General features: G+C 46.4%; 6 protein-coding genes and 1 pseudogene across 15 annotated transcripts in view; 3 read left to right on the top strand and 4 right to left on the bottom strand.

Moving 5' to 3' along the window:
* Positions 1 to 2,808: 2,808 nt before the first annotated feature.
* Positions 2,809 to 6,077, bottom strand: LOC123632050 (annotated as a pseudogene). The gene is made up of 3 exons (XR_006733278.1): positions 5,818 to 6,077; positions 5,598 to 5,699; positions 2,809 to 3,002 (listed from the first exon to the last, which is right to left on the bottom strand). The product of XR_006733278.1 is annotated as a putative HLA class I histocompatibility antigen, alpha chain H (transcript).
* Positions 6,078 to 20,636: 14,559 nt separating this feature from the next.
* On the top strand, positions 20,637 to 25,427 carry ZFP57 (ZFP57 zinc finger protein). Its single transcript, XM_045542183.1, has 6 exons — positions 20,637 to 20,718; positions 21,572 to 21,777; positions 22,126 to 22,306; positions 22,682 to 22,786; positions 23,498 to 24,727; positions 25,252 to 25,427. The coding sequence occupies exons 1-6, from the start codon at positions 20,637 to 20,639 to the stop codon at positions 25,425 to 25,427; spliced, it is 1,980 nt and encodes a 659-aa protein (XP_045398139.1).
* MOG (myelin oligodendrocyte glycoprotein) lies at positions 24,899 to 54,492 on the bottom strand. 3 transcript variants are annotated; one of them, XM_045543486.1, is made up of 10 exons: positions 54,343 to 54,492; positions 42,422 to 44,217; positions 35,452 to 35,544; positions 33,921 to 34,268; positions 29,917 to 30,030; positions 28,635 to 28,655; positions 28,281 to 28,301; positions 26,408 to 26,524; positions 26,097 to 26,117; positions 24,899 to 25,712 (listed from the first exon to the last, which is right to left on the bottom strand). In XM_045543486.1, the coding sequence occupies exons 2-10, from the start codon at positions 42,951 to 42,953 to the stop codon at positions 25,699 to 25,701; spliced, it is 1,281 nt and encodes a 426-aa protein (XP_045399442.1). In that variant the 5' UTR covers positions 42,954 to 44,217; positions 54,343 to 54,492; the 3' UTR covers positions 24,899 to 25,698. The 3 variants fall into 3 exon arrangements, 2 of the variants coding, with proteins under 2 accessions (XP_045399442.1, XP_045399441.1); XR_006733471.1 differs by lacking the exons at positions 24,899 to 25,712; positions 26,097 to 26,117 and adding an exon at positions 27,619 to 27,773 and having other exon boundaries at positions 26,443 to 26,524; XM_045543485.1 differs by lacking the exon at positions 35,452 to 35,544 and having other exon boundaries at positions 24,899 to 26,117.
* Positions 54,493 to 54,539: 47 nt separating this feature from the next.
* On the top strand, positions 54,540 to 83,770 carry GABBR1 (gamma-aminobutyric acid type B receptor subunit 1). Of its 6 annotated transcripts, none has more exons than XM_045543481.1 (24): positions 54,540 to 54,861; positions 55,318 to 55,399; positions 56,069 to 56,272; positions 56,997 to 57,182; positions 58,513 to 58,533; positions 59,793 to 59,953; positions 63,297 to 63,431; positions 63,810 to 63,980; positions 65,114 to 65,215; positions 65,481 to 65,546; positions 66,259 to 66,450; positions 71,498 to 71,740; positions 72,356 to 72,419; positions 73,913 to 73,990; positions 75,324 to 75,474; positions 75,940 to 76,072; positions 77,303 to 77,419; positions 77,513 to 77,620; positions 78,023 to 78,116; positions 78,829 to 78,956; positions 79,500 to 79,628; positions 79,803 to 79,946; positions 80,555 to 80,724; positions 82,275 to 83,770. In XM_045543481.1, exons 2-24 carry the CDS (start codon positions 55,318 to 55,320, stop codon positions 82,345 to 82,347), a joined length of 2,952 nt encoding a protein of 983 aa, XP_045399437.1. In that variant the 5' UTR covers positions 54,540 to 54,861; the 3' UTR covers positions 82,348 to 83,770. The 6 variants fall into 6 exon arrangements, with proteins under 6 accessions (XP_045399437.1, XP_045399438.1, XP_045399436.1 ...); XM_045543480.1 differs by lacking the exon at positions 54,540 to 54,861 and adding an exon at positions 54,931 to 55,022; XM_045543482.1 differs by lacking the exon at positions 82,275 to 83,770 and having other exon boundaries at positions 54,631 to 54,861; positions 80,555 to 81,981.
* Positions 83,771 to 89,411: 5,641 nt separating this feature from the next.
* Positions 89,412 to 90,465, bottom strand: LOC123631961 (olfactory receptor 2H2). The gene has a single exon (XM_045542101.1). It carries the CDS (start codon positions 90,428 to 90,430, stop codon positions 89,492 to 89,494), a length of 939 nt encoding a protein of 312 aa, XP_045398057.1. The 5' UTR covers positions 90,431 to 90,465; the 3' UTR covers positions 89,412 to 89,491.
* A 44,260-nt stretch (positions 90,466 to 134,725) lies between these two features.
* On the top strand, positions 134,726 to 137,279 carry UBD (ubiquitin D). Of its 2 annotated transcripts, none has more exons than XM_045542099.1 (2): positions 134,726 to 134,945; positions 136,249 to 137,279. In XM_045542099.1, exons 1-2 carry the CDS (start codon positions 134,916 to 134,918, stop codon positions 136,717 to 136,719), a joined length of 501 nt encoding a protein of 166 aa, XP_045398055.1. In that variant the 5' UTR covers positions 134,726 to 134,915; the 3' UTR covers positions 136,720 to 137,279. The 2 variants fall into 2 exon arrangements, with proteins under 2 accessions (XP_045398055.1, XP_045398056.1); XM_045542100.1 differs by lacking the exon at positions 134,726 to 134,945 and adding an exon at positions 134,955 to 135,069.
* A 2,630-nt stretch (positions 137,280 to 139,909) lies between these two features.
* Positions 139,910 to 140,413, bottom strand: part of LOC123632048 (putative olfactory receptor 2I1) — a 2,748-nt gene continuing 2,244 nt past the window's right edge. The window contains 2 exon segments of the mRNA XM_045542182.1: positions 139,910 to 140,047; positions 140,049 to 140,413. The exon segment at positions 140,049 to 140,413 is cut by the window's right edge and continues 439 nt beyond it. Coding sequence (XP_045398138.1) covers positions 139,910 to 140,047; positions 140,049 to 140,413 — 503 coding nt within the window.

The following is a 140,413-nucleotide window of genomic DNA, read 5'->3' as shown; positions in this document are numbered from 1 at the left end:
TTATCTTCTTCACCTTCAGGGATGCCTATAACTCTCACATTAGGTTTCTTCACATAATCCCACATTTCTTGAAGACTCTGGTCTTTTTTCTTATTTCTTTGCTCTATCTCTGTGACTGTCTTATTTAATTGGAAAGAGTTATCTTCGATTTCTGAGATTCTGTCTTCTATTTGATCTACCCTGTTCTTGAGACTTTCCACTGTGTTTTGTAGCTCCCTGAATAAATCCCTCATTTCTAGGAGTTCAGTTTGGTTTTTTTTCAATACGTCTATTTCTTTAGTGAATTTTTCTTCCAAATCCTGGAATTTTTTTGCGGTTTCTTTGCGGTGGATATCAATTTTTTCTTGTATATCATTCAGCTTATTTATAACCCAAGACTGAAATTCTTCTGGTAACATATTGGTATTCTGAAACTGGCTTGTGCCAATTGGAGGAGAGTTGGTATTTCTCTTTGGGGGCGAGGTTTCCGTTTGGTTTTTTGTGCTCCCCATATTTTTCCGCTGAGCCCTTCCCATCTGGCTCTATCGTTAGATCTTTTCTCACAGCTTTAGTCTAGTTAACAGCACGTCTTGTACTCTGTTCTTAGGCTATGGAACAGTCTAGGAATGTTGCTTCCTTTATCTATAGGGGGAGACTGTTGTGTGCTGTTTAGAGTTTCTTTTTTCTATCTCAGTTGGGGGACTGCTTCTGATGGGTCCACCCCCAGAGGGTTGGCTTGACCTAAGACCAGTTTGGAAAGTTAAATCATTGTGTTGCGGACTTTCAGTTAGTAGGCAGGATTCACACGATTTGCAAGCAGAAAGCCTCTTCTCCCTCTCTTTTTTTTTTTTTTTTCCTCCCCCTGGCTTTTTGGTTCTTCCTCTGGATGTGTGGTTTCTGTCTCCTTCAGCAGGAGAGACACTGGCTAGGCCGAGGAGGCAGTGCCCTCACTCCCTCAGTGCCCCAGCTGCTGCAGCTCCCACGGGCAAAGGTCTACACTGTCCCAGTGTTCCCAAGGTCCGGGCTCCACACTCTTGCGTTTAGGGAAGCACTCAGTGTTCACACCTGGGAAGGGGACCTGGAGAGGGTCTATGGATCAGGGGATGGAGCCTCCTGGGAAGTCGCCTGGCACCCTATGGCTCTGCAGCAATTAGACCTTGGCCCGCACAATTGTTCCTGCCCACCCGCAGATCACTGGCACTGGGGGGTAATTTTCAGGGTCCGATAGGAATCACAGCTGGGGGTCTGGAGCACTCAGGAGTTTACAGTAGCTCCTGGGCTGGAGGGACACCGGAAAGGAGAAAAGAAAAAGAAAGGAAAAAAGAAAAGAAAAAAAAAAAAAAAAAGGAGAGAAACAATATGAATAACAAGAAGAAGAAAGAGAAAACAAGAAAGAAAAGAGAAAGAAAGAAAGAAAGAAAGAGAGAGATAAAAAGAAAAAAAAAAATCCCACTTTAATATTTCAGGCTCGGGGCCCCTCGCCTCGGTGCAGGTCCGCGTCTGTCCCTTTAAGAGATAGGGCTCCGGCACCGCAGAGGCCTGCCAGAGTTCAAGGTCCTTTCCGCTTAGCTGTGGGAACCGAGATGGCCACCGCGCGTCCGTCGGTCGCAGGCGCCAGGGGAAAGCGTTCAGAGCTGGGCAGGCGCCAGGGCCCACAGCGGCTCCCCAGCCAGAGAGCTGCCGTACGGTAAAAGAAAAGCAAAAAAGTCCCGCTTTAATATTTCACGCTCGCGGCCCCTCGCCTCGGTGCAGGTCCGCGTCTGTCCCTTTCAGAGATAGGGCACCACGGAGACCCGCCCGAGTCCAAGCTCTCTCCCGCCTATGTCACCTGTCCTCGGAGCTCCAGGTCTCCCGCGGTGATTCTGCACCAATTTCAGCCAGATCCCTGACCGAGTGGATGTGGGGGTCAGTGGGGAGATCAAGCCGCTCTGCTGTGGGGCTGCACCCGCCCCACTCGCCGGTGAGGCAGGCACGGCCGTCCCGCACTCCGCTGTCTGTTTTCCGTCCCGCACTCTCCAAATTATCTCGGTCTGATTTCTCACTCGCCTCTGTTTTTTCCTGTTCCCCGTGTCCCACGGTGATTCTCCGTGGGTTCACACCGCCGTTCCTGTGGAGAAGCAATCCTCTAGCATTGTGGCAGGTGGAGATCCACGCCTTCCTCTCTGGGAGCACAAATCCAGGAGGTCACCTCCACTCCGCCATCTTCCTCTTACCTCCATTTTGCCAATAATTTTAAAACTATCTTCATTTGTCAGATTTCTAAAGTCATGTGAACTTGGAAAGCATTTGGGCAAGTTCTTTAAATTTATGAGTACTCACTTATAAGCCTACTTGGTGCCATAGACAAAAGACAATGACATGTACATATGCATACATAAAGACGTACACACATATATACAGGACCTTATGCCCTTAATTGTAAAACTCTAGCCACGACACTAGCAAAACTGACTAGTCCAATATCTAGTATCCTATGATTTCTCTACACACCTCCCTCGCGCGCGCACACACACACACACACACACACCCCTCTCCCACACACACAACTCGCTCTCTCACACAGACCTCCCTCTCCAATACGTTCAAACCATATGTCCCCGCAAATGGAACAAGTCAAATCCCACTTGTTCCACACCGCGCAATCCCTCAGCGAGCCACAGTGAAAGCAAGGTATCAGTTGACATGTTAACACCGGGGTGCCCAACCTTTTTGCACCAGGGACTGGTTTCATGGAAGACCATTCCTCCACGGAGCAGGAAGGGGCAGATATGCCCTTGAGATGATTGATACGAGCTTGCAAGCAATTGTTTCATCTTGGTCTGTCTGCAGTCAGACCTCTCCGCCAACGGTGATCTGTTTCGCAGCCGCTGCCCAGCGCCGGTCCCGCGGCCTCCGCTGCACCCCAGGCCGGCGGGCTCCAGACTCGGCAGGGGCGCGCAGCCCAAGCCCCGCAGGCGGCGCTTTACAGAGGGTTCCCGCGCCTGCCGGAATCCAACGACCCGCGGCGACGCTGATTGGCTTCTCTAGAAACCCAACACCCAATGGGAGTGAGAACTGGGGTCCGTGTCATGAGTATCCAGGAGCAAAAACCCTACAAATTGTGAGAGGACAAAGGTGAAACTCCGGGGCAATGGGAAACCTTCCTTGGCTTCCCCACCTCAGACCACACGCTCAGGGCCTGAGACCCTGAGAGCCGCTCACGCCGGTGGATCTGGGACTTTGGCCAGACCCATCTCCTCCGACACCGAGCACCCTTTCTTACATCCTCCCGCGGTCCTCAACCTTTTTGGCACCGGGACGGGTTTCGTGGAAGACAATGTTTGCACCGGTAGGGGTGGGGAGATTAGATTCTCAAAAGGAGCCGGCAACCCAGATCCCTCCCACGTGCAGTTTGCAGTAGGGTTTTCACTCCTAGGAGAAGCTAATGCCCCCGCTGATGTGATGCCCACGATGCGGAGTGGCTGTAAACACAGATGAAGCTTGGCTGGCTCGCCCACCCTCTCCTGCTGCGCGGGGGCTCCTAACCCGCACTGGTCCCCAGGGTTGGGGACCGCAGACATAGTCTACCTGAATCCTGACCCAGGAGCTGTCTAAATCAGTGGTTCTCAAATGTTTTGGTTTCAGGATCTCTATATGCTGTTATGAATGAGTGAGGATCCCAAAAGTGATTTTGTTTATGCGGGTTATATTTATTAACATCTGCCATTTTGAAAATTAAAACTGTTTTTGAGAACATTTAATTCATTTAGAATATTAATAATCCATTGTGTGCTAGCAGAAATGATGTTTTTACGAGAATTAACTATTTTCCAAAATGAAACAGTATAATGAAAAGAGTAGATCTCTCTGTATTTATATTTTTATAAGTCCTTTTCTTGTCTGTCTCATTAGAAGGCCACTGGATTTTCATATTTGTTTCTGCATTTAGCATGTTATTTTGGCTGGAGTATACGAAAAAACAATCCACCCTCACACAAATATGTAGGTGGAATATTTTTTTGTTGAACCTAAGAATACTGAGTTATAGAAATGTCCGGTGTATTTTTGGAGACAAGATTTGATTTCAGAAGTCAAATAAGGCTTTGCCTTAAAGGAAAAATAAACGTGTTAGTTCAAAAGCTGCCTCGCCTCAGGAGGGCGTCTCATTGGTCAGTAACAGCTGCATTTCAAAGTGACAGTTGTAAGCTGGGCCTATGGTTCTCACCTGTTTTGAAAGACAAGGCAGGTCTCACCTAGAGCCATAGGTTGCCAGAGCTGATCAACAAAGACAGACCGCTGGAGATGAGAGCTGATCAAATAGATATGCTAATGCCCAAGCCCCGCCCAGACGGAACTATGCGGTTAAAGTAATTAGCACAAGGAACAGCTCATGTTGACTTCTGAGATCATCTCTGTCTCCAAAAACACAATTACTGGAGTCAAGATGTCTCTGTTTTTTGCTAAAGTAAGAGCCTTATCATAAAACTTAGAAGTTTGCCCTAAGAAGATTTTGTAACTCATTGTTCCCCTAGATAGAGTTAGTTAAAGGATCTGTGGTAGCCTTTTAGAAGACTTTGACCCTAAATCAAACTGCGAGTCTGTATCTGCCCTATAAAGTACCTGTGTAAAAATTCAGTCTTTGTTGTATCTCCGCGGGAAGGGATATACCTTCTGGATACCCTCTCTTTGTCTATTTTCATAAATCCTTACTTTATAAACTATATCTTTGGCTCTGCGCATTATTTTTTATTTCTGTTTCCTACTATTTTTTCACCCTTTGTGACGACCCCTGCCTGAGAGACCCGACCGGAAAAAAACCTCTTTGCAGGGAGTGTAGCTAACTCCCCGCATTTTTTATAACATTTTTCAGAGAATTGTGGATATTCATCTTCAGTATTACACTAAAAGGACACAGGCGTTAGCTTCTTAAAGGTTATTTGCAATGTGGAACCTGAAACTCTATCACTGAATATTTCATATTGTTTCATTAAAATCCATGGGTTTATTTTGCAAATTGAATGGATCTTGTACTAACACGTGTGTAGCAGCCAAAGGAAAACTTCCCCTTTGCCCTCTGAAGGTTTGCTGAAAAATCAGCTTACAAAAGGAAAATTATTAGGAGAAATAGCATACAAATTTATTAACGTGCACAGGGAGAAAATCACAGAGTGATTACCCCACTGTGCAGTGTGGTACAGATGGTTATATACCCCTCTTCTTAGGGGGAAGGGAGATGGGAAAGTGTGGCATGCTAAATGATTTTTAGGGTAATTTAAAGAGTTTGAAAAACATACAATGGCCTGGGACGAAGTCTGTTGGGCCCACAGAGCAAACAATGGCTTGTGACAAAAGTCTGTCCAGGTGTGTTGACAGACTTGAGTCTTTCTTCCTGAGATATGAGTTCAGTTAATAAAAACTCAGAAAAAGGACCAGAGGTAATTGTTTTCTTCTTTGGTTTGGTGGGTCTGGACTTTAGGCAGGTAGAGGAACTTCAGAGAATAACTTCATCCTGTGTGTTGGGAGAAGCAGAGGATTGTGAAAAGGGAGAAGGTCAGAAAGACCTTGAGGCTTCTTCTTCAATTCAGCATGTCAAAGTGCCATATTGGTTTGGGGGTACTGGTTTCTGAGCCCCACCCAACCTGAGCTCTTCTTCTTCCACATCACGGAGGCCACCACAGCTCCAAGGAGAACCAGGCCAGCAACGAGGCCCACCATGGGGACGCTGGGCTGGGAAGGTGGCTCTGGGAAAGGACGGGAAGGTGAGGGCCTGACCCCAGGCTCAGCCCTGACCCTGCTGAAGGGCTCCAGAAGGGCCCCTGCTGTCCCTGAGAAGGGACGTGACCCCCACCCCCTCCTTACCCTATCTCAGGGTGAGGGGCTCCGGCAGCCCCTCGTGCTGCACAAGGCACGTGTATCTCTGCTCCTCTCCAGGCGGCACCACCACAGCTGCCCACTTCTGGAAGGTTCCGTCCCCTGCAGGCCGGGTCTCCACGAGCTCCGTGTCCTGGGTCTGGTCCTCCCCGTCCCGCTGCCAGGTCAGTGTGATCTCCGCAGGGTAGAAGCCCAGGGCCCAGCACCTAAGTGACATCCCCATCAGGGCTGGGATGGTGCCGCACATATGTGGGTCACATATGTCTTGGGGGACAGGACACTTGGGGTCGGGGGAGGGGCTTTAAAACCCAGACACTAGCCTGGACTTTGGTATCAGGGATAATGTTCCTGATCCTTGGAAAGTTCTAGAATCAGGGTAAGACAGCCCAAGTTAAGAGGCTCTAGGTCTCTGAGAGGGACTTTGGGTTCTGACCTGGGTGGAGACCTGGGTGTCTCTGAGAGACACAGAAAAGCTGGAGTCAGACGTCCAGACACATTGGGTGTGGGGCAGAGAATAAAGTCCAGAGGAAAAGAGAGAAGAGCTTTTGGCCTGAGAGGAACCTGCCTGTGACCCTGTGACTCTTTAGACTCCACAAGGAAGACACAGGACTCCAAAGAGGGTGTGTGGTGCCTTCTTCGGTGTTCCTCAACGGGTCTCAGAGTCATTAGAAGTCCCCTCTTGATCTCCTCATGTGATACCAAAGATGGCAAAAGGAGAGAGGATGAGAAGTGGAAGGAAATGGACGAATAATTCTTAGAGGAGCCAACTGAGATAATTTTAAGCTTCCCCAAAAGTCCAATAACATTTTACATTTTTTTTTCTTCAGCAAAATTATACCAACAGGAAAGGAACAGAGGGACCAGTCACATAATTAAAAAGGGACTTCAGTCAACTGAAAAAAATTCCCAAAAACAAGATCCAAAAGAGAAAAAGCAGAAAGGCCTTATTTTTTTCAACAAAAAAATTATAGTCTGAGTGTCAGTTTTTAAGTTAGCTGACTTTTGACCACAGAGCTATTTGAAAAACCTTTTCAAATCTCCTATCAGATTCCAGCCAGGACAAACAGCCAATATTCCTGGCCTTTTAACTTTTTTCTTTCTTTCTTTTAAACCAGAGGTCCCATTCCAAATGAATCACAAAAACCAATAAGCTATAACCAAAGTTGTGAGTTAACCAAGGATGCACTAGGCATCTCCAAAGAGGTGCAACGCTGCCCTCAGGAGGGCCAGGACCCCCCACAGACACCTCAAAGAAAGGAAAGTTTCCTTAGCCGCGAATGGGGCCAACCCATTCTGTCTGGCTGTATTCTCTAGATCTCAGCTCCTCAGCGCACTGTCTACACACAAAGGCCCAAAACCCCATGTGCCCCACAGACAGAGAAGACAGGAAATCAAAAGCTGTCCACGGAAGGAAAAGGGAAATGGGTTCCTCAGAAAGTCAAGAGCACAGAAATAATTTCCATTTGGTATATTTATTCCTAGCAACCCAATCCAGTAAGTATCTTCATGAAAAGTAGGAAGTAATTTTCCAGGTTTAGAAATAAGAGGTGTTTGGGTGCGGTGGCTCATGCCTGTAATGCTAGCACTCTGGGAGGGAGGCCGAGGCAGGAGGATCACTTGAGGTGCTGAGTTCGAGACCAGCCTGAGCAAGAGTGAGACCCCGTCTCTACTAAAAATAGAAAGAATTAGCTGGTCATGATGGTTCATGCCTGTAGTCCTAGTTACTTGGGAGGCTGAGGCAGGAGGATTGCTTAAGCTCGGGAGTTTCAGGTTGTGGTGAGCTGTGATGGTGCCACTGCACTCTACCTGGGGCAACAGAGTGAGCCTCTGTCTCACAAAAAAAAAAAAAAAGAAAGAAAGAAAGAAAAAGGAAGGAAGGAAGGAGAAAAGTAAAAGAAAAGAAAAGATAAAGAGCTGTGCTCTGGAGAGGGCATAGACGAGCAGTCTCAATGAGCCCCCCACCCCCCCACAAAAACAAAAAATTCACTTCCAGCAATCAGCTAAGATAGCCAGAGACTCTTGTTGCCACAGACAGTTAAGGATGGTGTCTGTGTGTGGCAGCTGTGTTATCCCACAGATTTATGGGGGCCACCAGTCACAGACCTGTTAATCAGTGCCACTGGATAGGCTCTCCTGGGACTGGACTTTCCCAGGACTAACCAGGCAGCAAGTGCTGAGATGACAAAAGCTCCTTATGGATGGGACTTCTAAATGAGAAAAATTGCTCAGAGAGCTCAATGCATTCAGAACACAAAGTATGCTGCTAAAAATCTTACCTGCCTTGTGTTACCAGTCATTTTCAGACTGGCCACTTGATGTGACACAAAAATTACACCTCCTGGATAGCGGAGATCAAGACAGAGCTCATCCACTTGGTCACAAGTCAAGCTCTTAAGGACATGAAACAAGATGAGAGGAGACCCTCATCTGGTTTTTATCTTGGGGACCCACAGCAAAATGGAACATGAAACATTATCAATGACTGTTTCATATTCTGTTATATTAAAATCCATAGGTCTGTTTTGCACATTGAATGGATCTTGTACTAATGCATGATTTTTCTGAAAAAAACAAAAGCATTGTTTCAACAAGTGATCTCGATCTTTCAGTGTTGATACATTTAATTAAAAATTGTCACAAAATCACATTTGTTAATATTACCACAGATACCACCAGGAAGGGCTGGAAGGTTTGGGAAGCTGTCAAGCTTATATTGGTGAATACAAGCTCTACAAATTCTAATTTTCTCTTGAGAGCTTACATTTTATCATCAGCAATAATACTGTCAGTGGATTTTCTGGAAGGGACAGCCTCAAGCTCATTTTTGAGAAAATGCTAGCCAAATATCCAAGTCTACATAATCATAGTTTCTCTGTCATTCTTTCTTTCAAAGTAAAAATGGTATTTCGTTAAAAAAAAAAAGAGGCCAGCACAGCTCACAAAATGATTTTTGTTGACATACACATCCTACTTCGGAATGTTGTAAAAGTGCTTTAGGTATACTTCCTATTTAATCATATCAGATATTAAAAACATGGACTCTAGAATGGAGATTTAATAAAGTTAATAATTTTTAACTACTTCAACCAGAACATGATTAAGTGAAATTTCTTTTTCTTCTTCAATGAAGAAGTGGTGAAGAATATAATAACTCCTACTGCAGGTTGGTACTGTAGCCTCCATTCTTGCTAAGGTTTATTTTAGTGCGGATAATGTCTTAATGATGTTATAAAAATAGTTTTGACCTTGTAGATCCCAGGAAGGGGTCTCAGCAGCTCTGAGGGTTCCACAGACTACACTTTGAGAACGGCTATTCAGAGCAAGCTGTGGAGAGTTCCCAACTGGCCCCATCCTCTTTGCCCTTCTTCATTTCCCAGAATTCCTCTTCCTGAGCTAGATTCCCTGCACCCCAAAACTTAGCCAGCACTCCACCCCTGGGCTTTTCTTTCTAGAGGAACACCCACTCCCTGGAAATCTGATGCCAGACAGTGTCCTTAGTCTGGGAACAGAGGCGGAGGGACACGTGCTTCCCCTTTGGAGCTGGGAACAGTTTGTGCCTGAAGACACCCCGTGGAGATTCTCTCATGACCCATTTTGGTTTTATGTATCCGTATCCCAGAGAGAAATCTGATGCAATCTGCTAGAGAAATAGTATCAGCCCTTTGTTTTAAATGGGTCTAATGCACTTGACTTGAGGCACGTTTTAGTATCAAGAGCAATTATCTTAGTCCAACAGGCTGTTATAACACAAATGAGACAGACTGGGTGGCTTAAAAACAATAGAAATTTGTATTTTTTTCATTTGTTAACAAGTGAAGCTGAGGTTTATTCATTTTCTCTGCCACGGTTCATTGAATAATATACCACAATTTATCCATTTTATTTTGGAAACATATATGCCTTGCTTACAGTTTTTTTTGACAGTGCAATGGTGGTGCCCTGAAACTTCTGGCACAGTGCACCCACTCAGGGTAAGAGGGCAGGGGCAAGTCTTAACTGGGCAGCACCAACCACGGCAATAATACACTTGGTGAGATAACTCCGATTGGTATCAAGGAAGCAGAAATTACACTCTCGCCAGCAGGCAATGAGAAAGTTCCTTCCTAAACAACAGAAATTTATGTGTCACAGTTCTGGAGACCAGGAAGTCCGAGATCAAGGTGCCAGCCAACTCCTTTTCTGATGAGGGCCCACTTTCCCGTAGACAGCCATCTTCTCCCTAGGTCCTCACACGACGGAAGGGGCATGGCCGCTGTCCAGGGTCTCTTTTATAAGGGTCCTAATCCCATTTATGAGGGCTATATCTTCACGACATAATCACCTCCCAAAAGCCCCACTTCCAAATACCATCTCACTGGGGATTAGATTTTAACATGAGAATTTCAGGGGGGCATAAATATTCAGTTTATAGCAGCAATGCTGTTCAACAGAACATTCTGTAATGACAAAATTGTTCTATATCTGCACTGTCCAATATGGTAGCTACTAGTTACATGTGGCTAATGAGCACTTGGAATGTGGCTACTGTGCTAAACAGTTGCATTTTTTATTTTATTCAAATAATTTAACTATACATAGCCATGTGTAGCTAGTAGCTACTGTTTTTGATAGTGCATATCTAGGGTGTTCTTTCAATGTCACACCCAAAAAGGATACATTGTGACTATAGATTAAAGTATTAAATACATTAAAATTATTAATATCTTCATATGAAAGACATGGATTTGTCTATGTGGGTCTTAGATATGTCTTTAACATACACCATGGCCAAGAAAGTTGAATATGTATTTTAACAATTAGAGTGTACAGATCCATCAAAACATGATTTATTAGCTTGAGGTCATAAATTTTCAAAAATGCCCATCACCAGAGCTAATCTTTGTCTATATAGGTTGAAAATCCATTATCTGAAATACTTAAGTCCAGAATTGATTCAGATATCATATTTTTTGTTTTCTGTGGATTTTGAAACATTTGCATACACATAATGAGATAATTTGGAGATAAAACCCAAGTATAAACATGAGATGCTGTAGGGGTATCTCTACACCACAGAGCCTGTACACATGCCATTTTATTGCCCTTTGTGGGTGTGCTTGAGTGGGGGAATCTGGGCACACATGGAAAAGATACATCACAGCTGAAAGGGGTTGGGAAGGTCTCTTTTTTCCCCCTGGGAATGCTGAACAAACAGTGTATCACGTACCTGTGTTTTGACTGCGACCTGTCACATTAGATTAGGTGTGGAATTTTCCACTTGTGCCATCCTGATAGCACTCAGTTTCGAATTTTGTAGAATCTTGATTGTTGGATTTTTGGATTAGGGGTGTTTAACCTGTATTTCATTAAGACTCTTGGCATTATTGTTTCTTTAACCTGGTGAACAATTCACTTAACTCGAGAGAAAGTATTTATTGAAGAAATATCCTCTAAGCCCTGTAGACATATTTTCTGAATTATAAGCAAAAGATTTAAACCTTAGGACACCATAGCATTCTTGACCTCTTACTCACCCCTACTCCCCGCCCCCAACTTTCACCTAAATTCAAATGTAACTCAGTTCCTCTTCACCCTTGGACCCCTCTCTCCTCATTGTCTCTACCTAAATGAAAACGTATGTGAAGTTTTTACAATTGTGGAGTGAAGGATTCTCTAAGCATGACCAAAAGATGAAAAACTATAAACAAAAAATAAAGTGTCTCTATGTCAGACACAAACTCACAGATATACAAATGCATGCCTACGATCAAAATCAAAGACACATAAAAAATTGACAGACAAAAGAGTAACATGTATTAATGTCTTTCAGATGAAGACCACCAGGAACACACCTGTAGTTGAACAACTTGGGTTTGTTACTCACTGGAGCAAGAGAGAGAACTCACACCAAGGGGAGGCATGGGCCATCTTAGAAAATTAGGAAGAACATAATACAGAATTTGGGCCTTGATCGGATGATTTTGGGGAGAGCTAAGGAGGTAGGGGTTCACTCTAGATTGGGTGTTGTCCAGATGCGAAAGCAATTCCATGACTGAATGTCTCCATAAATCTTCCTTGTAATAAGGATAAAGCATAATTGGTACAGAAATAGCCATCACTTGTATTAGCCAGCATGAGAGATGCCTGGGATTTTGCAAGTTGCAGGGAGCCTTGATTTTGCATGTGCTTAATAAGATAAGGAGTGTCAGAAAAATGGGGCAAATGGAGGGAGAAATGGGATTAGGTTGTGGATATTTATGTTAGAATTCTTTTTATTTTATTTTATTTTTCTTATTTCAGCATATTGTGGGCGTACAAAAGTTTAGGTTACGTATATTGCCCTTGCCCCCGCCACCCTGAGTCAGAGCTTCAAATATGTCCATCCCCTAGACAGTTCGCATCCCACTCATTATGGATGTATACACCCATCCCCTCCCCCACCCACATCAGCCCAACACCCGATCAATGTTATTCCTAAATGTGCTCTTAGGTGATGATCAGGGAAACCAATTTGCTGGTGAGTACATGTGGTGCTTGTTTTTCCATTCTTGGGATACTGCACTTAGTAGAATGGATTCCAACTCTTTCCAGGAAAATACAAGTGGTGCTATATCACCACTGTTTCTTAAATCAAATGTGATATATGTATACCATGGAGTACTACTCAGCTATAAGAATTCTTTTCGATTTATTTTAATTGTGTTTGTTTTAATGGGTGGTATCACCATCTGCTTGAATGAGCCAGTAGAGATGAATTCATGATGCAGGAGAGGAAGGGTCCAATCCTGTGCCCCATGCAGGGCAGTTCTCGCCTGAGCCCTTCTTTTTCCTGAGTTAAAAAAGAAATAAGCTCATCTAAGAGTGAGGGGTGGGAAAGGACTGAGGAGGCGTGAGGAGGGAGGAGAAAGTGAGAAATAGCGCCCCCTCCAGGAGGTGAGAGACTGAACTGACCTGGGAAATGACCTCCAGGGAGTGCAGGACTGGGCCATGGGGGTCTGTGCTCAACTCAGAAACAGAGAGAGAGAGAGAGAGAGAGAGAGAGAGAGAGAGATCCAGCACTCGGGCAGCAGCAGGAAAATATATAACAGACTAAACCAAAATGCAACAAAACCTCTGGTGTGAAGATTAAGGGTTATTTTTAATTTTTCATTTATCCTTGTCAGCGTTTTATAATTTTCTACAGTGAATAGATATCATATCATATATATTATGCATTATACATACGTGTATGCATTATAATCAGAGAAAAAGCTTTGTTTAAAAATTTAGAAGGGAGGACAGATGAGTACAAAGTCAGGGGCTCAGAGCAAAGAGCTGGAAGTGCGGGCCCCATGTCTGGGCCCCAGGGCCGTGAACTTCAGCCTTTCCCCACTTCTCTGTGGAGGCCAAGTGGCATCTTTCCCTTCCTTGTGGTGTGTGGTCATTTATTATTATCTTGTCAGCAATGTGATGATTTTAAGAAGATATAGAATTTTTAGCTTTTTTCCAGTGGGAGGATGTGTCCATATAATCTAACCCACCTTTTCCAGAAATGGAAATTTTGAGACAAAATGGTTCAATGAGAAGTTCATCGGTCCTAGAGTAGAGGATCAGAATCTGAATCTTAACAGATGACCTGAACTCAATGTCAAAAATGTCACAAGTGGCTGGGCACGGTGGCCATGCCTGCACTCCCAACACTTTGGGAGGCTGAGGTGGGGGGACTGCTTGAGGCCAGGAGTTCGGGACCAACCTGGGCAACATAGTGAGACCCTGTCTCTAAAAATAATTTAAAAAGAATTTCACAAGTGTAAGGGTTTTTAATGTAATTTATTTTTGAAAATATTAATCATATACACACAAGAAAACTCAAAAGATACTCAAGAATATAGCCCAGATACCTGGGTCACATTGCTCCCCCACCCCCACCCCATCACTTTTCCCTTGGGTCCCCTACCCAGAAACTATGACAGTTACAATTTCTCATTTCTCTTCCCAAAAAAATATATCTATGTATTAATGTGTGCTGTTATGTCAGTAAAGGCTACAGACTGAGAGAAAATATTTGCAAATCATTTATCTGATAAAGGGCTTGTATCTAGAATAAACAAGAAGCCTTAAAGCTGAACAATAAGAAAACAATTAACCCAATTTAAAAATGGGCAAATGTCTGAATAGGCACTTTATGACAGAAGACATAGAGGTGGCAAGGAAGCACATGAGGAGATGCCCAACATCACTTACCATTAGGGAAACGCAAGTGAAAACAACGACATACCACTACACATCTATTAGAATGACTATAATGAAAAAGAAACCACTTATACCAAGCACCGCTGAGACTGTGGAGCAGCATCAACCCTCATTCATTGCTGGTACCTACGCATAACTGCACAGCCACCAAGGCAGATATTTGGCAGTTCCCTGTAAAGCTAAACCTAGGCTCACCACATAACCCAGTGATCACACTCGTTGGTACTTACCCAACTAACAGGAAAACTTGTGTTTGCACAGAAACCTGTACACAAATGTTGATGGGCTGTGCACGGTGACTTCCTTCCAAAGACCACAGTATGAGAAGGGACACAGACAAAAAGGAACTTCACGGACAGAACTCTGGGAAACTCTCCTTGGTCAGGTGGTGAAGGTTAACATCGTCAGTGATGAATCAAGGTGATATCACGCACCCTTGGTACGTTGTATTTAGAATGGCACTTCACCTCTTGGCCTTATCCCAACAACCCGTGGTCCTAGTCAATGAAACTAAAATTGAGGGGCATTCTATTACACAATATGGCTAAACAGAACTCCTCAAAATTATCAGGGTCATTTGCTATGGTTTGAATTTGTCTTCTCTAAAACTCACGTCGAAATTTGATCCCTGATGTAGGAGTGTTGTGAGGTGGGGCCTGCTGGGAGGTGTTGGGTTATAAGGGCAGATCCCTCATGAATAGATGAATGCCCTGCTAAGACAGGGAATGAGTTCTTGCTCTGCTGGGACTGGATTAGTTACCAGAGAGTAGGATGTTATAAAAGCAGTTTGGAGGCCGGGCGCGGTGGCTCACGCCTGTAATCCTAGCACTCTGGGAGGCCCAGGCGGGAGGATCACTCGAGGTCAGGAGTTGGAGACCAGCCTGTACAAGAGCGAGATCCCGTCTCTACTAAAAATAGAAAGAAATTATATGGACAACTAAAAATATATATAGAAAAAATTAGCCGGGCATGGTGGTGCATGCCTGTGGTCCCAGCTACTAGGGAGGCTGAGGCAGGAGGATCACTTGAGCCCAGGAGTTTGAGGTTGCTGTGAGCTAGGCTGACGCTATGGCACTCTAGCCTGGGCAACAGAGTGAGATTCTGTCTCAAAAAAAAGCAGTTTGGCATCCTGGACACTCTCTTGCCTCCTGCCTCACCGTGTGTCTCTCTCCCTCTTCTCTGCCATGTTTCCACCCTGCATTCAGCCCTCACCAGAAGCTGGCCAGATGAGCACTGTGCTCTTGAACTTCCCAGTCTGTGAAATCATGAACGAAACAAACTTTTTCTTTTTAATAAACCACCCAGTCTCAGCTATTCTGTTATAGCAACACTAAACAGACTATGACAGTCATCAAAAACAAGCAAAGTCGAGCCAGAGGAGCCTTAAGGAGAGACGATTGGAACTAAGTATAATGTGATATCCTGGATGAAATCCTGGGACAGAAAAAGGACATTAGCAGAAACTAATAAAATCCAAATAAAGCAAGGAGTTCGGTGATGATGTATCAATATTGGTTCATAGCTGTGACAAATGCATGATGGTAATGTAAGATGTCAGCAATAGAGGAACCGAGTGTGGGACATATGGGAGCTATATCCCACGTAAAAAAGTAAGCTTTGTAACTTTTATGTGCTCTTACAGTACTCTAAAATAAAAAATGTTCATTTTAAAAAAACAGCATGCAGGGCTGTGTGGTACAAAAAATAAAAAATAAAAAAATAATAAATAAATAAATAAACAGCCTGCAGAAAAGGAATAGAGAGTTGAAGAAAAAATTATCTACTTTTTAGCTTTCCCAGGTTTTGCCATCAAGGAGCTGAAAAGGGTTGTGGCGAAAAGAAACGGAAACCTCAGAGACAGAGCAGGGCTCCGGAGCTCTCGCCTCTCTGCCTGCTGTGGAAATAAGGGTCGCTTAGCAATGACCTTAACTCCCCCACTGACGCCGGCTCGCGGTCCCCACCTCCGCCAGCTCAGACCGGGACATCCCAACCCTCTGCAGGCTGCGCCATTTGCAGCCGAGAGAGCGGGGAGGTGGCGCCCCCGTGTGGCCACAGGGCTGAGGACGGGGGGCCTGAGCTCCCCCTTCCCCTCCTTACGGACCTCCCCAGGGTCTTCCTAGGCCCCCAGAAGTCAGACAGGGTTCTGCACACAAGGGAAGTGTCTTTGGGCTGCTATAACAAAAGTTATCACAGACTAGGAAACACCACCTTAGCCAGGCGAGGAAGGTTAACGGCATCATTTGGTAAATCAAGTAATAGACTCCTGGTATATTGTATTGAGAGTATTGCATTCCATCTCTGTGATATTATTCCCCCAAACCCACAGCCCCAGTCAACCAAACTAAAATCAAGGGACATGCTACAATATGCCTGGCCACCACTGCTCAAAAAATGTCAAGATCATTGAAAACGAGAAAAGTGTGAGAAACTGTTACAGACCAGAGCAGGACACACGACTGGGATTAAATGTCAAGTGGCATCCTGGAAGGGGTCCTGAAAGGAAAAAGGACGATAAGAAAAAGTAACAAAATCCAAAGTAGGAGTTGGTAACGTCTCAATATCGAGCTGTGATTAATGTATGGTAATAAATCAAGACGTTAACGGCAGAAGAAACTGTGCGATACACGAGAACTGCAACTGCCTATGCAACTTTTCTGTAAATCGAAAAGTATTCTGAAGCTCAAAAGGTTATTTTTAAAAATAGCCCTCAAAAGGATTAGGGAGTGGCAGTAAAAATGATCTACTTTTCATTTTTCCAGGGTGTTGTCGGCAAGGGGCTGTGGGGAGAAGAGACGGAAACCTCAGAGATAGGGCAGGATTCCTGCTTGGGGCTCTCTCCTCTGGCTCGGAAATCAGCCTCCGGGTCACTGACGCCCAGCCTGCACGCCGCCATCCGTCCACGGGGTGGACCCCGGCCCAGTCCTTTCCCGCTGCGCAGCCGGCGTCTCCGAGCGCAGGGCAGGGGCGTCCCCTGTGGCCACCGGGCTGAGAACACGAGAGCTGAGCTCCCCGTGTCCTCCTCACGTCGGGACCTCCCCAGGGTCGCCCTTGGCTCCCAGCAACGGGACAAGGCTATGTACACAAGGAACGCCTCCATCACGTGTCAGGTTCGGAAAGTGGTCCCCAAGTCCCTGCTGACATAGATGTGTCGTCTCCACTGAGTGACCTTGGACTCTGACCTCAGGGCAGGGAGAGGTCTCCAGGCAGCACAGCTCGTTCCCAGGTCGGGGGTGGGCCCCGCAAACATCCTGTCACTTGTGGTCTAATATTTCTTGAATGAATGAATGACCTATTCACCCAAATGCCCTGTTCATCCCATAATTCTTTGCTGATCCTCAAGATTTAAGGGTCAAATCAAATCTGCAAACCATGACCTGGGGGCTGGCTTTCCAATTTCGTAAATAAAGCGACTTGGCGCAGGGCTGGGATTAGGGTGGGCAAGTCAGGCAAGCACAATCGTTGGGGCAGATGGTGTCTTTGTTGCAAATCAGGTTTTGTTTGTTCGTGTGTCATGGAAAGCCTGTTTTCACATGGGTCTGAAGGTGGAGGCGATCTACACGACTGCTTCCCTCTCCTGCCTTGGGCGCTTCTCACCACCTTTTCTACCCACCCGCTGCCTTGCTCGACTCTGCCTCAGTGGCCCCCGCTCGCAGACATGGACTGTCTGCCTGCAAGGGGCAGAGCACTGTGCCAGGTGCCTTGGGACCGCTAAGACATTTAAAACCTGCGCCTGCCCGCCATCCAGTGCTTGTCTACGGAGCCAAGACACCACGTGGAGATGCAGAAGCAGAGGGTCTGGCTTCAAGCGCTGGGACAGCGGGCAAGGCTCAACATCTCTCGCCTGTTTCCTCGCCTGCAAAAAGACAGAATAGCCATTCCTGCTTTCCAGGGTGGTTGTGAGGGTTTGATGGAGGCTATGTTTATTTGCAAGACCATTTGTAAATTATAAAACCCCATGCTAATGTTTATATTTTACATAAAAAACGATCATAATACAAAATGGAATGTGGTAAGTGCTAATTAAGTGAAAAGAAAATAAGTGGTGTGGTTTCAGCCGAGCTGACCAAAAGGAGAAAAAAATCACTGAGAAAGGTTGAACTGGGTTTGGGCAAGTGGCCGGACTAACCAGTAGGGCTTTACCTGGACGTGGTCGTCTTGATGCCCGCACACCATTTGCGTCTCACCGTGTTCCGCATTCGCCTTTGCGGTTCCAAGGTGCCACGCGCCTCCACGGCTCATTTCGGGGGTCTCTGGAGGCCAGTTCTTTTCCTTTAACCTGTAGGTAACGGTTTTTGGTGTTTGTGTGTGTTTCAGTTGTAGGTAATTTCGTCCTCATTTTTCCAAGAGTAAATTAAGACTAGGGACAAGAGAAAATCCTAGCGCTGGGTGGGACTGGCGGTTACCAGTCGGGGGGAGGGGCGAGCCGGTGGGCGTGGCGGGGCTGTCCGGGATTACCCTGCTTAGGGTGGGCTCTCCTGACCTTGGCGAGCCCACCGCCTCGGCGGGGCAGGGTACGTGGCGGGAGGGAGAGGAAGGGCGGCAGGGCAGGGTCGCCTGCGCCCGGGGACGGGGTGCGCCCGGCAGGAGCGCCCAAGCTGCTGGTCCCCGAGGAGCTCGGCGCCCTCGGCTGCGTCTGGGTCCTTGGAAGGCGACAGGTGCGTACCGCTGCGGCGGAGGCCGGCGGAGGGTGTTTGTCCGAGCTCCGCCGCCCCTTCCGCAGGCGAGGCGAGCACCGCGCCCCTAACATTAAAGGCGCTTCCAACCTCCCCGGCGCCTCTGGGAAACCTGGGCTGGTCTGGGTTGTGGCTGGGTGTCCTGCCCGCTCCGGGCACGCTGGGGACTCGGCGCCGAGGAGGGGCTCCTGGCACACGTTGAGAGTCGGAATTCCAGAGAGGACGTTTCGGGACAGACGGGCGCCGGGCATGCCGTCCCGGCCAGCGGGACCGCTTCTGAGCACAGGGACCCACGCAGTGGGAGTGAGTAGGTGTCCGCCGTGCCGCGCAGCGGGAGCGGAACGGCCGCGGTTCCCGGCCCGCGGGAGGCGTCCAGGCAGGGGCGCGGGGGCGCGCGGGGGCCGAGCAATGGCTGCAAAGGGTTCCTGAAGGCCTGAGCAGAGACCCAAAGGTTGGGGGCGTCGAAGGAAGACCCCACAAGGCCTTGTGGGTGTGTTGGGGATCTCGGTCGTTCTCAGAATTGCTGTGGGAAACCATTGAAGGTTTTGTGGGTAGAGAGAGATTGGGGGCACTCAGAGGACTGGAAGATGGCGACACATCCCTGAGGGGATTTACGTTCTAGAAGGGCGGGACAGGCCCGGTCCGGATAACCCCGTAGGCGACCTCCAGCCCCTAACAGCCACAAGAGTCTGGTGACTTTTACCCAGCCTCCTCCCACCCTCCAGCCTGGTTGCGCTCTGGGACCTTGTGGGTGAGGAAAACGCTATGGGAGGTAAATGGGGGCAGGGGGGTGGCTGCAGGGGAGGGTTAGCTGCAGCCGCCCGAGGTTCAGTCCCCGCACGGGTTAGAATCTGCACCAGAGGCCTATTCCTACCACCCCCAGCAAATGCCATTAGGACTAGCGCCTGCAGTGGGTTTTCCCTGCCGCAAACCTGGAAGGCCAGGTCCTTGAGGGCACTGTTACTGAGGCTGTTTTGAGTGTGGCTGTCTGGAAAGCAGAGGAATTATGCCAGATGTGCATACCTTTCAAAATGAATGTGAATGATCTTGAAAGAAAGAAAGGAAAGGGCAGGAAGAAAGGAAAGGGCAGGAAGGAGACAGTAGAGAAAGAGAGAAAGGAAGGAAGGAAATCAAATTCCTACCCCAGGAATGCAGTTTTCATGACAACTTTTTGGGGATTCGATTAACTCTGTTCTTCAAATGCCTTCTTTACTAACTGGTATTTTCAATTCCATGACCGTTCCTGAAAAGTGAAAGAAAAAAGTTAACAAGGTTTTATGTCTTTCTTTCTATCTTGAGGGAGGAGACATGTGGGTGAGTGACCATCCCTCAGGAAAAGATGGGAGTCCAGCCACGTTTGCGTCAGAGCAGGAGATTTCCAAGGGTGAGCAGGGAACTCCAGCCCTGTGCTCATTCTGAGCCCTGAATAAGAGATAGCTGTTGGGTTGTTACCAGTGTTATTCTTTCCCAGGCTCCGTCTACATGGTACCCCCCCTTATCCATGGGGCATTTGTTCCAAGACACCCCAGTGGATGCCTGAAACCACAGCTAGTACTGAGCCCTGTATAAATTGTTTTTCTTATACACACCTATAAGAAAGTTTAACTTATAAATTAGTCACAGTAAGAGATTAACAACAGTAACTAATAAAATAGAACAATTACGGCAATATGCTGTAATAAAAGTTATGTGAATGTGGTATCTCAGAGTATCTTATTGTAGATCTCAGCAACCTCAGCATGTGATTTTTTTCCCCTTAAGTCAAGAACTTCTGCCTTTTCACTTAAAGGAGGTGCTGGGCTTCTCTTGACATCTCTGAATTGCCAGCATCACTACTCTTGCTCTTCGAGGCCATTATTAAGTAAACTAAGGGGTACTTGGATGCAAGCACTGTGATACAGGACAGTTGCCCTTTTAGCGGAGATGGCTGGAGACAGCTGTCTACAGCGAGGATGTGCTGGACAGGGGATGATGGGACAGTTCGTATCCGTGTGCGAGTGGGAAGGTGAGAGATCTCTTTACACTACTCAGAGCAGCACACAATTTAAAGCTTAGGGATTGTTTATTTCTGGAATTTTTTGTTTAATATTTTTGAAGCGTGGTTGACCATGGGTGACTGAAACCACAGAAAAGGAAACTACAGATAAGGGGTGACTACTGTATATATTAAAAATAGAGGTCACAGAATTTTTGGGGGGATTTTTGGTGCTGGAAGGGATCTTCAAGAGTGACTGCTTTATTCTCATGTGTCTGATGAAACCAGGTCAGAGATAATGAAGAGACTCACTCAAGGTGGTTTGTGACAGGTCCAGGGCTGGTCACACCAGCCACACGATTTTCAGTGGTACTGAGTCAAGGGTTTAAGCACGGACTCTCCTGTGGATCAAGAGTGTCCTTGGACAGGCTACTTGGCATCTCTGCACTTCGGGTCGTTAAGATGGGGCCAGTTAGTACTACTCCTGGGCAGTGCTGAGAGGATTTCATGGCACAAAGCAGGGGTTTACTAACTAATTCCTGGCATTCCCTGATCAAATTAGGAGGGTGTTTCATACTCTCCTTGCTGATATGTTTTGTTTCTCTCTGACCTCAGGTTTCTAGGAGCAGGGTGGAACGAGACACCCCTGCCCCCCAGCCTGGCATTGCTGGACAGTGGCAGCTGGGCCAAGGGTGAACAGGGCCCTCAACTCTGTGGCCCACACATTGAGGGAACTGAAGGTGTCCTTGATCTCGGAAGAGGGGAATCTTGACAGCACAACAAAAAAGGAAGACGGTCCCTTGGAGCAGATACATTTGCACAGGAAGCCACATCAAACCCTTGGGTCCGGGCGGGGGGCCCACCTCTGCTTGGTTCCTGGGAGGTGGACAGCCCCAGGAAGGAGACCAGCCAGCCCTGGGGGCCAGGCCAGGATGGGTAAAGGAAGAAGGAGGCACCAGGGAAGAGAAAGTGTTTGAGCAGCTGAAGCCGATGGAACCCATGTGCAAGACATTCCCGTTGGGGGGCGAGGTGGCAGCTGCCCTGCAGGATGCCATGAAGAGAGAGTGCTGGTGGGCAGCGTGGCTGCAGGTGAGGGACCAAGCTAGAGACTGGGGGGACCTGGACTCCAGGAGCGCTTTCATGCATGCCGCTGCCTGCAGGTCAGAGGAAATCTCAGGTTGTTCCAGGCTGAACAACACCCAGGAAAAGGAGCTGCAAGACCTTTTTCCATCTACTCCCCGCTGCCCCCGTCTTTCTACCTTTCTCTTCACCCTTTCCTTTCCATACTTCACAGTTGCTGGCTTTTTGTCTGTCTTTTCATATTTCTCTCTTGCTTCCATGGTTTTATCATTTTCTTAGGTTCAGTTCTCTGAACCTTGCGATAGATGTCGGTCTGTGCGTGTACATGGACTCCCTGAGTCTCTCCCGCTGTTTTAGAAGCCAGTCACCTTTGAGGATGTGGCAGTGCATTTCTCCCAGGAAGAGTGGGAATGTCTCGGTGCCAGTCAGAGGGTCCTTTACCAGGATGTCATGTCAGAAACCTTCAAGAACCTGGCGTCTGTGGGTAAGAGGCTGGGCTCCCTCCTGGACCCCTGGAACATCCGGCTTCCCTGGGCAGGTAGATCGGCTCACAGTGAGTTGCGCTGGCCCCTGGTTCTAATCTATACCTTCCAGGTGTGAAAGATCCGGAGCACTAAGCTCAGGGGTAAAAACAGAAGCAATGAAAGCCTATATGAAGGCAAAGATGGCACTTGTAAAACCATAACAGTGTTCTCAAAACATGCACATCTGCCTGTCACCCAGTCAGTATTTACCGAGGTCCTCCTGCACGCCAGACTCTGCTGGGAACTGGCCCTCCGAACGCCTCCTCCCTGCATCTAAGTGTCCCAGGCTATGTTCTGAAACAGAGGGTACAGGAGGTAGCCTGTGGTCCCCATCAGGTATGAAGGTGCAGCCTGGGACCCACTCAACTCTTTCTCATCCCACTCGCCAGCCAGAACCTTTCTGCATAAGCCAGATCTGATCAGCAAGCTTGAGCAAGAAGAGGAGCAGTGGGGAGCGAGTCTCCATCCCCCGGGCAGAGAAGGTCTCCTGTCAGGTAAGAACTGCAAGGGAGAGGGGAAGACACAAGGGGCCTGGGACGAGCCCAGGAGGGATGGAGAGCTGGCTGAGCGTCAGGGCTCCGTGTCCTCTCCCAGCCCGCGCCTTTCCAGCCCGGTCAGACGTGAGGTGGAAGAGACCTTGGCGATCACGGTCTCCAATCCCTTGGCTTCAAGACGGCTGTCACCCTTTCAGGCCATGGGAATGTTTAGGGATTGAGAGATTACATGTAGGTTGTTTGTGTCCATGATACTGCTCGGATTAAAAAGTTCTGTCCAAGAGAAAACAGAAGCGAGGGAGAGAGGCTCGATGCTGGGGTGGAGTAAGGGAGGCTTGTTCCTGGGAGCAGAGTGAGGATTAACAACACCTCTTCACTCTCGCGTGTCCCAGTGTGCATGAGGCATTATGTGGTCACCTGTGGGGTATCTGTGGGACCGTGAGCAGTACTGACAATGAGAGGAAATGGATTTCACGAAATCTGGTTGTAAGTTAAAATTCAGATCTCTGACGCTGGTTCCAATTAAATTTTTATTTGCTTTAAATTTGAAAAGCCAAACTATTTCCTTACTTCTAATCTTTGAGGCCCAAGGGTGAGGGTGACCATGTTGGGTGGGAAGGCAGGGACAGAGAGGGAGTGGCTCGGGCTGGACGGAGCTCGAGTTGGGGTTCTCATAGAGAACCTCATTGTGTTCTTCCTCATTCACCACAGGAGACGAGGAGGAGGAGCTTCACGAACAAGAGCAGAATCTGAGAGATGAGGGGACTGGTGACGACCAGAAGGTCACTCTTGCTTGTGGAGGGGCCTGCCGGTGCCCGTCCTCTGCTCCAGCCGGGTCTCTGGGCAGGACCCCCGTGTTCCAGGCATCCCAGGCTGGGCCACCCCTTTTTTGCCACACCCGTGGCAAGAGTTTCAGCAGGCGCTCCTCCCTCTATAGCCACCAGTTTGTGCACAGCCCCAAGCGGACTGACAGCTGCCGCAGGTGTGGGAGGCTGTTTCGGACCCCCAAGTCCCTCAGCTTCCACAGCCGCATGCTCCTTGGGGAGAGGCCCTTCTCTTGCTCACTGTGTGACAAGACCTACTGTGATGCTTCCGGGCTGAGTCGCCACCGCCGTGTGCATCTGGGTTACCGGCCCCACTCGTGCTCCGTGTGTGGGAAGGCCTTTCGGGACCAGTCTGAGCTCAAACGCCACCAGAAGATACACCAAAACCAAGAGCCGGTGTCTGGAACCCGGGACTGTACTGTGAGGATCCCAGGCGCCACCGCTGGATGCCAGATGCCCAGCACTGGAAGCCCAGGGGCCGTCCAGGAGCTTGTGGGTGTGGGCCACACACCAGTGGCCAGGACCCAGGAGCCCACATTTGGAACTGAGGGTCCTGTGGCCCAGCCCCAGCCCCCTGTGCTTGAGAACCAAGCCCTTGTGACCAGGACCCAGGCGCCTAACACTAAAGCCCGCTGCCTGGATGGCGGATCCAACTTTCATCCAGTGAAGCCCTCAAGACTCCAGGTCTTCTCTTGCCCCCATTGTCCCTTGACTTTTAGCAAGAAGGACGATCTTTCCAGCCACCAGAAGACCCATCCCACAGAGCAGCTGAACTGCTGCTTCCATTGTGCCAAGTCCTTCAGTTCCTTCTCCAGGCTGGTCAGGCACCAGCAGACCCACTGGGAGCCGAAGATCTACCGTTGCCCGATCTGCGACCTGTGCTTTGGAGGGAAGGAGGGCCTCGTGGGTCACTGGAAGGGCTATAAAGGCAAGGAACTGCGCCCGGGCAGGGCTCGTAAATGCTGGGTCACCCTGGGCCAGTGGCTTGGCTTCTTCCAAGATGCCTCCCTTGTGGCTGGGAAGGGTGGGAAGTGTGTGGGAAACGGGTCTCCCCCCAGAATCCACACGCCCTGGAGCCAGGGCAAGGGAGGCAAAGCAGAGGAGGCCACGAGCCAGGGTCTTGAAACATAAATAAGTGGCCTTCCCAACTGAGGTCTTTCCTCATGTTTGGTTTTCCTGAGGACTGACCTCCGGGGCTAGGAGGCTGGGTGAGAGGGAGAGAGGTGAGTGGATAATGAAGGAAATACAAAAATAAGAGGGAAAAGAAATGTGCACGTGGAAACTCATATTATTGTTGATCAGCACCTGGCTTGTTTCTTTGCATCTGACAGACCATCAAGTGGCAATTGTTGAATAAAACAGCGGACACTGGTAGGTGTGAGGATGAGAGGAGAGGAGTGTGAGGGACCCACGTAGAAGTGGAAGGGAACAGGTGAGAGGTGCCCAGCTGTCACCCCTTGCTCCCCTAAGTCCTTGTTAGGCTGCCGAGACAAGATGGAGCTCTGGCCGGTATTCTATGGGCTTCTCCTCATCCACGTTGTGATTAGGGCTCCCCATATCCTCACTCTGCAGTTCACTCAATCTCTCTTTGAAGTTTTGGACTCTTTCTGCTCCTTGCCTTCTACCCTCCACACCTTTCAGCTCTGCCCAGTCAGGGCGGGGTTCTCGGAGAAAACCACCCCCATCTGCAGAGTTGGCATGCTGCCGTCTTCAGCCAGCACGGAGGTTCCTGGTCTTCAGCTTCTGGCAGAGGCCCTCCTGTCTGCTACTCTCCAGCACAGGCGTCCTCAGACCAAGAGAGCACCTGCCTGTCCTGAGCCAGAGAGGGCTTCCAGGTAGGACAGGAGAGGAGTGGAAAGATGCAGCTAGAAAAAAAGGGGGAAAGAAAGGAAGGAGCTGGAGAAAGGAAAAGGTAGAAGAAGGTAAATCAAATCTATGTGGACTTCAGAGTGTTCCTGGAAGTGCAGATTGGGAAGTCCCCATAACAAAGATGCCAGTGAGTGTGCAACTTGATGGATGAGACGTCCCCAAGGACCAATCCTTGGACCAACCAGGCTCTCCTCCACCCCCGCCAAGACGTGACATCACTCAGAAGGGGTTTCCTAGAAGAAAGACAAAGTAACGTGAAAAGTCTATGTCAGTAGTTTCTATCATGGAACTGTGAACCAGGGTCACCTTGTCTCTGTGCCCGCTTCAGTGGCTGGTGTGGAGGTGAGGCACAGGACAGCTGCCACGGGATGGGAAGGGTGGCCCGCTGAGGTGGGGTCCCTGCTGAGGGGCACCTGCGGTGGAGCAGATTGAGCAGCGGGTGGGAGTGCCCGCAGCTTCCTTCCCTTCTACCGCTCAGGTGAGGTAGGCTCCTCCCCTGGACTCTCCAGCCCCTCCTTCCCTCTGGAATGGATCCCTCCATAGCCCCCTCTTCCTCTTGTTGCGACTGTCTCCCTTCCCTGGCCTTCTACTCTCCCCTTGTAGGAAAGAGAACTTACTTAGCTCTTCAAGGAATTGCCCTGCAAACAAAGAGAAACAATCAGGTGATCAGTGGAAGGTGACTAGCTCCTTCCCCCACATCCTCCCTGTGGAGATCTGGAGTCACCTGCTCCCTTTCTGCTGAGGGACGCCACAGATGCAGGCAGTGCTTCCCTTCAGTTTGAGCCTGGGGTTGGGCACGGGGCAGAGCAGGAAGGAAGCCACAGCTCCCCTATTCTTGCGCCCTGGTTCCATTCCCTTCCTGCTTCCCTTCCAGGGCTGACTCGGTCCCCCCTACTTGGTGGTCCCGCCTGCTGCCCAGCCACTGCACCTGCTAGTCTTCGATGCAGCCAGTTGTAGCAGATGATCAAGGCAACCAGGGGTCCAAGGACTGGCACGATTACAAACAGGGTTATCTTCCAGCAGGGCACCCTCAGAAAGTGCGGATCTGAATTGTTCACCAGAACAAGCAGGGTTAACACATATTTCTCCTCATGCCCCAGCCACCCTTCTCCTTTTTGGGTTTCTTAACCAGAGGTCCAAGAACACCAAAGGATTCTAGGGACAAAATCCAGGTAGGCCATGAACTTGGATGAGAAAAGCACTACCTCTTTATTTTCACCAACTGTATTTAGCATTTTTTTCCACTAAAAATATAAACAACTGGCTGGGCACGGTGGCTCACGCCTGTAATCCTAGCACTCTGGGAGGCCGAGGCGGGAGGATCACTCAAGGTCAGGAGTTCAAGACCAGCCTGAGCAAGAGCGAGACCCTGTCTCTACTAAAAATAGAAAGAATGATTTGGACAGCTAAAAATATATACAGAAAGAAATTAGCAGGGCATGGTGGCACATGCCTGTAGTCCTAGCTACTCAGGTGGCTGAGGCAGTAGGATTGCTTGAGCCCAGGAGTTTGAGGTTGCTGTGAGCTAGGCTGACCCCATGGCATTCTAGCCTGGGCAACAGAGTGAGACTCTGTCTCAAAAAAAAAAAAAAAAATATATATATATATATACATATATATATATATGCAACTAACCACAGTATCAGCAGTACCTGTGACCCGATCGGCAACGGGAACCACAGGTGCTTTTGTTCCCGTTAGAGTTGCAGAAATCTTGAAATACTGTTTATGTGTATCAATACTTTGAAATTACAAATTATTAGACTTGCTACTATATTACCACTTTTGCGTTACTTTTGGTAAAGAAACATTTGTCACTATATCACAAATTTGCTTATGTGTTGAAAACTGTATTTCAATACAATGATTTTTTCATAATCTTATTTGTTATATTTTATGTGTATATTTAAAAGCATTATTCTGGAAAGGGGCCCTTTAGGCTTTTTCAGACTGCCAAAGAGATTTATGGTGCAAAAAGAGTTAAAACCTTTGATATTCAAATTCTGCAAAACAAAGATCCTATTCCTCCTCTTTGGCTGTGCGAAGGCTGTGTGTGTGTGAGATCCGCATGCCGGTCTAATGTCATAAATCCTAGCATAGAACCGTGTGCCCGGCGCCAGGGGAGCAGAGTAGGGCCACCTGTGGCAGCAGGAGGAGAGGCTATTCAGGAAAGTTGCTCAGAGCAGGAACCATCTGTGCTCTGCCCAACGCCATCTTGTAATTTCTGCAACATTTTCTCTACAAATGTTTGGGTGCTCTTCTGTTTTAGGAATTGTCCGTATGCACGGGGCAATCTGTAGTGAATAAAAAGGGCAGAGACCATATTCTTGAAGGGTCAACTTCCTAGTGGGGCTTGGTGGCTCTTCACTCTTCCTCCAAGAAACCTTCCCTGATTAGTCATGTTCCGTACTCTTGAAAACTCATCCTGCCCCGTGCAGGTGCAGTATATGATGTATATGTCCTTTGTTTTCCTAATCAAGTCCGTATTTCACCTCCCCGCTAAACACCAAGTTTATGTGCAAAGGATCTGTTTACTTCCCCTTTGTAATTCCCGAAAAGAGGAATGATGTGCATAAGGAGTTAACAGAATGAGTTAAGGTTTTGGTAAAGCAGTTGGCATTATACCTGGCAAATAAAAGCAGTAGATGAGTATTTGTTTTTATCTCACCAATCCTAACTGCAAAGGATGACTTATTCAAAGAAAGAGAGAAGATGGGGGGCGGGGTCCCTGTTCCCTCCGGCGACTGGAATCCGAGTAAAACGCCAGGTTGACCCGGGAGGGCCCCGACACCAGCACTTACCAAAAGTGCGGTGGAGATTCTCTGGAAGGGAGACAAACAGAAATGGACTCAGTGGGGCTCAGAGGATCCTTTCTCCTCTGAGTCTTTGTTATTTAATTGCTTTAAGCTGATTCTAGTCAAGACACTATAGGGAAAGGAAAACTGGAGGATTCCACTTCTACCCTGGCTGAAGGCAGGGGAGGGCGCTGAGACTTTCCGCAGTTCGTGGCTGGTTAAGGACTTCTAAGCAGTGGATTTTGCAACCGAGGGAGCACAGGGAACGGGAGGGAGGCAGAGGTGGGCCGAGAACATCACATGTCAGTTAGGCCAAGAGACCAAAAGGGAAGGATTGGGAGGGAGGGGCCTGGAACTCACCTATCTCTGCTCGAAGTTTTCCTAAAATAGAAAAAGGCAACATTTTAGTTCCCGCTGTGGCACCAGGAGGGCCCCTACACGGCGCCGGCCCTCCCGCGGGCCATTCTCCGCGGCCCGGGGCGCTGGGGGGGCGGGAAGGGCACGGCGTCCGGACGCTCTGTCTCCGGCCCAAGTCTGGGTTAGGTAGAGGAATAAAGGATTCAAAGGACGGTGCCCCAAACCTAAGGGAGTTTCTAACAGCCTCCCCCCTGCTCTCCCTCCTCTTGGCGGTTCCTAGCTCCCTCCACCACTGCAGCCTGCCCGGTGGCCGCCTGCTGAGTCCAAAGCCACCTCCCATCTGAACAGGAAGGAAGAACTAGATACTGGGGAGCAGCCACGTTGTGACCAGATCAGTACCAGGCACTTGACATTGTCCCCTTTAATTCTCCCCAAAATTTAGAAAGGAGGATGTTTTCTCTACTTGACGGACAAGGCGACTGTGGCTCGGAGAACCTGAGAATTTTGCTCAGAGCTCAGTGCCTGAGGCGGGATCCAAACCCATGCGGGTTCTTTCTGCTCAGCCATGCGGGCGGGAGGCCTTCTCCCTGTGGAGGAAGCAGGTAACCAAGCATCCGGGAAGAATTCAGGGGCCAGAGAAGACCCACCGTTGATCCCACCAATTCCTGCCCCCCTCCCCATACCGGCCTTGCTGCTTCAACCTCTTAGCGACAAACGGGAGGTGGGGGAGGGGCAGCGGGGGACCTTCCTGCTTTGGCGTGGAGGAGACCCTGGTGCGGGAGAGGGTGCAGGAGGCAAGCTCTGGGCGCAAAACAGGAGCTTCGGGGACAGCTGACCCTGAGTCCTCAGCGTTGAACGGAAAAGAAGGAGGAAACACTTTTTGAACACCTACCATGTGCTTCATTTCAGTGTCTTTATTTAATACTCGTAATAGCCTTGGCGGGTCCCACTTTGAAACTCACACGCTCCCAGTTGCAAGGAGCTGCTAGGACCGGTACAGGGGCCTGAGCTCTGCCACTTACAAGCTGTGTCACTTTGAGTGAGTCACTGAGCCACTCCTGGCCTCAGTTGACTCCTCTCTAAAATGGGGTTATTACATGCCATACCTACCCCATAGGAAATGCGAGGTCCTACTATTCAGAGAAAGCATTCAGTAAGATATAAAACATGCTGTCGTTATGGAGCTGTAAGCCCAGAAGTCACTCAAAATAACTGTTAACTGATGTAGCTCGGAGACCAGCTCATTTCAGGGAAGGAGCTTGATCCTCCCACCCTCGCCCCGTACCTCTCAGTCTGCGCTGCAGGCAGAGGAAGAGGAGGCCCACAGCGGCCTGCAGGAGGAGCACGGGGAGCACGGCGATGAGAACCAGCACTCCAGGGCTGACCCAGTAGAAGGGATCTGAAAGGCAGAACCGACATTGCCCAGCGTTTCATCCTCAGCACCCAGCAGCGCCTGGGGCTCAAGGACCCAGGGAATGAAGGCGTGAACATTACTGCAGTGCAAACAAGGTGACACTGAATGGACACTGGAGCTTAGCCTTAAGGAACAGTGGGCTTGTTTCCAGGCCGGCTAGTGGTTTAGAACAGCGGTCCCCAACCTTTTTGGCACCAGGGACCGTTTTCACGGAAGATAATTTTTCCACAGACCAGGGAGGCGGGGATGGTTTTCTGATGACTCAAGCACATTGCATTTATTGTACACTTTATTTCTATTATTACTACATTGTAATAGAGAATGAAATAATTATGCAATAATATATAAAGAAATAATTATGTAATATATGATGAAATAATTATGCAACTCCAGGGTTGGGGACCCCTGGTTTCAAATGACAAGTGGTTTAAAGCCAAGAGTTTTAAGAACAGGCTGAGAGACTCAGATCTGATCTCAAGGCCTTGGGTGCCTTGAGGATTCCAAGCTGAGGAGCGACAAGGTCAGAAGGACCAGGTACAGACTGGAGCAGAGAGGGAGGGCAGTTAGCAGTCAAAGAAAAATCAGCGTGAGCCTGAGCTAGGACAGCGGTGGTGGTGTAGGAAGTCAAGGGACCCGTGAGCTTAAAGGGGGAAAAAAGCACATATTTATTTTCAGTAACCTTTAAACTGTTTCTTTTAATTATGTTTGTAGGCAATTCACCACAATAATATGAACAGAAACTTTGACTTTGTCATAAATAAAAGTCACAAATATTTTCCTATCATATTAGAGCTGTTGCAGAAATCTCAAAATATCACTTATGGGTCTTTTTTTTTTTTTTTCTGAGACAGAGTCTCACTCTGTTGCCCAGGCTAGAGTGCTGTGGCATCAGCCCAGCTCACAGAAACCTCAAACTCCTGGGCTTGAGCAATCCTCCTGCCTCAGCCTCCTGAGTAGCTGGGACTACAGGTGTGCACCACCATGCCCGGCTAATTTTTTCTACTTTTTAGTAGAGATGGGGTCTTGCTCTTGCTCAGGCTGGTTGCTAACTCCTGGCTTCAAGCAATCCTCCCACCTCAGCCTCCCAGAGTGCTAGGATTACGGGCGTGAGCCACCGCTTCCAACCAAAATATCACTTATGTTGATCAGTATTTTAAAATTACACTAATTTATTAGGGCTACCCTAACTCTTGTTATTTTAATATTTTGATAATTGTATTTCAATATAAATGTTTTATTTTGTGTATTTAAAACATTCTTCCGAAAAGGGGTCCATCAGCTTCACCAGTCTGCCAAAAGGGTGCATTGACACTCAAAAAAGATAAAGAATCCCTTCCTGGAGCTTTTAAGAAGGTGGGAAATGCAGGGTTTGGTGCTGCTCAGATATGGAATAGGATGACCAGTGAGGGAGGGGTGACCTTCACCTCTGTGGCTCCTGTCTATTTTCTCTTCTAAATCTTCTCAGCATCCCCAAATCTACCTGTCTAACCTCAATGTTCCATGCTGCAGTTGAAGCCCTTTTCATCTGTCCTTTGCTTTAGGGGGCTAGATAAGGAGACTGCCATGAAAGGGGGGGATTAAGTCACAGCCAGCAACATTAAATTGGCCCAGGAGGCTGGCTGAGGTATCACTACAATCCTTCAAGCTGCAGACTATGGCTCTTGTCTACTTTTGTGTTCCCCGGGAGAAAATGCAGCAAACTTCACCTACAAGTTCTTAGTGAAAGTTACCCATAGCAATGTGATTTAGCAGGTACATACTTAAGGGTTTTTTCCTTTTATTTGCACACATCTTATCCTTTCACAAAGGATTAGAACTATAAAAAGAAAGGCCAGGCACAGTGGCTCATGTTTGTAGTCCCAGCTACTGGGAGGCTGAGGCAGGAGGATCGCTTGAGCCCAGGAGTCTGCGGATACAGTGAGCTGTGATCACAATCTGATCCCAGCCTCAGAGCTATCAGTTTATGGGAAATCCAGGGCAAAGAGTTCTTACATTTGAGTGATCCATTCTGGGGGATTTAGCGATGAAATGATCCTGCTGCCTAGGATTTGCCTCTGCAGGTGAGCAGGGGAGGGGAGTAGTGCGAGGGGGGCCCTTGAACCAGGTGCTCCCGGGTTTGTAACTGTGGCAGCTAGGGGTGCCCACCGGGCATCTGACTGCGATGTGCTCTGTGCCTTTGTATGAATACATGTTTTTAAGTTGCGTAATGGAGAGTTTAAAGAAAGGATTAGTAATAAAATCACAACAATGACAAGAAAAATAATAATGTCAAAAAGAGAGATCAGAAATGCTTTCCAGAAAGAGGAGATGTAATTACACAGGGAACCTGCAATAACACAATTACTCCATTTCATTCCTAAATTTCTGGTTTCCTGGCTTCTCAGGCTAGGTGAGTGGTCCCTTGTTTACTTGTAAAACAGTCTTTTTTTTCAGATTCTTAGGCATGCAGACCAGAGTAGGGCTTGGAATGTGGAAACCAACTCAAAAGAAAACTTTCTCCCCTGAGGCAAAGTTTCTGGGTTTTTTTCTTTCTTTTTTGGCACTGGGGACTGAGGGGGGTGTGTTGGGAAGGCAGCTATTGAACTAGGAAGACGCTGAGCAGGAAGGAGGAAAATCTGCAAACTGGAGTGGTTTTCACTATCAAACTTCTTGGCAGGTAAGAATTCCCCAATAAAAATAGCTGTGTGAAGAACATTCTGTGACCTATGAGGCTATTTTCATATCCCTGCAATCTGCCTCTAGAAACAGTGCTTTGTTGTTCCGCATACAATGCCACCTTCTGGTCCCAGCATTGCAAGGGTCACCCCACCCCAGGCACAAAAGTGAAGGGTTGTGTGTGTTTGCACTGCAGGTGGGGCGGAGGGGAAGGGGGAGGGTCTGAGTCTCAGGTCCTTGGGACATTTCTGCTCTTCAATTAAGTAGCAGTTGACTTGCAAAGCTCCCCCTCCATCCACTTCACCTTGTCCACATCTTAATCATCCTGAGACAGCACAAGAAAATAAACTCCAAGATCATCCATCACACAAAACATACTGGAAATGAAATTCCAGAGAATGGAAGTGGGGAGCTAAAGCCCACAGGTGACATTTCTTTCATTTTATGATTACATGCAGACATTTCCTTTACTAGTTTATTAGCTATGACTCTGCGTGTGTGCGCGTGTGCACGCGTGTGTGTTGCGTATACGAGGGCTGTCCGGGAAGTATCCAGCCATGGAATAAGTTCTCATCGCATTAACAATGGCTGGGTACTTTCTGGACAGCCCTCGTATACGCACACTCACAAACACGGGGTTTTGTTTTTATCCCCTACATTCTGTAACTTGCTTTAATCACTCAAAAATACCTCATGGGATCTGGTATAGCTCTAAAACAGTCTTTCTACTGGCTGCATAATATTCATGGTTTGGATACCACCCATTCAGTCACTTCTCTACTCAGGGACATTGACTTTTTGGGGGGGGGCATGGACAGGGTCCCATTCTGTTGCCCAGGCTGGAGTGCAGAGGCCTGATCATAGCTCACTGTAGCCTCAAACTCCCGGGCTTAAGGGATCCTCCTGTCTCAGCCTCCTGAGTAGCTGGGACTACAGGCATGCGCCATCATGCCCAGCTAATTTTTCTTATTTTTTCTAGAGATGGGATCTCACTATATTGCCCAGGCTGAAAGACATTGACTTTGATTCCAATTTCCTTCCCACTCTGAATACTGATGCAATAGACAACCATGAGTGTACAGGTTCCTGTTTACTAATGTGTGTATTTCTATGGAATTGATTCTGAGAATCAATTCTGAATTCTGATTCTCAGAGGTGAGATGTTTGGGTTGAAAGATCTCAACTGGGAGAATGATCGAAGTCTCAATCTCACCGCTCACCTTCCACTTTCAATTCCATGGCTGCCTCCTCTTGGTAAGAATGGTCTCGGAAGAAGCAGGTGAACCCTCCTTCATCTGAGAACCTTACGTTCCGGATTTTGAGGGTCACCTTTCCCTCACCAATAGTGTCTTTCAGCAGTTCCGTCCGACCTCGATATTCAGGGGCCTGCTCTCCATCTTGGTCCTTGCCGTTCCGGTAGAGATGCACCACCCTAGAGAAGGGGGGCCGGTACCACCCCACCTCCATGCCTGTGGCGTTCTTCCCAGGAGACACGCGGCATGGCAGTTCCACTTCATCTCCCACCAGAGCCCGGATCGGGTGCCTTGGTCCTATCACTCTGAACTGTCCTGTCCAGGACACCAAAGAGAGGAGATGGAGCTTCAGAGGGGGCCTTGGCAAACAGGCATGTCATAGGCAGGGCTGCTTCAAAACAGGGAAGGAAGACAACATTTAATTTTTAGGTGGAATTCTAGAGCCAGGGAAGAGTACAATTTTTCCTCTTGAGAAAAAAAAAAAGCCTCTGTGAGTGTCTTGGACAGAACATTCTAGCAATCATCTCATCCCAACAGATACTGCCCACCTTTTTTGCCAACTGTATCCATCTCTGATCCTCTGCCCAACCCCCAGGTTCCACCTTGGAAGGTGATCCGGCACCTGCCCTGGGCCTCCCTGTTTGGACTTGGCCAAATTCACCCCTCTTCTCCCCTTAGAAAGTTTGCTGTTGTCAGTCCACCCACTTGAACCTCTCTCTACCACTTCTCCCTCTGTCCTTTGTTCCCCAAATTCTCCTCCGAGATCTTCCGCCCTGATGATTGCTCTGTCTCATTCTGCTTTTCCCTCTGTACCTGCGACCTCACTGCAGCTTCTGGACCCTGCTCTGAACATGTTCCCGGTCTTTTTCCTACGTGGACATGTTTTTCAAGCCAGACCCTGAGCTACTAGGAGATAAGGCTGGTTTCTCCCTTAGGCCTGGAAATAGCTCCCCAGGGAGTGGCCGGACCAGCCTCCTCTCCCAGGTGGCTCCCTGAGGTCAGGAGTCTGGTTCTGTCTCTTTTATTTCTCCTCTGTGGAAGAGACCAGGGCTCCTTTATAAAAAGTCATTGGTGCCTGATTATGCAGAGCAAACTCTCAAGCATGACACGATATTATCATTCCATAAACTATTTTCGAGATTTACTATGGACAGGCACTGCTAAGCATGTTATATGTCTCATCTCATTTTACCCTGACAACCACGTCAAGAGGCTATTACTTTATCCCCCTCTGAGAGATGAAAAGCCAAAGCTGGAAAGATGGGTAAGCACTAGTTCAAGGACGGCTCCACTTAGAGTCACGTTAAAGAGTGTGGATTCTAATGGGCAGGCTGTAAGAAGCCACCTGGAGGTTTCTGAGAGGAGAGCCACGCCCGCCCGCAGATCCCTGTTTAGAAAGGAAACTCACAGCAGCTCCAGGGTGGTCGAAGGGGTGGGCCTCAGGAAATTAGCCTTTCTGTTCTGGGCTCTCCCCAGGGCAGGAATAAATGCGTCTTACCTGCGTGGCTGGAAGGCAGCTGGAGCAGGAGGAGGAGAGAGAGGAGGCAGCTGGGCAGAAAGGGGCTGGCTAAGCTGGCCATCTCCACTGTTCCTAGGGACAGAGAGCCGCGCAGCAGGGTCAGGCCAAGCAGAGGCCCATGGGGGACATGTCCCCTTACCACTGAAAGCTGAGGGAGGATCTGGGATGGCAGTGCTGCCCAGGCCCTGCCTCCACCCCGGCCGCGGCCACAGCTGTGCTGGTAGGAACAGCCCCACGTCACCCCTGCCAGGCCTTATACAAAAGGGCTACAGACCGAGGGCATGACCCGGGTTTGCCTGCCCCACCCCCTCAGAGCCACGGAGCGGCGGCTGCCTGGTACTGGGCTTCCCCCCCACGTCCCCGGGGAGACATAGCCTTTGAGGGGGCTTCTGGGGGTTGATCAGTGGGGACCGATCACTCACTGGACCTCAGGAAGAGGCTTGTTCATGGAATCTGTAAGGTTCCACATCAGGGAACTAGCCAAGAGAAAGAGATTATTGTTGGCTTAAAAAAAAAAGAAAAAAAAATTTTAGACTTGGTTTCCTATTTTGGTTGTCTCACAACTGCCATTACCAAGCCATTCTTCCTAATGTCTAACCTCCCTCCTACTGCAAATCCAAACTCCCTTCTGTGTGTTTAGATATGTGATGGGTAGCTTGGGCTTTGTTAGATTCTTGCCCCCCAGAAATACATTTAGGGAAGTCAGGAGCTGAACGTCAGGAGTTGACTGCTGGTGCTCAGAGAGGCAGGGCCGGAGGGAGGAGGAGCTGCCAGGGCAGCAACTGTCAGTGGCACAGGCCGCAGGGACAGAGCCAATATGCGGGGCACCTCCCCCGACCTTGGCATTGCTCTCTGATTTCCTCAGTGTCAAAGGTGAAAGTGAGATCCGGAATGGAAATAGGACCTTATTTCTTTTTTTATTTCATTTATTTTTATTATTTTTTTAAAATCCAGATCATTTCTTTCTATTTTTAGTAGAGACGGGGTCTTGCTCTTGCTCAGGCTGGTCTGGAACTCCTGACCTCGAGCGATCCACCTGCCTTGGCCTCCCAGAGTGCTAGAATTACAGACATGAGCCACTGCGCCCAGCCAGGACCTTATTTCTTATGTCTGGACTCAACTGAGAACTGCAAGGGTGAAACCGGCATTGGGATTAAGTATCAAAAATATATTTTCCAATCTTAGAGCAAGGATGTCTCATCAAATAAGAAAAAAGGGTCAGAATGGACAATTTAGAGTCATACTGTCTAATGCAGTAGTCATTTGCCACAAGTGGACATTTAAATTAAAATGAAGTAAAATTAAACATTCGTTCCTTGGTTGCACTAGCCATGTTTCAAATGCTCAATAGCACTGTAGTTAGTGGTTACCGCATTGGACAGCACAAACATAGAGCATTCCTGCTTTTGTCCGAGGTGGGTGCGGGGGCTAGAAGGACAGACTCTGGTCAGCTGAGTCTGGGACTTGCTTATTCTTTCTCCCTGCAAGGCGGCTGGAGTTTGGGCACAAGCAGTTTAGCTACTCTGGAGCTGTGTGGTTGAGAGTCAAGGTCAGAGGGGTGAATCCCATGGAAAAAGGAGCCGCTGTGGATCCCTGCTTTTTTCTCAAACGGAGATTCTCTCCTTTTGTAACCTAAAATATCCTGGGATACTCTTCCTCCATGATGCACATCCAGGTAGGAGAGTTATGTACAAGCTGCTTTCTGGGCAGGGCTTAGGGGTGGCTGGGTGCTTGCAACATCCAGCACAGCCCAGCTGTCAAAGCTGGATGGGGGGTTAGGATGGAGGGATGGGCAGCAAGGAGGGTCAGGAACTAGCCAATCAAAGCCACTCGGGAGAAATCACAGCATCTCTGAAAAAAACTAAAACCAAACCAAAACCAAACCCAGCCACTTTACTGAGAGGTTCCATGTGTCACTGTTCTAAGTGGTTTACTTACATTAGCTCATTTAATCCTCACAATAGTAAAACTATTAGCTATTAACACTCTTATTTTGCAGATAAGGAAACAGAGGTACAAAAGAGGTGAGGTAACTTGTTCAAGGCCACACCACCAGGCAGCGGCACAGCTGGGCTTTCAAGCTGGGCTTTCTAGCCCGGGAACTGGTCCTGTGACCTCCACACCACACAGCCTCCGAGGAGCTCGCCCTGCTCACCTCCATGCCTCAAATCCCCTGCAAGGGTGGATTCCTGGAGCTGTGGTGAGCGGTCCCTGGGATGCCGTGGTCTTTGGGCAAAGGTGATGCGTACAGGGGAAGGCGGGAGGGGCCACCAGCGACACGAAGCCCGCAGTGTTTCCACGTACAGAAATCTGGGGTGCAGGAGCATCCGGTTTTGCTGGGCATGGATGTGGCTGTGTTCAGGAGCTGAAACCACCCCGTGTCGGTCAGAGCTGGTCACTTCTTTCAGCACTTAAATGTCATTTTCATTGATTTTGAGTAGCACATGTTATGTTATCTTGCCAGTATTCTCAAGTTGCTCCTTGTTTGTGTTTCTCTCCTCAATAACCTCAGTTTAATCTGCATCTCTTGTCATGTCTAATGACAGGCCATGTACGAAGTGACACACTCTAAATACAATGAATGTGTATGGTAATTAACACGCTGTCCATATGGAAATAGTAAACATCAGTAAATGGGAGCTCACCTACGTAGTTACCCAGTAACAGCACTGTGTAAGATTTTCCTGATAATGTGTAAAATACATATTTCACACTGTTTGTCTATTATTGCAAATGATAATAGACACACTGTTCTGCTTTTTGTGTTGTACAATAACGCATAATTCCACATTGATGCATAATATAGCTCTTTTGTACTTTTAAAAATTGATTTTATAAAATACCTTGAAAATCTCCTAGCCATCTAGAGCCAACCGGTATTTTCTCTCAATCCTTGCACACACGCGTACGTGCCAGCAGAGGGCGCTCCAGGGGAGAGTCGCTGCCCGTGAGGTCCGACCGCGCTCACACTTGGCTCCCGCGCGGGTTTTCACGTAAATAGTAACAATTAATCTTGGGCATCTTTTTTTATCAGTACCTAAAGAACATCCTTATTTTATAGCTCTACAATGTCTTATTGCATGAATGTATTATACGTACTTAACTAGTTTCTCAAGATATTCAGGCTGTTTCAATTTTTAAAATATCTATATTAGGTCGAAACAAAAATGTCTTCAATTAATTTAAATTAATAAATATTTAAGTGGGGGGCTGATGGGAGGTTGCTTGGTGGGTGCAATGTGCGTTGCTCTAGCGATGGACTCACTGAAGGCCCTGACTTTACCGCAATGCAACATATCAATGTAGAAAATTGCACCCCACGAATACATACAAGTCAAAAATAAATTAAAAAAAAGAAAGCATGCTTACATTTGCCTTTTATAGCTGCATATGTCATCCCATGTAATATATGAACCAAGGGAGAAAGAAACATATTCTTTTTTTTTTTTTTTTTTTGAGACAGAGTCTCCCTCTGTTGCCCGGGCTAGAGTGCCGTGGCATCAGCCTAGCTCACAGCAACCTCACACTCCTGGGCTTAAGCGATCCTACTGCCTCAGCCTCCCGGGTAGCTGGGACTACAGGCATGCGCCACCATGCCTGGCTAATTTTTTCTATATATATATTTTAGTTGGCCAGATAATTTCTTTCTATTTTTAGTAGAGACGGGGTCTCACTCTTGCTCAGGCTGGTCTCGAACTCCTGACCTCGAGCGATCCACCCGCCTCGGCCTCCCAGAGGGCTAGGATTACAGGCGTGAGCCACCACGCCCGGCCTAAAGAAACATATTCTAATAATATTCTCACAAAAAAAATTGTTTTAAAAATAAAAATTTCACATCGTCTATGAAAAAAATAAATATTTAACAGCAAGTGCTATGTGTCATACTTTATAGTAGATTCTGATTATAACGTTTTGGCAAGACAGATAAGGTTCTTACCCTCATGAAAGTTATATTTCGGTTATATTGCTGCTATATTCCAGTTATATGTTACCTAAGGACACAAATCACTGAATGTCAGGCCATCATGTTCGATCGACCTTTTTACCCTTATGTCTCCTAGGGCCAATTACATAATTTGAGGGGCACACTGCAAAATGAAACTGTGGGCCCGTTGTTAAAAAACAGGGGCTTTCTTCTGTGTTTTCACTCTCAATGGATCACGTGGCTTTTGTTTTTGTTTTTCTGCTTAGGCAGGGAATACTTACAGGGGAGTACAGATCTCCACAAGTGCCTGGGACCCTGCCTTCCACTTGGCAAGAGAGGTGAGAAAGCCTGACTCCTCCCTTCCCCTCCCCTGTGCCCAGGCCCCCGCTGGGAGGGAATCGGCACCCAGGGTGGAAGAGCAGGCAGCTGAGAACCAGTCCTGGGGAAGCTGGGCTATGTGGGGAGCAGGACCAAGCTCCAAGTCCCCAGCACATGTTCTGTTGGCCCATCAGACTTCACATACAAATTGAAAATTACTAAAAATTTCAAGATAGGGACCACAGAGCATTAAAACCTAAACATAGTATATCGCTCCAAGCATGGGCCCTGTGTGACTGCTCCGTCACAGGCCCTAGAAGTTTACTCTGCTTTCTATAACAGTGGATTTGTTGATTCAGAGAGCATGTGCTTCTGTAATTTTTATAAATATTGAGGCCAGGAGTGGTGGCTCACGTCTGTAATCCCAGAAATTTTGGAGGCTGAGGCAGGAGTTTGAGAACAGCCTGGGCAACAGAGCAAGACCCCATCTCTGCAAAAAAATTTTTTTTTTTAGATAGCCGGGTGTGGTGGTGTGCAACTGTAGTTCCAGCTACTCGAGAGGCTAAGGCAGGAGGATCACTTGAGCCCAGGAGTTTGAGGTTGTAGTGAGTTATGATGACACCACTGCACTCTAGCCTGGGCAACAGAGAGAGATTTTGTCTCTTTAAATAAATAAATAAATATTGATAAATTGCCCTGCACAGAGCTGTATATGTTGTATATGTGTATACACTATACCTCAGCTTTCTCCTCTGTAAGTGAGGGAATAATATCATCCACTTAATTGGAGTTTTCATGAGAATTCCATGAATGAATTCAGCTGAAATTCCTTAGTGCAGGCTGTGAATGGTGCTGTGAGTCATACACAGTACCTTCTCAGTGAGTGTAGTCACTAGCTCTTATACGCAGCGATTGTCTTCTGGAACTCCCACCAGTGTCATAATTATTTTTTCTTTCTTTCTTTCTTTTTTTTTTTTTTTGAGACAGGGTCTCTCTCTTTTGCCTGGGCTAGAGAACGGTGACATCATCATAGCTCACAGCAACCTCAAACTCTGGGTTCACGCGATCCTCCTGCCTCAGCCTCCTGAGTAGTTGGGGGTACAGGCACGCACCACCACACTCAGCTAATTTTTCTTATATTTTGTAGAGACAGGGTCTCGATATTGCCCGGGCTGGTCTCGAACTCCTGGCCTCAAGCGATCCTTCCACCTTGGCCCCCAAAGTGCTGGGATTACAGGTGTGAGCGACCGTGCTCAGCCAGTGACGTAAATGTCAAGAGGAATTTGACATTTTCTTTTCTACCTGTATGGTCCTATTTTCATAACATTTGTGTGTTTGAATTGGTCTGGATATTCCACGGAGACTCAATGAGTATCAGACTGTAAAATGTCTAACTTATATCCATTTAGCCAGATGCTTCATAGGTCTGCGGGAGAAATAAGAACACTCATCTGAATCAATCTGATGCAGCTACCCAGCAAGTGAGTACTTGTAGCTTGTGTGCATATGTGTGTTGCAGTGAAGGCAGGGGCTGCTCTTTTATTTTTTTATTTTTTTTATTTCAGCATATTACAGGGGTACACATGTTTAGGTTACATATATTGCCTTTGCCCCACCCAACTCCGAGCTTCCAGCGAGTCCATCCCCCAGACGGTGCGCACCGCACCCATTAGGTGTGAATATATCCATCCCTTCCTCCCCCCTCCCACGGGCTGCTCTTTCATACTGGTGTATTTATACAAGTAACACATACAGTGTGGAAAACTAGGAAAAAAATATAGAAAAATGTAGAGAACAAAAAACTAATGACAGTCTGTCAAAGCTTTAAATTTTATCTATCAACACTTTTTCCGAGTCCTCGCTATTATTATTTTGAAATTCACTAGTATTTTTATTTTTCAAAAAGACAAGCATTCAGCTTCCTATGAGTCAAGTGAGTCAGGCACTTGGGCTCCCCCACCCCACGCCCAGAAATGGGATGGATTTGTGTTGATTTTAACCACAGGGCTATCGTTTGCTGTGTGGAAGAGGCATTAGGCTTTTCTGTGGGTCCTCAATGTAAGGTTGGTGGGGGGGCCGTGTAGCCCCCTCCCCTGCTACAAACCCCTCTGCCCTAAGCAGTGAGTCAGCTCCACTTTTCCGCTTGAACAAGCACGTGGCCCCACCAAGCCCAGCCACATCCTGTGACTGGCAGCACACCCAGCCCCCACGCTGTCTGCCCGACCCTGGAGACATCCTGCTTACCGAGAACTTGATAATCTACTTAAACAAGCACCTAAAAATCAAGCCCCCTCCGCTTATGCCACTCATCGCATGTAAATACTCTTGCCTCAGTCCCAGACGACGTGACTTCTCGAGTCCCTGGTTTCTCCCGGGACCGGGACCCTCGCCCGGGCCCCTCCCTTGGGGCTCGTTACCCTCACCCGGGAGCTCCCCCAAATAAAGCCTCATTGCTTAACCATTTCAACTCTGCTCATCTTTCTTTCTCTGGCGCCGACCATCCAAAAACCTTACGCTCGTGGGGTGGCGTTTCTGGGTGCGACATCGGACGGCGGACGGCGGACCGCAGCCCGGCACGAACGCTCCCCTCCATCGGAGCTGGGCGACCGCGGCGCAACGCCCGCAGGAGGGAGCGCCCCATTTCTGGACGTCCAAGCCAGCACAGCACGGGAGGTTAGGCTGGATCACCCCAACGTTTGTTCCTACCTGTAGGACGGTACAACATAAATTTTCCTTCCCCGTCTTTTCCCGCTTCTCCTGGTCTCCTTCCCATCTCCCCGGCCCCTTCGCTTTCCGCCGCCTTCGCCGCCGGAGCTGGCCGGAGGACCAGGAGGCGCGCCCAGTCTGCCCCGCAACCGCTGACGTCTACGGCTTCGGCACCGAGAATTGGCTGCCAGGAGACTTTGGGGGCGGAGACTAAGGCGGTGATTACAAAAGGGTGACAGTGAGGCGCCTGCGCGCGGCGCAGCGCCGCCCCGTTTCTGCCCGCAAGGCCTCCGTTGCCCTTTGGCCCTTCGTTGCCCGGTTTTCCGCCGGTCGGCCTCGTTTCTCTGCGTTGGTCCAGCGAGGACTGAGATGTGGAGCCTGCAATGCTGCCTGGCCAGTAGCTCAGAAGAAGGAAGAGCCAGGGGGCAGTCGGGCACCTGGCCCGGGCACGGGCGCGGGCGCGCTCTCCTGGGGACGGCCCTTCCGGCAGTACGTAGTCCCCGCGCCACCTGGAGAACGCCGTGGTGGCCATTTTGGAACTGGGCAACTGTCGCTTCGCCGATCATCTTGGAGCCTGGCGAGGACCGTCTTCAGGGTCTTTTTTTGTCTTGTAGCAGAGAAAACTATATGGAGGGATAATTAAGTAGTCCGGAATTTCTAGAGCTCTTTCAGGACTCATAATATCCTCACTCCAAAATATGGATATATAGAAGCTTAGAATACTCGGATGCACATTCCAGCTTCCCCCCACGCCCCTTTCCTAGTTGAGGGATGAACGCATCACACTCCGGTGTTCTGTCCTGTAGGAAGACCCGTGACCCTGGGCGGACAGCTTAAAGAAACTTCAGTTTCTTTAACTGTAAACTGGGGATCATATGACCCGCCTCACAGTTTAGGCCCTTGTCTGTCTCCCCCTCAAGGTGCATAAAGTGCTCAGGCCCCTGTCTTGTGCAGGGCTTTGTCTTGTTTTCGTACCTCCTGGGCATAGAACGGTGAGGCACACATAAGATACGTTTGTCCAAAGTGGATGACAAACTGGAAGCCCCACCTTGAGATCTCCAGCCTTTGCACTCCACCACCTCTCAGGCTGGGGTTCGCCCTCAGACATCTTGTATTCAACCCCCCAGGTCGATGTTTACACTTTTACTTGATCAGGATCACACCAATCTGTTACCTAAGACATTGGTATTTTTTATTTTTGATCTTGAATTCTGGATTAAGGACTTTGTGTCCTGATGAGGAACTTTAGGCGATTTAATTTGAGAGGCAGGGCTCACACATGATAAAGCAGCTTTGGTTGCTTTTCAGGGGGAGGCAGCTGGAGGTAGCACCTTCTCTCCTCCTCCCCTGGCTTTCTCCTTCCCCTACTGTAGATCCTATATCCACTTCCACAGCTTCCAAGGCTTTCAAAGAGCAGAAACCAAGTCCTCCCTGTGTCATCTTCCCTCCTGCTCCAGGAAAGGGACTTGGTAGCTTTTCCCACCTGCGCAGTCCATCTCTGTCTCTGCCAGGAAGCCTGGCGCTTCTGGACCTGCAGCGCCCTGCCCTGGGGCTGCTCAAGGATTCTCCCAGTGTCAGTTGTGGAAATTGAGGTCCCATTTTTTTTTTAATTGAACATAATCAAGTTGAATCAAACTTACTCATAGTTTTCCTTGTTGAATAACTTCATGACAGCCTTTTTGACCAACTGGAACACTTTGGTTCCCCTTCGCCCTTGGTTCTCAGTGGCATTCTGAGTGGTTGGTGTTGCCAAGTCACCAGGTCAAGAAGGTATATGTAGTTATCCCAGAAAACGTCTTGTGGAAGGAAAAGAAAAACCCTATTATGTTAATATATTTGCATCTTATAATATATAATATATATAAGATTTTAAATATGCTTCTTGAAACTGTTGATTCAGTTACTGACTTACTAACACCGAAAGTTGAACCAGCCCAGTTAGTGTGTTAATGCTGTAAACTAAAATAAAATCTTAAGTGTAAGGTTTTTTGGATTGGCCAGTGCCAGAGAAAGAAAGACAAGCAGAGTTGAAAGGGATAAGTAAAAAGGCTTTATTGGGGTGATCCCGGGTGAGGGTAACGGGTCCCAAGCGAGGGGCCCGGGTGAGATTCTCGGCTCCCGGGAGAGAGAGAGAGAGAGAGAGAGACCCAGGAAGTTGCATCGCCTAGAAGTTTTGAGTGGGCTCATATATGTTCTTAGGGTTGAGGAATGGGGGTTTCTTCGGCAGGAAGATTTTGGCTTGAAGAGTGAGGAATTTCTTTGTTGCAGTTTTAGGGCGGGTATTGAGAAATAGGAGGGGCCAGTGGTATGTGTGACTCCAGGAACCGAGACTCTTATCAGGGTAACCATCCAGGTGTGGTCATCCTTTAACTTAGCTGGGCCTTACAGGCATTGTCCTTGGCAGGTCTCGTGGGCTTCTTTTTCCATTAGGGAGGGGAGGGGCGCCTGCCACCAGCCTTACATTAAGGCTCCCCCCACTGGCTGACTGAATGGACCCCCTCTTGGCCAAGGGGATATCCTAAAACTAAATTGCCTGCCACAAGGAGGGAGGTCAGACATGCCTCATCATGCTGCTACACTTCTTGGGGACATCCTTTGTAACGCATTAACAGGCCTAAGGGTATGCAAGACAAACCTGCAGATCTTCAATTTACACAACAAATATATGTCCAGTGGCTTGTCTCTGATTAACTGCTTCTTATCTTAAAACACTCCAAACCTTTAGACAAAGTTTCATGTCTTTAACCAATTACAAGTCAAAGCATCTTTAAACTCACCTATAACCTGTAGCCCCTGCCTCCCTCCCTCCCCCCGCCCGGCTTCAAGATGGCCCACCTTTTCAGGCCAAACCAATGTATGCCTCCCTCGTATTGATTTATGACTTTACCTGGAACCCCTGTCTCCCTGAAATGTATAAAACCAAACTGTAACCCAGCCACAGTGAGGCTCCTTGCTCAAGGCTTCTTGGGTGTGGCTCCGGATTATCGTCCTCAAATTTGGCTCAGAGTAAATCTCTTTAAAATTATTTTACAGAGTTTGGCTTCTTGTCCATTAACAATGCTGTTCGCTCAGAGAAGGAGGTCTTTGTAAGGAGCTAGTAAACTATAGATGGACTGGGGCCTCAGAGGTTGTGAGAATGGAGTTGAATGTGGAGATGTAGGTGTCTAGGGGTGTGTGGGGTGTGTGTGGGCACAGTGGTTTTCAGCTAGTCACGGTTATGCTTCTGAGTGGCCCTGAGACACTGCGGGGATTTCAACTAGCCCAGCACAGCTTTCTGCCTAAGGTGTTAACCAGGGGGATACACTATTGTATTCAAGTCTGGGCTAGGAAACTGCCTCAAGGTTTATGAAAAACAGGGAATCTACTTTTTATTTCATACAGGGCCTGATATATTTTCATACTGAGCATATGGCCTTTATAATAATGACTTAAGTCAAAAAATTTACAAAACAAAACCTGAGGAAGCCATTTGCTCCTTAGAAATGCTCAATTTCTGAAGGGACCTGAACTTGCCTTGTAACTAGTGCCATCTAGTGGTCAAACTAAATTATTGCTCTGAGTTTGGACAAGAGATACCAGAAGTTCAACAGGGATATGGCAAGGAATAGGGTGACAGTACTTTGTGGACGACACACCAGAATTACTTGCTAATGTTGTACAGTGTTTATCCTTACTGAGATAACCCATTGATTAACTCACATCTAATGGCTTGGTCGTATAACATAGAAACATTTGAATGCTAATCAATAAGGGAAATACTAATTTGTGCTCATATGGAATTTTACATCCTCAAAACATTTTTCAATGATTATATTTGTTTCTCGCAATAGTATGTGGGCTAAGCAGATCAAATAGTTTTATGCCCATTTTACAGATAATGGAAGTGAGGCCAGAGGGCTTATGATAGGCCCAATGCCAGGGCAAGGTTACCAGACTGGCATTCTTTTCCAGATGTTTCTGCTGCAGTTGGGGATGGCAATATGCTGGCTTGATTTTATAAATATAACATAATAGCTTTATTAGGAACTATGAATTAGTGGTTCTCTAAGTTTTATCTACCATTTCTGTAGCTTTTTTGGTTTCTATGCTTTTTAAATTTTCCCCAGCTTGAACTCTGTTTGGAGAAGTGATTTTTAGCAATAAAGCTAAATTTATGTATAATTAATTTATTTTTCTCTTATTAATCAAACATGTTTTTAATTTGTAACTTTTCTTCTAGTCAGCACCATGTGCATATGTATGTGAATAATTCCACCTCAAAGTAAGGAAACTTGGTAGCTTAATTAGTGCTCACAAGAAATACATGTATCTATTCTGATTTTAAATAATAAAGACAGGGCATGAACTTATTTCTGTCTTTCTGTGTTCCAGCTTTAATACCACCATACAGACTGTAGGGCTATGAAGGCTGCTGCCATGCCTAGCTCATGTGCATGTTTGCAGAGTGCCTTACTCCATAAATATTTATTGAATAAATGAGAAGAAAACCCACAGCCAACCAATTTCCTCTGCACACTTGTAATACTTTTAATGGTAGTTGTGGAAGAGGATATCAACACATAATAGTATTTTCTTATGAGCCCCTTAAAAATAATATCAGTACATACATAGGAAAAACATTCTGAGTCCTTGTTTTGTGCTTTCTGATTAGACCTCATATTTCTGTTTCTAGATCAACTACAAACGTTCGATGAGTGGCTCCTACACTTGGACCATCACACACAAACATTTATTTTTCTTGCTGTCCCTGCCTTTTTGAGGCCTGGATTATCTTCTCTCTTCCATTTCTCTCTCATAATGAAATTTTAAGTTCTAATATTTTGTCAGTGTTTCAAGCTTATAGCGTACCTTGTGTTGTTTGAAGCTTATAATAATTTAGGGAAACAAATGAGTAGATACTGGATTTTTCCCCCATTTTATTTAGCTAAGGAAACTAAGGATCAGAGAAGTTAAGTTGCTCACTCATGATGACTAATGCTTGCTAGGATATTGCAGCAGATTTGATTCTAGGGTTTTTCTTATGTTTTGTTTTTGTTTTTAATCTCATGTTCTGTCCTCTTCTACCTATGCTTTGCTGTCTTGCTTTATCTAAAAGAGTTTCCTTGACTGGGTGCAGTGGCTCACGCCTGTAATCCTAGCACTTTGGGAGGCTGAAGTGGGAAGATTGCTTGAGGCCAGGAGTTTGAGCCCAGCCTGGGCAGTATAGCAAGACTCTGTCTCTACAAAAAAATTAAAGGTGCTCAGGAGGTGGAGGTTGTGGTGACCTATGGTAGTGCCACTGCACTGTAACCCAGGCAACAGGAGTGAGATCCTGTCTGAAAAAAATATAAGTAAACAAAAACAAAACAATAAAAGAATTTCCTAAATTGCACTGGCTATGAGCTGCCTTATAACTGAGAAAAGAAGTCGTGGCAGCATCGTACTGTCATGTCTTCCTCTCTCTCTTTCCCTCTCTCTCGCCCCTCCAAGCAAGGGATCATAATCCTCAACTCTCTCTTTGCTCTTCTCCACCCAAAATACATGTGGAAAAGACTTTAAATAAACAAGCCCGATTATAGGTATGCCTCACAATATAGTGTAAAAAATGTTCTTGTAAACTATGTTTTTATAAACTGAATAGTCCATATTCCATTGGATAAATCTGAAGCCTAAATTGGTTCTATTATAAACCTTTTTGAAATAAAGCAATTCTACCTCTAATTTGTATTTATTAAATTCACCTGAAGAAAGGTATACCCACTCCCAGCCTCCATAAAACAAAGCAAACAAACCCCCTGAAAAAAATCCCAAACATCTTATTTTGGAATGCTGAAATAACTTCAAGATAGAATTTGGAGATACCGTGACACCTCAGTGCCCAGAGAGGGAAATCTCTCAGGTGTTAAAATCAAGAGGAATGGTTGTAGGAGGGAGCCCAGCCCATTCTAGTTGTGTTTCAGTTTTTTTTTTGTTGTTTGTTTGTTTTTGTTTTTGAGACAGAGTCTCACTCTGTTGCCCAGGCTGGAGTATAGTGTTGTCATCATAGGTCACAGCAACCTCAAACTCCTGGGCTGAAGCAATCTTCCTGCCTCAGCCTTCCTAGTAGCTGAGACTACAGGTGGGCACCACCACATCCAGCTAATTTAAAAAGATTTTCTTTTTGTAGACCAGGTCTTGCTATATTGTTCAGGCTGGTCTCAACCCCCTGGCCTTGGCTTCCCAACGTGCTGTAATTACAGGCATCAGCCACTGCACCTGGCTAAGTGTTTTGAATGAAGAATACAGTGTGCTATGAGAGTGGCTAGTGGGATAGGGGGAGGCGTCTATGTCTGGGAACTTAGGGAAGGCTTCACTGAGGAGGTGTCATTTAAGCTGTTAGTAAGGTGAGGAAGGCATGGATGGGGTGGGGAGCTTGAGGAGGGCACATCAGGCAGAGGGAGCTGGGTGTGCTTGGTCTCTGAATTCAAAGTATTTGAGGAAGTTTGAAAAAATGCAATCGGGACAGCAGGAGGGAGTATTGTAGATGAGAGGGATAAAGACCTGAGGCCTGGGTTTGAGACCCAGCTCTGGTTGCATTTATTGGCTATGCAACCTCAGGCAGGTCATTCAAACTTTCTGAGCTTCAGTTTTCTCACCTGACAAATGGAGATATTACCATACAGATATAATTGAAAGAATTAGGAGAGATAATGTGACAGTTTTTTGCAAATTGTGCACAAATAAGGTATTCTGTTTCTGTGCAGATCTAAATGTAACAAATACCAAAAGCATCTGAAGGTGTGTATGAGTCATGTTGGCTTTTTAGAACTTCAGAGTGATGACTTGGAAAGACAAAAAGGAAGAGTAAACTGCAGGTGTTTGTTTACTCTTGATTGTCAAAAGCAGAGCTACCTTCTCATCCTCCAGGCCTTCCGCTGCTGGGACTTGAATGGTTCATGCGGTTCATATGGGCAAGACCAGTCTGACCCACCGTAATAACGTCAGGGAAGTGGACGTGGTCAGGTTTTTAACAGGGCCTTTATGGGAAGACTTGATGGTGTTTTTATGGTATTTTCATGAATAAAATTTCTAATCTGTTGCCTCAGATTTGTTCATTTGACTCCTAATGCATCTATTCGTAAACATCTTCTTATGTTTATAAGCTTAGTTCCACCATCCTTTTCTGCAATCCAAAATCCACAACACTCTGTTTTGTTTTGTTTTTAACTCGTTTGGTGACAACATCTGGCCTGAATTGCATTCATCTTGTGGCAAAACCAGACCTGAAGCTATTTGAAATCTTTATTTACCCCACGTAATGTAAATAGTCACACTTGTAGTGCAGAAGTATAATTGTGCCTCTTATGGGCTTTAGATCTGCATACACATATTAAATGATAGGTATCTCAGCATACTGTGCCTTCTAATAGAAAAATCTGGATGATGTGTCTTTTTACTCTGACTGGTATTTGGTTAGTGTGTGTTGAACAAATCAACCATCATTATAGGTACTGGAACCGAACATGATAAGAGAGACAAATCTGTTGCAGCAAAATGAACAAAAACCTACCGACCAGTTGCAAACACACATCATGCATGTGCTTTTCAGACTGGTATGGATAAGTATGTATAGATATTCATACCAAAATATACATAATTATATATATTTAATTAAATATAATACTTGTTTATTTTGAAATCTTTAAAAATCCAAGCTTTCGTAGTTCTAGGGGTAGAAATGTTCACTAAATTTGTGTTTATGATAACTGAACCTTTTCTAAATCTGTTAGCCTGACTTCATATGCCCAGTAGAAGAATGGGCAAACAAGCTAATCTTTTCCTTTTGTTGCTCAGGTTAAATATTTAATTAAATTGTGTACATTCACTTACTATATAAGGACTTACTTATGAAGAAATTATTTCCAGAGGCGACTCACAGTGTCAATGTTGAATCTCGTTATTGGCTGTGAGCACCCCGAGACAGTGGTGGGCTCCCCATTGCCTCAGGGCATCTTGCGGGTAGGGATGGTCAGCACTAGAGCAGGTATTCACAATGTGGCTTTTCTTTTTTTCCCTATTTTTAGAGACAGAGTCTCACTTTGTGGCCCAGGCTGGAGTGCAGTGATGTAAACATAGCTCACTTGAACTCCTCGCTCAATCGATCCTCCCACCTCAGCCGCCTTAGTAGCTGGGACTACAAGGCATGCACCACCGTGCCTGGCTAATTCATTCATTTATTTATTTTTTGTTAGAGATGGGGTGTTGCTATGTTGCCCAGGCTGGTCTCAAACTCCTGGCCTTAAGTGATCCTTCTGCCTTGGCCTCCCAAAGTGTTGGGATTACAGGCATGAGCCACTGCTCCTGGCACAAAACGTGTCTTTTTTATTTCACTGAAGTTTTGCAAATTCCAGACTGGGCTCACCTGTATATACCTGTAAAGACACAATACAAATAGCTTTGTAAGTTTCCTATTTCTTTTATTGGCAAAAAGTACCAAGGCCAGAAGTGTCAACAACGTACAATTGCTGTGATCTGAATGTTTGTGTCCTCCCAAAATTCATATGTAGAAACCTAACCCTCAGTGTGATGGTATTAAGATGTGGGGCCTTTTGGGAATGGGATTAGTGCTCTTATAAAAGAGGCTTTCAGCTATGTGGGAGGCTGAGGCCAGAGGATCACTTGAGTCCAGGAGTTCAAGACCAGCCTGGGTAACATAGCAAGATGCCCCTCAAAAAAAAAAAAAAAAAAAGAAAAAAAGAGAGAGAGAAGAAGAAGAAGGTGCCCAGGGCTTTGTTTGCTCAGCCACCACGTGAGGAAGCAGAAGACGCCCTCTGTGAGGAAGTGGGCCCTCACGAGACACGGAATCTGCCAGTCCCTTAATCTTGGACTTCCAGCCTCTAGAACTGCCAGCAATAAATTTTCTGTTGTTTATATATTACCCAGTCAAGGTATTTTGTCATAGCAGCTCAAGAAAGATTAACACAATAATCAAACTAGAATTGTGTGCAGGGAGCAATTGAGGGGATTTGTTAGAGAGAGATTCCCTCTCCTCCTGCCGTCTCTGGCCCAGCGAGTCTGAGTGCCCACATCTCTCAGGAAGGGAAGGACGAGAACACACAAATGAAAAATAAGGACAGGGTCCAACAGGAAAGTTTTAGCGATATTAAAGTATGACAGAAAGGGTTCAAACCCTCATTCAAAAGCCAGAGTGAAACCCAGAGTGTAAATAACTTCACATTTGAATTTTAAGCTTTCGCCCCATACATTTTTCTAAACAGCAAGAGCCGTGCAGGACAGAAAACCCTCCCTGAAGACAGATCTTTCATCCTGACAGAAGAGGACACGGACCTCTTCTGTTCCCATGCCGGCCACTGCTACTTCAAGCGGGAAAACAGAACGGAGCTGCAGTCTGACCTTCGTAGAGAATGCCTTGGGTGGGAGTTGGGTGAACCCAGTGGAAAGAATTTGGGAACAGGCGAATAGACTTAAGTACACATATCGGCTCTGTCAATTTTATAGCTGTGAGACCTCTGATTTGCTTCTTCCTCTAAATCACAGTTCATTTGGCTCCAATGTGAGGACATGAATATCCACTTTGCATGGTTAAGTAAAAATTAAATAGGATACACCCTGAAGAGCACCTGGCTCCCAGCTGATCATTAACATTTGAGCTACTTTGGCTAATATGTTTTCAGGGCTCTCAGGGTGTTACATTCTGGGCTATATGGAAATCACTGAGATAACTTTCAAATTCGTAACCCTCTTTTCCAGGGGGATTCCTTCCTTCCATACCTCTCATTCTAAGCAGGATTATTGAGAAGTCAGAGACAAGTTGCTGGAATGAAAGACTACATAAGATTCATTTCCTATTTTTATTTTTTTAGAGACAGGGTCTCACTCTGTTGCCCAGGAGCGCAGTGGCACAATCATAGCTCACCGCAGCCTGGAACTCCTGGGCTCAAGCCATCCTCCTGCTTCAGCCTCCTGAGTAGCTGGGACTATAGGCACGTGCCACCATGACCGGCTAAATTCTTATTGTTATTTTTTGTAGAGACAAAATCTTGCTATGTTGCCCAGGCTAGTCTCAAACTCCACGCCTCAAGTGACCCTACCACCTAGGCCTCCCAAAGTGCTGGGGTTACAGGCGTGAGCCACCATGCCTGGCCTAGATAAGGCTCTTGAGAGCCGGTGAGCAGGTTCTTGAGAGTGCACCTGATCCCATGTTCCCCTGCAGAAGGGTCCTGCTGGGCCTGGGAACGGTCAGGGAAGCGTGTTCTGTGAGCACGCAGTCTTGCCAGGACTACACAGGAGCACAGAGAGAGGGTGTCCTGCTGGACAGCTGAACTGGCCATGGACCCGGCACAGAGTCAGGAAACTCTTCTTCCTCACGCATCTGGGAAAGTTCTCATCCTCATGACACTCTTCCTGGTGTTAATAACCTTAGTTAAGCTGATACCCACATTTTTGAGAGCACAGGCAGAGGGTGGCTGTCATTTTGAGTGGTTAGCAATCCTGTCCCATTCTCTTCTCTCTCTTCTGCTCACTTTCCAGCTCTGTGGTTCTCAGCCACTCCCTAGGGGACATTTCGAAAATCTGTGGGTTTTCTTTCTGTAATATAAAGATGGAAGGAGGCACTATAGGCATTTATGGGCAGGGCAGAGGTGTAAGCTACTCTTCAAAGAACAGCCTGACACAACGAAGAATTGTCCCTCATCCAGATTCTCAAAAGTCCCCTAGGACATTCATGTAGGTGAAACCTGTGTTTAATTATCTGAGCCTAGGACTTAATACAATTAAAAAAATGGTTTTAATATACAATGAACTTTCTAGGAATGCAATTACAGTTCTGTGTAAATTTAGAGAAGATTGACTTTACTACCAAAAGTTGTTTAACATTTGGTTAAATCACTTCATTGATGGCAACGTGCTGGAGGTAGTTGAGTCACCAACTCAGCACCTGGATCCCGCTGTTTTGGTAGCAGCTTGGTCCTCGTGAGGCTGTGGATGGGTGTAAGCATCTGCCTACCGCGTTACGACTTCTAGTGCCGTCGGGCCTCGGCACTCACATTAAAATACTGTTTATGTTATTCTATTACAACTCACTTTTCTTTCATTTTCCTTTTATATTACAGACAGGGAAGTATTTGATTTTTTTTTACAGTTATGTAGGTAGGTTATATCATTTATGGATTTTAATTCAGGATAGTATAAAGGGGTCATCACAAAACATTTATTATAAGAAAAGGTTGAAGGTTGACAGCCTCAGTTCCAGTCCATCTCACAGTGTTTGGCTTCTACCTACCTTTTACCCGGGATCAGCCAGAAAGCCCGGTCTCCTTCCCAGCCCAAACTCAGGCCCATGAACAACAACGACACACAACACACACCCCTCCAATGCCAGACAAGGCTGGAGCTTCGGGGGCTCTCAAAGGGCCTGCAATTCCTGTCTGTACAGCTTCCAGCTCACCCTTAGTCAAAAGACATTGTCGGCTAGGGCCTGTTGAAGGACTGAAGGTCATGCCGGCTCCCGCCCACCTGGAGGTTCTTTGTTTTTTCTTGTCTGTTTTCCCCTTCCTCAATTTCTCGCCTGGATGCCCCCCTCCCGGTCTTTTGCTTCCAGTCCGCTCTGCACGTCCCCAGCAGAGCCGGCGAGTGGCAGCCGCCTGCGGTCCGCGGAGCCGCCCTGGTCCCCCAGCTCCCTCTTCACCCTTCACCCGGCGCTCTCGGCACCGCCCCCACCGCCGCGACCTCCCGCTCTCCTTGTGCCCCCGGCTTCTCCTTTCTCTCCCACCGGTCTCAGTTCTCAGGGCCCTGGCCTCTGTCTCTCTCCTTTCACCGGAATCCAGGGCTGCCTCCTCTCTGTGCAACCGCCTTTCTGCACCGCCATCCCGGCTCCCTGTCTCAGCGCCAGCTCCTCTGCCTTTGGCTCGGGTCCCCTCACCGCCACCCCAGTGTCCAGTTACCTTGGCCGTAGGTCCCTGTGCCGCGATCGGTCCCCGCCCGCGTGCGTGAGCACCAGTGAGTCTCCGCGTGCGCCACCTCGGCCCCGCGCCGCTCCCCCGCCGGCTCCCCGGCGCTGGGGGCGGTCCAGGGCGGGGCCGGGATCCGGGGCGGTTCCCGGGGCTCGGGTTGTGGGAGGCGCCCTCTCCCCGGTCTCTCCCTCTTCCCCCCCGCCCTGTCTCCCCCTGCACCCGCCTTCTTCCCTCCACCCGGAGCTTTCCCGGGTCCCCGGCGCCGCCTCCTTCCCTCCCGGCTCCCCGCTCCCGTGGCCGCCGCCACCCCGGGGAAGGAGAGACAGGGGTGGGGTTTGGGGAAGCTAGAGAGGAGGGGAGAGACCCCGGCCGGGCTGGAGCCGGGATTCCAGGGGAGGAGGGACGGGCGGAGGGGAAAGGTGGAGGAGAAGGGAGGGGGAGCGGGGAGGAGCGGCCGGGCCTGGGGCCTTGAGGCCCGGGAGAGCCGGGGAGCTGGGCAGGCGCGCCGAGGTAAGAGCCAGGCCCCGGGGGAAGCGGGGCTTGGAGAGGGGCACGCGGGGGCCGGCCGGCCGGCGGGCGCTGGGCCGAGCCGGGGAAGCGGGGCTGGGGGAGGGCAGGAACGGCTGGCATGGAGTCGGGGAGCGTTGGGGCGGCCGATCCCCGGAGCGTGGGTAAGCCGGGCTCCGGCGAGCCGCGGGGGCCGCGGGAGAGGAGGCGGTGAGAGGTGGAGCCCCGGGAGGGTGGGGGGCCGAGGGAGGCAGGAGGAGGGTGGGGACAGGCTTTCTCTCCTCCTCTCCCCGCACCCCGCGCGGGGCTCCGCCCCCGCCTCCTCCGCGGGGCGCTCCCCGGTCCCCGAGCTGAGCCGGGTCCGAGCCTGCGAGGTGACCGGAGTGAGGCTGGGCCGCCTCCCGGTCCGGGCCGCGCCGGCGGAGCTCGGTCCGGTCCTCACCGCCGCCTCTCACTCAGATGCTGCTGCTGCTGCTGGCGCCACTCTTCCTCCGCCTCCCGGGCGCAGGCGGGGCGCAGGCCCCCAACGCCACTTCGGAAGGTGCACCCTTCTCCGGCGACCTCGGGCCCTCCTCCACCCTCTCCCTGCATCTCATTTCTGGTCCTCATCACTATCTCATCAGCCCTGCTTGGCATCCCGGCCTGGCAACCGCCTGTGCTCGGCACCACTTTACTACTCCTGACCTCCTTCTGTCACCCCACATTGCTACCCAGAGCCCCTTTTCTCTGCCCACGTTACGCTACACCGCCTTTCCGTGCGTTATTTTCTCGGCCCGACTCCCTTTCCTGGCCCTACATTACTACCTCAATTCCTCCCTTTCCTTGGTCCCGCTTTGTTGTCCAGATGGTCTTGTAAGCCACCCCCTTCTCCTCCTAATTGAACTCAAATATCTCATTTAGTCCCCTTTTTTTAACCAAGCTCCACCCACATATATACCCTTCACAATTTCTTACTTTTCTTCATTACCCCGACCAGCACGCCTCCCTCCGCACTTGTGGGTTCTGTCATCAGCTTTAGCCCTGGCCCTTTACTCTCTCTGGCCTTGAGCCCAAGGTTCTGTACCTGTCCCCACTCCCACCCGCTAGTACCCATCCCTTCTCTGTCCCCAGCCTGCCCACGGACCACGCCCTGCTCTCCCCTGCCTCCCGCTCCCGAGTCTTTTTCCTCTTTCCCACCATTCCTCTGAGTCTGCATCCCGCCCTCCCTCAGGTTGCCAGATCATACACCCGCCCTGGGAAGGGGGCATCAGGTACCGGGGCCTGACTCGGGACCAGGTGAAGGCTATCAACTTCCTGCCTGTGGACTATGAGATTGAGTATGTGTGCCGGGGGGAGCGCGAGGTGGTGGGGCCCAAGGTCCGAAAGTGCCTGGCCAACGGCTCCTGGACAGATATGGACACACCCAGCCGCTGTGGTGAGTAGCCTCGGGAAGCCCCTCCCTCCCTCCGCAAGGCCATTCCTTTTCCTGCCTCAAACTTGGCATCACTGCTTGCAAAGTCAGCGCTTTAAATCCACTGCAGCCAAATTCACAAATAAATTTGTTGAGTGACTACTATGTGAGAGCGATTTGGCTGTGTGCAGTGCAGGTGATAGAGCTAGCAGCCTGCACATTTCATTAGGCCACTGAGCATTGGATAAAGTAACTTTGATTATTCATCATGTGAGCTATTCTCTGAGGATCATTAGTGGTAGATTATGCCAAAAAATTTTAAAATGATTTCATCACATTTTTGAATACCTCTGTCTCCAACCCAGAGAGAGAAACAAAAGCCAGTTTAATATTAATATAAGCCAACTATAATAAGAAAAGCAAATCTGATTGTCTATCCAAAGTTATATACATCTACACATTTCAAAGCCAGAGAGCCGCCCCCTGTAGCTGAGTTTGAAGAGATCCCATTTTGTGTGCTTATAGCCCCATCTTGGGTTCCTACAATGGAAATGTTTTTTCTTTTGGGAATGTGTGGATGCTTTCAGAGTAAAGGGAGGAACGGAAAGTAGGGAGGCAAATCCTTTTTACACGTGATTTTCTGTAGAGCAGGATGCTTGTGGCTCCGAGCCCAAACTTGATCCCCTTGCTCCGTGAGGAGAAGGAGCCTTCTCCAACTCGCGTCTCTTCTTGTCCTGTCTTTCCACAGTCCGAATCTGCTCTAAGTCTTACTTGACCCTGGAAAGCGGAAAGGTTTTCCTGACGGGTGGGGACCTCCCAGCTCTGGACGGAGCCCGGGTGGATTTCCGGTGTGACCCTGACTTCCATCTGGTGGGCAGCGCCCGGAGCATCTGTAGTCAGGGCCAGTGGAGCACCCCCAAGCCCCACTGCCAGGGTGAGGGGAACAGCTGCCTGCACACAGCTGATGAGGACGCTTGTGCAAGGATGGGAGTTGGATGGGAATGGATGGTGGGAAAGGATTGGGTGCTATAAAAATGGGGGATGGCCTTGGAAAGGTGGGGGTGACAGCCCAATCCTTCCTTCCATCTACCTGCCTCACACTTCTTCCTGCAGTCCCCATATCCACTTTTCGAACGTTGGGGGTTTCCTTCCTTTACCTTTTTTCATACCTTCTCTCTGCCCCCAATTCTTAGCCTCACCTTTTCTCTTTTCCTTTATGGATTTTACCCTCCCTTACCGTCTTAAGGTTTAGATGCTCCAGTTTTCCCTAGACTCATTCCCTTTATCTACACTTAGAACTTTCAAGAATTGCTCCCTCACCATTCATTATATAATTGATTTATTATAAAGCCTCAGATATAAATCATACATTGTATTTAGAAAAACTGATAAGAGGAGATCTGGGACTGGAAACATACCAGGGTAAAAGAATTAAAATTGGGGGCAGAATTATCAGAACATTAAGGACAACCCGGGGGGGAGAACAGTTCTTTTCTGTACCTCCCCAGACTACTGCCATCATTCCCTAAGGGATTGGTGTTGTGTCTGTCTACCACTTTTTTGCTACCTAATTTTGCAAACTTCTCCTTCTGGGCACCCAAACTCTCCCTCTGCAGTCACCTCTCCTGGGATGCAGGCATCCCATTCCTGTGCCTCATACTTTCTCTACCCTTGTAGACTCTTTCAAGATCCTTTGGCCTGAATTTCCTCCTGTAACTTAGTTATTCTGCTTCCAGTTTACTATCCCACTCAGGAAACTGGGAGTCCCATCAGGGGTGCATTTACTATGAAGCTAATGAAACCAAAGCTTCAAGGTGCCTCACCTACTGGCCCTCTTCCTGTGCTCTAATAACGTAGAGGGCTCTGATAATTTGTTCATATGTTAATAGGTTTTGGTAATAATTGCAAAAATAAGACTTTTAATAGCAATTGCTTAAAGCCAATTGTATGTGTAATATTTTTTCTTAAAGGACCTTCCCCCAATTTTATAATATTCAGGCACCACAATACTAGATTTGCCCCTGCCTTTGCTGTTGGCACTCCTGTCTCAAAATCTGTTATCCTCTGAAAAATGAAAGAAGAAAATCAGGTCCTGACCCCCAGCCCCACCTTGCTCTCATCCTCAGGGACCCTCCCCTCAGAAACGCAGGCTCCTGCTCTCCCGGTCTTCGGCATGGACAGGTGTGGGAGGGGGCGGGGATCAGGCCAGGGAAGCTGGGCACCAGTGGTAACTCTTCTCTGATCCCCGTCTTTCCTGCTGCCAGTGAATCGAACGCCACACTCAGGTGAGATGAGACACCGTTATCGCGCGCACTGCATCTCCGCCCCTCACTCTGCACCCTCCACCCCCAGAAATTGTGCCCTTAGGCTATGGGGTGTCCACCTTTTCCCACGTCCCCCCACTCACCCAGGTTTGCGACCGTCCCCTTTTCTCCCTACCCGTTTCCTGCCTCCAGCCTCGGTTTTCCGCGGCCGCGGTCCCTCCCCTGTCCCTGCTTGGCTGCGCCGCCCTCCGTGCCACCCCCTGCCGGACTCCGCCCGCTGCCAAAAGGCAGAGCCCCAGCAGGGGGCGGCACCCGCCGGAGCCCCGAGCCGCGCGTCCTGCCGGGGCTTCCTTCCGGCCTCTCGGGCAGCTCTGCCAGCCCCTCCTGGGGTTTAACCCGGCGGACCCCGCACCTCAGCCCGGGCGGGCCTCTCCCGCCGCCCCTTCGCTCTTCTCCACATCCTCCGCTTCGATCGCAGTCCTCCTCCCGCCGCGTCCTCGGTCGTTCCCTACCCGGCCGCTGCCCCCCCACCCCGCCTTCACTGCCCGCCCGCCCGTCCCACCCGCCTGTACCCAGCTCGTCTCCAAATCCGTTCCCACCTCCGGCCGCCTCCTCCCGCCCCCTCCAGCCTCCGGCGCCAGCCCCTCGTCTCGCCCCACTCTCCTCCCTCCTCCGCCCTCGCTCTTCCGAGCTGCAGCCTCCCCCGCCGCCCGCCTCGGCTCGCCCCGCGCGGCCCTCTCCTCTCGGCCGCCGCGGCGGGACCCCGTCCGGTTCCCTCCGCTCGGCTAGGTGGCAGCCTCCCGCCCCGCCCCCTGCCTCCCCGCCCCCTGCGCTCGCCGCCCGTGACGTCAGAGCCCCCTCCCGGCCCCACGGCTCCCTCCTCCTCCTCCTCCTCCCCTCCGTCGGTCAGTCAGTCCGCGAGGAGAGTCCGCGGTGGCGGTGGCGGTGGCGGGAGCGAGAGCCGCGGGGGCCGGAGGAAGCCAACCTTCCCTGCTTCTCTGGGGCCCTAGCCCCCTCCTCCCCACAAAACCAGGGATGGAGGCGCCTCCGCGACACCCCCTCAGCAGCCCTCCGCAGGAAAAGTGTCCCCCTTGAGCGCCTCCGCCTCCCCAAGCAGCTACCCCTGCCCCCAGCCATGGGTCCGGGGGCCCCCTCTCCCCGGGTGGGGTGGCCGCTGCCGCTTCTGGTGGTGATGGCGGCAGGGGTGGCTCCGCTGTGGGCCTCCCACTCCCCCCATCTTCCGCGGCCTCACCCGCGGGTCCCCCCGCACCCCTCCTCAGAACGGCGCGCAGTGTACATCGGGGCGCTGTTTCCCATGAGCGGGGGCTGGCCAGGGGGCCAGGCCTGCCAGCCCGCGGTGGAGATGGCGCTGGAGGACGTGAATAGCCGCAGGGACATCCTGCCGGACTATGAGCTCAAGCTCATCCACCACGACAGCAAGGTAGCCCTGGACGTGGGAGTGGGGGGGAGGCGGGGGCTTGGGGGGCAGGGGGCCAGCCAGCTACGTGGGCCTCAGTCTGAGTCGCCTCTGGGATTGCGAGGCAGACCCCTCCCATGTGTGACTAGCAGGAGATGGGCTGCGGGTGCAGGAGCTTGGGGAGAGTCGCAGGGGCTGGAGGTTCAAGATGAGGGTCTAGAGGTTTAGGAAGGTTAATCACGCTGCTAGGCAGCCCCTTCTGCCCCGCTGCAGGAGACTCATGGAAGTGCCTGGGGGTTGGGGAAACCGGTGATGGATTTAGGTGATGGGTTTAGGGTAGTAGACGATCCTGATCCTGATCCTCTGGGGGAGTAAACTAACCCTGGGATGGGTTGGGGGGTGGAGGGATTGTCAGAAGTGGGAAGCTAGATCAGGGGTTTACATTTACCATGGCAACAAGGTAAGTCTTGGCGTAGGTTGGGGCTGGAAGGAATAGGGGCAGAATCAGGAAAACGTTGAGGGACTTGAGAGCTCTAGTTTATTTATCACAACAAACAGCAAGGTAGCTGTGAGCCCTTCCCGGCTCCTTCTCATCCCTCTATTCCCAGCCCCACTGAGGATTCCTGGGCTGTGGGAATATATGGCATGTGGTGTTTGATGGTCAAGAGGTTGGATTAGGGTCTACACTGGAGCCCCCACAACAGCATGGGGACCAGGAAGACTCAGGATACTGGGAGAAGAAGAACCGAAAAGAATGGCAGTTGTGGGGAGCGAGGAAGAGGGAAGAGTGGGGTTAGTGAGAGAAGCTGGGACATCCTGGGGAAGTTGGGTTCCGACTTTATCTTCCCTTTCCGAATTGTGGCCTTTAGGATGTGAGAAGGAGAATGGGATGTAGGGTTAGGGAGGGGAGCAGGGGGGAAGGGAGGAAAATTTAGGTCCAGGAGTTTTAGGGTGATGGTTTATATGAGATTCCTTTCCCACCCGTCTCCCCTACAGGAATAATTGGGGGCATGGGGAAGAATGTGACACAGGGGGAAAAGGAAATTTGGGACCTCCTCAGATTTATCTTCTCTGACATGTGGCCCCATGGGCTTAAGGGACTGGGCTAGGGTGACACAGAGTACAGAAGGTGAGGATCTGGTGATCCTATACCTGGGGTGGATTTAGAATTTAGATTGTTTAGAACATCAATACACACCTAGAGACAGGCATGTGAGTGGGGGCAGAAGTGGGGCTGAAGGCAGGTGCTTGGAGAGAAGAGAGCAGGGGAGTCAGGAGCTTGGAGAGAGCCTCACGTCCCTTCTGACTGCTGCCATCTCAGTGGTTCTCAAGCTTCAGTGTGCATAAGACACCAGAGGAGTTTGTTTAAAATGGATTCTAACTCCTTGGTCAGGGATGAATCCTGAGTATCTGCATGTTTACCAACAGGAATTCTGTCCTGGTGGATGCCTGAGCTGTAGCCAACCCCAGGGTGCCTATGGGAAGAGCAGCAGGGTACAGGAAAATAATTAGTGTTAGTGTAGGGGAGGCAGGAAGAGAAATAAAGGGTCAGGTCCCGTGGAGGGGTCAAGCTTGAGGCAAGACAGAGAATTGGCTATGTGGGGTGGGTGTGTGGGGCGAGGACAGGGAGGGATGGGTGCAGGCTTTAGGATGGGGAACACAGAGAGGGGAGCCCTGGCTGTGAACTGAGACTCATCCACCATGACAGGTGAGTCCCTGAGGTGCTGGGGAGCAGAAGGGGACCTGGGAGGAGGGAGCTGGAGATGGTAGCAGAGGCAGTAGGGGGTGGGGTGGGGTGGGAAGGCAGAGAACTGGAATGTGTCAACTGGAACTGTCCTTTCCTGCTTGCAAATCCAGATCCTTGTTAGAGCAAAGGAGAGGGAGGAGAGCAGGGGAAGTTCACTGGGGAGGGGTGAGAATCCGCAGTGGGGAATAGGGTGTGGAAGGGGTAGGGTTGTAGGAAAAGGTAGAGAAGAAACGAGGAAATGAGAATGGACATTGGGGGCATGCATTGCCCTGTTTATATGTGTCTTGTGTGTTCTGGCATGTCCTCATTGTTCCCATTAACCTTTTCTTTAGGTGAGCAGTGGAGGGGCATGGAGGGGCCTTGGGAGAAGCTGGGGCAGGATCTGGAGTTCTAGATGCCGGGAGAGCACGGGAAGGTGGGACCTGAGAAGGTAGAGAAATACAGAGAGGCACAAGTGGGAGAAAATGCTGTTGAGCACTGCCCTTGGCAGGGGGCAGGGGTGGGGTGGGCAGCGGAGGGTTGGGGGAGAGTGTTGGTTCCACCAGCTTCCCCTGGCTCCCCCTGGCTCCCCCTTCTCCAGATTCCCACGGTGTCCCAAATGTCAGGCCTCAGGGGGAGGTGAGCAGGCTCTGGGGGCTTTCTTTATTTCCTTTCTACCCGTCCCCTCCCTCACATCAGCCTCCCTAGACCCCCTGCCTCCTGGGTCCCCTGTGCCCTGGCTCCCCACTGGCTGCCATTTCTTCTTCACTTGCTTTGGGGCTCCAGCAGCTTCTGAAATGTCACATATCTGCAGGAGGGGAACTGGCAGTGGGAGACCCATGGCTGGCTCTTCCTCCCCCCTTCCCCTCCTCTCCTCCTTCTCTCTAGCTTTCTGCATTGTTTACTTTCCCCAGCTCCGAGGAGTCTCTTTTTCAGGCACCCCTAAAATCATCTGGTTTCTTGAGAGTTCCATTCTACTCACTCTCCCCCATTCTTTCCTCATCCTACATTCTTCCCCACTTCCACCTCTGAGTGTTTTTTCTAATGGACCTGTCAAATGTCAGCGCCCAGCGGGAGGGGATGGATCAGGAGCCGGACCCCCTGGTGGTCTTGTTCCTGTTCTCTCTTGTTTACTTGTCTCTAGCCCTGGAAAGAGAAGAGGGAGGAAACAAATGGAAGGTGGGGAGAGGGAGCTTTGCAGAGGTGAGGGAGGAATTTTCATAACAGGGCTTTGAGCATGCTGTCTGGGGACGGGGAGAGTTTACTCATATTCCTACAGACTCTTTTCCACCCACAAATGGATAGAAATATGGGGTAAGGAGTTGGGCGCCAGAGGTAAGGGGGGCTTGGGGGTGTTCAAGGGCGAGCTGAAAGGAGGGAAGGCAGTGTGTGCATTGGCGCCACGGAGGGTGTGCAGGAGAGGATGTGGGTAAGGCACCAGCTGGAAGGCAGAGAAGGGAGCTTAATGAAGAAGGAAGAAAAAGACACTTGGCGGGAAGCGATGTCAGGAAGGAGAGGAAAATAGTAATAATAATGCAAATGAGTAACTGAGAAAGGAACTAGTTTGAGAAGAGAAAAGAATGGGAAATACAGGCAGGGTGGGGGCCCTAGGAGAGCCTGCCCTCCCCCTCCCCCATTCAGTGTGACCCAGGCCAAGCCACCAAGTACCTGTATGAGCTGCTCTACAACGACCCGATCAAGATCATCCTTATGCCTGGCTGCAGCTCTGTGTCCACGCTGGTGGCCGAGGCTGCCAGGATGTGGAACCTCATTGTGGTAAGCAGGCTGTGGGGGTGAGAAGGCGGGTCGCTCCCGTTTGGGCTCTCCTGAAGGAAAGGGGGGGACTGGGATTAAGAGGACTGTGGCGGATCTGCTTCCAAGGTTCAGGTCCTCTGCAGGCCTGAGCTGTCAGCGTCCTAGCAACAGCGGCCTGGCAGTGCCGCAGCTGACCTCCTTCTTTGGAAGGAGTTGGAGTTAGATCAGTGGAAGAACATTCTGATTGTAAGGAGCGTGTGGGCCTTTGAGAATCACTTTTTCTGGAGCAGACCAAAGGTGGGGAGGTTTGGAGGCAGGGAGAGGGTTAAAGGAACTCTTAGCCACTCTCAGGGGAGTCCAGGATGCGCAGACCCCGCCACACTCTCCCTGCCCTCCTAGCTTTCCTACGGCTCGAGCTCACCAGCCCTGTCGAACCGGCAGCGTTTCCCCACATTCTTCCGAACGCATCCATCGGCCACACTGCACAACCCCACCCGTGTGAAGCTCTTTGAGAAGTGGGGCTGGAAGAAGATTGCCACCATCCAGCAGACCACGGAGGTCTTCACTTCGGTGAGGAGGGACTGGGCAAAGGGCAGCGGGCGCATCCGCTCGAACTCCTGCGGTGGTGGGGACGGGCACAGACTCATTCTGGGGGAAGATCTTGGTCCTTTATCAAAGGAGAACACACTCCAAGGGGGCTAAGTGTATGTTCTTTCTGCAGTCAGGGGGATGAACGAGGTGAGTTTTTGGGATCCTCTCCATCTTTTTGATTTTGTGATTTTTTTTCTCCTTAGATGTTCTGTTCCCCAGACAGATAGGCCCAAAATGACTCAGTTCTGTTAAAGCAGGTTCAAGCCAAGTTGAGGGAAGAGAGGGGAGGGATATGAGATAGGAATCCAGGAAGGCAGCAGATTCCAGAGGTGCTCAACAGGGTGGTGGGTGGGCGTGAATGGGAACAGAGGGGATGGAGCCAGTGGGTATGGGGCAGAAACGGAGAGGAGGGAGAGAGAGAGACAGAGAGAGAGAAGGGGGAAGGAGAAGAGAGAGGAGAGAGAGGAAGTGGAGTCAAGGGGAGAGAGGGACAGACGGACACCTGCATGGGTCTGGTAGCTGACACTGAGAGAGAGATGCCAGCAGGCCGGAGAGGCTGAAGGGGAGCGGAGATGCCTGGTGGTGGAGGACAGGCCCCGCCCTGCATCTGAAGAAGGCAGTCTGCTCCCTCCCTTGTATTCCATTCTGTGGGGCCTCAATCCACTCTGTGTTCAGTGGCTCCTTAATCCTCCCCCACTTTCTCCCAGTGATTCAGATCATTCTTCTCTGATGCTTTTGTCTGTCTGCCCACTTGCTTCTTGAGGTTGATATTATCGCGTCTGTACCAGTCCGTGCCTGGTCTTCTCCTGGTTCCTCTGTTTTCCTTTCCCCCATTCTGCTGTCAGTGATAGGAGTGGGCTGAATGGGGTGGCTCCCTGGGACACAGACCGACAGAGGGGCTCACCGTGCTCCTTCCCACTTGTAAGCCGCATCCTGAGGCTCCAGGCGTTTTCCTTTCAACTCTCCCCTCCTTGTGGGCAGCAGGTGTGGAGGGAAGGTTCAGGATGGCTGCTCCTTCGCTCTGGGTATTGCTCCGTAATCACCAGCTACCTCTGGTCTTTGCTCCATCCTGTACCCCACGTTTTCCTGCTTATTTCTCATTCCCACTCAAGACTCTGGACGACCTGGAGGAACGAGTGAAGGAGGCTGGGATCGAGATTACTTTCCGCCAGAGTTTCTTCTCAGATCCAGCTGTGCCCGTCAAAAACCTTAAGGTGGGACAGCTGGGCGTGGTGGGCGTCCTTTGCAGAGAGCGGGGCGGAGGGCGGTGGTTGGCTGGAGAGGAGAGCCAGGTGGGGGGGAGTTTTGATTCTGTGAGGCAGCAGCGACCCCGGGGAAGTTTGGCTCCATGGTCCGGTTGACATTTGTCTACTATCCTTTGAACGCTGTCGTTCAGCGAGCACTTTGGGTGGGAAACTGAAGCTGAGAAGGCGCTGGGCTCAGCCCCTCAGCAGCTCTGTTTCCCCCTCGCTTCTGTAGCGCCAGGATGCCCGAATCATCGTGGGACTTTTCTATGAGACTGAAGCCCGGAAAGTGTTTTGTGAGGTGGGGTTGGGATCTGAAGAGGGAGTTGGGGCCGGGCGGGTGCCCTTCCTCGGTTTTCTCCCGGGATCTCCTCTCTGCGTCTCTGCTCAAGTAGATAGCAAGTGATCTGGGGTGACGACGATACCGTGAACCTGTCTGTTGGCCCTGACTCCATCCCTTGTTTGCACGCGCACATACACGCACACACACACACACACATGCACACACACATAGACACTCACAAATGCACACTCACAGAGACACGCACACACACTCACACACGTGCACACACATGCACACACTCACAAATGCACACTCACATGCGTGCACACATACACTCACACAGGCGCACACACACATGCACACACACAAATGCACACGCACACTCACACATGCGCGCACACACACACGCGCACACACACACACACACACACACACGCACGTGCGCGATACTTTCTCGAATCTCATTTTCCTACCACTTTGTGTTTCACGAGGAGCCTGTGAATTCCGTCCTTCCTGACTGGCTGGAAAAGGCCACTCAGTGGGGTGAGGAGGAGCTGAGAGAGAGGAATTGTTGAGCGTTTCCTACCACTCCCAAGACTTGTAGATTCCACTTTTTAGTAATAGTTCTGCTGTTCTTCCCTGATTCCCAAGAGGCTGAATAGTGTCAAGTGAGATAAGACAAAAAAACAAAACAGAACAAAAACTCGGCCCTCCTCCTCCCTGTGTTTAGGTGTACAAGGAGCGTCTCTTCGGGAAGAAGTATGTCTGGTTCCTCATCGGGTGGTACGCTGACAACTGGTTCAAGACCTATGACCCGTCTATCAACTGCACAGTGGACGAGATGACCCAGGCGGTGGAGGGGCACATCACCACCGAGATTGTCATGCTGAACCCTGCCAATACCCGCAGCATCTCCAACATGGTGAGGGCGTGGGGGCTTGGAGGCTGGCACCCGGGAGAGTGGGGGCGACCTAAGGAACTTCTCAGGGGAGGGGAGGAGACAGGGTGTGGAGTTGGGACACAGAGGAGAGAAGGGGCTGTGCCCCACTCTGAGCTTACGTGCATCGTGTTTCCTGTGCTCTGCTGTGACTTCCTTGGGCAGCAGAGAGAGAAAGATGATGGAGTAGTATGTTCAGTGGGTTCCTGATGAGTGGCAGGGCTGTTACCATGGAGATGGGGAGCTGTTGGTGAGAAGTCACATGAGGAAGAGGCGTTAATAATAACACGGATGCTTGTATTTGCAAGCACACCTTTACAGGAGCCCTGTTCCTGGGCAGAAATGTGTTTTATTTTCTTGGTGACTTACATTATACTTCACAGTTGCTTAATATTCACTCGTGACTGATACACAATTAGTTTGGATCCTGATGCTTTCTTTTACTGATTCCTTTTTTAGAATTTTAGATGTAGCAGGGACTTTGAAATCGTTTAGCCCCAGACCACTGGTTCAGGACAGACTTGGAGCTGGAAGTCGCATCCTCTGGTTTGGGTGGGCCGGGGCAGCCCTGCAGATAAGGGTGGGCGTGGAGAAGGTGGTTCCTTCCTTGCCCAGCACTGCATCTTAAAGAGTCCAGGGGTCTTGGGTGAGCTTGAGAGGGGAAACTGTGTGTCTGCTTATGACCCCAAGTGCATACCTGCTTTGGAGAGTGTGCTGGGGTAAGTTAATGGTTGTAAAGCTCCCAAATAGCTTATTGAAAAATGTCTCAGATACGTGATTTCGGTGATCCTAACAGCAATACTGTGCTGTGGATTTATCATTTACATTTTATAGACTCAGAGAGGTTTAATGTCTCAGGTCATGCAGCTACTGAGTGGTCCAGCTGGAATGGAATCCTAGTTAAATCTAACTCCAAACTGCTCTACCTCATCACTGCTCATGGAAAAAACCATGAAGCCTGACTAAAAAGTTTGTACTTTCATCTGCTAACAATTTTTAGCCAGTGGCAGTTTTTGAGCAAGGGAGGAATAAGATTCGGGAAGTTGGTTCTGATGGCGGATTGTGATGAAGATCAGCAGCCATGTGGACTCTGATCACAGACGCTGTCCTGTCTGTGATTCTAAGGGGACTCTGTGCTTATGGTCTCTTAGCTGAAAAACACAATGAAAAGATTCTGGAAGGTCACTGCCCTGGAGTGTACCTGAGAGGTGAGTCATCCTCAAGAACCTGGGGAAGTAGTGGAGCTGGCTGCCAAAGCCAGGAAGGCTTGTTGGTGCCCTGAGCCCAGGACCTGCCAGTCGTGGCTCCTGTCCCATGGCAAGGGACTGGAGGAGCCCGACAGAAAGCGGAGCTGGTTAGGAATGTAGAAGAACACCTGAGCTTTGAAGCAGGATGACTTGGAGGGCCTCTGTCTGGCTTTTGGTCTCTAGAGAAAGGTAGTGTCTGCCTTAGAGATCATAGGGTTTCTAGTGACACCAGCCTAAAATGTCAGGCAGAGAAGCCAAGATTTTCCAATAGAGGATTGAAGCAGGCTTAGCAACTGTCTAGGGAAGAGATTATAAATGAATCAAGCAGCACCAAGACCTAGAGGGCCAGAGCCATGGAGACTTAGAAGAGAAGCAGAGTTGCCTTTGCTCTCTGACGATGGCCTTACGTTTAGACCAGTAGTTCTCAGACTTTAGCTGCCATCAGAACCACCTGGACAGGCAGTTAGTGCAAAGGTTACTGGGCCCTTCCCTTGGAAGTTCTGATTCAGTAGATGTGGGGTAGGGCCTGAGAGTTTACATTTCTAGCAAGTTTTGGGGATGCTGATACTACTGGTCTAAGTATCACACCTTGAGAACTATTAGTCAGGGCAGTGGTTTTCAACCAGAGGCTGCAAGGTCTGGAGACATTTCTGGTTGTCACCATTGGCAGTGGTAGTGTGGGGAGGGATAGATGCTCCTGATACCTAGTGGGTAGAGGCCAGTGACGCTTCTAGATATCCTACAATGCACAGGACAGCCCCTGCCAAGAAAGAGCTGTCCTGACCAAAATGCCAATAATGTGGAGACAGAGAAGCTAGTTTAGAGAAAAAATCTTTAGGGGCCGTATGTGGAAGTGGGGAGTGACAGTGGCTTAGGAGAACTATAGCAGTGGGCTGGAGGGGAGGGGAGAGGTGGCATATCTATCTGGTGAGACGGTTGTAACTCCTGATTGGGGTAGAGCTTCCATCAGACCTGGGTCAGATACAAACGACAAAGCTCAGGATGTACATTTTAGATGGCTGTTCAGCATCCATTCTCACATATAGCGACAGCTAGACAGGGCTGTTGAAAAAATTAGGATCATACATTTGCATTTGGTTAATTCATTAATTTCTGTGGGTTGTGGGATTTTTGTTGTTCAGTTTTCCTGCATAGTAAAATTTTTCTTTGAAAATTTATAACCATATCTCTGCTGTCTCAAGGGAGAAAGATTGTTTTTTCATGATTTTAGTCGTGGGCAGCAGCGGTGTCCCCAGTGGCCAGGTGTTTCAGTGGTAGTGACTGGCAGTGTGAGGGTCTGGGCAGCGGGTGGCAGCACGCTGAGCAGATTAATCCCTTCCCATCTGGGTGACTTTTCTGAGCAGTGTTTACTTTGAACTGAAGATTGGGTAGACCCAGAAGCCAAAGGACTGCTCAGACAGTCTCAGTCTGGCTGCCGTGTGTGCGGGTGCAGGTGCATGTCCACGTCAGAGGCAGTGCAGGGCAGCTGGTAAGAGTGTGGACTTCGGTGCCAGGCTGCCTGCGCTTGAATCCCACCTCTGCGACTCACCAGCAGTGTAACTTTATGCAAGTTATATGACTTTTCTGTGCTGTAGTTTTCTTATCTCTAAAATGGGGTTAATAATATGTAGTATATACATCATTGGATTGTCTGAGGATTAAATACGTCGATCTACATACCTTTAAAAAGTGTCTGACATATAGTAAAAACAATATAAATGTTAGCCATTATCATCATCGTCATTATTCTGTGCAGGGAGGGGTGATATTAATGAAACATTTCAATAAAAGAATTAAGAGGACTTGGTGAATTGAAAGATCTAATGTGATTCCAAGGTTTCAATCTCATGTACTGGGAAGTATTGAGAAATGAGGAAAAATTGAACTTTGTCTTGGATATTTTGAATTTGAAATTATTGATCATGCAGTTACAAATCCTTTAGAGTCAGTTGGAGATACAGATTTGGAATATTGAGAAATTATATGATAGATCTGAGTGTTAGTTACAAAGATGAGGTCGAGACAGGGAAATTTACAAAGAGAAAATGTAATTTACTTTATACCCAGCATTTTTTACATGTTCTTGTTTCATCCTTTATACTAACGCTTTAAGGTAGTAGTAGTCCTATTTTTGTCTGAGATTTCCTAGCAGGTAAGTGGATTAATTAAAATTGAAATTCATCCATCTATTTATCCATCCAATAGACTTTTTATAAGAAATACTTTATTTAAGAGCAGTTTCAGGTTCACAGCACAATTGAGAGGAAGGTACAGAGATTTCCGATATACCCCACGTACACATCCTTCCCCATCATCAGCACCCCCTCCAGAGGGCACCTTTGTTACAGTGATGAGCCTACGCTGGTACGTCATAGTCACCCAAGATCTGTAGTTGACATTAGAGTTCAGCCTCTGTGTTGTATATTCCATGGGTTTGGACAAACGCGTGCTGCCATGCATCTACCATCATAGTGGTATACAGAGTGTTTTCGTTGCTCTATCCGGTGGGCATTTACCGTGTGCACTGTGGGCTGGGCACAGTGCTAGATGCTACTGGCTAAAGGAAGAGTGGAACTCGGTCCTGCTTCGAGGGTGGTAGAGCCCAAGCCTGTGTGTCCGCACAACCCAGACTGTTTCCACCGCACCGCCTGCCCGTGTCCTTTGCGTATCCCACCCCCTATCTCTCCGAAAAGCTGAATAGAGAGAAAAGTGGACAGGGCATGGGAGACAAAGATATCTGTTTATTCTTCATTCATCCACTTCTTTCATGCGGGTGTGTGTGCTAGTACATTCCAAACCCAAACCACTGTCTGTGCAGAGCCCCTGTGTGTCACTGGTGCTTTGCCAAGAAGTAGTCGCCGAGTCTTTCCTTGTGTGGTTTCTGGGAGGTGAGGAAGGAAAAATGTGATTTTCTCCATTATGTCGGAGGACGTTCCAAGAGGTTAAGTGATTTGCCTACAGTGCTTTAGCCAAAGAAGTTTACTGCCAGGTACACAAAGTCAGGTCTTCTGACCCATTTCAAGGGAGAGTTAAAGGAACCATCATTCTTTTTCACTTTCTGGGAAAAAGAAGGTTGAGTGTTGGGAGGAGTGTGAGTAGGATTGAATAACGGACTTCAAAAATACGAAGAATATTTCTGTAGTTCTCAGTCTTATGAAAACCCTCCAAGAGGCAGCGACCTGAAATCACAGGATGACAGGAAGTTAGCACGCCTGAGGACAGTCTGTCTGGTTGATAAGCAGTGAGAAAGGCCATGGCGTCACCTTTCCTAGGACCTTTCAGAACTGCAGGAACGTCAGATCCGGGGCCAACTCTACTGAGAACGTCTGAAGGATGAGAGCATTGGCATCGGAACATCCGCGTCCCTTGCTTTGCTCTGCCTCTGCTTTCTGTCCTTTGCCATTCCGCGTCCCTTGCTTTGCTCTGCCTCTGCTTTCTGTCCTTTGCCATTCTGTGTCCCTTCCTTTGCTCTGCCTCTGCGTTCCGTCCTTTGCCATTCATCACCCAGAGTGTGTATGCGCCGAACCTCTCTGTTTGTGGTTCTGAGCTCGCAGCTGTGCACACTGAGGCCATTGGACCCAGCTAATCCCTGCTCTACTCTAGTGGCTTCCAGTCTAGGCAGACACACGGGGATAGTTAAAGATTTTGAACATACGTATGTTCAATCTGACAACATGAACACACACCATCCATTCAGTCGCAGTGTTTGAGCCAGAATTGGATTGCACCCCCCGCCCCGCCCCCACGCACATTCCAGTTCTCTCCTCCTGTTCTTCCCTTTCAAGACCTCCCAGGAATTTGTGGAGAAACTAACCAAGCGCCTGAAAAGACACCCTGAGGAGACAGGAGGCTTCCAGGAGGCACCGCTGGCCTACGATGCCATCTGGGCGTTGGCGCTGGCCCTGAACAAGACATCTGGAGCGGGTGGCCGGGCCGGAGTGCGCCTGGAGGACTTCAACTACAACAACCAGACCATCACTGACCAGATCTACCGGGCAATGAACTCCTCGTCCTTTGAGGGTGTCTCTGTGAGTCTTGGCAACTTCCTTCGCAGTCCCTCGTCTTGCCATGGAGAAAGGCCCCTTCAGAGAGGGCCCTCTCCTGCACGCACACATTGTCTTTCTTGTCACTTCTCTCAATAATCCCCTCAGACTAGGGAGTAGGGATCCCCAAACCAGAAAAGCACATTAAAGGCTAGAAGGGAAACAATGATGTATTCCATTCAGCCCTTCCCCTCATTGCTTGTCAAACCAGTTCAGGTATATATGAGTCAGACGGGAATCATAAGATTTTAAAAGATGAAACAGCCTGGAATATTATCTCCTTATTGCCTTTAAAGTGGGAGAATTAGTGCCCAGAGGGATTTGGTGACTTGCTCAGGCCACGCAGCCGGAAGCCAGGTCTGCTGGTGCTCTATGTGGGGCTTTTTCCCATTCAAATCTCATGGGGAAGCTTCTCCAAAGAATGTTGTTTCTAAAATCTAGGGTATGGGCATCTGGGGTGTGTCCTATATGCAGGCAGATGCCATAAATAGCATTCAGAGGCTCAGGTACATCAAACGCAGAGGGATTCAAAGAGTCCCTGATGTTCTCCTTCACTTCTGCTTCTGTCCCTCTGCCTTCCGCCACCCTCCCCTCCCTCAGGGCCACGTGGTGTTTGATGCCAGCGGCTCTCGGATGGCGTGGACGCTCATCGAGCAGCTGCAGGGTGAGTGCGGTGGCAGGAGGGGACAGGAGGTGCGGCCCAGGCTGGGGGTGGGCGAGACGGCGCCTGGGTGGCAGCCCCCCTCCTGCCCTTCTGTTTTAACTGTGTTCATTGTGCTTTTAAATAATAATAATAAAAAGCTTAGATTGGGTCCCACTGGCTATGTTCTAGAAACGGGGCGTGCAGATGAAAAACAGCCACTCTCTTTCCCAGTGACTTCTATTTCAATTTCAGAACTTTCCCTTTGGTGGCTTGGGTTGAGGGGTCGATGACCTGTCAGTTAGACTCATGGGAAGCTGTATCTAGGAAGCCTGCTATTTTTTAAGGGAATCCATTGAATTTCCTTGCCACGTAAACTATCGTTTCTGATTCATTTGTAGTAGGTAGAGTGTGGCTTTTCTAGATTGTATGTATATTCAAAAAAATTTTTTTTGGAGAGAGGGTCCTGCTCTTTTACCCACACTGGAGTGCAGTGGCACAATCCTAGCTCACTGCAGCCTCGAACTCCTGGGCTCAAGCGATCCTCCTGCCTCAGCCTCCTGAGTACCTGGGACTATAGGTGTGCACCAGCACACCTGTTTAATTTTTAAAATTTTTTGTTGAGATGGAGGTCTCGCTATGTTGCCCAGACTGGGCTCAAGCGATCCTCCTACCTTGGCCTCCCAAAGTGCTGGGATCATAGGCATGAGCCACAGCACCCTGCCTAGATTGTATTTTCTTATAATTTTGCACACTTATGTATTTGCAGAACGTCCATGAGTTAATTTTTCAATTCTACAACACTCTCAGCCTTTCACAGCGTGGCCAAAAAAGCCATTTCTTGGCCACCTGTGAAAAGTTTCTTTCTTCCCCTCTCCCCACTTCCCACATCTCTCAGCTCTTCTTTGTACCCAGCACAAGAGGAAATGGACTTCAGCCATGGTGAAAGGGTGTGAGTTGGCTTTTGAAGGAAAAGTTATGGTAACTGGGACAGTTCTAGAACAGAAATCTTAGAAGTGCGTGAATTTTACTTGATGGCTCTTTAAGAGGCAGATGTAACTTATCCAAAGAATTAGAACCCAAGCCAACGGAAGAGACATTTCTAAAGTTAAAATGAAAGCCACTGGGAAAATAGATCCTGTCCATCATGAGAAGGGAGATAACCAGAAAGATGTTGAAAGCTTAAGAAACCAGAATCAAAGCGAGAGACATCTCGCCGAAAGAGGCGCGAGGAAGTGGACTAGGTGGCAGACCTACTGTGCCGCTTCTTGTGGAAGAGTTTTAAATGTACGAGATATTATTTACCTGAGTTGCCTTGGGAGCCGCCTTATGTGGCTTTGGAGTCTGGTCGCTGATCAGGAGACCCCTAGGTCCGTCCAAGCGTGGGTTTGGGCCTCAGGTGGCGATGAAATCAGATTCAGCCGTGGAAAGCAGCTCTAGGGAGGTGGGAAGCTGCACGTGCCTGCTAGGGTCGGCTCTTCCGCTGCCTGTGGTCACTTCTGTTGTTGTCCACCCAGGTGGCAGCTACAAGAAGATAGGCTACTATGACAGCACCAAGGATGACCTCTCCTGGTCTAGAACCGATAAGTGGATTGGTAAGTGGATCTTGTCTGCACTTTCCTTCAGCCCCTCTGAACAGTCTAGGAAGAGTCGTGTGTTTGAATGAGGCTGGAGGTGGGGCCGAGAGGTTGGAATGTGGCTGGGAGCCGGGCCAGGGCAAAGGGTTGAGAGTGGCTACAGCTCCCAAGACGTGGGCAGGGGAGACTGGTGTGTTGGGAGGGAATAGGTGGGGGGCAGTACTATTTTTAATAGTACACTACTGCGGTAACTGGGATTAGAGGCGGGGGGTGGGCAGAGGGCGGGAAATGGAAACTCCATTTGGGTTTCCCAGATGTCTTGGTGCCTCGATACATCTGAACCAGCTACTTCAAGCCTAGAGCTGCCTCTGTCTGTCTTCCTCAGGAAAACGGTTGCTTAAACTGTAGGGAAGGATGCAAAACCTCATATAATTGCCATCTGATACAATGTGCTTTTTAAAGAGGGGAAGTAGCAATTGCTCTGTGTGCACTTGGTGGCCTAAGTGATAGGAAAGGGGAGAGAGTGAAGGTGGGCAACAGGAAGGGCCCCGTGGCAAAGAGAGGATAGCTCCTTGAGGGCGGGGGGAGGCCCAGCGTCGCCGACAGCTGCGTCTGCCTCCCCAGCGGAAATCTAGTCATTCCCAGCACTGCTGGAGTCTTGCAGTTCTTTTTAGAATGTGAATTTAGGACAGTGCTCTGTGCTGCTGTAAATGCTGCCGCGTGGCCTCAATTGCCCCCCCCTTTTTAAACTAAGCAAATTGAAATTAGTTATTTTTGTGAACTCTAACAAATTCCACTTAATAATAACTGAAAAACACCTTTGGGAATATCACCCTGCCAGGGTTAAAATCTCAGATCAGTGTTTTTGGTTTTTGGGTTTTTTGCGTAGGGTTTGGAGGCCACACCTGAGACTTTGAGGCCCCTTTAGCTTTATGATTCTGTGATTGTCTTTTGAAGCCTTTGAGTCAGGTTATAAGAGACCTTATAAAATTTATTTCTCAGCTGTCTCTTCTTCCCCCTCTCATTTTCCTTTTCTGCAAGAAAGACAGAAAAGCAGAAAGAACAAACAATAACAAAAAAGACAACTGTGGGGACACGCCCTAACCATTTCCCAGCCTCTGGCTGGAGCGCGCACGCCAGCCTCTCGTCTCCTGATGCTTCCCGAGGGCCCTGGTGCCAGCGAGCTCCCGCCTGCAGCCCCTGCTCCACGCAGTCAGGGCCCCGTGTCCTCAGCCAGGGACAGAGCCCATCAGCAGCCTAGTCCTTCGCCCCTCTCTCCCGTCCCACCTTCATGCCTTTGTCCTCTTCCTTTCTCGTGTCCCCTCCCCTCGTCCTCCCCTGTGCCGTGCAGGAGGGTCCCCCCCGGCTGACCAGACCCTGGTCATCAAGACATTCCGCTTCCTGTCACAGAAACTCTTTATCTCCGTCTCGGTTCTCTCCAGCCTGGGCATCGTCCTAGCTGTTGTCTGTCTGTCCTTTAACATCTACAACTCACATGTGCGGTAAGTTTCTCTTCTTACTTTTCCTCATTCCGCCTGCCTGTCCAAAACAACGACTGTGCCCCTTGAGGGATGGGAATGAAACCAGTGTAACTCCCAATGCCACGTATCATGGAAGTTTTCATTCCGACTTGCTGAGATTGAAAAGGGGGAACTGGCTATAACCCCCAGCCCTGCTCCAAAGCAGCTGGAAAAACAGAAAAGAAAAGGAAAAACAATCTTTGGGGCCAGGTCGCACAGTCCTGGGCTTTGCATCAGCAGGCCTGTCCTGGTGGCCCCATGCTGGGGTCCCTCTGCAGCCCCAGCCGCGTGACTGAGTCACTCTGCTGCCCATTCCAGTCCTGTCTTCCTTTCATGCCGTGGCCCTACGGAGGGGTCGTGCCGTGGCATGGCATTTGGAGAGCCGAGCCTCCCTGAAGAAGAGGGGTAATCCTCTCTCTCCCTCTCCCCCTCCCGCCCCTGCCCTAGTTATATCCAGAACTCACAGCCCAACCTGAACAACCTGACGGCCGTGGGCTGCTCGCTGGCGCTGGCTGCTGTCTTCCCCCTGGGCCTGGATGGCTACCACATCGGCAGGAACCAGTTCCCCTTCGTCTGCCAGGTGAGGAGGTGGTGGGCACATGCCTTGCAGGATGCGGCTCTCCCAGCCCTCTCGGGGGCCCCTTCCATGGTGTGTGGTCCCGCCTTTCCCTGCCTCTTGTCCCTGTTCCTTCCTCCTAGCGTCACCCCTGTGCTTTCTGCCTCTGTTCCTTCTTTCTGTGCCTCCAGACCATTTTCATTCTGTGTTTATGTGTCAGTTCCGGCGTTGCCATGGCGTGCCTTGCAGGGAAAAGGAGGCAGGCGCTGAAGACAAAGGAAGGGGGTCTGCTCAAAAAATCCTGAACAATGGGGGCTTGTCTGTGGTGTGGGGGGCGAGAACCAGAACTGTGGACCCCCCCACGGCAGCCTCGGGGGGGGGTTTGGAAGGATGGAGGCAGAGACCTAAACAGGCAGCAGAGTGAACGGGGACCACGGCCACTCAGGAAGGGGGGCCTCCGAGACTCTTGGTACACGGAGGGTTCTGGGGCTGTGGGGACAGGCTGGCTTCAGCAGTGATATTTGAGTGGTTCTCTATTACGCTGGTGGGAAACATCCACTCTTTTCCCTGATTCTGCCCATCCTTTCTCTCTCTCTTTCCTCTGCCCTGTGCTGCCCCGATCATCTGTGCCCGTGGCATTTGCACGCACGTGGCATTTGCACGCACGTGGCATTTGCACACACACGCACATGCAGTTCATCAGGAGGCACCAGCGTGTGCTGGGAGAGGCAGACGATTAGTGCGATAGGAGAGGTAGCATTTGAATGTGGAAGGATGCATGGAGTTCTGTCAGCTGGAGAAACAGAGGAGGGTTGCTCCAGGGGTGTGCGGAGCATCACGTAGCTGGCAAAGACACAAAAGAGAGTGGCCAGGAGAAAGCGAGTAGTTCAGCATGGCTGGAGTGTGGGGTGCACGAGGGCCTGGGAGATGAGCCTGGGCAGGCCAGTGGGGCCGCATTGTGAGGGTCTGTGTCACACCCAGGGGACTTCAGGCTGTAACCCACAGGTACTGGGGAGTGGCCAGAGGTTTTTGGCCCTAAATCCAGGTGATTGTGGCAAGATCAGCTGGTGGAGAGTAGAGGATGGAAAAGAACAACCATTGAAGGAGGGGAGACACCCCCTCGCTGCCCTTTCCCTCTCCGTTCACCATGTCCCCCACGGCTGCATCCTGCTGCTTTGCCACCGGCCCGGCCCATACTCCCTCCTGGCCTCTGCCCGTCCAGCCGCTCCACCTGCGCTCTCTCCCCCCTTCTAGGCCCGCCTCTGGCTCCTGGGCCTGGGCTTTAGTCTGGGCTACGGCTCCATGTTCACCAAGATCTGGTGGGTCCACACGGTCTTCACAAAGAAGGAGGAAAAGAAGGAGTGGAGGAAGGTGAGCTGCTTCCCAGTCCTCAGCCTCAGCTCCTCGGCTCCTGGGGCTCGGAGGAGTTTCCCGTGACATGCCCGTGCCCCTGTGCTTGCCCAGACCCTGGAGCCCTGGAAGCTGTATGCCACGGTGGGCCTGCTGGTGGGCATGGATGTCCTCACACTCGCCATCTGGCAGATCGTGGATCCTTTGCACCGGACCATTGAGGTATCGCTGAGAGGAGGTGCGGGGATTGGGCTGAGCGGGGCCCACTGGCCAGCAGGGCCCTGGGGCTGTGTGGCCTTGCGGGATGCAGCTGCTGGTAAGAGAGGCCTCCACCTTCCGAGCTCTGGAGACGTGTCCTCTCCTTCCTAGAAGGAGCCCGCCAGAGGCCCCTGGCTGCAGTTGAAGAAAGGGGGAGTGGTGGGATCTGGGAGGGCTGTAGCATTTCCAGGCATCGGGGAAAGTGGGGAAGAAGCACTTCCATCCAAGGTGTGCCCAGGCCTGGAGTGAGAGTCGGCATCAGCATCGAGGGTCTCCTAGGGCGGGTGGGGGTCAGGTGCTGAGCAGAGCTGAGGAGGGCAGGGGCGGGTGGCAGCCGTCTGTCCTGTGGCCCCATTTCTTACATAGACGTTTGCCAAGGAGGAACCAAAGGAAGACATTGACGTCTCTATCCTGCCCCAGCTGGAGCACTGCAGCTCCAAGAAGATGAACACGTGGCTCGGTGCGTGGACGTGGGGAGAGGAGGTGCCCCGAAGGTGGGCAGGGCGGGCAGGGCAGCGGGCCTGGGGCAGCAGCCTGTTTGGGAGAGGAGGCAGAGGCTTCCAGCCCAGCTGCAGCATCTCCCTCTTTGTTGTTGCACTAGTATTGCCTGAGAATAGAGGCAAGTTGGTCTTTTGTGATGAGGAGCTCAGGCTCCAAAGCGGAGATGAAGAGGAATTTGTGTTCAGCAAAGGACACGTGGGGATGGCCCCTCCTTGATGCCATCTGTCTGGTCGGCTCCCTAGATGAAAAGCGGGGCCGTGAGGTCATGGGTTCGGGCCCCACTCAGTCTTATTAGTGTTGCCCTGATTATGGCCACAGATGGCAAAAAGTCCCACCTGGAGGGTGAGGGGTGAGACGCTGTGTGTGGCCCGGATGGCCCGTCCGCAGCTGTTCAACAGGCTCTAGCCTGACTGACAGCTGCTCACAAGCGTGTCATCCTGTGTGAATCCTAGGAGGCAGCTGGGGGGTCTGGGCAAGGTGGGTGGACATAGCGGGTGGGCGACAGGGGCGAGGTGTGCCGGGTCGCGGGGGCTGGCTTGGAGAGGAGAGCCCCTGGCCCCTGTGGAGCTGGGAGGTGGAGCACCAGTAGGTGAAGGGCAGGGAGAGGATGAGGACTGAGTGGGGCGCGCAGAGGTCCTTGTTGCCCAGGTGACCCTTTCCTGCCACCCTAGGCATTTTCTACGGTTACAAGGGGCTGCTGCTGCTGCTGGGAATCTTTCTTGCTTACGAGACCAAGAGTGTGTCCACTGAGAAGATCAACGACCACCGAGCTGTGGGCATGGCCATCTACAACGTGGCGGTGAGCACTGGCCCTGCGGCAGTGACCCTGTGGGCTGACTGCGGCAACTGGCAAGAATCAGGCCCTAGATCTGGGCTCAGTCTCGTGGAAGTCTTAGAAAGTTTGTTAATGCCTCAGATTTATAAAGCACTTTATGTTATAGTCTATAAAGCCACTACAGACATTATATTATTCATCTTGTTGCAGCCAGTGAAGCAGGTATTGGAACCTCACTGTGTAGGTGAGGAAGCAGAAACACAGAGAAGTGAAAGTTCTGGTTCATGGCTGGGGCTCTCCCCAGGGCTGCCCTTGGAGGGCGGGGCTTGCAGATCCTGGGGATCCCCGCCCTCAGGGAGGGGTTGGCCTGGGGCTGGGAACTGGTTTGGGGCAGTTTATTTGGGATTCTTCTCAATCTGGATTTGAGGATGATCCTGAATATGGATTCTTTTCAAATGGAGAGTTCACCAGAACTCTGTCCTCTAGGCTCTCTCCGGGGGAAGAAGACCCTGGATCTCGTCTGAGCCTGCAGATCTGAGGCTCCCCTAACCCGCTCCGTCCCTCTAGGTCCTGTGCCTCATCACTGCCCCTGTCACCATGATTCTGTCCAGCCAGCAGGACGCAGCCTTCGCCTTTGCCTCTCTTGCCATCGTTTTCTCCTCCTACATTACTCTGGTTGTGCTCTTTGTGCCCAAGGTGAGGTCCCATGGGCCCTCCACGCTGCCCTCGCACGACTCTGTTCCCCGCCCTTGCCCACCCCTCCGCTCACTCCTTCCCCTGTTTTGGGCCCAGCTTGTCCTTCCACCTCCAACCCTCCACCTGCTACGGCACAGGCCCTGCTCGGCCAGCCCACGCCCCCTCTGCCCCCAGATGCGCAGGCTGATCACCCGAGGGGAGTGGCAGTCCGAGGCGCAGGACACCATGAAGACAGGGTCGTCCACCAACAACAACGAGGAGGAGAAGTCCCGGCTGCTGGAGAAGGAGAACCGTGAACTGGAGAAGATCATTGCTGAGGTGCGGCGGGATGGAGGGCGAGGCGGTGGGGTCCAGGGGGCCCATGAAGCCCGGTGCCCATGATTTATGGAAGGAGGGTCCCAGGAGAAAGCCTGCGAGGGAGGGAGTGCAGGGGGCAGGATTCAGTCTCAGGCGCAATCTGGCGTCGGCCTGGTCGGTGGAGGGCGCTGCGGAGTGCGAGGCAGGAGGCTGGGTGGCAGTGGGGGAGGCAGCTGTGAGCTGTTCGCAGCCACCACAGCAGCTGGGTGTCACGTGTTCCGCCGGCAAAGGGGATCTGGCGGGCGCCAGCTGGGCCCCAGGCAGTGGTTGGGGCTGGCGCAGTGCCAAAGAGGGGCTGCCAGGCTGGCATAAATTTCTGTGTGAGCCACTGAAGCTCCTTCCCCGTTTTCTCCTTTTGTTTTAAAATTCCCTCTGATTTCCCTGACCTCTTTTTTTCACTGATGCTCCCATTACGGTCTTTGGCTTTCCTTGTTCTGTTCTGATTCCTCATTTAAATTCCCTGTCACTTGTCCTGTGTCCCACCCCGTTTTTCTGTGTCCTTCCTCTCTTTCCCTCCCCACCCCTCCACAACCTCCCCTTCTCCCGCTCTCAATTGTTTCTTCCTCCAGAAAGAGGAGCGCGTCTCGGAACTGCGCCATCAGCTCCAGTCTCGGCAGCAGCTGCGCTCCCGGCGCCACCCCCCGACGCCCCCAGACCCCTCTGGCGGCTTGCCCAGGGGGCCCCCTGAGCCCCCCGACCGGCTTAGCTGTGATGGGAGCCGAGTCCACTTGCTTTACAAGTGAGGGGCGCGTGAGGGAGGACAGCCACTTTGGGGGTGGGGAGAGGGAGGTGGAAGGGTGGGGGACTCGGGAGGCAGGGGCTCCTGTCCCCAGGGGAAGAACATGCCATCCAGTCCCATCTCTTGTAAATACGTGTGCGTCTGTGCGTCCTGGGCTTATGTGGGCCTCTAATACCTCTGGGAAACAGACCTTTTTCTCTCTGTCCGTTCATGTAATTTTGTATCACTGCTTCCTCGTTTGGTCTGTCTCTGTTGGGAGCGGCCCACTCCCCGCACCCCCTCTCCTGTCCACTTCTCTCCCCTTCGTGTGACCTCTGCAGCTCCTCCGCCTTCGCACTGGGCCCCACCCAGCCCCACCCAGTGGGGCCCTCCTGACATTGCTCTTCCCGCCGGCGGGGGCCTTTCCTTTTCTCTGTCGTAGTCTCTCCGTTCTCCTTGGCTTCCACACAGTCCCACGTTGTGTTCCCCCTGAATTTGGCTTCTTCTGGGGACTCATTCTCGCCAGGCTCACTTGGCCCTGCCCTGCCCCGCGTGCCCGCGCTCCGCCACACACGCATGCTCCCATCTCGCGCTGCCTACGCACACGCTCCTGGTCACACGTGCTGTCCCTGAGCGCTTTCTTCATGCTTCAGTCACGTGCTCACCCGCACGCCCTGCACTCACGGCTGCGTGTGCCCCTCTCCTGGTCACGGGCTGGCCCTCATGTGTCTGGGTGGGCGTGTGCAGCGTGGCTAGCATGCTGGGCCACGTCTCTCCTACTTGCACACGTCCATGTTCATCCGTATGTCTCCCTGTGTGCCTCAGTGGACCTGCGTACCTTCTTCCTTTGCACCTTAAAATCGCCGTGTTCCTCCAGCAGAGCACGAGCACCTGCCCTGCCCCGTGTCCTGCCCTTGGCCCAGTGCATGCTTGGCGGGGCCGTCCACGCCCTCCCTGCTCACGCGGTCTCAGTCTCTGCTCCGACTCCCCCGTTCCCTCGTGCACCACCCTCAGTCTGCGCTCACAGTCACCCTCTCCCGAGGTTGCTCCCTGTCATTTTGTGTTTTTTGAGGAGAATTAGGGGAAAAGAAATGGGGGCAGGTTTGGAGAGCTGCTTCCAGTGGATAGTCGCTGAGAGTCTGGAGCAAAGGAAGGACCCCGATGGCTGGGATGGACAGGGGAACCCATGGGGTGGTCGGCGGCGTCCCTTTCACACTGTGGTGTCTCTTGGGGAAGGATCTCCCCACAGCTCAATAAACCGGTGAACAGTGCGACTCAGCACCTCGCCCTCCTTTCTGTGGGCAGAGTGGGCCAGTCCAGGGAGGGAGGCTGGTGCGGGCAGGGGAGGGAAGGGCTCCGGGTTAATGAAAAGGCGTGAAAGCAGAGGGGTGAAAGGGTGTCCTGTGTACGCACCGCGGGCTCAGCAGTGCTCAGCGCGGCACCGTCAGGGCTGAGGTTAGCCAGCGGTGACATTAGTGGTTAAGAGTGCAGGCTCTGGAGTCAGACTGCCAGGGCCTCGGATCCTGCCACATGCAAACAGTTCCTAACCTCTATTCTCCGTGTCCCCATTGTGAGACGAGGACAACAACAGTGACGACAGCAGCAGCGCATTTCTCCATGGGGCGGATGCAAGGACCAGACTGACCACGCATTCCGGCACCTGGTGGTGCTCGGCCCGTGGCAGAGGTCGGGTGGATGTTGGCCTGGTCACTGCTGTTTAATGGGTTCTGTGACAGTTGTGGGCGGTGCCAGGAGCCTGGAGCAAGCGGCTGAGCAGGTGTGAGGGGGACTCTCCTTCCCAGGAAGTAAGAACAACAGAATGGATCCTGCTAGAAGGCAGTAGAAGAGATGGCCCCGGAGTGCTTCCAATCTTTAAAATCTTTGTGCAAGGAACTCTGAGCATCTTGGAAAGAATTTGCTATTAAAATGGAAGAAAGTTTTGAATGGCCAAGGGCAAAACAAACTTGCCTAGGACTTTTATGATTCTTCATGTTGTCTTAAAGAAGTGCTTTGTTAAAGCTCAATTTTTTCACTTTGGCACTGATTTTTCAAGTGATTCTCACACTTTTGCACAAGAGCTGCAAGTGTTTGGCGGGTCCTGTTATCCATTGTCCTGTTTCAGAGCCAATTTCTGAACTTCCACTAGAGCATGGGTAGGTTAGACCGTAGACCCTTGGAAAACATTCCGCTGTGACTCTCTGCCTTGGACCAATTGGGTTTAATCTGAGTTTCCCTTCTTCCCCTGGTGGAATATTCTGAAGGAGAGGGGAAGAAGCCGATGCAGTGGATAAGCCTTCAACGTGGAAAATGGACAGTTGGCTCCAGAAACAGCAGCTGGAGCTTCGTAGCAGCCCCCAGTAGAGCCTAAAAGACCCAAATTACCACCTCAGACTTTTATTGCGCTTAGGTGGGATGTGCGCTATAAACAAAGGCTCAGAAGTTCCCCTGTGGCCCAGGGCGAGCCGGGCACTTTGCTAGCAGGAGTGCAAGAGCTACACCACGTGGTGGGGCTCGCAGAGGCGCCTGGTGCAAAGGGTGCCCAGGGAATGTGGGGCCAGGCCGGGAGGCCACCGCTCAGCGGTTCTGGGACGTCTTGCTCCCTCCACACCCACAGGCAGGCTTTGCATTTCCATCCCTGCCTCAGTCAGGGTGGGATTCGCCCTCACGCTTGGCTTTGGAACATCAGGCCTCAGTGCCAGGCGCTCACTAATAGAAAACATTTTGTACACACTTGGTGGCTGTGTTAGTTTTGTTATCTTTTTAATCCACGTGTTGATTGGCCACATTGATGAGGCAGGTGTTTTTGATGGCTTTCATGGGTTGTGCCTTCTCGAGATGGGAAGGGGACCAATAAGCAGCTGAACGAATAAATAGACGAGATATCTTAAGAGAGCAACCAGGAGTGCGGGGCGCTCACAGTCACTAGCTCCGGCGCCCAGGACGGCCCTAAAGGGGAGGGGTTGTGTGCTCATTGTCTGGCACTAAGGAGCAGAGCGACATTCAAACTGTGTGTATTATCTATTGCCGCGTAACCTGTTACCCTAAATGACTTAAAACAACAATTATCTCTCACGGTTTCCATGGGTCAGTTATTCAGAGTACAGTGGGGAGAATTTATCCCAATTCCTCAGCATCTGGAAGCTTTGAAGGCTGAAGGTTGGAGCCATCCAAAGGGCCCTCACCCAGTGTCTATGATTGGGTGTCTGCTCTGAGCGGAGACCTCAGCTGGGGCTGTCGGCTGGAACCCTACACATGGCCTTTGCCTGCGGCCTGGGATTCCTCCGATGTCGTGGCCACGTTCCAAAGGCCAGTGGAGGGGGAGGGGTGCAGGTGGGGAGGGGGAGGGGGGCAGACGGACACTGCAGGGCCGGGGAGCTGTGGAGAGCCAGCTAGGTTAAGCTGTACCTTTTTTCCTGACAAAGCCTTGGAAGTTGCACAGTGTCACCGCTGCCATACCCCGTTGGTCTGGGCAGTCGCAGGCCATGCCCAGGTTCAGGGGAGGAGACAGGCCCCACTTCTTGGTGGGATGAGCAGAAGTCACGCTGTGAAGAGAGCATGTGGAAGGGACAAATACGCAGCAGCCGTCTCTGGACAGCAGGACCCCTGTGTCTGTCTGCCTGCTGCAAAGCCCGTGTTCCTCCACCTGGCCGCCTAGTCTTGCCGACGTGCCATCATCAGCCTCTACCGGGCGCTTGGCTCCTTTCGGACGCTTCAGGGCCAGCTGCAGTCTCACCTGTAGCCCTCTCCACCAGAACCCTTGAAGATGGTCCTGCCAATTGTGGTCCCTCCCACAGTCCTTTGTCATCTGAGGTCACCCTGCACAGGCAACTTTTTGCTTATTCACTCAGGCTTTTGGAGCAGAGAATTCTGTTATTTTGCCCTTCACGGTCCATTAACCTTAAGGGGATCATAAGGTGGGCTTCATGTCAAGTGCCAGCCTCCCCTCCAGTGGGCTGATCTCAAAACACTTGACAACCGACATGACATCCGCTGACGTGGCCCACTGGAGCCCAGAAGGCCATGCTGGAGCCCGGGGCTTGGCAGGCGAGTCCCAGCTCCAGTGGGGCTGTGGTGGCACGTGTGCGGGGGCCTGTGTGAGCCGCCACTGAGTGGTGCAGCAGAGGGAGACAGACAGGGGCTGACGCTCGCGTAGCACGGGGGTGGCGCAGCCTCCGGATGGGTGCTGAGGGCCGTAGGGGAGGAAGAAAATCTCTTCCCTCTGCCTATCTCAGGTTCTCCAGCTGAGGCTCTACAAATTAGAGTGGAAAAAGGTTAATTAGAGAAAAACAAATAGAAGTTTATAAACATGTACTCGTGCGTGTACACAGGGGAGCGCCTGGTGATGAGTAGCACAAATGGGTGGTTAGAATTTGGGCCAATACAGTTGACAATGGACGACTTGGGGGTCAGAGGTGCTGACCCCTGTGCAGTTGAAAATCTGCATGTAACTTTTGACTCCCCCAAAATGTAACTACTAATAGCCTACTGTGGACTAGAAGCCTTACCGATAACATAAACAGTGAATTAACACATATTTTGTATGTTGTAAGTATTGTATACTCTGTTCTTACAATGAAGTAAGCTAGAGAAAAGAAAGTGTATCAAGAAAATCATGAGGAAGATAAAATACATTTATAGTACTGCACTGTCTTTATTGATACCACAAGTTCATGTCACCTGTTTACAAGGTGAATCATCTGTCTGAAGTGTCGGGCAACCTCACTGGCAGACCTCAGTCTAGGGCACCGATCAAACAATTCAACTTTTTTCTTACAATGTCATGACTTTTCTCTGCTTCTTGGGAAGACTTCCAGCGTCACTAGTGGCATTGGGTCCTGTGGTGCTATCCAAGGTTGAGAGCATTGCACTGAGCACGACGACAAGCGTGCAAGGATCCTGAGAGAGCACTCTTTGCTGTGACACACAATGTGCTGGCTGGGTGAGCCGCCCCGCGGAGACGGTTAGTGTCACACGGCGTCTTCGGGGGATTCCTGCAACGCTTGAGCTCACCGCAGCGAGGGGCGGCTGTGAAATTATTACAGCAGGACTGAGACAGACGCCCCCACCCCCAGGCATGGGGATAAAGGAAAATGTTGAGTCCCTTCAGGGGAGGTTCTGGGCAACCTAAGGGGACGACGTGGCCCTCCAAGTGAGCCGCAGTCAGGAGCTGGTTTGGTTTCCTGTGGAAACTAAAGAGGCATCTTAACATATGTGCTTGAGCTGTTTTTCAGAATCCCCCACCTGATGGAACGTGCAGACCACGGGGAACTGAGGAACTGAACTCTGACCGCCCTTTATTCTGCACTCCACTTGAGGGGCCGGTCACACTCATCCTGACATTCCCTTCCTCCCATCTGGGAATCTCTGAGTTCACCTGTGCCTCCCCTCCCACGTCAGGGTGTCCCGGCTTTTGGGCCAGGCCAACATATATAACCTCCATGTATCGGTTTACAATTTTGCCCGCCTGAAATGTGCCCCTGCCTTTAAAAGCGCTGGCCCCTCAGCGTGGGGGAGTTGGGGTCTGGAGTGCGCGCTGTGGGTCCTCCCGCTGCGCCTCCCACTTCAGCGTCTCCCCACGGCGCGGCGGGAGCAGAGCCAGCTTGGTCTCGTGACGGCGAGGTATCACTGCAGACGGTTCTGTGCAGCTGTGATTTGATGCTGCGTCTTTGTGCTTGTTTGCTTTTCTCTCGACCAGGAATGGCACCACGTACAGTGTGTAAGTTTTGGTGTGCATAAGTTTTGGTAAATTTTAACTCTTTATAATAGATTTGTGTATATTTAATGGTAGTAAATTATAAAATAGATTCGTATCTACGTACATTTTATGCATTCCTGACAGACCTAATTAATTTTTTCAATATTTCTAGGCTACATAGTTTGAGTTTTTTCAAATTGTAGTAAATCTCCAGAAAATTTTCCAATAGATTTATTGAAAAAAATCATGTATAAGTGAACCTACTGCAGTTCAAAAGCCCATTGTTCAAGGGTCCACTGTATACCCTCTTAGGCTAAATAAAGGAAAAGGGGTTTGGGCTTCTGAGTGGGTGGGTGGCCGGCAGGCACATTAAGGGAAGGTGACCAGGAAAATATGGTCAACAAAGGCGGTTCAGTAAGATCTGTCATGCAGACTCAGCCAGTCCTTTCTCCATTGATAGGAGTTGTTCCTTCACAAACGGAAATTTTCCTTATAACAGGAGAACTTGTGTCCTGTTTTTAGAACATTCCCTGGTCTGACGGTTCTCAATAGTCTTTAGCTCAGAATAACCCATAATCTGAAGACGCATATTTTGAGGCGGCATATTCTGGTACCCTTCAAGGGTGAATAATTCTGCATTGGGGAAACAAGGAGGCCTGGCTGTTCTGCAGGTGGCGGGTACAACAGGGGCCGGGCCTCGTGCGTCAGCGTCTATTCGTGATTCAGAGCCCCTCAGAAGTGACCTGGTGACTATACTTGAATAGGCAACCAAAACCGTGAGGTTCTTGAATAATGTCCCCTTATGCTTCCAACTCCAGTGTTGTGTCAGGAGGATGGATAAGTGCCTGCCCTCAGGAGACCTAAACCTTGTGGACTTGAAACATCTGTAAAGGACCTCGTTTTTCTGGTTTCCAATTTTCTGGTTGTGTCCAGTTCAGCAGCTTCTATATCTTTCTGAAACAATCTGTCTTCCTCCTTAATCATGTTGCTCCCTGGTGTGGCTCCTTCCCTACAGCTCCCATCTTAATGCCCAGCATTCCTGCCTTCCACACAGTGAATCAGCAAGTATTCGTATTAATTTTGTTCCATCTGCTGTAGTTCAAACCTCTAGAAAGACTCCTCTGACCTCCCTCACCTCCAGCACTCACACGATTTATTCTTTTATTCTGTATTTCTTTGGACCCCCACCCCTGCTCTTACCCCTGCCTTTTGGCACAGGTGACAAGCCTTGACTTCTCAACAAACTTTGAGGAAATCATTCTAATTTAGAAATACATCTAGCTTGATCTCCTGCTGAAGCGTTGCTTCCCTGGAATAAGAGTTTTTCCAAATGTTTCAAAGCATTTCATGGGAATAAGAAACAATAGAACAAGAAACCTCTCGGGAAAAGTGTTGCTGCAGTTCACTGGGTGTTTCTGGTTTAGTTCCCCACTAGATTGCAGGCTACCAGAGGGCAAGGACCAGAACTCTGCAGGCAAATGGGACACAGCTTTATAAATGAGTGAATGAATGAACGAGTGACTCATATTCTTCAAGAAATGTATGAAAAGTCCTTTAGAATTTTGTGAAATTTGGATTCAATCAAAAGGCTGCATTTAAGGATCTGGAAGGCCACGTGTGGCCTTGAGGCCGCAGGCTTCCCAGCCCCGGTTGAGAGCATGGGCCCTCGAGCCAGCACAGTTGGTTTCAGTCTTGGCTTGCACATTTTCAAGTTGCTCCTTAAACTCTGTGTCTTAGTTTCTGGCTTTGAAAAAGGATAATATTATATTATTTGGTTCATAGTGTTCTTATAAGTATTAAATGAGTCAGTATGTGTAAATTGCATTCAGTCTCTGACTTAGACTGATTGTTTTTCGACTTCACAATGGTGCAAATGTGATATGCATTCAGTAGGAATCATACTCTAAGTACCCATACAACCACTGTTTTTCATTTTTCAGTAAAGTATTCAATAAACTACATGAGACATTCAACACTTTATTATAAAATAGGATTTATGTTTGGTGCTTTTGCTCAACTGTAGGCCAGTGTAAGTGTTCTGAGCATGTTTAAGGTAGGCTAGGCCAAGCTATGGTGTTTGTAAATGCATTTCTGGGGCCAGGCACAGTGGCTCACGACTATAATCTCAGCGTTTTGGGAGGCCAAGGTGGAAGGATTTCTTGAGCCCAGGAGTTTGAGGCAGAAGTGAGCTATAATCTTGCCACTGCACTCCAGCCTGCGTGACAGAGCAAGATCCTGTCTCTTAAAAAAAAAAAAAAATGCAGTTTGACTTAGAAATTTTCAATTTACAATGGGTTTGCTGGGAGGCAACCCGTCTGGGATGCCACACGCAATACCACGTTTGACCGCTAGGTGGCAAAAGTCCTCAATGTCAAAATTGTCCTGACCGCCTAAAATAAATATTAAGACCTTTCCCTCTTTTTCTGAGCTGCAATTTGTGTGCATTGTAAGAGAAGAAATATTAGGACTGAAGAAGTTAAGCGTTCTCCGTAAGGCTCTGTTTTGACTTTAAGGCTAAGGATACAGGGATATTTGATTACAGTGTGAAAGCAACAGCGTGTATTTGAGCTTTGACTGGAAACCACTGGGTCTGGATTTTAGTTCAAGCACTGTGTGTTCTTGGATGAGTTTTTGAACTTATCTGGGCTTCAGCTTCCACTCTCCCTTGCTGTTATCTGGGAAATGAAAAAGAATCAGAATGCAAAGCAGACATATAAGGAAGTGGAAAAACTTGAGAGAGAACTAAAGAAGATATTGTAGGAATTAGAAGTGGAGGTGAAGAAATAGTGACTATATGACAAGGGAGGGGAGCTATAAATGATAAAATTAGGGACATGATTATGGAGGTGAAGACTTAAAAAATAGAGAAAAGAGTATATAGTAAATTTGATTCATACAGTAATGTTTCACACAAAGAGACCTCCCTCCCTTTACTATGTTTTCTGCCTCTACCTCCCTACATGCCCAGGGTGGCCGTCGTCCACTGCTGGGGTGCGATGGACGTGAGGAAGGCAGAGGGCTGGGAACTGAAACTTCCTGATAAAAGCATGTAGAATCGTTTCTGAATTTTAAAACACATTAAGCGTCTCCCCCTCAGTTCTCCCTGGAGTCCCCGTCTCTCCCCAGCAACCTCCTGAATGCCCTCTTCACCTCCTTGTTCCGCAGGGTGTATACGAGAGGGTTAAGTGAAGGAGTGCCCACTGCATAGAAGAGACCAAAGAACTTGCCCCTCTCTTGGGCATAGGGATTTCTGGGCTGGAGGTAGACAGCAATGACTGAGCTGTAGAAGAGGATGACAACCGTGAGATGGGAGGAGCAGGTTCCCAAAGCTTTCCTCCTCCCTTTTGCAGAGTTAATCCTCAGCACTGCCCGGGCAATGGCACCGTAAGAGACAAGGATGAGGCTGAGGGGCACAATCAAGATCAGGACACTGGCAACAGCCATCTGGATCTCACTGTAGGAGGTGTCTCCACAGGAGAGTCGAATTAGAGAAGGGACCTCGCAGACAAAATCATCCACTTGCCGGTGGGGGCAGAAGGGCAGGCGGAGGGTGGGTGGTGTCTGAACCACTGACTCCACCAGCCCAATGACCCAGGCCACAGATGCCAGCTGCCGGCACAGGCGGGGGCGGATGATGGTGGCGTAGTGGAGGGGCTGGCAGACAGCCACATAGCGGTCAAAGGCCATCACTGACAGGAGGATGCACTCAGTGGTCCCCAGGGACAGGAAGATGAAGAGCTGGACAGAGCAGCCCAGGAAGCTGATGGTCTTCTTTGGGCCCCCAAGGTTGACCAGCATCTGGGGGACACAGCTGGTGGTGAAGCAGAGGTCCAAGAAGGAGAGGTTGCAGAGGAAAAAGTACATTGGAGAGTGGAGCCTGGGGTCCAGCACAGACAGCACGATGATGAGTGTGTTGCCCACCAGGGTCAGGAGGTAGGAAGTCAAGACAACCAGGAAGAGAATCTTTTCCAGTCCTGGGTGTTCCGAGAAACCCAGAAGGAGGAAGCCCTCTGGGGAGCTTTGGTTGGCCATGGCCTGTTCTCGTCCAGGCCTGGAGGGATGAGGCTGTCAGACTAGTGTGATTCAATGTGTTTTATCACAACGTGCCCCGGGTGCTTGTGAGGTCACACCAGGTGGACGTCTCTCTTCTATCTCTGGTCACCCAGCCTCCCTTCCCAGGCACATCAGCAGCCGGCAGCTCCTCCTCTTCTGTTCCTCGTGGGCAAACCTTGGCTGGTGGAAGTGAGGAAACCACAGAAGTGCTGGACAGTGTTGGAGCTTCACACAGGTGCTCTGATTTTCTGGTTGAGAACAAGCAAAGCTGATGTAAAATATGGATCCGTTAATTACTCTTCATTAACTCAACAATAAATTATCAAGCTCTACTGTTGTGAATACTGCAGTAGGTCTGAATATTCTATTACGTATATCCAGAAAGAACTAGCAAAGAAGTTCTTTTGTTAGAATTTCCCTATCACACGTATCTGTGGAGGGTTATTTTCTACTCCAGGGCATAAATTTCCTAGAATTATTCATGTGTTATGCATGTTATTCTTGTTTGTAGGGGAGCCAACCAGAGGCAAATGCATAAATTAAGGAGGAAATATTTCCTCTGTGTGAAATGACTCCACCAACAGAAAGATCACTTAGGTGATTTTCTGCCTTCCCCCTTTTTAAAAATAATTATGATTTATTGAACTAAATACATGAACTTTCTCTACAAATGGAAAGCCCTCACCTCAACTTAACATTTGCAATCTAGCAAAATAAGATGAACAAATGCCACCCATTGTCTTATTCTGAGGCTTAGAAATAAAAAAGATGATATAATTTTAAAAAATAGTTTTCCTTTCAAATAAAATTATATCAATAACAAAATGCAACGAGTTGAGACTGAGGCATTTAAGTAGACATTAGAATTTGTTTTAATATTTCCTTAATTCTATTCACAATTTGAGACTTAAAACAGGTTTTAAATGAAACTTCAAACCTACAGGAAATTTCCAAGAGCAGTCTAAAAATTCCTGTACATTCTTTATCTGCATTAATAGATTGTTGACATTTGCTACTTTTTATCATTCCACCTTTCTCTTTATATAGCAATTAGATCTATTACGAGCTGCTGGAGAGGGAGTTGCATATATAACACCTCTTCACTCCTTTATGTTTCTAAGAAAAAGGAAATTCTTTTATGTAAAAACAGCATAGTTGCTAGATACAAAAAAGCCAACACTGATAAAACATTATTAATTACCCTGTAGGCCATACTAATAATTTTGCCAATAATGTCCTTTATAGAAATTTTTTCCCGTGGAAGATCCAGTCCGGGTCATGTATGTCTGACCTTGGCCTTTTTAGTCGCCTTTCCTTAGTCACCGAAGCAGTCCTTCAAGCGCAGGCTGACGGGCTCAGGCCCCGTCGTGAGAAGCAGAGCGGCTGGAAGAGTGTGGCGTAAAAAACACTGGGGAATACATGGAAAACTGAGAACCCCAGAACTGAAAGCAAATCAATTAAAGGTAACGTGTGGGTGAGAGACGGGGGTCTTCACAGTAAAAGGGAAACGTGGGCGTGTGCGTCAAGGAAGGCCTCCTGGAGGAGGCAGCCTGCGTCTCTGCTGGGAGAGGCTGTGTGGGGACAGGGCCCGCCAGCTCCAAGACGTGGTGGGCGGCGGCAGCTGAAGGTCTTCTGAGTACACACAGTGGCTGCAAGGCCAGCAGGGGACCAGGTGGCAGGCGTGGCGGTGGTCTCCGTGGCAGAAAGTGGCCTCCCTGTCACACGGCCCCCATCTGGTATCAAAAGCTGCTCTGGCCTCCCCTCTCATCAAGACCCCCCCGTGTTTGTCTTCTTGTCTATTCCTTCCTCCATCATTACTTTTCCCTTGAGGATAACAAGATTAGTTCCTTTTTAAAAACTTGTTAATTATTCAAACAAGAGAGTCTATAAAACATATCTATGGATCCTACAGAATAATAAAATAAACATATAGTGTATCTCCCCTGCCCCCAATTTAAGAACAGAACAAATGTTACCAGTATCTCTGAAGCCTTTTGTGTGCCCTCCCTAATCACATCTTCCCTTCTGGAGCAGTCTCTCCTGATTATTTTTAATTCTTCATTCCTTTCTAAACTTTGCACTATCCTATCTCTTGTATCTCAGCAATCATCCGCTATGTTTTATTCATACATCAAATGTAGCGTTTCTCACATTCTTACTGTCTAGGAAACTTGTCTCACTGTATGTTTTTTCTGAATCTTTTCAGTTGATAGCTTCCTTCGACTCTCTGTTCTCTCTTGTTTTCTGTCTTTAATAACATGTCTTTTCTTTATCCTATTTGTTCTGGTCCTTTTCTCTGTCACCAACTATAAGCAAGAGCTACTTTTCCTACTTCCTGTTAATTGCGCATATATATGCATTGGTCTCCAAAGAGCCCGTCATGTACTAGCTGCTACAAGGTTATAAGATACAGGGCCGGGCGTGGTGGCTCACTGCCTGTAATCCTAGCACTCTGGGAGGCTGAGGCAGGAGGATCACTCCAGGTCAGGAGTTTGATACCAGCCTGAGCAAGAGTGAGACCCCATCTCTACTAAAAATAGAAAGAAATTAGCTGGACAATTAAAAATATATAGAAAAAATTAGCCGGGCATGGTGACACATGCCTGTAGTCCCAGCTACTTGGGAGGCTGAGGCAGGAGGATTGCTTAAGCCCAGGAGTCTGAGGTTGCTGTGAGGGAGGCTGACACCATGGCACTCTAGCCTGGGCAACAGAGTGAGACTCTGTCCTCCTCACCAAAAAACAAAAAACAAAAAAAAAAAAGACAAACAACAACAAAAAAAAAACAAGGTTATAAGATACAAATTATGCTCTACAATCCAATAGTGATAACTACCTATTGTTTTAACAGTTATTATAATATCTATTGAGTGCTTCCTATATACCAGACACTGTGCTAAATAATTTCCTGGAATACCTGCTTCTCACAGCAACCCTGCAAGTTAGTTAATGTTATCCCTTCTTTACAGAAGAAGAAAGTCTCAGAGACGTGAAGTAACTTGCCCAAGGCTACCCAGCCAACAAGCATGATGGCCAGGACTCTAGACCCTGGTTTGATGCCAAACACCATTGAGAACATGGAAATTGATGAGCTTAGGGGACTAAACTTGTAACTTACTTGTAATAAAGTCAAAATCTCCTCATCAGCTTGCTACCAGGGCATCCCCATGAAAAGGAACTTCTGGGATTGGTTAGAGCCTCCACTGGATACTCACCAGGGGAACTAAAAGCAAACTATGGAGGAATATTACACCCTTGAAATTGATTACAGGTAAAAGTAATGTTTGCTAGTGCTTATTTTCTTGGACACTTTTAGAAACATTTCATGTTTCTTGCTCCTTTGAACTTCAAGAGGTGGGTACTATTATTATACTACCTTCATTTCCACATAAAGAAATGAATGCACACAGAGGATAAATAACTTGTTCTGGAAAGCGTTGCTGGAAGCAGCAGAGATGAGCTTTAAATCCAGGTGGGCTAGCTGAAAAGACTGTGCACCAACCGCATTCTCCTGTCACTCCGCCAGATGCATGAGCCAGAGGTAGCTCTTTCTTATGGAGCTCTTTGTTATCATCCTTTTTTCCTCAATTCAGGAACTTCACCTCTCTTTTAGTGGCACTGCAGACAGAAAGAGAGGCATGGGGAGATGATAGAGGGAGGTCCCAGGACTCCCATCCTATGGAGAGAAACAGCTCATTAATTCTGCCCAGACTTAGGGCCCCACAGGCCACAGACAATTAATTAGCCACTGACACTAGTGGTTAAGAAGGGATGAGAAGATTCAGAGTCAATGTGCCAGCAGCGGTGTTCCCAGTGGCAAATATGGTCACCTCTGCTCCTCTGTGTCACTGGGGAGTGGCAGGGCACTATTCTCTCCTCACCCCCACCTTCTGAGTGTCTCGTAGTTCCTGTCTTAGATCTCCAGTCTTAGATCGTGTTCATTCAATGCTACCTTACTTTGGTTTATTTCCTTTCTACTTTTAAATTGAGGTATCATTCACATAATGAAATGTACACATTTTAATGGGCAATTCACTGAATTTTGACAAAAGTATATATCCAGGCAACCACCACCCTAGTGAAGATATAGAACATTTCTGTTACTCCAAACAGTTGCTCATGCTCATTTACAGTAACTCTCCCCACTCCGTGCACTAGGCAACCACTGATCTGATTTCTACCATTTTGTTTTGCCTGTTCTAGTATGTCATATAAAAGATTCATTCAGTACATACTCTTTTGTGTTGGGTGTCTTGTACTCTGTATAACATTTTTGAGATTCCTCCACGTTGTTTTGTGTGTTAACAGTTCATTCCTTTTTTTAAAATTACTGAGTAGTATTTCATTGTTAAAATATATCACAATTTATTCATCCATTCACCTGTTTATGGAAACTTGGGTTTGTGGTTGTTTGTTTTAAAGTATGTCCCCCAATTTTTTGATATTCTTTCCTTCACAAGGTAGAGTCTACATCCCTTCCCTTCAAGTGTGAGCTCTACTTAGTGACTCAATTTTAACAAATTGAATGTGGCAGAAATGATGATGCATGACATCCAAGACTAGGTCATAGTGGCGTTGACTTTCTCCTTGACCCTTTCTTTTGGGCTGTTCACACTGAGGAAAGCCATTCAAGCAGTGGATGGAGACATACAGATGGGAGGAACTAAGTCTCCCTTAAACAGCAACCTGTGACTGGGACATCTTGTCAGCTAGCCCTCCAGCTTCACCCAAGTCTTTTAAGGATGGTAATTAGCTGACATCTTGGCTACAACCTCAGGAGAGGCCCTGGGCTAGAATCACCCTAACTACTCAGCTGCTTCTGAATTCCTGGCCCACAGAAATTGTGAGATAATAAATATTTGTTGTTTGAAGCCACCAATTTTTGGGATAATTTGTTATGCAGCAATAGATAACTAATGTGGGGGTGGTTTCCAGTTTTTGCTATTATGAATAAATCCTCTATGAACTTTCATGTACAAGTCTCTTGTGGGCATATATTTTCATTTCTTTTTGGTAAATACCTCCGAGTGGAATTTCTGGGTCATGTGGTAGCCATTCTAGTGGGTGTGAGGTGATATGTCATTATTGTTTTTTTGCTTTCATTTTTTAAAATTTAAAACATTTTTATTGTATATATTTAAAGTATAGAACATGGTGTTTTGCTATACATATACATAGTTAAATGATCAATGCAGTCAAGCCAATCAACATATCTATCAGCTCACATAGCTACCTTGTTTTTGGTGCTAAGAGCACCTAAAATCTATTCTCTTAGCAAATTTCCACTACAATATTATCAACTGTAGTCCTCATGCTATATATTAGATCTCTAGACTTATTGATCTCATAATAGTTTTAATTTACATTTCTCTGATAACTAAGTTGTTGAATATCTTTTCATTGGCCATTTATATCTTCTTTTGTGACATGTCTGTTCAAGTCATTTGTCCATGTTTTATAACACTTCTTTTTAATGATAGAATTACATGAGTTCTTTATATAGTCTGGATAAAAGCCCTTTGGCAGATAAATCCATTGTGAATATTTTTTCTCAGTCTGTGGTTTGATGTTTCATGTTAAACAGTGTCTTCCAGAGAGAAGAAGCTTTCAAATTTCACTAACTCAAAATTTATCAATTATTTTTTCACAATCAGTGCTTCTTGGGTCCTAAGAAATATTTACCTATTCTAAGGTTGTAAATATTTTCTTTTATGTTTTCCTTTAGACACATTTTATTTCTAGTTTGTATGTTTATTTACATGACTCATGTTAAATCAATTTCTTTGTATGTTGTAATATAGGAGTCACAGTTCATTTTTATACATATAATAACATATAATAAAAATGACTCTTTTTAACCAATCATATAGGGACAATTTTTATACATATGTTCAGTTCCTCTAGCACCATTTGTTGAGAAGACCATCATTTCCCCTATTGAGTTTGGTGTCTTTGTGTAAAATTAATAAATCTTACATGTTTGGCTCTATTTCTGGACTCTCTGTTCAGTTCCACTGATCTTGTCAATTGGTGGACACTTGGACTGTGATCACTTTCTGTCATTAATGACGTTCCTATGATGGTCAGTAAAATCTTTGTAAGGATGTATAACTTAATTTCTCTTGAGTATTACCTGAAAGTAGAATTGCTGGGTTGTATGGTAAATTTATGTTTAACTTTAAAAAGAAGTCCTGCCAAATTGTTTTCCGAAGTGGCTCTACCAATTTTGACACATCCTTGCCAACACCTGTACCAGCATTCCACATCCTTGTCAACATCTTATCTCATCAGTCTTTTTCATTATAGCCATTCTAGTAGATTGTGTCTAATTCTCATGTTTCTAATGACCAATGATAATGAGCACATTTTCACAGGCTTATTCATTATTTGCATATCTTCTTTGGTAACATGTCTATCAAATTTTTTCCCAATTTTAAATTGGATTGTTTGTCTTATTTTTTGAGCTATAAGAATTATTTATATATTCTGGATACAAGTTCTTTATCAAATGTATAATTTGCAAATATTTTCTCCCAGTCTGTGGCTTGTTTTTTCATTTTCTTAATGTTGTGTTCTGAAGAGCTAGAGTTTTAAATTTTGATAATATCCTATTTGTTCATTTTTCTTTTATGTATTGTGCTTTCAGAAATTTTATAGTTTTAGCAATTACATTTAAGTCCATGATCCCTTTTTAGTTAATATTTGTGAATGATATGAGATAAAGGTCCAAATACTGTTTTTGCGTATTAATATACAATTGCTGCAGTACAATTTGTTAAAAATACTATATTTCCTCATTAAATTGCCTTAGTATCTTTGTTGTAAATCAATAACCTATAAAAGTGTGTGTTTATTTCTGCATTTTCTATTATGTTCCATTGATCTATGTATATGTCTGTCTTTACATCAGTACCTCTGTCTTTATTACTCAAGCATTATAATAAATAAGGTTTGAAATCAGATTGTGTAATTATTATATATATATTTTTTTACAAAGATGTTTTGGATATTCTAAGTCATTTGTATTTCCAATATAAATTTTAGGATTAGCATGTCAATTTCTAAAATCTTGCTGGCATTTTGATAGGTATTATATCTATAGAACAATTTGAGGAGAATTTCCATCTTAATAATATTGAATCTTCCAATCCATGAACATGGATTAATGCACTATTTATTTGGATCTTCTTTAATTTCTCTCAGCAGTGTTTCATAATTTTCAGTGTACAGGCTGTTTTAGTCAGGGTTCTCTAGAGAGACAGGCTGATAGTCTGTATAGTGGTGCATATGTAGAGAGAGGACATACAAGAAGGGATTCATTAGGGCAATTGCTTCACTCAATCATGGAGGCTGAGAAGTAGCATGATAGGCCAGCTGCAAACTGGACAACCACAGAAGTTCATAATGTGGCCTGGTCCAAGACTGAAGGCCTCAGAACCAGGGAAGCTGGTAGCGTGGCTCAGTTTAAATCCAAATGTCTTGGAACCGAGGAAGCTGATGGTGTGACTCTCAGTCCAAGGCTGACAGCCTAAGAGCTGGGGAGGCCACTGGTGCAAGCTCTGGAGTTCAAAAGATGAAGAATGTGGGCACCCAAGTGCAGGGAAAAGAAGGACGTCCAGGCTCCAGAAGAGAGAAGGCTGAATTTGCCCTTCTTCTACCTTTTTGTTCCACAGGGCCGCAGCTGCTTGGATGGCACCCACTTACATGGAAGATCTTCCGCACCCTCAGTGTAAGAGAAATACCAATCTCCACTGAAGCACCCTCACAGACATCCTGGGGGCAGCCCAATCATTCTAATCAAATGTCAAACCGCCTGGGTTGCCCTTTCTGCGTAAGAGGTATGGGCTCAGTGCCTACTGAAGCTTGGGAATAAATAAGGCTTTTCAGCTATCTGGATATCCCTCAACCCAGTCAAGTTGACACCCCAAATCAAACATCACATAGGTCTTGAATTTTTTGTTAAATTTATCATTATGCAGTTTTGTGCTATTGTGAATGGGATTGTTTTCCTAATTTCATTTTTGGATTGTTCACTGCTGATATATAGAAATTAGATTTAAAAAAAATATTGATCTTGTATCCTGTGACCTTGCTAAGTTTTTATTAGTTCTAATAGATTTTTTTTTCTTTTCTTTTTTTTTTTTAATTTCAGCTCATCATGGGGGTACATAAGTTTAGGTTATATACATTTTCCATGTCCCACCCATCCCCCCGAGTCAGAGTCTCAAGCGCGTCCGTTCTCATTCTCCAGACAGTGCACCTGGCACTCATCATGTAGTCATACCTCCATCCCCTCCCCCCCCCCACCTCCCCGGGTCTGCACCTTCAAGCATGACCATTCCCCAGAGGGTGTGCAACGCACTCATCATGTAGGCATACACTCACCCCCTCCCCCCACCCCCATCCCAGTCTGATATCCAATTGGTATCCTTCCCTGATGTACATTTAGGTGATGATCAGGGAAACCAGTTTTCTGGTGAGTACATGTGATGCTTGTTTTTCCATTCTTTGGATACTTCACTTAGTATAATGGGTTCCAGCTCTCTCCAGGAGAACCAAAGAGATGGCACAAGGGCAGGGACACAGACCAGTGGAACAGAACAGAAAACCCAAATATAAAACCATCCTCATATAACCATCTAATCTTTGACAAAATAGACAAAAACATACTCTGGGGACAAGAGTCCCTATTCAATAAATGGTGCTGGGAAAACTGGATGGCCACATGTAGAAGACTGAAACAGGACCCACAGATTTCACCTCTCACAAAAATCAAATCACGGTGGATAACAGATTTAAACCTTAAATGGGAAACAATTAGAATTCTAATAGATTTTTTGTAGATTCTTTTGACCTTTTTATATTCAGTATTATGTCATTTTTAAATACAGTTTTCTTTTTCTTTCTTGTTTAAGTTTTTTTGCATCTATGTTCATGATGGATTTTTTTCTTGGTAATTTTATTTATTTTATTTTACTTTTTTAATTTCAGCATATTATGGGAGTACAAATGTTTAGGTTGCATATATTGCCCTTGCCCCACCCGAGTCAGAGCTTCAAGCGCGTCCATCCCCCAGATGGTGCATACCGCATCTGTTAGATGTGAATATACCCATCCCCTCCTCTCTCTTCCCATCTGCCTGACATCTGATGAATGTTACTACTATATATGCACTTAAGTGTTGATCAGTTAAAACCAATTTGATGGTGAGTACATGTGGTGCTTATTTTTCAATTCATGGGATATTTCACTTAGTAGAATGGGTTCCAGTTCTATCCAGGATAATACAAATGGTGCTATATGACCATTGCTTTTTGTGGCTGAATAGAACTCTGTGGTATACATATACCACATTTTATTAATCCACTCATGTATTTATGGGCATTTGGGTTGTTTCCACATCTTTGCGATTGTGAATTGTGCTGCTATAAACATTCGAGTGTAGATGTCTTTTTTATAGAATGTCTTTTGTTCTTTTGGGTAGATGCCCAGTAATGGGATTGCTGAATCAAATGGTAGTTCTACTTGTATCTCTTTGAGGTATCTCCATATCGCTTTCCACAGAGGTTGAACTAGTTTGCAGTCCCACCAGCAGTGTATGAGTGTTCCTATCTCTCGGCATCCACGTCAACATGTATTGCTTTGGGACTTTTTGATAAAGGCCATTCTCACTGGGGATAAGTGAAATCTCATTGTGGTTTTGATTTGCATTTCCCTGATGATTAGAGATGTTGAGAATTTTTTCATATGTTTGTTATCCATTAGTCTATCTTCCTTTGAAAAATTTCTGTTCATGCTCTTTACCCACTTTTTGATAGGGTTGTTTGATTTTTTCATGCTGATATTCCTGAGTTCTGAATAGATTCTAGTTATCAGCCCTTTATTGGATGTGTAATATGTGAATATTTTCTCCTATTCTGTAAGTTGTCTGTTTGCTCTTGTGGTAGTTTCCTTGGCTGTGTAGAAGCCTTTTAATTTAATCAGGTCCCATTTATTTATTTTTGTTGTTGCTGTGATTCTTTGGGATCGTCTTCATAAATTCTTTGTTTAGGCCAACGTCTATAAGAGTTTTTCCAACATTTTATTCTAGAATTTTTATAGTTTCACACCTTAGGTTTAAATGTGTTACCCACCATGAGTTAATCTTTGTGAGAGTTGAAAGGTGTGAATCCCATTTCAGGGTTCTACATGTGGCCATCCAGTTTTTTCAGCACCATTTATTGATTAAGGATTCTTTTCTGCAGTGTATGTTTTTGTCTGCTTTGTTAAAGATTATATGGCTATATGAGGATGGTTTTATATCTGGATTCTTAGTTCTGTTTCATTGGTCTATGTCTCTATTCTTGTGCCAGCCAGTACCATGCTGTTTTAGTTACTATAGCTTTGTAGTACAGCTGGAAGTCTGGTAAATTGATGCCTCCAAATTTGTTCTTTTTGCATAAGATTGCTTTTGGTATATGGATCTTCTCTGTTTCCATAGGAAGCATAGAATTATATTTTCTATATCTGTGAAAAATGATGTTGGTATTTTAATAGGGATTGCATTGAATCTGTAGATCACTTTGGGTAGTATAGACATTTGAACAATGTTGATTCTGCCGACCCATGAGCATGGGAGGGTATGGTTTTCCACCTGTTTACGTCCTTTACTATTTCCTTCCTCAGTGTTTTGTAGCTATCCCTGTAGAGGTCTTTTATGTCCTTAGTTACATATATTCCTAGGTACTTTTTTTTCTTTGTTGCTACTGTGAAGGGTATTGAGTCTTTGATTTGGTTCTTAGTTTGATGGTTATGGATGTATAGGAATGCTACTGATTTCTGTACATTCATTTTGTAACCTGAGACTTCACTGAATTTGTTTGTCAATTCCAGTAGTCCGATGGCAGAATCTTTGGGATTTCTAGATATAAGATAATATCGTCAGCAAAGAGAGATAGTTTGACCTTTTCTGTCTCCATTTTGATGCCCTTGATTTCCTTCTCTTGTCTGATTGCTCTGGCTAGGACTTGCAGCACTATGTTGAATAGAAGCAGTGATAGAGGGCAATCTTGTCTGGTTCCAGTTCTAAGTGGGAATGCTTTCAAATTTTCCCCATTTAGTATGATGTTGCCTGTGGGATTGTCATATATAGCTTGTATCATTTTTAGGTAAGTCCTATTGATGCTTATTGTGTTAAGTGTTCTTATTATAAAAGGGTGTTTAATTTTGTCAAATGCTTTTTCTGCATCTATGGAGAGGATCATATGGTCTTTGTTTTTGCTTCTATTTATGTGGTGAATTACATTTATATATTTGTGTATGTTGAACCATCCCTACATCTCTGGGATGAAGCCCACTTGGTGATGATGGATTATTTTTATTGATAAGCACCTGAATTTGGCTTGCTAGGATTTTGTTGAGAATTTTGGCATCTATATTCATAAGGGATATTGGTCTGTAGTTTTGTTTTTTTGTTGTGTCCTTTCCTGGTTTTGGTATCAGGTGATGTTGGCTTCATAAAATGTGTTGGGGAAGATTTCTTCCTTCTCAATGTTATGGAATAATTTCTGCAGAATAGGCACCAGTTCTACTTTGTAGGTCTTGTAAAATTCAGGTGTGAAACCATCTGGTCTGGGACTTTTCTTTTTAGGAATGTTTTTTATTGCTGTTTCAATTTTGGTATTTGATATTGGTCCGTTCAATAGGTCTATTTTATCCTGATTGAGCCTAGGGAGGCTGTGTGTTTCTAAGAATTTGTCCATTTCCTCCACATTTTCTAGTTTATGTGCATAGAGGTTTTTATAGTATTCATAGATGACATTTTGTTTCCATGGCATTAGTTGTAATTTCTCCTTTTTCATTCCTGTTGGAGCTTCTTAGAATTCTTTCCTTTCTGCTTCTTGTTAATCTAGCCAGAGGTGTGTCAATTTTGTTAATTTTTTCAAAGAACCAACTTTTTGTTTTTTAATTTTCCGTATAGTTTTTTGTTATCAATTTCATTTAGTTATGCTCTGATCATTGTTATTTCTTTTGTTCTGCTGGGTTTTGGATTGGCTTGCTCATCCTTTTCCAGTTCTTTGAGATGATTCATTAGATTGTTGATTTGTGATCTTTCTGTCTTTTGGATGTAGGCATTTATGGAGATAAATTTCCTCTCAGGACTGCTCTAGCTGTGTCCCACAGATTTTGATAACTTTTGTCCCTTTTGTCATTTAGTTCAAAGAATCTTTTGATTTCTATTTTGATTTCTTCCTTAAGGAAATAATCATTCAGCAGAAGGTTGTTTCCTTTCCAAGACTTTGTGTAGAGATGAGAGTTTCTGTTGGAGTTGGTTTCTAATTTTATTCCACTGTGGTCTGAGAAGATGCATGGTATAATTTGTATTTTCTAAAATTTTTGGACACATGCTTTGTGGCCTAGGATATGGTGAATGTTACAGAATGTCCCAAGAGATGATGAGAAAAAAATATATTCAGTGGTTTTTGGGTAGAATGTTCTGTAAATATCAGACCCATTTGTTCTAGAGTTCTGTTTAAGTCCATGGTTTCTTTGTTAATTTTCTGTTTGGAGGATCTGTCCTGTTCTGTCAAAGGGTTGTTGAAGTCTCTGGTTATTATGGTGTTGCTGTTTATCATTTTGTTTAGATCAAGTAGGATTTGCTTTATGAATTTTGTGCACCTGAGTTAGGTGCATAAATATTTAGAATTGTTATGTCATCTTGTTGAACTGTAGCCTTCACTATTATGTAGTAATCCTTTTTGTCATTACTTTTGTTGATTTGAAGACTAAGTTATCTGAAATCAGAACTTACATGCCAGCTTTTGTTTGGCTTCTGTTTGCTTGAATATTGTTTTCCATCCCTTCACCTTGAGTCTGAATACATCCTTGTGGGTAAGATGTGTTTCCTGAAGACAGAAGATACATGGCTTGTGTATATTTATCCATTCAGCCACCCTATGTCTCTTTATTGGGCTATTCAAGCCATTCATATATATTGAGAGAATTGATAAGTGGGACAGAGTTCTTTTCATCCTCTTGAATTGAACTTTGTTGCTTTGTTTTCTCTTTTGAGCCATTGTGGTATCTGGCCTTTGACCTTTAGCTTTTGTGTGATTTTACATTGGTGAGTGTTTGTTGTGCTGATCTGTGTGTAACAATGTGTTCACTACTTCCTGGAGGGCAGGGCTTATCTAGATGAATTTCCTCAGTCTTTGCTTGTCTGAGAAGGTCTTAATTTGTCCTGCATATATGAAACTGAGTTTTGCAGGTACAAGATTCTAGGTTTGGCATTATTCTGTTTGAGAAGAGGGAGAATGGGGCCCCAGTCTCTTCTCGCTTGTAAGGTTTCAGTTGAGAAGTATGACATTATTCTGATGGGTTTTCCTTTGTAGGTTACTTCCTTCTTTTGTCTTACAGCTCTTAGGAGGGCCTCTTTGGTGATTACATTGGTTAGTCTGATGACTGCGTGTCATGGTATCTTCTTGTTTATGATGAATCTCCCAGGAGTCCTTTGAGATTTTTGTACCTGGATATCTAGATTTTTAGCAAGGCCTGGGAAAATTATCCTCTATTATGTCTTCAAATAGCTTATCCAACCCTTATGTATTTTCTTCTTCACTCTCAAGGATGCCTATGATTCTCACATTAGGCCTCTTCACTTAATCCCATATTTCTTTTTTTGTTTTTATTTCAGCTTATTATGAGGGTACAAAAGCTCCGGTTATATATATTGCCCATGTCCTGCCCATCCCCCTGAGTCAGAGCTTCAAGCGTGTCCATTCCCCAGACAGTGCACCTGGCACTCATCATGTAGTCATACCTTCATGCCTTACCCCGATGCCCCACCTCCCCGAGTGAGCACCTTCAAGCATGACCATTCCCCAGATGGCACGCAATGCACTCATCATGTAGGCATACACCCATCCCCTCCCCCACCCCCTCAGTCTGATATCCAATTGGTATCATTTCCAAATGTGCATTTAGGTGATGATCAGGGAAACCAATTTTCTGGTGAGTACATGTGATGCTTGTTTTTCCATTCTTGGGATACTTCACTTAATATAATGGGTTCCAACTCTCTCCAGGAAAACCGAAGAGATGTCATATCACCGTTATTTCTTATAGCTGAGTAATACTCTATGGTATACATATACTACAATTTACTAAACCATTCGTGTATTGATGGGCATTTGGGTTGTTTCCACATCTTTGCAATTGTGAATTGTGCTGCTATAAACATTTGGGTACAGGTGTATTTGTCATAGAATGACTTTTATTCCTTTGGGTAGATGCCCAATAATGGGATTGCTGGATCGAATGATAGGTCTACTTGAAGCTGTTTAAGGTATCTCCATAATGCTTTCCACAGGGGTTGCATTAGTTTGCAGTCCCACCAGCAGTGTATGAGTGTTCCTGTCTCTCTGCACCCATGCCAACATGTGTTGTTTTGGGACTTTTTGATAAAGGCCATTCTCACTGGAGTTAAGTGATATCTCATTGTGGTTTTGATTTGCATTTCCCTGATGATTAGGGATGTTGAGCATTTTTTCATATGTTTGTTAGCCATTCTTCCATCTTCTTTTGAAAAATTTCTATTCATATCATTTGCCCACTTTTTGATAGGGTTGTTTGATTTTTTTCTTGCTGATTTTCCTGAGTTCTAAATAGATTCTGGTTATCAGTCTTTTATCTGATGTGTAGTATGCTAAATTTTTTCCCATTCTGTAGGCTGTCTGTTTATTCTCGTGACTGTTTCTTTGGCTGTGCAGAAGCTTTTTAATTTGATCAGGTCCCATTTATTTATTTTTGTTGTTGCTGTGATTGCCTTAGGGGTCTTCTTCATAAATTCTTTGCCTAGACCAATGTCTGTAAGAGTCTTTCCTACATTTTCTTCTAGAATTCTAATCGTTTCCCATCTAAAGTTTAAGTCTGTAATCTACGGTGATTTGATTTTCCTGAGAGGTGAAATCTGTGGGTCCTATTTCAGTCTTCTACATGTGGCTATCCAATTTTCCCAGCACCATTTATTGAATAGGGATTCTTGTCCCCAGAGTATGTTTTTGTCTGTTTTGTCAAAGATTAGATGGCTATATGAGGACGGTTTTATATTTGGATTTTTCTGTTCTGTTCCACTGGTCTGTGTCCCTGCCCTTGTGCCAATACCAGGCAGTTTTCAGAACCACAGCCTGTAGTATAGTTTGAAGTCTGGCAAATCAATACCTCCCATTTTGTTCTTATTGCTTAAAATTGCTTTTGCTATACAGGGTCTTCTCTGATTCCATACAAAGTGTATAATTATTTTTTCTAAATTTGTGAAAAATGATGTTGGTAATTTAATAGGGATTGCATTGAATCTGTAGATCACTTTGGGTAGTATAGACATTTTAACAATGTTGATTCTTCCCATCCATGAGCATGGTATGGTTTTCCACCTATTTACATGTTCTGCAATTTCCTTCCTCAGTGTTTCATAGTTCTCTCTATAGAGGTCCTTTACCTCTTTAGTTAAATATATTCCTAGATATTTTATTTTCTTTGTTGCTATTTTGAAGGGTATTGAGTCTTTAATTTGATCTCTGATTGACTGTTATTGGCATATATGAATGCCTCTGATTTGTGTGTATTGATTTTGTAATCTGAGACTTTACTGAATTCATTAATCAATTCCAGGAGTCCCTTGGTTGAATCCTTGGGGTTTTCTAGATATAACATCATATAATCAGCAAAGAATGAGAGTTTGATGTCTTCTTTCCCTATTTGGACGTCCTTAATTCTGCTCTCTTGCCTGATAGCTCTCTCAAGGACTTCCAATATTATGTTGAAAAGTAATGGGGACAATGGGCAGCCTTGTCTGGTTAAAGTTCTAAGTGGGAATGCTTTCAATTTTTCCCCATTCAGTATGATGTTGGCTGTGGGTTTGTCATATATGGCTTGTATCATTTTTAGGTAGGTTCCGTCTATGCCTATTTTGTTAAGCATTGTTATCATAAAAGGGTGTTGAATTTTGTCAAATGCTTTTTCTGCATCTATTGAGAGGATCATATGGTCTTTATTTTTGCTTCTATTTATGTGGTGAATTACATTTATAGATTTATGTATGTTGAACCACCCCTGCATCTCTGGGATGAAGCTCAATTGGTCGTGTTGGATTATTTTTTGGATAAGCACTTGGATACGATTTGCTAGGATTTTATTGAGAATTTTTGCATCTATATTCATAAGAGAAATTGGTCTGTAGTTTTCTTTTTTTGTTGCATCATTTCCTGGGTTTGGTATCAATGTTATATTGGCTTGGTAAAACGTGTTGGGGAGAATTCCATCCTTCTTCCTATTGGATAATAGTTTATGTAGGATGGGCACCAGTTCATCTTTGTATGTGTGGTAAAATTCGGTTGTGAACCCACCTGGACCAGGGCTTTTCTTTTTGGGAAGGATTTTTATTCCTGTTTCGATTTCGGTTCTTGATATTGGTCTATTCAGGAATTCTATTTCTTCCTGATTGAGCTTGGGAAGGTGATGTGTTTCTAAAAAATTGTCCATTTCCTCCACATTTTCCACTTTGTGTGCATAAAGATTCTTGTAGAATTCATGGATGATATCGTGTTTGTCTGTGACATTGGTGGTGATTTCTCCTTTCATGTTCCTGATGGAGATTATTAGAGATTTTTCTTTTCTGCTCTTGGTTAGTCTAGCCAGAGGTGTGTCTATTTTGTTTATGTTTTCAAAGAGCCAACTTTTTGTTTTATTCATTTCCCTTATGGTATTTTTGTTATCCTTTTCATTTAATTCTGATTTGATCTTAATAATTTCTCACCTTCTGCCGGGTTTGGGGTTGGTCTGTTCTTCTTTCTCCAGCTCTTTGAGTCTATTCATTATATTGTCTTTTTGATATAGGCATTTATGGAAATGAATTTTCCTGTCAGGACTGCTTGTCTGTGTCCCATAGATTTTGATAAGTTGTGTCTCCTTTGTCGTTTAATTAAAAGAATCTTTTGATTTCCAACTTGATTTCTTCCTTTATAAAATAATCATTCAGGAGAAGGTTGGTTTAGTTTCATGACTTTGATTAGGAATGAGAGTTCCTGATAAGGTTCATTATTACTTTTATTCTGCTGTGATCTGAGAAGATGCATGATACAATTTCTATTTTTTTAAATTTTTTAAGACATGCTTTATGTCCTACAATAGGGTCAATCTTAGAGAATGTCCCGTGATCTGATGAGAAGAATGTATGTTCAGTGGACTTTGGGTAGAATGTCCTGTAGATGTCACTCAGACCCCTTTGTTCTAGCATTCTATTTAAGTCCATGATTTATTTATTTCTTTTCTGTTTAGAGAATCTGTGCTGTACTGTCAGTGGGGTGTTAAAATCTCTTGCTATTACAGTATTGTTATCTATCATTTGGTTCAGATCAAGTAGGGTTTGCTTTATGAATCTGGGTGCGCCTAAGTTGGGTGCATATATATTAAGTATAGTTATGTCTTCTTGTTGAATTGTGCCTTTCACCAGTATATAGTAACCATCTTTGTCTTTTTTTACTTTTGTTGGTTTAAGGACTAAGTTATTGGAAATTAAAACTGCCACACCAGCTTTCTTTTGGGTACCGTTTGCTTGAAATATTGATTTCCATCCTTTTATTTTCAGTCTAAATGCATCTTTGCAGGTTAGGTGAGTTTCCTGAAGACATCAGATACTTGGTTTGTGTTTTTTTATCCATTGGGCCAGTCTATGTCTCTTGCGTGGGGAATTCAAGCCATTAACATTTATTGAGAGAACTGATAAGTGGGACAGAATTCTGTTTATCTCTTTGGGTAGAACTTCATTGCTATGTTTTCTCTCTTGAGACATTGTGGTGGCTGGAATTTGATCTTTAGCTCTTGAATAATTTTACATTCGTGGGTCTTTCTTGTGCTGATCCATGTGTAACTCTGTTTTGAATCCTTCTTGGAGGGCTGGTTTTGTCTTGGTGAATTCCCTCAGTCCTTGTTTATCTGAGAATGTCTTAATTTCCCCTTGGTATAGAAAACTTAGCTTAGCTGGGTACAAGATTCTAGGCTGGGCATTATTCTGTTTCAGAAGAGTGAGAATGGGGCTCCAGCCTCTTCTTGCTTGTAAGGTTTCAGTTGAGAATTCTGGCATAATTCTAGTGGGCTTTCCTTTGTATGTTACTTGTTTCTTTCTCCTTATAGCGTGAAGAAGTGTCTCTTTAGTGGATATTTTGGTCAATGTGATGTCTACCTGGTGTGGTGTTTTCCTATTTGCTATTAATCTCTCAGGGGTTCTTGGAGCTTCTTGAACCTGTATATCTAGAGTTTTGGCAAGACCTGGGAAATTTTCCTCAATTATGTCTTCAAATAGCTCATCCAGCCCTTGCTTATTATCTTCTTCACCCTCATGAATGCCGATAACTCTCACGTTAGGCTGCTTCACATAATCCCACATTTCTTGTAGACTCTGATCTTTTCTCTTTTTTCTTTGCTCTATCTCTGTGATTGACTTATTTAATTGGAAAGAGTTGTCTTCAATCTCTGAGATTCTTTCTTCTGTTTGATCTATCCTGCTCTTGAAACTTTCTGCTGTGTTTTGTAGCTCCCTGAACAAATTCTTCATTTCTAGGAGTTCAGTCTGGTTTTTCTTAAATATTTAAGTTTCCTTAGTGAATTTTTCTTCCAAATCCTGGATTTTTTTGTGGTTTCTTTGTGTTGGTTATCCATTTTTTTCTTGTATATTATTCAGCTTTTTTATAATCCATAATTGAAATTCTTCCTGTAACATGTTGGTATTTTGAATCTGGTTTGTATCAATTGGTAGAGAGGTGGTATTTCTCTTTTGGGGCGAGATTTCTGTTTCATTCTTTGTGCTCCTCGTATTTTTCCACTGAGTGCTTCCCATCTGGATCTATCATTAGATATTTTCTTACAGCTTTAGTCTGGCTAGCAGCATGCCTTGTACTCTGTTCTTTGGCTGTGAAGCAATCTAGGTTTGTTGCTTCCTTTGTCAAGAGGGGGAGACTGTTGTGTATTGTTTAGAGTTTTTTCTATCTCAGTTGGCGGGCTGCTTCTGATGGGTCCAGCCCCAGAGTATTGGTTTGACCTAAGACTGGTTTGGCGAGTTAAGTCACTGTGTTGTGGACTTTCAGTTAGCAGGCATGATTCACACTAGTTGCAGGCAGAATGTCTCCCTCTTTTTTTTTTTTTTGGTTGTTCCTCTAGAGGGGTGATTTCTGCCTCTTTCCACAGGAAAGACACTGGCTAGGGAGAGGAGATGGTGCCCTCACTCGCTCAGTGCCCCAGCTGCTGCAGCTCCCATGGGCAAATGTCTGCCCTGGCCCAATGTCCCCAAGGTCCAGGCTCCACACTGTCACATCTGGGGAAGCACTCAGTGTTCACACAAGGGCGGGGCTCCTAGAGAGGGTCCATGGACTAGGGGAGGGAGCCGCCCAGGGAGCCACGTGGTACCCTATGGCTCTGCAGTGGCTAGGCCTTGGACCCCACAATAGCAGCTGCCTGCCCGCAGATCACCAGCACTGGGGGTGAATGTTCAGGGTCTAGCAGGCACCAGAGCCAGGGGCCTGGCAAGCTCAGGAGTACATAGTAGCTCCCTGGCTAGAGGGCTGCCGAAAAGAAAGAGAAAAAAAAATCTGTAATTCTGTGACCCTTCGCTGCCTTTCCCCTTAGCGCAGCTGCGCCCCCTCCCTCTAAGCGCCATCCTGGTGGAGATCCCCTAGAGTCTAAGCTGTTTCCCATTGATATCTCCTGTCCACAGAGTTCATACAAAGCCAGAGCCCTTGGTGTGGGTTCACCGATTAGCGGAGGGAGCCGCCTGGCACCCTATGGTTCTACAGCGGCTAGGCTGTGGACCCCTAGATGGTGACCGCGTACCCACTGATCACGGGCACTGGGGGAAAATGTTCAGGGTCCAGCTGGCACCAGAGCCAGGGGCCTGGCAAGCACAGAAGCCCACAGTAGTTCCCTAGCTAGAGGGCCACCGGAGAAGAAAAAGAAAAATAAATAAATAAATAAATAAAAAGAGAAAAAGAAAAAAAATTTGTAATTCAGCGACCCTTCGCTGCTTTTCACCTTAGCACAGCTCTGCCCCTCTCCCTCTAAGCGCTGCATCCTGGTGGAGATCCCCTAGAGTCTAAGCTGTTTCCTGTTGATGTCTCCTGTCCACAGAGTTCATACAAAGCCACAGTTCTTGGTGTGGGTTTATGGACTAGGGGAGGGAGCTGCCCGGGGAACCACCCAGAACCCTATCGTTCTGCAGCGGCTAGGCTGTGGACCCCAAGATGACAACCACGTGCCTGCAGGTCGCCGGCACTGGGGGAAAATGTTCAGAGTCCAGCAGGCACCAAAGCCAGGGGGCTGATGAGCACAGAAGCCCACAGTAGTTCCCCAGCTAGAGGGCCGCCGAAGAAGAAAAAGAAAAAAAATTCTGTAATTCGGCGACCCTTCGCTGCTTTTCACCTTAGCAAAGTTCCGCCCCTCTCCCTCTAAGTCCTGCATCCCAGCAGAGATCCCCTAGAGTCTAAGCTGTTTCCCATTGATGTCACCTGTCCACAGAGCTCCATGTCTCCTGTGGTGATTCTGCACCAACTTCAGGCAGATCCCTAATTGAGTGGGTGTGGAGGTCAGTGGGGAGAACAAGCCACTTTGCTGTGGGGCTGAACCCACCTCACTCATTGGTGAGGCGGGTACAGCCATCCTGCACTCCACTGTCTATTGTCTGTCCCACACTCTCCAGATTTTCTGGATCCAATTTCCCATTCACCTGAGTTTTTTCTTGTTCTCTGTGTCCCACGTTGATTCTCTGTGGATTCACACTGCTGTTTTTGCAGGGGAGCGATCCTCTAGCATTGTGGCAGGCCGAGATCCATGCCTTCCTCTCTGGGAGCACGAATCCAGGAGGTCACCTCCAGTCCACCATCTTCCAAGCCCTGAATCCCACATTTCTTGTAGGCTTTGCTCTTTTCTCTTATTTCTCTGCTCTATCTCTGTGACTGACTTATTTAATTGGAAGGTGTTATATTCAATTGCTGGGATTATTTCTTCTGTTTGTTCTACCCTGTTCTTGAAGATTTCTGCTGTGTTTTGTAATTATTTGAATAAATTCTTCATTTCCAGGCATTCTGTTTGATTTTTATTTAATATTTCAATTTCTTTAGTGAATTTTTCTTCCAAGTCCTGGGTTTTTTTTTTGTTTTTGTGATTTCTTTTTGTTGGTTATCCATTTTTTGTTGCATATAATTGAGTTTTCTTACAATCCATGCTTGAAATTCTTCTTCTGTCATTTTAGTGTTCTGAATTTGGTTGATGGCCATTGCTAGAAAGCTGGTGTTCCTCTTTGGGGGTGTGCTTTCTGTTTGATTCTTCATACTTACAGAGTTCTTTTGCTGATTCATTTTTATCTCGATCAGCTGTTTCTTTTTATCTTTCGATTTTCATTTGGATAATGACATGCCCTGTTTAGTCTCTAAGCCAGTAGGTGGTACCAGTGGGTGAGATTTGACCACACCATTTATGAAGAGTCAGTAGCTGCAGTAAAAGGGTGTGCAGAATGACCTCCCTGTCAGTAAGTGGTGCTTGCTGAGAGGAGCAGGCTGCAGTGTTGTTTTTGGGTCCTGTAACCAGCTCTCATTCCTCTGGAGAGGCACTCTAGGGCCTCAGGTGGTGGATGGGGCCCTGGACTTTCAGATGTGTCCTTATTCTCCACCTCAGTAGGGGCAGGTGAGGGAGTGAGTCTGGGCAGAGCTGGGTTTGGTGAGCCTGCCCTCTAGCTCCACAAACGCTGTTAGCTGGGGTCAAAGTTCTGTCCTCTGCTTCTGGACAAAGCTGCCAGGGAGAGGCCAAAATGGCCCCACTCAGCCAAAAAGTCTCCGTATGGGGGTGGACCATCTGAGACCAGCAGTATGGAGCAGGCCTTGCTCTTTCCCCTCTCCCCTATTGTGCAGTTTCTCCCAGGCCTCTGCCAGCATGCAGGACCTCAAACCAGCAGATCTCCCCTGGCTGTCATGCAGCCCAGGAGGTTCCCTGCCCAGGGTCACAGCCTGGGCTGGACACATGGCCTTCCCGTGGGAGGGAGGTTGTCCCTCAAGCATGATGATCTATCCCTGAAAGCACACACACTCAGTAGGGTGGTTCACAAATATCCCTTCTGTGCCCCCGACAATGCAACAATTGAGACCTGAGTGTACCGGATCTGGTCTGCAAACCTGTCCCCTGGGTCCTGGAGATCAATCCCTGACACTGCCAGGGAGAGGAGTGCTGGTCTCAAGTCACCCATGGGATGCCCAAGCTGGATCAATGTCTCTCCACCTTGGGATTTACCCTGCTTCCTGGGGTCACCAGGCAAGCAACCCTGGGAGAGCTGGTGGGTAGGGAGCTCACAATCTGAGTATCCCTCAGTCTGCTGTAGGGCCCCAAAAGGAAAGGCCCCATTTCCTGCAGATGCCTCCGGGTGGTGGCTAAATTGTCTCTCTTGGCTGCCATGAGTAGGGAAGGAGAAGGGGAGAATGAAGCATGTGGTGCCTGCTGATGGGCTCTGGTCTGCAGACTGGGAGGTGCCCCAAGGGAGCTGGGAGCCTGGTGGCCTGTCCACAGGAGGCTCACCACTCACTGGCAGCAGCCGTCTCTGGGCTTGTGGTGGGCAGGTCTCTCCAACTGCTCAGGAGCCCAGTAGCAGGCTGAGATGCAAGGGAGGGGAAATGTAACTGCTCCACCTACCCTTATCGCTGGTCTCCAAGCCTCTCGGGGGTCTTTCTCCTTCCAGTTCTCTGAAACTTCTTCACGTGGAGTCTGCTATAGTTTCAGGCACCCTTCCTTCTTACCCTCGTCTGATCTGTGTTTGTCTGCCTGTTTTTTTTTTTTTTTCACTTTCTTCTAAAATCTGTTTTTCTTGCAGAGACACTCTGGCTGGCGGTTTTTCTCATCTGCCAGCTTGCCCCTTTCACCAACATTTATTGTTTTGGGGCTTTTTGAGAAAAGCCATTCTCACTGGAGTTGAGTGTTATCTCATTGTGATTTTGATTTCCATTTCCCTGATGATTAGAGATGTTGAGCATTTTTTAAGACATTTGTTGGCCATTAGTCTATATTCTTTTGAAAAGTTTCTGTTCATGTCCTTTGCCCACTTTTTGATAGGGTTGTTTGATTGTTTCTTGCTTGTTTTCATGTGTTTTTTTTTTTCATTTACTTTAAACCTATTTGTGTTTTTTAATCTAAAGTACTTCCCACATAGACAGTATATTGTTGGATATGGAATTTTATTCCATCTGACTATTTGTACCTTTTGGGTGGAATTTTTAGTAACTGCATGGGTTAATAAAACCTAATTGCTGATATGGTTGGGTTTCCATCAGCCATATTGCTATTTTAGTCCACATGTCTCATGTCTTTTTCACTTTTGTGTGCCTTTCTTTTTCAGTCAAATGATATTTTCTACTGCACCAATGAATTATTGTGTTGATTTTAAGCTATATCTTTAAAGTTATTTTCTTAGTGATTTTTCTAGGGATTATAATATGCATGTTAAAGTGTCACAATTTATTTTAGGTTAATAACAATTCTAGTAAAATATAGCAAATTTTCTACAATATTGCTCCATTTTCTCCACTTCCTTTGTGCTATTCATGTCATATATACATACGCATGTGTTATAAACCCAACAATAAAGGGTGATGATTGCTTTATATAATCTTATTGTTTTAATAAAATTAAAATATGGATTAAAATAGCCATATTTATGCTACCTATAATATATATTCACATATTAACAATTTTAAGAGCTCATTACTTCCTGTAAAACTGAATTACCATAAGATGTCATTTCCTGTCATCATGAAGTTCTTTTCTTTAGTATTCCTTGTAAGCCATATCTGCTAGTAATGAATGTTCTCAGTCTGTGTTTATTTAATAAAGTTTTTCTTTCAACTTAATTTTGGAGTTTTGTTAAATATAGAACTTTTGGTTGACAGTTCCTTTCTTCCAGCACTTTGAACATGTCATTCCACTGCTTTTTGGAGAAAAAGTTAGCTATTCATCATATTGTTGTTCCCTTATAAATACATTTCTTTGCAATTTTTTCTTCCTGCTGCTAGGATTTTCCCTTTGTCTATGGCTTCCAACGGTTTGATTATGGTATAGCTAAGTGTTGATTTCTTTGTGTTTATCACACTTGGGGCTCATTGATCTACTTAGATCTGTACGTTAATGATAATCATCAAATTTGGGAAGTTTTGGTCCACTATTTCTTCATATATTTTTTCTGTTCTTTTCTCTTTTTTGCTTATTTTTGAACTCTTTTTTCATATATTTGATATTGTTCCACGTCTCTTTTTGTTTGTTCATTTTTCTCCAGTCTTTTTTTCCATTTTCTCTTCAGATTGGATAATTTGTATTTATCTATCTTCAAGTTCATGAACTCCTTCTTCTGCTACCTGAAATCTGTTTTTGAGAATATATGTTAAAATTTTCGTTTCAGTTTTTCTTCTTTCCTTCCTTCCCTCCCTCTCTTTCTTTCTTTCTCTTTCTCTCTCTCCCTCTCTCTCTCTCTCTCCTTTCATTGTCTCTCTCTCTCTCTTTATTCTTTCTTTCTGCAATCTCAAACTCCTGGGCTCAGGTGATACTCCTGCCTTTGCCTCCCTGAGTAACTGTGACTATAAGCTCCCACCACCATGCCCAGCTAATTTTTTCTATTTTTTTTTTTTTAGTAGAGACGGGGGTCTCACCCTTGTTCAGGATGGTCTTGAACTCCTGAGCTCAAGTGATCTGCCTACCTCGGCCTCCCAAAGTGCTAGGATTACAGGAGTGAGCCACCGTGCCTGGCCAGTTTTTGTATTTTTCAACTCTAAAATTTCTATTTTTTATAGTTTATATTTCTTTATTGATATTCTCTGTTATGTCTCTGTGATTTGTTTGTACTTTTCTTTAATTCTTTAAAAATGGTTTTCTTAATTCTTTAACCATTCTTAACAGATACTTTGAAGTCTTTGTCTGGTAAATTCAACATCAGTTCTACTTAGAGTCACCTTCCATTAACTGCATTTTTTTTTTTTCTGAGACTGGATTATATTTTCCTATTTCTTTGCATGTTTCATAATACTTCAGCTATCAAATTATAACAACTTTATATTCTTATTTTTTCCCATAAGAATTGTTGTTTTATTAACTTGCTGGGACCTAATCTGTGGAATCTGTATCTTCCACCATTTGTAGTTTTTGTTGTCTTACTCAGTTTTCAAAATTCTTTTTTTTTAAATCTCAGATCCCAGAAGTTGTTCTTGTGTTTGCATAGCTTAGTGATCAGCAAGTGACTGAGCAAAGGTTTTGCTCAAATGTTCTGAGTTCAAAAGGCTTCCATCATCTGCTAATGGAACTGTGTTTGTGTTGGGAGCACATCCAAATTAGACAGCTTTCAAGTCTGTCTTGGTTTTTACTTCGTGCTAGGTCCTCTCATGTCTCTTCTGTACACTCCTGGAGTTCTCCAGCCAGCCAAGAGTGCATAGAGACCTTAACTAAGCCTTCTGTAGCTGTCTCATTCCCAATATCTTCCCTTTACATTTCTGATCGGTCCACTGTTTGCCTCATTGGAACTGTAACCTCAGATGAGTAGAGCCTAAACGCTAATGAGTTTGCTACTTTTACTGACATAAACTGTAAGCATGAGCTTTTACTTATTTTTTGAGACGGAGTCTCGCTTTGTTGCCTGGGCTAGAGTGAGTGCCGTGCGTCAGCCTAGCTCACAGAAACCTCAAACTCCTGGGCTTAAATGATCCTACTGCCTCAGCCTCCCGAGTAGCTGGGACTACAGGCATGCGGCATCATGCCCGGCTGATATATCTATATATCTATATATTTTAGTTGGCCAGATAATTTTTCTATTTTTAGTAGAGACGGGGGTCTCACTCTTGCTCAGGCTGGTCTTGAACTCCTGAGCTTAAGCAATCCACCGGCCTTGGCCTCCCGGAGTGCTAGGATTACAGGCGTGAGCCACTGCGCCTGGCCATGAGATTTTATTTTTGCTGCAAATCAATTCAGGCCTCTTTAACAGTGAAGTTGCTGTTTTTTATGGCCAGCCCTGCCTGGCAAAACTGCTGGCCAGGCGCAGTGGCTCACGCCTGCAATCCTAGCACTCTGGGAGGCCGAGGCGGGTGGATCACTCCAGGTCAGGAGTTTGAGACCAGCCTGAGCAAGAACGAGACCCTGTCTCTACTAAAAAAAATAGAAAGAAATTATCTGGCCAACTAAAAATATATATAGAAAAAATTAGCTGGGCATGGTGGTGCATGCCTGTCGGTGCATGCCTGTCGTCCCAGCTACTTGGGAGGCTGAGGCAGTAGGATCGTTTAAGCCCAGAAGTTTGAGGTTTCTGTGAGCTAGGCTGACGCCACAGCACTCACTCTAGCCAGGGCAACAAAGCAAGACTCTGTCTCAAACAAAAACAAAAACAAAAACAAAAACTGCTATCAACTGAGTTGGAGTGGTGCAGGAGCAGTCTTGGTAAGACAGCCAGAGACTCATGAGTCTCACCTGAGTTCTAGCACTTTCATGAATAAAAGATTCTCAGTTTGTTTTTTGACTTGGTTAATTTTCAGAGTCCTGAAATGCTTGTTTTTGGCAATTTTGTCTGGTTTTGTATTTTTTTTTTTTGGCAAGGGAAGAATTTATTACTCTCTTTACTTAATCATATGTGGAAATCCCCTCCATCATTTTATTTAATAATTTTAACCTGTTAATATATTTAAATCACATCTCTATATTTAAGGTGCAAGTTATTGTTCTTGAGGTTACAGTATGCATTCTTAACTTAGCAAACTACTCTGACTTGATATAATATCCCTTAATATAGAATGTAAAAACCTTATAACAGTTCAATTCCATTTGTAATTCTTCATTCTTCTCATTTTTGTGCAACTATTGCCATGTTTTACTTTATATATGATATAAATCTTGCAGTATGTTATCATTATTTTTAGGCTTTTAATAAATTCAAGAAAAGGAAGAAGATAACTTTTATATATAGTCTTATATTTACCATTTTCAGTGCTCTTCATTCCTTCTTGTAGATCTGAGAGTCCATTTATTACAATTTCCTATAGCCTTAAAAACTTCCTTTAGCTTTTTATTTAATAGTGAGTATCTTCTGGCAACAAATTCTTGCAGCTTCTTTTCACTTCGTTTATTTTGCTTTCATTTTAGAAAGATTTTCCCCCTCACTGAATAATTCTAGATTGGTGATTTTTTTCTTTTTTTTCTTAAATTTCAGCTTTTTATGGAAGTACAAAAGTTTAGGTTATGTATATTGCCCATACCCCCGCCCCTGAGTCAGAGCTTCAAGAATATCCATTACCCAGACAGTGTGCATCGCACTCATTATGTAGGTATACACCCATACCCTATCCCCCCATCTGCCTGACACCCAATTGGTGTTATTCCCAAATGTGCACTTAGGTGATGATTAGGGAAACCAATTTGCTGGTGAGTACATGTGGTGCTTATTTTTCCACTCTTGGGATACTTCACTTAGTAGAATGGGTTCCAACTCTTTCTGGGAGAACATAAGAGATTCTATATCACTGTTATTTCTTATAGTTGAGTAATACTCCATGGTATACATGTACCACATTTTACTAATCCACTCATGTAGGTTGTTTCCACATCTTTGAGACTGTGAATTGTGCTGCTATAAACATTCAGGTGCAGATGTCTCTTTTATAGAATGTCTTTTGTTCTTCTGGGTAGATGCCCAATAATGGGATTGCTGGATCAAATGGTAGGTCTATTTGTATCTGTTTAAGGTATCTCCATATTGCTTTCCACAGGGGTTGCACTAGTTTGCAGTCCCACCAGCAATGTATGAGTGTTCCTGTCTCTCCACATCCACACCAACATGTATTGTTTTGGGACTTTTTGATAAAGGCCATTCTCACTGGAGTTAAGTGATATCTCATTGTGGTTTTGATTTGCATTTCCCTGATTGGAGATGTTGAGCATTTTTTCATATGTTTGTTGGCCATTCTTCTATCTTCTTTTGAAAAATTTCTGTTCATGTCCTTTGCCCACTTTTTGATAGGGTTGTTTGATTATTTCTTGCTAATTTTCCTGAGTTCTAAATAGATTGTTGTTATCAGTCCTTTATTGGATATGTAGCATGCAAAATTTTTTTCCCATTCTGTAGGTTGTCTGTTTGCTCTCGTAACTGTTTCTTTAGCTGTGCAGAAGCTTTTTAATTTAATCAGGTCCCATTTATTTATTTTTGTTGTTGCTGTGATTGCCTTTGGAGTCTTCTTCATAAATTCTTTGCCTAGGCCAATGTCTATAAGAGTCTTTCCCACATTTTCTTCTAGAATTCTAATAGTTTCACACCTATGGTTTAAGTCTGTTATCCACCATGATTTGATTTTTCTGAGAGGTGAAAGGTGTGGGTCCTGTTTCAGTCTTCTACATGTGGCTATCCAATTTTCCCAGCACCATTTATTGAATAAGGATTCTTTTCCCTAGAGTATGTTTTTGTCTGAAGGAAATTTCAGAGCATGTAAACAGGTGGAAAACCATACCATGTTTGTGGATTCGAAGAATCAACATTGTTAAAATGTCTATACTACCCAAAGTGATCTACAGATTCAATGCAATCCCTATTAAATTACCAACATCATTTTTCACAGATATAGAAAAAATAATTTTATGCTTTGTGTGGAACCAGAGAAGACCCTGTTTAGCAAAAGCAATTTTACACAATAAGAACAAAATGGGAGGTATTAATTTACCAGATTTCAAACTATACTACAAGGCTGTGGTTATTAAAACTTCTTGGTATTGGCAGAAATGCAGGGACGCAGACCAGTGGAACAGAACAGAAAACCCAGATATAAAGTCATCCTCATATAGCCATCTAATCTTTGACAGTGCAGACAAAAACATACTCTGGTGATTTTTTTTCCTTTCAATATCTTGAAGGTATTCCATAGTTTTCTGGCTTCCTTTGTTTCTGGTGAGACGTCCGCTGCCATTTTCATTGTTGTTCCTTATTATATAATGTCTTTTCCCCTTCTAGCTGCTTTTATGATTTAAAAACAAAATCTTTGTTTTTCAGAGTTCAACTATGATGTGTCTAGATGTGGTATTTATATTTAACAGGAATGAAATTTGCTGAGATTCCCAGATTTGTGGGTTGCTATTTTTATCCAATTTGGGAAAATTTTAACCAATATTTCTTCAAAATTTTTTTGTTTGCCCCTTTGTCTCTCTCCTCTTCTTTTGAACCCCCAATGACACACGTGTTGGATGACTTGATATAATTACATTCCAGGTCATTGAGTCTCTGGGTTTTTTTTTTTCATATATATATTTTATAAGTGGGAGGAGGGAGAAGGGGGAAGCAGTCTGGGTTTTTTGGGGTAATCTTTGTTTCTCTGTTCTACCTTACAAATGATGTATATTATTATAAATTAATATATTCAAGAGCACTTTGCTTTTATTCTCTTGTGTGAAATCTGTTCGTCCTACCTAGTAAATTTTGGATGTCAAATATTGCAATTTCAGTTCTAGGATTTCTGTTTGATTTTAAAAAGGCAATATCTCTATAATATTTCCATATCCCTCTTCTGAAATTCAGCACCTGTTTACCCATTGTGTAAATCTCCATGGAGCCTGTAGAATATTACAGTTATTTTAAAGTCTCCATCTGGTAATTCTAGCATTTGGATTGTATTTGGGTTTGTTTGTATTGAGGATTTTAAACCATTTGTGTAATATTTCTGTTTCTTCATATGATTGGTAATTTTTTATTTTACACTTGATAGTGTGGATGGAATGTTATAGAGACTCCATATTCTATTATCTTACTCTAGAGAGTATTGAACCTTATTTAACAAGCATATATATTACTAGCTGATCACTTTGAACTTCCGAAAGACTGGTTTTATGTTTTGCCAGTTTTTCCCTCGTCCTAGGATGAACCCTTAGACCTAAGTTATCATTTTTACTTCTAAGGCTTGGTCCTTTTAGGGTTTCAGTGGAAAGCCCAAGGTGTTTACCAGGCTCCCCTAACTTGTCTATCTGTCCTGTGGTGGGAAGCTGCTGAAATCTCTAGGTGGCTCTTTTGGCCTTCCAAATGTTGTTTTCGTTTGTTTGTTTCTGGACTCTCTGAAAGCTTGCCCCATACGTCTGTAGATTAAGGGTGAAGTTCTCATGTAGTTTTTGGGTTTGTCCCTTTGTATCTCCCTCGTTTCTGGGATTTCTCCCCCTTCATTTCCAGATCCTCTGGCGGCTTTGACTGTCCCTGGAGACCAATAGGACAGCAGCCTGACCCCCCATTCTGCTGGCCTGCACAGACTGGAGAGTGCCCTTGGAGAAAGGCTGCATAAATGTGGATCCCACTTCAAACGGTTCCCTTTTCAATGGTCAACCTTCCCATAGTTTTTCCTAACTTTTGGCCATTTTCCACTGACTTCAAACAGCTGCTTAGATACATAATCATGCACTACATAACAATAGTTCAGTCAACAACAGAGAGCATTTATGATGCTGATCGAACAAGATTATAATACCGTACTTTTACTGCACCTTTTCTCTTTTTACATACACAATTGCTCACTATTGTGTTACGTTGCCTGTGGTATTCAGTATGGTCACCTGCTGTACAAGTGTGTAGCCCAGGAGCGACACGTGCCATCCAGCCCAATAGGTGGCAGGCTCTACCATCTAGGTTTGCATAAGTACCCTACGGTGTTTGCACGGTGACAAAATCACCTAATAATGCATTTCTCATAATGTTTCTACATCATTAATTTTTACAGAATTTATAAGTGCTATTGGCAACAGAGTTAGTGCAACACAGGGTACTCTTTGTTTGCTGTAAATTCTCATATTCTTTTTTATTTTTTCTCTGTATTGGACCACGGTGTAGGACCATAATGTAGGAACAGCAAATTACAGAATCCTAAGGTTGAAAGAGCCCTCTGAACATTCTGCCTAGTCATTATTCGAGGCACCCAAATACCCTTGCAACTCACCACCTTTTGAATCATGTCAGGTCATTTTTTTCTCATTCCAATTTTTTGGTACTGCTTACATTTTTAAAAGGCTATTCCTTGTGAAAATTTGCCTCTTTACTACTTCCACTTTCTAGTCTTAATCTGTAGAGTAGCAAAAGCCTATGAGATACGAAATCTCATTTCATCATCACAAGTCATGTGATGTAGATGCTCTTTTCCCCATTGTGTCATAGACTGCTTGTTGTTCCCTAGTAGCAGTTCTGCCCTCCTCCACACCAGTTCAGTTAGATTATGCCTATGCAGAGTTGTTTCTCAACCTCCTTGATGCCTTATGTGGCCATGAGAACCTGGGCAGTGGGATGTAAAAGAAATCTTCCTCTGGCTGCTTCCTGGAGTCTTTCTTAAGATTCAGTCAAAACCTTCTCTTTTGCCGTCTTCTTTCATTACTATTGCCATCTTGCTTCCTGGAATGCAGATGTAATGGCTGGAGCACAAGCTACTATTTTGGACTACAAACATGTGGGCCAGACCCTAAAAAAGAGCTGAGCAGTGAGTTCAAAGGAGCCTGGCCTTGAGTTCTCTGTGAAGCAGAACTAATATACTCACTCTTCATCTTCTACCTCTGGATTTTGTTGTGCAGTGAGATATACTTCTACCTTTTTTAAAAAAAATTTCAGCTTATTATGGGGGTACAAAAGTTCAGGTTATATATATTGGCCATGCCTCCCCATCCCCCCAAGTCTGAGCTTCAAACATATCCATTCCCCAGAGAGTCCACATCGCACTCATCATATAGGTACACACCCATCCCCTACCCCACTCGCATCCCCTTGAGTCAGAATTTCAAGCACGTCCATTCCCCAGACAGTGTGCATCGTGCTCATTATGTAGGTATACACGCATCCCCTCCCCCCACACCCCACCTCTGTCTGATATCCAATTGGTGTTATTCCCAAATGTGCACTTAGGTGATGATCAGGGAAACCAATTTGCTGGTGAGTACATGTGGTGCTTATTTTTCCATTTTTGGGATACTTCACTTAATAGTATGGGTCCCAACTCTTTCCAGGAGAACAAAAGAGATGCCATATCACCATTATTTCTTATAGCTGAGTAATACTCCATGGTATACATATACGACATTTTACTAATCCATTCATGAATTGATGGGCATTTGGGTTGTTCCCACATCTTTGCAATTGTGAATTGCGCTGCTATAAACATTCGGGTGCAGGTGTCTTTTTTATAGAATGACTTTTGTTCTTCTGGGTAGATGCCCAATAATGGGATTGCTGGATCAAATGGTAGGTCTACTTGAATCTGTTTAAGGTATCTCCATGTTGCTTTCCACAGAGAATGCACTAGTTTACAGTCCCACCAGCAGTGTATGAGTGTTCCTGTCTCTCTGCATCCACACCAACATGTATTGTTTTGGGACTTTTTGATAAAGGCCATTCTCACTGGAGTTAAGTGATATCTCATTGTGGTTTTGATTTGCATTTCCCTGATGATTAGAGATGTTGAACATTGTTTCATATGTTTGTTAGCCACTCTTCTATCTTCTTTTGAAAAATTTCTATTCATGTCGTTTGCCCACTATTTGATAGGGTTGTTCGATTTTTTCTTACTGATTTTTCTGAGTTCTAAATAGATTCTTGTTATCTGTCTTTTATCTGATGTGTAGTATGCGAAAATTCTTTCCCACTCTGTAGGTTGTCTGTTTACTCTTGTGACTGTTTCTTTAGCTGTGCAGAAGCTTTTAAATTTAATCAGGTCCCATTTATTTATTTTTGTTGTTGCTGTGATTGCCTTAGGGGTTTTCTTCATAAATTCTTTGCCTAGGCCAATGTCTGTAAGAGTCTTTCCTACATTTTCTTGTAGAATTCTAATAGTTTCACACCTAAGGTTTAAGTCTGTTATCCACCGTGATTTGATTTTTGTGAGAGGTGAAAGCTGTGGGTCCTGTTTTAGTCTTCTACATGTGTCTATCCAGTTTCCCCAGCACCATTTATTGAATAAAGGAATCTTTTCCCCAGAGTATGTTTTTGTCTGCTTTGTGAAAGATTAGATAGCTATATGAGGATGGTTTTATATTTGGATTTTCTGTTCTGTTCCACTGGTCTGTGTCCCTGAACTTGTGCCAATACCATGCAGTTTTAAGAACCACAGCTTTGTAGTATAGTTTGAAGTCTGGTAAATTAATACCTCCGATTTTGTTCTTATTGCGTAAAATTGCTTTTGCTAAACAAGGTCTTTTCTTGTTCCATAGAAAGCATAAAATTATTTTGTCTATATCTGTGAAATATGATGTTGGTAATTTAATAGGGATTGCATTGAATCTGTAGATCACTTTGGGTAGTATAGACATTTTAACAATGTTGATTCTTCCAATCCACAAGCATAGTATGGTTTTCCACCTGTTTACATGGTCTGTGATTTCCTTCCTCAGTGTGTCATACTTCTCCCTATAGAGGTCCTTTATGTCCTTAGTTAAATATATTCCTAGGTATTTTATTTTCTTTGTTGCTATTTTGAAGCGTACTGAGTCCTTAATTTTGTTCTCTGTTTGAGTGTTATTGGCATATATGAATGCCTCTAATTTGTGTGTATTGATTATGTATCCTGAGACTTTACTGAATTCATTGATCAGTTACAGGAGTCTTTTCATTGAATCCTTGGGGTTTTCCAGATATAACATCATATCATCAGCAAAGAGTGAGAGTTTGATGTCTTCTTTCCCTATTTGGACTGCCTTGATTCTGCTCTGTCTCACAAGGACTTCCAATACTATGTTGAAATGTAATGGAGACAGTGGGCAGCCTTGTCTGGTTCCAGTTTTAAGTGGGAATGCTTTCAATTTTTCCCCATTGAGTATAATGTTGGCTGTGGGTTTGTCATATATGCCTTGTATCATTTTTAGATAGGTCCCATCTATGCCTATTGTGTTAAGCGTTCTTACCATAAAAGGGTGTTGAATTTTGTCAAATGCTTTTTCTGCATCTATTGAGAGGATCATATGATCTTTTTTTTTTTTTTTTTTTGAGACAGAGTCTCACTTTATTGCCTGGGCTAGAGTGAGTGCCATGGCATCAGCCTAGCTCGCAGCAACCTCAAACTCCTGGGCTTAAGTGATCCTACTGTCTCAGCCTGCCGAGTAGCTGGGACTACAGGCATGCGCCACCATGCCTGGCTAATTTTTTCTATATATATTTTCAGCTGTGTAGATAATTTATTTCTATTTTTTTAGTAGAGACGGGGTATTGCTCAGGCTGCTCTCGAACTCCTGACCTTGAGCAATCCACCCAACTCAGCCTCCCAGAGGGCTAGGATTACAGACGTGGGCCACTGCACCCGGCCAATCATATGACCTTTATTTTTGCCTCTATTTATGTTGTTAATTACATTTATAGATTTGCATATGTTAAACCATCCCTGCATCTCTGGGATGAAGCCCAATTGGTCGTGGTGGATTATATTTTTGATAAGCACTTGGATTCAATTTGGTAGGATTTTATTGAGAATATTTGCATGTATATTCATAAGAGATATTCGTCTGTAGTTTTCTTTTGTTGATGCATCCTTTCTTGGTGTTGGTATCAATGTTATGTTGGCTTGGTACAATGTGTTGGGGAGAATTCCATCCTCCTTGATATTGGATAATAGTTTATTTAGAATGGGCACCAGTTCTTCTTGGTAGGTGTGGTAAAATTCAGGTGTGAACCCATCTGGTCCAGGGCTTTTCTTTTTGGGAAGGTTTTTGTATTGCTGTTTTGATTTCAGTTCTTGATATTGGTCTATTCAGGAATTCTATTTATTCCTGGTTGAGCCTGGGAAGGCTATGTGTTTCTAAAAATTTGTCCACTTCCTCCTCATTTTCCAGTTTGTGTGCATAAAGAGTTTTGTAGAATTCATAGATGATATCATGTATCTCTGTGGCATCAGTTGTGATTTCTCCTTTCATGTTCCTGATGGATGTTATTAGAGATTTTGTTTTTTTTGCTCTTGGTTAGTCTAGCCAGAGGTGTGTCTATTTTGTTTATTTTTTCAAAGAACAAACTTTTTGTTTTATTAATCTCCCTTATGGTTTTTTATTGTCCTTTTCATTTAGTTATGATTTGATCTTAATAATTTCTCGCCTTCCGCTGGGTTTGGGGTCGGTCTGTTCTTCTTTCTCCAGCTCTTTGAGTCTATTCATTAGGTTGTCTATTTGTAAGTTTTCTGTCTTTTTGATATAGGCATTTATGGAAATGAATTTTCCTCTCAGGACTGCTTTAGCTGTGTCCCACAGATTTTGATAAGTTGTGTCTTTTTTGACATTTAATTCAAGGAATCTTTTGATTTCTGTCTTGATTTCTTCATCTATAAAATAGTCATTCAGGAGAAGGTTGTTAAATTCCATGACTTTGAGTAGGAATGAGAATTTCTGTTAGTGTTAATTTCTGCCTTTATTTCGCTGTGATCTGAGAAGATGCATGGTATAATTTCTATTTTTTAAAATTCTTTAAGACATACTTTATGTCCTAGGATATGGTCAATCTTAGAGAATGTCCCATGAGCAGATGAGAAGAATGTATATTCAGTGGATTTTGGGTAGAATGTCTTGCAGATGTCAGTCAGGCCCATTTGTTCTAGCATTCTATTGAAGTCCATTATTTCTTTGTTTATTTTCTTTTTGAAGGATCTGTCCTGTACTGTCAGTGGGGTGTTAAAGTCTCCAGCTATTACAGTTTTGTTATCTATCATTTGGTTCAGATCAAGTAGGGTTTGCTTTATGAATCTGGGTGCGCCTAAGTTGGGTGCATATATATTAAGTATAGTTATGTCTTCTTGTTGAATTGTGCCTTTCACCAGTATATAGTAACCATCTTTGTCTTTTATTACTTTTGTTGGTTTAAAGACTAAGTTATTGGAAATTAAAACTGCCACGCCAGCTTTCTTTTGGCTACCATTTTCTTGAAATATCGATTTCCACCCTTTTGTTTTCAGTCTAAATGCATCTTTCCAGGTTACATGAGTTTCCTGAAGACATCAGATACCTGGTTTGTGTTTTTTTATCCATTGGGCCAGTCTATGTCTCTTGAGTGGGGAATTCAAGCCATTAACATTTATTGAGAGAACTGATAAGTGAGGCAGAATTCTGTTCATCTTGTTGGGTAGAACTTCAATGCTGTTTTCTCTCTTGAGCCATTGTGGTAACTGGGATTTGATCTTTAGCTCTTGAGTGGTTTTACATTCATGGGTCTTTCTTGTGCTGGTCTGTGTGTAACTCTGTTTTGAGTTCTTCTTGGAGGGCTGGTCTTGTCTTGGTGAATTCCGTCAGTCCTTGTTTATCTGAGAATGTCTTAATTTCTCCTTGGTATAGAAAACTTAGCTTAGCTGGGTACAAGATTCTAGGCTGGGCATTATTCTGTTTCAGAAGAGTGAGAATGGGGCTCCAGCCTCTTCTTGCTTGTAAGGTTTCAGTTGAGAATTCTGGCGTAATTCTAATGGGCTTTTCCTTGTATGTTACTTATTTCTTTCTCCTTAGAGCTCAAAGAAGCATCTCTTTAGTGGCTATTTTGGTCAGTTTGATGACTACATGGTGTGGTGTTTTCCTATTTGGGATGAATCTCCCAGGGGTTCTTGGAGCTTCTTGAACCTGTATATGTAGAGTTGTAGCACGGCCTGGGAAGTTTTCCTCAATTATGTCTTCAAATAGCTTATCCAGCCCTTGCTTATTATCTTCTTCACCTTTAGAAATGTCGATAACTCTCATATTAGGCTTCTTTACATAATCCCACATTTCTTGTAGACTCTGATCTTTTTTCTTATTTCTTTGCTCTATCTCTGTGACTGACTTATTTAATTGGAAAGTGTTATCTTCAATCTCTGAGATTCTTTCTTCTGTTTGATCTACCCTGCTCTTGAGACTTTCCACTGCGTTTTGTAACTCCCTGAACAAATTCTTCATTTCCAGGAGTTCAGTTTGATTTTTCTTCAATATTTCGATTTCTTTAGTGAATTTTTCTTCCAAATCCTGTATTTATTTTGTAGTTTCTTTGTGTTGGTTATCCATTTTTTCTTGTATATTATTCAGCTTGTTTATAATCCATAATTGAAATTCTTCCTGTGACATGTTGGTATTTTGAATCTGGTTTGTGTCAATTGGTAGAGAGCTGGTATTCCTCTGGGGACGAGATTTCTGTTTGATTCTTTATACTCCAAGAGTTCTTTCACTGAGCCCTTCCTATCTGGATCAATCGTTAGATCTTTTCTTACAGCTTTAGTCTGGAAAGCAGCACGTCTTGTACTCTGTTCTTAGGCTGTGAAGCAATATAGGTGTGTTGCTTCCTTTGTCACTAGGGGGAGCCTGTTGTGTATTGTTTAGAGTTTTTCTACCTCAGTTGGGGGGCTACTCCTGATGGGTCCAGCCCCAGAGGATTGATTTGACCTAAGACTTGTTTGATGAGTTAAGTCACTGTTTTGTGGACTTTCAGTTAGCAACCAGGATTCACACTAGTTGCAGGCAAAAAGTGTCTCTCTCTCTTTTTTTTTTGGCTCTTCTTCTCGAGGGGTGGTTTCTGCCTCTTTCTGCAGGAAAGACACTGGCTAGGGGGAGAGGGCAGTGCCCTTCTTCGCTCAGTGCCCCAGCTGCTGCAGCTCCCGTTGGGAAAGGTCTGCCCTGCCCCAGGGTCCGCAAGGTCCATGCTCCACACTCTTGCGACTGGGGAAGCACTCAGTGTTCACATAAGGGCAGGGCTCCTAGAGAGGGTCCATGGACTAGGGGAGGGAGCTGCCCAGGGAGCTGCCTGGCACCCGATAGCTCTGCAGTGGCTAGGCTGTGGACCCCAAGAGGGCAACAGCCCACCCGCAAATCGGTGGCGCTGGGGGTGAGTGTTCAGGGTCCGGCAGGCACCAGAGCTGGGGGCCTGGCGAGCTCAGGAGCCCACAGCAGCTCTCTGGCTAGAGCGCCACCAAGGGAAAGCTGTAATTCGGTGTCTCCTCACTGCCTTTCACCGTAGCGCAGATCTGTTCCTCCCCCGCCAAGCACTGTCCCAGTGCAGAACTCCTGGATACCAGGCTGTTTCCCATTAATGTCTCGTCTCCACGGAGCCCCAGGTCTCCCACGGTGATTCTGCACTGACTTCAGGCAGATCCCTAATTGAGTGGGTGTGGAGGTCAGTTGGAAAAACAAGCCTCTTTCCTGTAGGGCTGAACCCCCCTCACTCGCTGGTGAGGTGGGTGCAGCCGTCCTGCACTCTGCTCTCTATTGTCCATCCCACACTCTCCAGATTTTCGCGATCTTATTTCCCATTCACTTCAATCTTTTCTTACTCTCTGTGTCCTGTGCTGATTCTCCGTGGGTTCACACCACTGTTCTTGCAGGGGAGCAATCCTCTAGCGTTGTGGCAGGCCGAGATCCATGCCTACCTCTCCGGGAGCATGAATCCAGGAGGTTACCTCCACTCCGCCATCACAGGATCCCCCTACTTCTATCTTTTAAAGACACATTATCTTCAGGTTTATGTTCATAGTAGCAGAACCTAATCTCAAGTGAAACCTCCAGCTTACAGAAGAAAGTATTCAGCTTCTGGTGGGTTAAATAACTTACATGGGAAGTAGGAGGCAGAGCCTGGATTCACTCTAGAATGGCCTAACTGCTGCAAAGCGATGTGCGCCATTGGCCCACACATCAGCCTGCTTCCATGACTGCATTAGCTATTCCAGTCATTCTGTTAGCTTAGATAATTTTTACACATTGTCATCAGACCCAAGTGCAGTTTAGTGATTGTCCCAGAATTTTTTTGGCGGGGGGTGAGTTTGGCTCTCATTTTAGCTAATTTTAGATTCCCTTGCTTTCAGATAATATTATGAGATACATTATCAATTTTTCCAGGCTTTGTTATATGTAAAACACTAGTGGAAGGTATATGTCTGAGAGTAGGGAAAGCACAAAATCACATTAATTAACTTCCTATAGCCACCAACTTTTCATGGCCATTTGCCTGGCAACTAGTGATGAGCACTGAAACTGCTTCCCATTGGAGCACACCTTATAGCTAGCTCTGTCCTGAGCTGATGACAGAATAAAAAAGATACTACCTATCTATCTAGCTATCTGAATAGGTGAAACGTGCATAGGTTGCAAAACTAAAAACAAACAAACAAACAAAAAACCTGGCCGGGTGCGGTGGCTCATGCCTGTAATCCTAGCACTCTGGGAGAGAGAGGCGGGGAGGATTGCTTGAGGTCAGGAGTTCGAGACCAGCCTCAACAAGAGGGAGACACCGTCTTTACTAAAAACAGAGAGAAATTAGCCTGGCAACTAAAAATAGAAAAAAAAAAATAGCTGGGCATGGTGGTGCATGCCTGTGCCCCAACTACTCAGGAGGCTGAGGCAGGAGGATCACTTGGACCCAGGAGTTTGAGGTTTCTGTGAATGAGGCTGATGCCACGGCACTCTAGCCTGGGCAACAGAGCCAGACTTTGTCTGAAAAACAAAAACAAACAAACAAACAAACAAAAACAATAAGACAAGACACATAATAAAGAGTAAGTCTATTTCCCATTCCTGTTCCCCAGGCAACTCAGTTTCCCTCCCCAGGGGCAGTATCTCTGCCCAGAGATATTGTAGGCATATTTTAGTATATGTGTATATTTTCTTCTTTTCTAAATAACATAATATACATACACTTTGCAACTTTTTAAAATAGTTAATTCTGCTGTATACACCTTCAGTTATTTAGTTTCCTATTGTTAAAGGTTGTTTCCATTTATTTTGATACAAATAATGCCACATGAATATTCTTATAATATTAATGAATGAATATACTAATAGGATACACTCCTAGAAGCAGAATCACTGGGTTAGAGGGTATGTACATGAAAATTTTTAAATTATATTTTTATCACCAACTTTGATTGGTGATAACCAATCATCTATTGGTGATCACCATAGATGACTAAATGCAACACACATGTAAGCTATAAAGCATAATAGTATCAGAATGAATACTCACGGTTTTTACATTTTTATAACAGTTTTATTACTTCCATATGTAGTCTTAAGTTCTATGTTGCTCAGTTTTGCTTATGTTTATTTCCCTTTAGAACATTTGTTTTAGACAATAACATAATCCTTAAAAAGTGAATATGCATTATGTCTCTTAATTAAGTAATAAATTGCTTTAACAAGTATTAAGTTCTCATGGTTAAACTTAAGATTCCAAATATGACAACATGAAATCACATCAGAAGGATCATAAAGGCCTTATTTCCTATTGAAAAATCTCCTTCAAATAATGCAAATCAGCATTTAGATTGGGCTTCATTTCTGTTAAAAAACAAACATACCCAGAATTTCAAAGTAGTTCTCTCTTTCTCTCTCTATGTAGTTTTGCTTGTTTTTGAGATTGATACAGAGTATCATATTTATGCAGTCTTTTTGGCCTCGTTTTTTCCATTCAATAGCCTCTAACACATTCATTCATGTTATCCCTGCAGTTGTAATCTATCCATTTACTCTGCTGAGGACATTCCACAATTCAGTTATCTATGTCCCTGTTACTGAAAGGGATTTGGTTGTCTTGGTTTGGCATATCTATTTTAAATTTTCATAGTTATTTCCAAATTCTTCTTCTTTAAGGGTAGACTATTTTTTCCCACAACCACCAATAAACGAGAATTCACAGTAGCTTTTTGACTGAGTTTTGTTTTCACTTCTGAAGCAATATTGTAGATCTCAAAGCAGTCCAAGAAATGCCATCATGGATATTATTAAACAGACTGTAAAGAGACCACTGCTCCAAGGAGGCCTCAGCGGGGGCAGTGACGACCCGAGACCACCCCGTCAGCCAGAGCCACGAGGGGGACTTGCAGATACCTGAGACATTTGTTTTATAACCTGGCAAGATCTCCATTGCTTGGTCTTTCATTTTGGCTGGTTTTCTGAATTTGTTAGAGGGCAAATGAAAAGATATCGTTCTGTCTCTGAAAGAATTTATTGTGACACAGAGGGGGAGAAAAAGTCAGATTGCCACTGGGTAAGAAGAAAATAGAAGGTCAGGTCCCAAGGAGAAATCCTGCCTGTGGTCAGCAAAGGGACACCAGGGACGGCCCTCACTGTGGCCTTGCGCAGGCAGGGAATTTCTCATAGAAAAGGAAGAGAAAAGAGAGAGATCAGATTCCAGATTTGGTGTTTATGTTCCTTGAACAGGCACTGTTTCTCAGAATCCAGGTCCTCCATGAGTAAGGAAATCACCTGACTTATTCCTAGTTTTCCTGGGAGTATCACAGGTTTGCCCTCACAGTAACCCGTCGCTGGAAATCCCCAGCTCCAAGGGCCTCTCCTCCCTCTTTTCTTGCCACTGAAGCAAAACAATATAAGAAGATAAGGATCACAGAAATAGAGATTTGCATTTAAACCCTTGCTTACCAGCTGCTACTAATATGACTGTGGGCAAATTAGCTTCTTGCATATGAACAGGGACATTAATATATTAGTATCATAGACGGTTACCTGCTTAGGATGGTTTGATTTAATGATTTTCAGCTTTACGATGGTGCAAAGCAGTATGCATTCAGTAGAAACCGAGCTGCAAGTACCCACACAACGATTCTGTTCTTCACTTTCAGTACAGTATTCAATAAAACACATGAGATATTGAATGTTATTATACAACAGACTTTGTGTTAGATGATTTTGCTTAACTGTAGGCTAATGTAAGTGTTCTGAGCACATTTAAGGTAGGTTAGGCTAAGCTATGATATTTGGTAGATTAAGTGTATTAAACGCCTTTTTCACTTAGGATATTTTCAATTTACAATGAGTTTATTAGAATTCAACCCCATCATAATTTGAGGAACATCTGTACCTACTTTGTTAGAATACTGAAACAGTAAATGAGGTACCATTTAATCATATCTTGTGCAGTTCCTGGAATGTAAGTACTCATTAAATGTTACTTTCTCTTTTTTGTTATTTACTTATTGTTCATTCATTTATTAATTCATTCATGCATTTAGAATTTATAAAGTATTTCCTGTGTCAGACAGCAGGCTGGGGCAGTACTGAAGATACAAGTTAATTAAGACACAATCATGACCCTCAAGATTTCTACTGTTTACTGGGGGTGACAGACAAGCAAGTGATCCTTTTGCTGGACAAATATGCTCCGAGAGGCTTTTGGAGGAAGTGTGGGAGGAAAGAAGACGAGTGCATACCCCAGGATAGGGAAGAAGAGAGTTAGGGAAATCTTCCTGAAGGAGATACTGCTTACGCTGTGTATTGTTATAAAGTCATGATATTGGGATAGAGTTGGAGGAAAAGGTATAGTCAGCGGCCTGGAGATGGCAGAGATCTTGGCACGTTCAAGGACATGAAGGGAATTTGGGGAACTGTGCACAGACGCAGCTAGCCATATGGATCTGCAGCTCGGGCTGGGGCTGTGCATATAGATCTGGAAGGTCTCAGCAGTCAAGTGTCTTTTCTGGGAAATGTCTTTAAGGGCTCCTCCTCTTGGGGCCTCTGGCCGTGGTGCCTGTCTGCCCCTGATGATGCAGACTCGGGCGCTGAGGTAGTGTGGGCTGCTTAGGGGAAAAGGACAAAGAGGGAAAAGGTATGAGAAGAGAGTGATCTAATTTTAAGCAGCTTTTAACCATCTACTCTCCCTCTTATCTTCCCAGAAATGACGTGAAGATCTAAGAAAATAGTGGGTACAAATAAACTTTGAAAAGTGAAAGCAGTTTAGTCAAGTCTGGGTTTTCCTTTCTCTTTTCCAGGCCCTTCCCTATCCCTACCTTCCTGCGGGGCTTTCTGCTTTCCAGTCACCCGAACCTCATGTGATATTTTCTACCAGTGACAGGAAATGTTTTAGAATCCTCAAATCATGCTGAATGATGGGCGAACGGCAGCCCTTTTCTGCCGTGCAGCAGCCAACGGTCAGAACCTGGGTTTTTTTCTTTTTATGTTTAATTTTTATTTTTAAATTTTGAAAATCTTTCTTGTTTAGTTTTTTTTTTTTTTAATTTCAAGATATGGGGGTACAAACATTCTGGTTACAAGTAATGACTTTGCCACGCCCAAGCCAGGGCTAGAGGAAGAACCTTGGTTTCTAAACACAAGGGGCAACAGGGAACCGGTGAGAGATCTGAAAGAGAAATAGCAGGGCCAGTGGTTTCCAGGCTACTCCACTAGGCACTCGTCCTGTTTATATTTATCCTATTTGTTTAAAAATATGTCTGTGCTATGAAATATATTTAGATAATAGTTTTTCTAATTTTATTAACTGACTAATAAGTGCTTCAAGTAGAAGAACATGACTTATATTAGGCTTTTGAAATATAAAAATGAGTTATTCAATCTCATTACTTTACATAAATCCAGTTCTCCAGTATGGAAGGAACTCTCTAGAATAAAATGGTGTCATTTGAGATCTATTGGTGAGTGAAGGTACAATAAATGGCCACTGCAAACACAACAAAGATGATAACTTGGCATTTTTATAGGCGTCTTACTTTGAAAAAATTTGAAGAACTTTTAATAAATGCTTTTTAAAAAGTTGTTTCCATGGAAATCTCCTAAGAGTCTGGGAGAGGGCAGTGGTTAATTTGGAAATTCAGGAGGACCAAGTAAATTCCTGGAGGACACGTAGCTCAGGAACACCCTTTTTATCTCGATCCAAATCTCCAGAGCAAGGGAGTAAGTAGCACGTGTAAGTATCTCTGAGATCACAGCAGTGAGGAGCTCCAGGGCTGAAGGCGGGGACATGGAGGCGCTGGGTGTGAGAGCACACGTGGATTGTTTGGTGTGTGGAGGGTGGAGTCAGCATTTAGTTGTTGGTGTGGGATTGTTCTCAAGTAGTGGATTCGGTGTGTAGGTGCTGGGACAGGATGGGAAGCATGTTGGAGAGCTCAAGGCCTAGGAATCCAAAGTTTATGCACAAAGTCTTCTGAGCCTGGAAGACACTTGGGAATCCTCTCCAGTCACCTCATGTTATGGACCAGGGAACCCACATCTAAGGAGGGGAACAGATTTGCTCAAGGTAATGTAGCAAGTGTCACCCCCAGAACTCGAAGTCACATCTCTTCTCAGGCCAGGGGTATTTCTCCATGTCTTCCCAAGGCATGTTTTATGCCTTCTGCCAGGCTAGCCATGTCAGGATGTCAGGCTCACAGTCGCAGTACGGCACACCAACCCCACTGTCCTCCCCTGGGTGCTCTTGCTCTTAGGAAGGCCCCTGACTGATGGGGAGCTCTTAAAATCAGCAGTAGAGGGCACCAAGCATGTTTTTCTTCAAGCCAGTGAGGGCCCAGGGCTGTGGGCTGGATGGTAGTAAGTCAGGACTGGGAGAGGGGAGGTAGCTGTTAATCATGGAAACATTCTCAGTAGAGAAGGACCATCTGGTGTTTGGAACCAGCAGGGCAAATGGATTGGTTGAGGGGAGAAGCGTGTGATCAGAAAGTATTCTTCATTTGTTAACTTCACTCCGAAAGTGAAAGAAAAATTCATGAGAACATGCGAGAACAAAGAGCACGGCAAAGCCAGGTAACGCAGCAGGGGATTTCCAACTCAACTGCTTGCTTATAAGCTGGATGCAGGGACCTTTTTCCCATGCTTACTTTCTGCTCTTTGGGCTGCAGAGATGGCTCCCAATGCTTCCTGCCTCTGTGTAAGTCGGGATTTGGTAAAGGGGATGGGGAAAAATGTCAGGGATGGATGAGGGACAGCGCTCAGGGAGGCAGAATAGCTGCAGAATGGGAAGGAGGTTGTCTGAAGAGAGGTTGGTTGTGTGGCTCCTGAGTTCTGTTTTGAATCAGACCTTGGACTGGCTGCTGTTTGGGATAAACGGTAGAAAGTGGGGGCGAGCTTTGTGCCCAAAGGGCTGGTGAGATGTGAACTAATGGAAACATTTCCAGGGTCCTTAAACTGAAGCTTCCCTCTCTGCTCAAAGGAGAGCTTCACAAAACTCGTTATCTTAAGTTGTTAATGACCTAATACATTACCTTATATAAGAAAATATGCACAATGAAGACAGCCTGCAAGGAGGGCAGTTAACATAACAGAGTGACCCTCCAGCGAAGGAATGTCTGTGACAGCTAGGTTGGGAAGATACTTGTGGATGGAGCATGAGGGAGGTCCTCCCAGGACCACCAGGCTTTCAAGTGGCAATACAGCCATGAGCTTTCCCATCTTTTAAAGTTTTTCTGTTACTGAAGTCAGATTTAGATAAACTCTCTACTCTCTCTGAGTGAGGTCCTGGTCTAATTAAAGCAGGTCATATGCAACATTAAGTAGATACAAAAACACAGGAAACACAGTTAACACATACCACTGAAAATAGCATCACTATAAGATGTGAGTTATTATTATAAAGCAATGGGACATTAAAAAAGGAAACTAACAGTTCAGAGATTATGTGTCCTAACGAGGATTTCCTTCTGAAGTAGTCACAGAGGATATCGTGTAGCTGTGAGTATCTTACGAGGCTGCCAAATCTTGGAAATTCTCTTTGGGAGTTGTTTTTAGAGCCTGGTGTACACCTTTTGAGCCTTTATTTTACTTTTGACATTTGACAAACTTTTTCAGGATAGGAGAGGCAGATAAATAAGGTGGGAAATCATTAGTTATATTTTGAAATGGATAAAAGGTGTGGTTACAAAGGAATGTGACCAGTTTTCTTGTTTGTGCTATAATGTGGGAATTCCAAAGAAGTTCCAAGAAAGTGAGGGAGGAAAGGAGCTGGAGGACCAGGCAGGCGGTGGAAGGGTGGGAACAATTACGGTGGGACCAGGGAGTGTAAAGGGTGGCAGGCATTCTAGGCAACTGTCTCTTGGCTCTCATTGCCCAGGTGACTGTCTATTCCACGGAATGGGAATTAATGGCCTTTGATGCCAACCTGGATGACAGAGTGAAGAAGATCAATGAACATGTCCGGTCTAAGACCAAGGTTCCTGTGCAGGACCAGGTCCTTCTGTTGGGATCTAAGATCCTAAAGCCACAGAGAAGGCTATCATCTTATGGCATTGACAAGGAGAAGACCATCCACCTCACCCTGAAAGTAGTGAAGCCCGGTGATGAGGAGCTGCCCTTGTTTCTCGTGGAGTCCGGAGATGAGGGGCAGAGGCACCTCCTCCAGCTGCGAAGGTCCAGCTCAGTGGCCCAGGTGAAAGAGATGATTGAAACTAAGACTGCTATAACCCCAGAGACCCAGATTGTGACTTGCAATGGGAAGAGATTGGAAAATGGGAAGATCATGGCAGATTATAACATCAGAAAGGGCAATATACTCTTTCTGACATACCACTGTATTGGGGGGTGACTGCCCTGGAAAGGGGTGCTATCAGCTACAAAAGGGCTTATTTCCTTTAATCTATTATTTAACAATCATATCCTTTGATGATTTCCCAAAATTAATGAGAATGAGATAAATAGAGTAAGATTTGGGGTGGGGTGGGTAGGATGAAAAACATTTCCAACTCTAATTCTTTGATTCTAATATAATTGATTAAGTGGCAGGATTGTTTAAGATGTATTACTTAGAATATAAAATAGATGTTTAAAGAACATTAGAGATAGCATTCAAAGCTGAAACTTAATCCTTTCTTGGTACCTTCTGATTTATAGAAAAACTCCTATTTCCTTTCCTATATGACAAAAGAATAGTTTGTTGGGATCCATGTTGTACTAATTTCTGTGTTCCTTTGTTAAACCCAATGCTTCCTTTATAATATCACTGAATTATTGTTGAATCAAGCTGAATTTCTGCATAGAGAGCACAGTGAAATGATTTACTATGAATTAAATTAATTGCTCTGACATGATCAAAATGTAATTAATAAGTATTTTGAAAATTCCATTAAACTTCTTCCTGTCTCCTTATTTCAGACTGTTTGGTATGAAATGAAGCCTGGCACCATGCTGCCTTTTATTCTCGATGTCCCACACCCAGCTAAAAATTGCTTTTATTTCTGGGGATGGTGGTGGCCATGGAAATATATTTTCCATGAGGATCTAGAAATCTTGTTTCTCCAGTTGGGGCTCCTTGCAGGTAGATGTGCTTTGGGAGGGAACAAACTTTCTGAAAGGTGGGGGCTTGTGGACTAGTCTCTGTCCTGCTTGTCTTAGGGTCTAGCAGGGTTTTTCAAGGCTGAGGGTATCAGTCTGGGTGAGGGTGGTAAGGGGCTGGCTTCTAGGTTGACCCCAATACTCTGCTCCAGTTCTGGCTGGTGGAGCATTTTCCTCTCTGCTTCCTTCGTCAGGAGATCCCTGCTCCTCTCTTGGGAACTTGAGTCCTTCCTCCATCCTCCTCCCTCCATTTACTCCTCTCATAATCTCTCTCTTATGTCTGGCTTCTGGTCACTTGTATGTTATTCTCACAACCTGAGACATGCCTGCCTTCTTCCCCATCAGTCCTATTTCCTTGTTTACTTTAAAACTTGCTCAAGAACCACCTCCTGCAGGAGAGTTTCCTAGTTTAATCCCACTCTGCAAAATTCCCCACACTTATGAGCACTCTTCACCACACATATGGGTCCAATGCTCTTTAGTGGGCACTGGGTATCTGGCTAGGTCTGCATTAGGTTGGACTGATTTTCCAAGAAGAGAGCCCATGGCTCCTGTTAGGGTCAGGTGCAGGTTGGCAGCGCTAAACACAGGAAAAGGGGGGGGGGGTGGTGAAAATGAGGAGGCCAATAAGCATCTAGAACAAAACCAGCAATGGCAGGTACTTGAGGTTAGGGACGTTTCCCCTCCAGGAGCATGTGCAGAAACTAGGAGCTCATGACCAAAAGTAACCTTTGTGCCAGTAACATACATTATCATAGTAAAAGTCACACCCACCAGCCACATGACAGTTTACAAATGTCATGGCAACCCCTGAAAGTTACACTATAAGGATAAAATAGGGGAGGGCCATTAGCTCTAAGAACTCTCCACCCTTTTCCCAGAAAAATAATGAATATTGCACCCCCCATTTAGCATATCATACGGTGTACACATAAAAGTAGAGGTGTGGTAAGACCCCAGGGTCTTCTCCACTCATGCAGACAGACTCCTTTCCCAACTGGAAAACTTTCGCTTTGTATACCTGGAGCCTGCAACAAAAGCTGCTTGTGTGGAAGTGCTAAGTGTCTGTCATCTCTCCATCGCATGGGTCCAGCTTGCAATTTTTCCAAGCAAGGAGCCAAAGAACGGAGGCCTGTCAAAAATCACACCTGGCACTCCCTTTTCTGGATGGGGTCTCCTGTAGGGTAGGAACTATGATTTTCTCATTAACTGGAGAGACTTCTGAGGGCAGAGACCATAGGTGTTCCTTGGTCTTCCATCAGACTGGGAGAAAGCTACACATAAACATGTTGTACCTCATCTTTTCTGCATATGGAGTCTTGAGGGGCAGACGGAATTTCTGAGGATGAGGGAGGTCTCCCTCAAATCATGCTTCCTCTCTTCATGGCTTAGGAGAAGCCCAAGGGCCATTCCCCTCCCTAAACCTGTGTATATGAAGGGTTTATGGACGTTTCCTCAAGAATCTAAACATTTCTTTTTTTTTTATTTCAGCTTATTATGGGGGTACAAAAGCTCAGGTTATATATATTGCCCATGTCCCGTCCATCCCCCTGAGTCAGAGCCTCAAGCGTGTCCATTCCCCAGACAGTGCGCCTGGCACTCACCACGTAGTCATACCTCCATCCCCTCCCCCCACCCCCACCTCCCTGAGTCAGCACCTTCAAGCATGACCATTCCCCAGACGGTGTGCAAGGCACTCATCACGTAGGCATACACCCATCCCCTCCCCCCACCCCCCGCTTCAGTCTGATATCCAGTTGGTATCATTCCCCAATGTGCATTTAGGTGATGATCAGGGAAACCAATTTTCTGGTGAGTACATGTGATGCTTGTTTTTCCATTCTTGGGATACTTCACTTAATAGAATGGGTTCCAACTCTCTCCAGGAGAACAAAAGAGATGTCGTATCACCATTATTTCTTATAGTTGAGTAATACTCCATGGTATACATATACCACAGTTTACTAATCCATTCGTGGATTGATGGGCATTTGGGTTGTTTCCACATCTTTGCAATTGTGAATTGTGCTGCTATAAACATTCGGGTGCAGGTATGTTTTCTATAGAATGACTTTTGTTCTTCTGGGTAGATGCTCAATAATGGGATTGCTGGATCAAATGGTAGGTCTACTGGAATCTGTTTAAGGTATCTCCATATTGTTTTCCATAGGGGTTGCACTAGTTTAGAGTCCCACCAGCAGTGTATGAGTGTTCCTGTCTCTCCGCATCCACGTCAACATGTATTGTTTTGGGACTTTTTGATAAAGGCCAAGAATCTAAACATTTCTTGGAGAGAGGAAAGGACCTCCCTCATTAACCTTGGACTCCCTGAGGACAAATCGTGCAGATTTTCATACAAAAATATACTGAAGGCTAAACTGACTCTCCAATGGTTATTCCCACTCTTGGACCCTGGGCTAATAATTTCTTCCCTCCCAACCCACTCACTGTCTGGCCTGCCCACTCCCCAGACTCCCCAGAAGCCTCCTTGCTGCCCCCTTCACTTCTCTATTCCTGAAGGTGTAGATAAGCGGGTTAAGGGCCGGTGTGACCACCCTGTAGAAGAGCCAAACGAACTTGCCCCCGCCCCTGGTTGTAATGGTCAGTGGGCTGCAGGTAGGTGTAGATGGCCGAGCCATAGAACAGGCAGACGGCTGTCAGGTGAGACCCACACGTGCCCACCGCTTTCCTCCGGCCACCGCTGGACCGCAGGCCACATATGGCCCGGGCCACCGCGCCGTATGAGGCCAGGATGACAGCGGAAGGCACCAGCAGGATGACCACGCAGGCGGCGAACATCTGGCTCTCCGTGGTGTGTGCGCCGCCGCCGCAGGCCAGCTTGAGCAGCGCGGGCAGCTCGCAGATGAAGTGGTCCAGCCGGCGGGGCTTGCACAGCGGCTGCGTCGCCAGGAGCGCTGTCTGCGCAGCGGAGTTGGCGAGGCCGCCGA

This window comes from Lemur catta, chromosome 2 (genome assembly GCF_020740605.2).
Source record: "Lemur catta isolate mLemCat1 chromosome 2, mLemCat1.pri, whole genome shotgun sequence".
Taxonomy (NCBI): Eukaryota; Metazoa; Chordata; class Mammalia; order Primates; family Lemuridae; genus Lemur; species Lemur catta.
Note: the sequence above shows the minus strand (reverse complement) of the source record. Positions and strands in the feature narration are given on the sequence as shown.

What these genes read in the sequence shown, in the direction of transcription:
- ZFP57 (XM_045542183.1), top strand. Translation starts at nt 20,637, where the DNA reads ATGGCTGGAGACAGCTGTCTACAGCGAGGATGTGCTGGACAGGGGATG. An exon ending in ATCCGTGTGCGAGTGGGAAG is followed by an intron (nt 20,719 to 21,571) that starts GTGAGAGATCTC and finishes GGTTCCTGGGAG; the next exon opens with GTGGACAGCCCCAGGAAGGA. An exon ending in CAGAGAAGGTCTCCTGTCAG is followed by an intron (nt 22,787 to 23,497) that starts GTAAGAACTGCA and finishes CATTCACCACAG; the next exon opens with GAGACGAGGAGGAGGAGCTT.
- MOG (XM_045543485.1), bottom strand. Translation starts at nt 42,953, where the DNA reads ATGGCCACCACGGCGTTCTCCAGGTGGCGCGGGGACTACGTACTGCCG. An exon ending in CATGGAATTGAAAGTGGAAG is followed by an intron (nt 30,031 to 33,920) that starts GTGAGCGGTGAG and finishes TCTGCCTTTCAG; the next exon opens with ATCCCTTCTACTGGGTCAGC. An exon ending in GCTGCATCGAAGACTAGCAG is followed by an intron (nt 26,118 to 26,407) that starts GTGCAGTGGCTG and finishes CTTTGTTTGCAG; the next exon opens with GGCAATTCCTTGAAGAGCTA.
- GABBR1 (XM_045543481.1), top strand. Translation starts at nt 55,318, where the DNA reads ATGCTGCTGCTGCTGCTGGCGCCACTCTTCCTCCGCCTCCCGGGCGCA. An exon ending in AGTTCCCCTTCGTCTGCCAG is followed by an intron (nt 76,073 to 77,302) that starts GTGAGGAGGTGG and finishes CCCCCCTTCTAG; the next exon opens with GCCCGCCTCTGGCTCCTGGG. An exon ending in CGAGTCCACTTGCTTTACAA is followed by an intron (nt 80,725 to 82,274) that starts GTGAGGGGCGCG and finishes GTGTCCCCATTG; the next exon opens with TGAGACGAGGACAACAACAG.
- LOC123631961 (XM_045542101.1), bottom strand. Translation starts at nt 90,430, where the DNA reads ATGGCCAACCAAAGCTCCCCAGAGGGCTTCCTCCTTCTGGGTTTCTCG.
- UBD (XM_045542099.1), top strand. Translation starts at nt 134,916, where the DNA reads ATGCGAGAACAAAGAGCACGGCAAAGCCAG. An exon ending in AAAGAGCACGGCAAAGCCAG is followed by an intron (nt 134,946 to 136,248) that starts GTAACGCAGCAG and finishes CTCATTGCCCAG; the next exon opens with GTGACTGTCTATTCCACGGA.